This window comes from Suncus etruscus, chromosome 9, assembly GCF_024139225.1.
Source record: "Suncus etruscus isolate mSunEtr1 chromosome 9, mSunEtr1.pri.cur, whole genome shotgun sequence".
Lineage (NCBI taxonomy): Eukaryota > Metazoa > Chordata > Mammalia > Eulipotyphla > Soricidae > Suncus > Suncus etruscus.
Window position 1 is genome coordinate 106,990,553 of NC_064856.1, and position 136,788 is coordinate 107,127,340.

A 136,788-nucleotide genomic window follows, 5' to 3' on the forward strand; every position below is an offset into this window, starting at 1 on the left:
ACAGAGCCTGGTCGTGATAGGTACTCGGCTGTTACACCCCGGCTGTAACATTCCTCCTGGCTCTGCACTCAGAAATCACTCCTGGTGGTACTCAGTGGACCATGTGAGATGCAAGGCAAATGCCCTACCTCCATGCTATCTTTCAGGGCCCAGCTCCCTTAAATTTTATATACCATGGGCCTGGAGAGATAGCACAGCGGCGTTTGCCTTGCAAGCAGCCGATCCAGGACCAAAGGTGGTTGGTTCGAATCCCGGTGTCCCTTATGGTCCCCTGTGCCTGCCAGGAGCTATTTCTGAGCAGACAGCCAGGAGTAACCCCTGAGCACCACCGGGTGTGACTCAAAAACCAAAAAAAAAAAAAAAAAGAATCATTGGGTGTGGTCTATTCCCCCTTCCAAAATATTTATCAAATGACAATTTTTCTCCCATTTATGGGCTTGTAAATTCCACCATTGCATTCCCTGATTCATGCATTCACTGGAGTTAGGGATCTGTGAATCCCAGAACACTTATTTGGTTCACCTTTTCCACACCTGAGAGGTCCACCCAGGTTTTCTTTCATTGTCTCATACCTCCAGAATGGGCAAGGGGGTGGTGCAGCTGTCTCAATCTCTGCCCCTGAGACCCCCACACCCCTCTTCATGCATGTGTGGGCTGAAAACCCCAGTCCAGCACAGTGCCCAAATGGCTTTGAATATTTGCAAGACTCCAGTCTCGGCATGCAAAGGGAGTGTTGCTATGGAAACCCCAGTCACAACCTACAGGCTTGTCCCAGAGGCTTTAATCCAGAGGCGGCAGCTTCTAACTGAGAATTGGATAAGGTGAGGCCATATGGTTTCCTGTTTTCCTGCAGGAATCTCCTTTCTCCCCTGCAGAAAGCGTTTATTGCCCCTTCCTCCATCTTGCACAAATCCAAAGGAATGGACTCCCTGCTGCTTTGTGGCTCCTAAGTTTAAGTTCAGTGATCACCTCTGTCAAGTATTTGCACAAACATGTGGGAGGCTGGAGAGCTGGAACAGCAGGGAAGGCACTTGCCTTGCACAAAGTTGACCTGGGTTTGATTTCCAGCATCCCATATGGTCCTTTGAACATTGCTAGGAGTAATCCATGAGTGTCAGCAAGTGTGTCCTAAAAAATAAAAACAAAATAACCATACAAGGAGGGCACTGCACTGTTTTGTGGAGGGGAAATGTAATAGATCGGGGTCCGAGCAATAGGGCAGTGTTAATGTGTTTGCCTTGCACGCGGCTGATCCAGGATGGACCTGGGTTTGATTCTTAGCATCCCATATGGTCCCCCCAAGCCAGGAGTGATTTCTGAGCGCATAGCCAAGAGTAACCTCTGAGCGTCATCAAGTGTGGCCCCAAAGCAAACAAAAAAGAAAATGTAATAGATTTACCCATTCTCTGGATGAGTATTTGAGCCTCCACATATCATATTCCTCATATATAGGTTTTTGGGCCACACTTGTGATGCTCAAGGGTTACTCCTGGCGATGCCCTCAGAAATCGCCCCTGGCTTGGGGGACCATATGGGATGCTGGGGATCAAACCATGGTCCATCCTAGGTTAGTGTGTGCAAGGCAAACACCCTACTGCCTGTGCCACCGCTCCGGTCCCATATATATCTATATCTATATCTATATATGTGTATATATATGTATTATATCTATATATTATTTAAACACCATGGTTACGGGGCCGGAGAGATAGCATGGAAGTAAAGTGTTTGCCTTGCATGCAGCAGGTCAGTGGTTTGAATCCTGGTATCCCATATGGTCCCCCAAGCCTGCCAGGAGCAATTTCTGAGTATAGAGCCAGGAGTAACCCCTGAGCGCTGCGGGGTGTGACCCCCAAAAAAAGGGGGGGGGTAGAGAGATAGCATGGAGGTAAGGCGTTTGCCTTTCATGCAGAAGGTCATTGGTTTGAATCCCGGCATCCCATATGATCCCCCAAGCCTACCAGGACTGAGTTCTGAGCGGGGAGCCAGAAGTAACCCCTGAGTGCTGCTGGGTGTTACCCAAAAAAACAAAACAAAAAAAGTTAAAGTTAAAAACCGGGGCCGGGCGGTGGCGCTGGAGGTAAGGTGCCTGCCTTGCCTGCGCTAGCCTAGGACGGACCGCGGTTCCATCCCCCGGCGTCCCATATGGTCCCCCAAGAAGCCAGGAGCAACTTCTGAGCGCATAGCCAGGAGTAACCCCTGAGCGTCACAGGGTGTGGCCCCCCCCAAAAAAGTTAAAAACCATGGTTACAAGGTTGTTTATAATAGTTTTTTCCTCCCACAGATAAAAGTTCTTCACGATTGAGTTACAGTCAAACAATGTATAACAAACTTTACCATTATTCACACCAGTCTTTTTTGAAACATATCTTTATTTAGGTACCATGATGACAAACATGTTTGTGGTTGGGTTTTGCTTATTAAAAAGAACACTCCCCCTCTTCACCAGTGCAACCTTCCCATCACTGATTCCACCCAGTTCCCTCCTCCCCAATCCACCTGCCTGTATTCGAGACATTCTATTTCTCTCACTACAGTGTCCTGATAGGTGTCAGTGTAGTTATGTCTTTAACTGCACTTACCAATCTTTGTGGTAAGCTTCATATCGTAGCTGGTCCTCCACCCTCATCTCTGTTGTCTCAGGGCATTATTACAATAATGTTTTTTGTTTATTTTTCTTAAAACCCATACATGAGTGAGGCTATTCTGTGTCTATCTTCCCCTCTGACTTATTTCACTCAGCATAATAGATTCCATGTACATTCATATATAGGGAAATTTCATGACTTCATTTCTCCTGACAGCTGCATAATATTCCATTGTGTGTATGTACCACAGTTTCTTTAGCCATTCATCTGTTGTTGGGCATCTGGGTTGTTTCCAGATTCTGGCTATTGTAAACACAACAAAGTCTTTGTTGTTGTTGTTTTTGGGTCATACCCGACAGTGCTCAGGGGTTCCTCCTGACTCTATGCTCAGAAATCGCTTCTGGCAGGCTCGGGGACTACATGGGAATCCGGGATTCGAACCACCGTCCTTCTGCATCCAAGGCAAATGCCCTACCTCCATGCTATCTTTCTGGCCCTCCTTTTTTAATCTTTCTTTTTTTTAGGAAGGAAGGAGGGAAGAAAGGAAGGAAAGAGAGGGAGGGAGGGAGAAATGAGGGAGTGAAGGAAAGGAGGAAGGAAGGAGAGGAGGAAGAGAGGAAGGAAAAAAGGGAGGGAAGGAGAAAGGAAGATGGGAAGAATGAAGGAAGGAGAAAGGAAGGAACTATTAGAGAAACAAAGAAAGAAAGAAAAAGAGGGAAAAAGGGGAAATATGCGGGGGGAACCTGCTTGTTAACCCTTGTCAACTCTCTCCCTCTTCCTTCTCCTTCCCTCTTCCCTCTTCTCCCCTCCTCTTCTCCTCCTCCTCCTCCTCCTCCTCCTTCTTCTTCTTCTCTTCTTTCTTTCTCCTCCTCCTCCTTCTTCTCTCCTGTCTCGTGTCTCTGTCTGTCTGTCTGTCTGTCTGTCTGTCTGTCTGTCTGTCTGTCTGTCTGTCTGTCTGTCTGTCTGTCTGTCTGTCTGTCTGTCTGTCTGTCTGTCTGTCTGTGTCTCTGTCTCTATCTCTCACGCATGTGCACACGCACCTACTGGAGGCCCGCCTGAATGCCGTTGCTTTAAGACGCTTCAGAGTCACGTGATCCCGGCTCCCCAGGCCAGAAATTTTACTTTGACCAATCACGGGGCCGGACGCCTCTCGGAGGGGCGGGGCCTTCCCGAAAACGCCCAGCGATTGGCTGTCGCAGAGAGAGGCGGGGCCTGGGCGCCGAGAGAGGGAATGGCGGCGGCGAGCCGGCTGAGCGGGGCGCCGCTTTCCGCCGCGGTCGGCGCGCTGGAACTTCCAGGTGAGCAGGCCCCGCGGGTTCGGGGTGTCCCCGAACCCCGCCTTCGAGAGAGTGCACTCGGCAGGCAGCCTTGCAGCCCAGGGCCGAGGTTGGGTGCCCGCTCCCTCGGCGGAGTGCGCGACCGAGCGGTGTGACCTCTGACCTGTAACCTCTGACCTCTGACCTCGTCCCTGCCCCGCGGCTTCTGGCCCGGCTGGGCCGATGTACCCCTGGGGTCCGGGCCTCGCGTCTCCTCCTACCTGCTGCCTAGCGCTACCCGGCGTCCCCAGGACTTGGGGTAGCGCGAGTTCCCCTTCGTGCACAACCTTGCCAGTGAGCCTCAGTTTTGGGGTGTCTGCACTTGGGCTCCCCCTTTGGCGGGGTTCAGGCGGGCAGGGCTCTGCTCCCATTGTACAGATGGGGAAGCAAGTTTCCCGTTGGCGGGACTCCCATCGCCTGGGCTCCCGATCCGGGCCTGAAGAAAGGGATCTGGGGATGAGGCCTTGCTCCCTTTGTAGTGCTCGTCGGATGCATAGTCCTGGTTCTGCACTCAGAAATCGCTCCTGGCAGGCTTGGGGGACCCTCTGGGATGCTGGGGATCGAACCTGGTCGTCCCGGGTCTGCCCTGTGCAAGGCAAAAAAGCCTTACCGCTTGTGCTGTCACTCCGGGCCCTTAATTAAGGGTTTCTGAGCTTGGAATTTTCCTGCCTGTGAAATAAACATAGTACGTAGTATGTAGTACACAGGACAACATAAATAGTACATAGTAGCAAATGCATTGTTAATAAGAATAAAGTGAGCTCATCTATATAAATCTCTCTTTTTTTTTTTTTTTTGGTTTTGGGCCACACCCAGAGGCATTCAGAAATCACTCCTGGCAGGTGGGAATATGGGATGCCATTGGTCAGAAGCATGCAAGGCAAACGCCCTACCGCTGTGCCATATCTCTCTGGCCCGAAATCTCTATAAATCTCTTAGCTAAGTGCTTCTGGCAGCCTGTGTTCTCAGAAAAACAGGTCTTCTTTAATAAAAACGAAAACATTCTCTTGGATCACCATGAATTAGTTACAAAGTTATTCATCAGTGAGTTTCAGGCATACAGTGTTCCAATCCCTTCACCGGCGTCTATTTTTTTTTTTGGGGGGGGGCACACCCGGCGTTGCTCAGGGGTTACTCCTGGCTGTCTGCTCAGAAATAGCTCCTGGCAGACACTGGGGATCATATGGGACACCGGGATTCAAACCAACCACCTTAGGTCCTGGATCGGCTACTTGCAAGGCAAACGCCGCTGTGCTATCTCTCCGGGCCCACCAGCGTCTACTTCTTTCCACTAATGTCTCCAGTCTCTCTTCTGCCCCTTGCCTTCCTCTATTTAAAAAAAAAAAAAAAAATTGGGGCTGGATTGACAGCACAGCAGGGTAAAGCATTTGCCTTGCATTCCGCTGATCTGGGTTTGATTACCAGCATCCCATATGGTCCCATATGCCGGGAGTAACCCCTGACCGCAGTTGGTTGTGGCCCCAAAACAAACAAAAAGTATCTTGGTGGTGGGTCTGGAGAGAAAGTACAGTAGGGAAGGGGCTTGCCTGGCATGCAGCTAACCTGGGTTTGATCTCCAGCAACCACATAGGGTCCCCAGAGAGACTCCTAAACGCAGAACCAGACCACGGGGTGTGGCCTCCCAAAAATAAATCCTCAGGAGTATTCAGGTTTTATTCCTGATTTTGTACCCCGGGATCACTTCTGTTAGATGTAGGGAACCATATAATGTCTTAGAATCAAATCTGGGTCAGCCACATGCAAGGCAAGTGTCCCACCTACTTTATTTTCTGAGCCCTTAAAATTTTTTAATGTAGGCTCTGAGATTTAACATAGTGTGAATAATAGAGTTGTAGGCATGGAGTGTTTCAACTCCCACACCTACCAGAAGTGTCTGTGTCCCTTCCCCAATCTCACTAATCTTTTTTTGTTGTTTTGTTTGGTTTTTGGGCCACACTGGACAGTGCTCAGGGGTTACTCCTGTCTCTGTGCTCAGAAATCACTCCTGGCAGGCATGGGGGACTACACGATATGCCAGGGATCGAATCCAGGTTGGCCACATGCAAGACAAACGTCCTACCTGCTGTGCTATACAATCCCACTAATCTTTTTTTTTTGTTTTTTTTTGGTTTTTCGAACCGTGGTCATTTCTTGGCTAGAGCTTGCAAGGCAGACACCTTACCTCTAGTGCCAGCTCACCGGCCCCAATCCCACTAATCTTAAAATAAAATCTGGGACAGGATGTACAGTGGTTAGGGCACTTGCCTAGCATGTGCTTGACTCTGGTTCAGTCCCCTTCAAGTTATCCTCTATGGTCCCTGAGCACTGCCAGGAATGACTACTGAGCATTGCCTGATGTTTTTTTATTGTGGTAAAGTAACTATTCTTTTTTTTTCTTTTTTTTCTTGGTACACTTGGCAGCACTCAGGGGTTACTCCTGGCTCTGTGCTCAGAAGTCGCTCCTGGCAGTCTTGGGGGACCATATGGGATACTGGGATTGGAACCACCATCTTTTCGAATCAGCTGCGTGCAAGGCAAATGCTCTACTGCTGTGCTATCTCTCTGGCCTGAAAGTAACTATTCTTTGTTCATTTTGTGTGTTGTTTTTTTTTTTCTTTCCAGCAGATGTTTATTGAGTCAGTTATGTGCTGACTCTGCTGAGTGCTGAGTCTGTGTTATATGCTGACGCCACTGGCATCTGTAGGTGAGTAAATGTGATCGAGGCTGGTAGGAGCTTCCAGTCAGCCAAGATGGGGGTGTTTGTCAAGAGGTTTCAGTTGCTGGGGCTTGGGGCTCCAGCTGCAGGCAGAGCACTTGCCTTGTCTGTATGAGGTCCTGGCTTCTCCTGGCACTGTCCCCATGCCCCGGGGTGATTACTGTGCAGTGTGGGCATGTTCCCAGCACTGCAAGAATTTCAGGAATATGGGGCCGGGGTGATAACACAGTAGGTAGGACATTTACCTTGCATGCAGCAGACCCGGGTTCCATCCCTGGCATTCCATAGAGGTTCCCGAAGCACCACCAAGAATAACCTTTGAGCACAGAGCCAGGTGTAACCCCTGAGCTCTGCTGGATATGCCGGGATTCCAACTACCGTCCTTCCGCATGAAAGGCAAACACCTTACCTCCATGCTATCTCTCCAGCCCCGAAAACTAAGTTCTTTTGTTTTTATTTTTGTTTTGGAGTCACACCTGGGAGACCATATAGGGAGACCATATAGGACATTGGGGATCGAACGTTGGTACATCCTGAGTCAGCAGGATGTGCTATCTCTCCAGCACCCTCTCTGTCCCTTTTATTTTACTTTTTTTTTTTTTTTTTGTAGTGTTTGGGTCAGACCCAGCAGTGCTCAGGGGAAACTCCTGGCTCCATTGCTAGAAATTGCTCCTGGCAGGCACGGGGAACCATATGGGAAGCCGGATTCGAACTGATGACCTTCTGCCTTACCTCCATGCTATCTCTCCGGCCCCCTCCCTGTCCTTTTTAAAATTGTTCGGGGGGCAGAGAAATAGCATGGAGGTAGGGCATTGCCTTGCATGCAGAATCCTGGCATCTCATATGGTTCCCCAAGCCTGCCAGGAGCGATTTCTGGGCATAGAGCCAGGAGTAACCCCTGAGCGCTGCTGGGTGTGATCCCAAAAAAATCAAAACCAAAATCAAAATTCTTCTGGGGGCTACAATCAGTGGTGCTCAGGGGTTACTCCTACCTTTGTACTCAGGAATCACTGATAGTGGGTTTGGGGTACTATATGGGATGCTGTAGGTTGAAGCCCAGTTAGCTGTGTGCAAGGCAAATGCCCTATCTGCTGTACTATCACTAGGTTATGGCTTCCTCCAGGAAAATTTCATAATTTATTTTGTTTTTGGGGCCACACCTAACAGTACTCAGGGGTTACTCCTGGCTCTGAGCTCAGAAATTACTTCTGGCAGGCTTGGGGGGACCATATAGGATGCTCGGTTCGAACCTGAGTCAGCTACATGCAAGGCAAATGCCATCCCTGATTTGCTATTGCTGCGGCCCAGGAAAATTTTTTCATAATTAATAAATGATAGCAATATCACCCATTTACCCTTTCTCCTGAGGTCAGCTTCATAGCCCTGGACTGGGATGATTATACCTGTTTATAGATTCAGTCTGGGAAGGTCGTGGAGCAAGCCACAGAGCAAGTGTTCCTGTTGTCTGTGCTCCAGTCTGACTTCTTTTTGAGGTGCCACACCCTGCAGTGTTCAGAGGTTACTCCTAGCTCTGCACTCACTGGTGGTGCATGGGGGGCTCTTTGGGATGCCAAGGATCAAACCTGGATTGGCTGCGAGAAAAGCAAGCATCCATCCCGCTGTGCTGTCACTCTGGCCCCTTTCCCTGTTTCTTGCACTGAGCTTCCATGGCTCCTACTTTGGGGTTCTGCAGTAAATCTGGTGGAGAGGGTAGGAGTGGCTTGGGCCATCAGTACCTTGGCAGCTGTTCAGATCTCCCCTGTAATCCCACTTCCAGTTTCATCGGGGCCATGTCGGAGCGAGAAGAGCGACGCTTTGTGGAGATCCCGCGTGAGTCGGTGCGCCTCATGGCTGAGAGCATTGGTCTGGAGCTGAGTGATGAGGTGGCAGCCCTGCTGGCTGAGGACGTGTGCTACCGGCTTCGAGAGGCCACGCAGGTATCCCCACCAGCACCCCACTGTTCTCTTTCCTTTTCTTTGGTTTTCAGCTGGTACCTGGCATTGCTTGGGTGACCATGTGGTGCCGTGGATTGAACCCAGTGCTCCAGCATGCAGAGTCTCTTAGTTCTGGGAGGGATTTCCTTTTTTTTGGCGGGGGGTCATACCCGGCAGCACTCGGGTTCCTCCTGGCTCTATGCTCAGAAATCGCTCCTGGCAGCTCAGGGGACCATATGGGATACCGGGATTCAAACCGCCGACCTTCTGCATGCAAGGCAAATGCCTTACCTCCATGCTATCTCTCTGGCCCCCCTGGGAGGGATTTCTCCACCGGCTCCGGTTCCTCTCCCCTCACACTGAAGAGACAGTCCTGCTGGTAGGACCTTTGCCTTACATGTATCTGACTCCAGTTTGATCCCCAGGACCCCATAGGGTCCCCCAGCATTGCAAAGAGAGATCCTGAGCATTGCCAAGTGTGAGCCTCAAACATTTAAGCTTTACTAATTTTTTCCTTCTATTTGAAGAAACCAAAGAATAAAAACCCTCTGGGTTACCAGAGATGGAACCCGGATTAGCTGTTTACAAGGAAGTGCCTGCAATACTGTCTTCCCAGCTCCCCACCCCATTTTTCCGGGGACTGATTCCAGTACTCAGGCTATTTATTGCTCATTACTTGGAGTCACTCCTGGCTGAGTATGGGGGACCACACACTGCCTGACCTGAACCCTTTTTTTTTTTTTTGGCTTTTGGGCCACACCCGGTGGTGCTCAGGGGTTACTCCTGGCTGTCTGCTCAGAAATAGCTCCTGGCAGGCACGGGGGACCATATGGGACACTGGGATTTGAACCAACCACCTTTGGTTCTGGATTGGCTGCTTGCAAGGCAAACACCGCTGTGCTATCTCTCCGGCCCCCGACCTGAACTCTGACCTCTTTTGAGCTTCCTTTCTGGCCCTATCTAGCTTTCTTCTTCTGTTGTTTTGCCACATCCAGTGATCCTCAGGGCTTATTCCTGCCTCTGTGCTCACGAATCCTGGTGGGGTTTAGGGTACTATACAGGGTGCTGGGTAAGGGGTGTGCCTTTCCCAGTCTATATGGCTCCCCACTTTGAGTCCAGACTTCCCCATGGCCATGGGGAGCCCTTTCTGCTCCATGTCCCTACATCCACTGTGTTCCTCCCTTCTCAGAACAGCTCCCAGTTCATGAAACACACCAAACGGCGGAAGCTGACTGTGGAGGATTTTAACAGAGCCCTCCGGTGGAGCAGTGTGGAGGTGAGCAGGGGTGAGGGCTGGGCAGCGAGAGGGCCACCACACGCACCCCCCACTTTCCAGTCAGGGACTTAAGAGCTGCACAGCCCAGGAAGCTGTGAGTTCAGAAGAGAGGGCAGACACTTGGATGCCAGGAAGACTTCGTGGAAGCAGCTGCACTGCCCAAGGTCAAGCACTGGCCCTTGGTTGGGAACCTCACCGAGGAAGAGTGGCTAAGGCTTCTGGGAGGAGACTGAGCAGCTGGGTGGGAGGGAATCCTCCCCAGGTGTACCTTAGCCTGTTTTTCTCCAGGAGCCAGTGAGCACTGGGTATTCCTGTCTCCTCCAAACCACACTACCCTGAGCCTCAGCCCTGTGCCATTATGTGGATATCAGGGCAGTTGGCCTCACATCCAGCCCTCCAGCAGTCTGTCCCTCTCGCCTCAGGCCGTGTGTGGTTATGGGTCCCAGGAGGCACTGCCGCTTCGCCCTGCGCGTGAGGGTGACCTCTACTTCCCTGAGGACAAAGAGGTCAACCTGGTGGAGCTGGCCCTGGCCACCAACATCCCCAAAGGCTGTGCTGAGACAGCTGTGAGAGGTGTGCCAGGGTGTGTGTGTGTGTGTGTGTGTGTGTGTGTGTGTGTGTGTGTGTGCTGAGACAGCTGTGAGAGGTGTGCCAGGGTGTGCCAGGGTGTATGTGTGTGTGTGTGTGTGTGTGTATTGGGGGGCTGGCTGGTGGGGGTGCAGCATAGGGAGCTGTCAGGGGCTGGGCCTCTGGGCTGACCCATCTCTGCTCTGCTTCTAGTTCACGTCTCCTATCTGGATGGCAAAGGCAACTTGGCACCCCAAGGCTCCGGTAAGGGGTGGTTTGGGATGCAGACTTCTAGTTCCTCCTGAGAATGGTGCCTCTAATCCCCTCATGTACTCACTTGTCTCATCTTTCCAGGCACTGTACTGGAGGTATTTAGGACTTCCAGTCTAGGTGTGGTCGTTTTTGTTTTGTTTGGGGTCACACCCACTGGTGCTCAGGGGTTATTCCTGACTCTGGGCTCAGGCATTACTTTCTGGTGGGGCTTGAAGACCATATGGGATGCTGGGGATTGAACCTGGGTCAGCTGCGTGCCAGCATGTGCCCACCCCCCTAGACTGTCGCTCTGGCCCTACAGGACAAGACTCTTTTTTTTTTGGGTTTTTGGGCCACACCCGGTAACGCTCAGGGGTTACTCCTGGCTATGTGCTCAGAAGTTGCTCCTGGCTTGGGGGACCATATGGGACACCGGGGGATCGAACCGCGGTCCGTCAAGGCTAGCGCAGGCAAGGCAGGCACCTTACCTTCAGCGCCACCGCCCGGCCCCAGGACAAGACTCTTAATGCTCAACCTGCATTACATCTTGGGCCCGAAGCAAGGTTTTCTGGAATTCCTGTGGGAATGGGGCTCTTGGCAGGAACAGGGGGAGACCGAGAGAGGGCTGCACTCTCCATTCTGTCCACTTCATGCTCACTGTCTTGGCAGTGCCCAGTGCTGTGTCTTCCCTGACCGATGACCTGCTCAAGTACTACCAGCAGGTGACCCGGGCCGTGCTGGGTGATGATCCGCAGCTGATGAAGGTAAGTGGCCTACTGTGTACCTGGATGGCTGCCTGTGGGAGTGCTCTCATGTTCATTACGGTGCTGGTATTGGGGGTCCTTTTTTTCTTTTGGTTTTTGGGTTACGCCTAGTGGCGTTCAGAGGTTACTCCTGGCTGCCCAGGGGTCATTCCTGGCAGTGCTTGGGGGACCATATGGGATCCAGAGGATCAAACCTGGTCAGCTTTGTACAAGGCAAAACCTATCTTCCCTGCTGTGCTATTGCTCAAGCCCCAACCCAGGCGTGAGTTTTGAGCACAGAGACAGGAGTAACACCTGTGTGCTGCTGGGTGTGTGTGGCCTAAAACCAAAACCAAAACCCCAAAACAGTGAAAGTCGGCAAAGAATATGCTTTAACCCAAAGCATTTAATTCTTTTTTTTTTTTTTTTTTTTTGGGCGGGGGTGGCACACCCGGCGGTGCTCAGGTTACTCCTGGCTATCTGCTCAGAAATAGCTCCTGGCAGGCATGGGGGACCATATGGGACGCCGGGATTCGAACCAACCACCTTAGGTTCTGGGTCCGCTGCTTGCAAAGCAAACGCCACTGTGCTATCTCTCCGGCCCCAAAGCATTTAATTCTTAGCAATATACAACCACACTTAAAAGTCGATTTAAGAGCCTGGACCATTGTACATACTTTGCATGTAGGAAATCTGGGTTTGATTCAAAACTGATTCATGGGGCTAGAAAGATAGCACAGCGGTAAGGCGTTTGCCTTGCACGCAGGCGACCCAGGACCGAGCCTGCCAGGAGTGATATCTGAGTACAGAGCCAGGAGCGCCCAAGAAACTGATTCAGAACTGACCCGAGCACAGGGTAGACCCCAGCATTGCTGGGTTTGTTGTCAGAAACCAAAAACAAGTCAATATTAGCAATTTAGGCTGAGCCGTGGGCTAGAGCTGGCAGGATCCACCACTCTGCTGAGGGACCCCTGGAAATGCTTGGGAGCCATACATGGTTCCAGGAATTTGAACTGGAGTCAGCCGGAATGCAAGGTTAGCCCCTTAGTCCTTGTGCTCTCTGGCCCGTTTCAATCATATTTCGTAAGTGTGGGGCCAGAGGCATAGCTCGGTGATAGATCACATGCCTTGCATTGGGCCAGGCTCCATCTCTGGCTCCGTTGAAAAAGGAGAAACGATTTTGGCGCTTGGATCCAGAGTATCTGGCCCTTTCTTTTTCAGATCGCTCTCCAGGATCTACAGACCAACTCCAAGATCGCAGCACTTCTCCCGTACTTCGTGTATGTGGTCAGTGGGGTAAGTGGCTGGGGGTGTGGCTAGATGTTTCATGAGGAGGTGTGTAGGGCAGTGTGTGGGGCACTCCTGGAACCCTCTTTTTGCCCCTAAGCTGCCCTCTTCCGCCAACAGGTGAAATCTGTAAGCCACGACCTGGAGCAGCTGCATCGGCTCTTGCAAGTGGCTCGGAGTTTGGTGCTGAACCCGCACCTCTGCCTGGGGCCCTACGTCCGTTCTCTGGTGGGCAGCGTCCTCTACTGTGTCCTGGAGCCCCTGGCTGCCTCCATCAACCCCCTGAATGACCACTGGACTCTGCGGGACGGAGCTGCCCTCCTGCTCAGCCACATCTTCTGGTACCCACTGGGCCTAGAATAGAGATGCTCAGCGCGGGGAACTGGGGTGGATTCTTGGGCTTTGAGGTGAGGTGCCCTTGGCGCTATGATACATTGCACAGATGAGTGACAGATCCGCTAGTAGCTGGTTCTTAGTTCTCAAGTTCTGGGGCACTGAACCCAAGTGCTATCAGTCAGTTGCTGTGTTCTCTGGGTAGCACTTTTGCCTCACAGTGCTCTCGGACTTGCTCCCACAGGACTCACGGAGACCTGGTCACTGGCCTCTACCAGCAGATCCTGCTCTCCCTGCAGAAGGTCTTGGCAGACCCCGTGCGGCCTCTCTGCTCTCACTACGGGGCCGTGGTGGGGCTGCATGCTCTTGGCTGGAAGGTGAGAAGGCCCTTTGCTTTCTGAGATAGGGCCAGGAGGGCTAACAGTTGTCGTTAGGAAAGTAGCATCTGTGTCCTTTATATATTGGGGATGGATATTGGGCTACACCTGGGCATGCTGGGGGTGTGTGTCAATCTTTGGAATGATCCCTGATGGTTCTCAACGCTCTGACCACATGCATGTGGTCCAGTCCTTTTAGTGATCCTTGCCATTCACCACCGCATTCGTGAAAATTTTGTGACCATTTTCAGAATTCTTCCTAACTTTCCTTAATGAGAACTTACATATAGCTTAACTTCTCAGTCGGTATCTAAGGGCATTACTTACAGCTGCGTAGTGTTGGTACAGTTGTCAGTGATAATGGGGTCACTCTATGTTGTGTACGTGATCTTTATTTTCAGTGTTTAGTAAAACAATAGGTTCCACATCAGTGCCAGGTGAACATGTCAATCAAGGAATTTAGGAAGACTGATGAGAGTAGTACAGTGAGTAAGGGAGTTTGCACTGGCCGACCCAGGTTTGATTCCCGGGATCCAAAATAGTCCCCCGAGGGCCCCCGGGTAGGGCACCCCCAAAAAGCATCTTGGAAAAAAAAATCTTCAATATAAGCAGGAACTCAAGGGCTTGTGTCTCCTTTCCAGGCGGTGGAACGCGTCCTGTACCCTCACCTTTCCACTTACTGGACAAACCTGCAGGCCGTGCTGGACGACTACTCCGTGTCTAACGCCCAGGTCAAAGCCGACGGCCACAAAGTCTACGGGGCCATTTTGGTGAGCTCCTGCCCCGGCCCGCCCCTTCCCGCCGCGCCCGGGCTGGCTCGCTCCGCGGCCCCGGGGCTGACCCTGTGCCCTTGCAGGTGGCCGTGGAGCGGCTGCTGAAGATGAAGGCGCAGGCGGCGGAGCCCGGCAAGGGCGGCCCGGGCGGCGGCCACGTGGGCGGGCGGCGCTGCGAGGACCTGCCCTGGGACGGCCTCCTGCTGCAGGAGTCGCCCGCGGGGGGCGGCGCGGAGCCGGGCTTCGGGGCGGGCCTCCCCGCCGCCCCTCCGGCCGGGGGCGCGGGGACCGAGGAGCCGGCGGCCGCCGTGGCGCTGGCGGACGTGTACCGGGAGCTGTACGCCTTCTTCGGCGACAGCCTGGCCACGCGCTTCGGCACGGGCCAGCCGGCGCCCTCGGCCCCGCGGCCGCCCGGGGACAAGAAGGAGCCGCCGGCCGCGCCGGACTCGGCGCGCAAGATGCCGCAGCTGACGGCCGACGCCGTGGCCAGCCCGCCGGGCGGCGACAGCCCCCGCGGCGCGGGCGGCCCGTCCTCGGCCTGCGGCCCCGCCAACGCCGCCGCCGGCGCGGAGAGCCGGCCGCTGCCGCGCGTGCACCGGGCGCGGGGGGCGCCCCGCCAGCAGGGCCCGGGCGCCGGCACGCGCGACGTCTTCCAGAAGAGCCGCTTCGCGCCGCGCGGGGCGCCGCACTTCCGCTTCATCATCGCCGGGCGGCAGGCCGGGAGGCGCTGCCGCGGGCGGCTCTTCCAGACCGCCTTCCCCGCGCCCTACGGGCCCAGCCCGGCCTCGCGCTACGTGCAGAAGCTGCCCATGATCGGCCGCACCAGCCGCCCGGCCCGCCGCTGGGCGCCCTCGGACTACTCGCTCTTCCTGCCGCTGTGACTCGCGGGCGGGCAATAAAGGCGCGCCGGAAGTGACGTATCCACATGGTCGGTCGCGCCGGAAGTGACGCCCGCCCCGAAAGGGGCGGGGTCTGTTCGGCCCATGCGCCGTGGTGTCCCACGCAGTCCGCAGAGGCCGGCCACTGCTTTCCGGGCCGGCGGCGTCCCTTCGCACTGGGCCACGGAGCCTGCGTCCTGGACGGGCCCTACGTAGTTCGGCTGGCGCTGGGGAGCCGGCTGCACGAATGCCTACGTGGAAGGCTTTTCCCTGCCCAAGGCTTCAGTCCTCCAAATGTCCCCAACACCATCCCGCAGCACCACCTATCCCAGTGTGGGAACCACGAGGGTGCAGGACCTGCCGATTTCTGGGGGAGTCCAAACGTAGCTCCCAGTGCGTTGAACCAGGGCTCGTTCTCCACTCTCGGAGGTCGAACGTGGGGTTCCCGCCAAGCTCGCGTGCAAAACAGTCATCTGTCGCCTCGGGGGTATCTTTAAAGACAAAAACTTGGGGACCCCGAGACATAATGCACGGTTATGATACTTACCAGGAGGGAGCAGAGCGATAGCAGAGCGGGCATAGAAGGGTATTGGCCTTGCACTGACTAACCTGGGTTCGATTTGCACTCTATTTGGTCCTCTGACCTGCAAGGAGTGATTCTTCCACGCTGTTTCTTTTTTTCTTTTTTGGTTTTTGGGTCACACCCGACAGCACTCGGGTAACTCCGGGCTCTACACTCAGAAATCACCCCCGGCTGGCGCGGGGAACCGTATGGGATGCTGGGATTCGAACCACCGTTCTTCTACATGCAAGGCAAACTCATTACCTCCATGCTATCTCTCCGAACCTCTCCATGCTGTTTCGCTTAAGCTCTGAGCACTCTGGGTTTAGCCCCCAAACAAGAAACTTACTTTGATTATGACTGTGACTCATATACAACTAAAAGAAAATGCCAATAAACTTGTGTTGAGCTAAGATCTAAATCATAGTGTAGCAGAGCTGGTCAAGCATGACTGCAATACATAGTGAGTTAAATGACACTGAAGAACAGCTTATAGAGAAGATAATTCCTTCTGTAAAATACCCCATCCAGGCCATCATGAGGCTCATGTCCCTATGAAGTTTGCCCTATGCCTCTTCTGCCTCTCAGAAGATACTGACGATTGTTGTGGAAGGTTACACAGGTCTAATCTTACTCGTGTTCATCAAATGCAGGTGTGAAAGGTTGAAAGTCGCAGGCTTATATATTTTGTTCTAATAGCTGCTATGTGGGGAAGTCTACAAGTGTAAAAAGGGAAGGACAAGGCTCTAGGGTTTCTGCAGAGACCAGAATGAACAAGCTCTAATGTTCTCCCATAGGCACTGCCAATTTCCTGATTTTCTGGTCCCTGCAGCTGTCTAAATTTGGTCTATACAAGAGTGCAAGGTTCTGGGTTTTGGGTCACGCCCGGCAGTGTTCAGAGGTTTTGGGTCACGCCCGGCAGTGTTCAGGGGCTCTATCCTCAGAAATCACCCCCGGCAGGCTCGGGGGACCATGGGATGCTGGGACTTGAATCACCATCCTTCTGCATGCAAGGCAAACACGTTACCTCTGCTCTCTCTCCGGCCCCTAGAGTGCAAGGTTCTTAAGGTGGGCCAGGCCTGCCCGTAGCCTGCACCTAGAGGCCCTAACTTAACATCACAAGCTCAGTAGCTTCTCTCCACAGGACTTCATCGGGGGCAGTTGTCTCCTTTATGCCGTAACTGTCTGGAATGGTTCTTCTCTGGCCTTGGCCCAGCCTTCGGCCTCATCCCTTTGCTACTTTGTGGCTTTGGTCTCAAGCTTCCAGATCATGTTGTGTACCCTCCTGTTCGTAGGTATCTATGGCAGCTATAAAGATTCCCAAAGGCTGGGGTCGGGAAGGAGGCGCTAGAAGTAAGGTGTCTGCCTTGCAAGCGCTAGCGGAGGAAAGAACGTGGTTCGATCCCCCGGCGTCCCATATGGTCCCCCCCCAAGCCAGGAGTGATTTCTGAGTGCATAGCCAGGAGTAACCCCCTGAGCGTCAAACGGGTGTGGACCAAAAACTAAAAAAAAAAAAAAAAAAAAAGATTCCCAAAGGTTACTGCATACCTCAAAGGTGCGGGGGCTGTGGGAAAGGAGACTGGGCTCAACCCAGAGGCCTGTTCTCTTGAGCTCCACATTGCAGTGGTCATCTTTGCTCTAGCCATCATACTGTATTACTCAATTTGGTACCAGTTCTCTCTGCAAATCCTTTGTTCTCCAGAACATCACAAATAGGTAACACCTTCTCTTTTAATACTTGCCAGTGAATAAGGCCACACTGCACACATATGCTTGGTCATAGCTCTATGCCCCAGCCCCTCACAAGTCTCTGATTTTACAGTTGCACTGCAGCCCAGAAAATTCTATGGATACCACCTGCAACAGCTTTGCATTATTACCCCAGCTTACACATCGCTGAAGTGAGTTGTGGGGAGATATGCCACACTGGGTGGGATATGTGGAGAATCATGTAAGCACTTATGTCTGTACGGGGCACCTGGGTCTCTTAAGTAGTTCTCATGTGGATTTGAGATGAGCCCCGCTCTTTACTCCTGTTTCCTCCCCATGCTCCCACAGATGTCTTCGTGGGTGAATCTGGCAGTATGGTGTATGATCTGGATCAGGGGTCCTCAAACTTTTTAAACAGGGGGCCAGTTCACTGTCCCTCAGACCATTGGAGGGTCTGACTAGTAAAAACAAATCTTAGGAACGAATTCTTATGCACACTGCATATATCTTATTTTGCAATGAAGAAACAAAACAGATACAAATACAATATGTGGCCCGCGGGCCATAGTTTACTGGATGCTTCACAAAATGCACAGGAAGTGTGAAGCCACCTTGCTACTGGCTCAGCAGAGGGGGGATCCAAGTAGAGCTCAGAGACTGATGGACTGGTTGGCACAACCTCTCCCGGTCCTGGAAAGCAAGCATTGAGTCTTCCCGCCCAAGTGCCTGGACTTCTCTTGCCCTGCCGACCTGTGTGTGCCAGGAAGCCTGGAATGATTACAGGCCACCTTCTCCAGTTGTTTTTGTACGAAAATATCCTGTTCCTTTCTTTCCTCGTCTTGGAATTGAGTTCTTGGTGTTAGAATACTGACAGCCAGTGGAAGATAGGCTAAGAACAAATGATTCAAAACTTAAGCAGTTTGTGAGGCCAGAACGGTAGCGCAAGCAGTAGGGCATGTGCTTTGCATGCGCCTAACATAGGATGGACTGCGATTCGTTCCCCTGGCGTCCCATATGGTCCCCGAAGCCAGAGCGATTTCTGAGCGTCACTGGGTGTGACCCCCCCCCAAATAAAAAAAAGTTGGGGAAAGGATTTGAAGCATCTACTGTCATTCCCTACATAGTGTCAGTTTTTGGATCACACCGGATGCGCTCAGGTTAAGAAATCGCTCCTGGCAGGCTCGGGGGACCATATGGGATGCCGGGATTCGAACCACCGTCCTTCTGCATGCAAGGCAAACGCCTTAAGTTCCAAGCCATCTCTCAGACCCTTCCCCCTCTGTCTTGCTCCAATTGTTGGGCCTTGGGCACAGTCACAGGGTGGCCGGGGCCAGAGGGCAAAAGCGACGCTGAAAGAGGCCAGCTATCCCAGGGCCACTTCTTGACAGCGGGTTCCGGATGGGCCCCTTTCGGACTAGTCGAAGTACCAGCCGCGGAGATGAGACCGCCGTCCGTCAAGCCTGTCATTAAAGCCGCGCCGGAAGTGACGCAAGATCTGCGCCGGAAGAGGGAGGTCGCTTCCGGCGGCCGCGCTTCCTGGTCCCGGGGCGCCATGGCGCTGCCCTGGCTCCTGCGCCTGGAGCTCACGCTCTTCGTCGCCGCCTTCTTGTGCGGGGCCGTGGCGGCTGCGGCGCTGACCCGGACCCAGGTGCGGCGGCGGCAGGGCGGGCCGGGAAGGCGGGATCTCCCCGGCCGGTGTCCCACGCAGTAGGCAGAGGCCGGCCACTGCTTTCGGGCCGGCGGGGTCCCTGCGCGCTGGGCCACGGAGCCTGCGTCCTGGACGGGCCCTACGTAGCTCGGCTGCCACTGGGAGCCGCACGATTGCCTGCGTGGAAGGCTTTTCCCCGCGAGGCTCCAGTGCTCCAAATGTCTCCAACTCTATCCCGCAGCACCACCTGAGTGTGGAAACCAAGTGGCCTCAGGACCTGCCTATTTCTGGGGGGGTCCCTCATATCCGATGGTGCCCAGACGTCGCTCCCAGTGCGCTGAACCCGGGCTCGTTCTCCAGCCTCGGAGATCGAACCTGGGGCTCCTGCCAAGCTCGCGTGCAAGACCTCAGTCATCTGTCGCCTCGGGGCTATCTTTAAAGACACAAAAAGTTGGGGACCCCGAGAGATCAGGCAGGGTTAAGAGCGATAGCATAGCAGGGCGGAGAGCATTGGTCTTGCAGTGACTAACCTGGGTTCGATTTGCACCCTATGCGGTCCTCTGAACCTGCGAGGAGTGATTCCTCCATGCTGTTTCGCTTAAGCTCTGAGCACACTGGGTTTGGCTCCCCAACAAAAACCGTACTTCGAGTGTGATTGATTCCTATATGCCATCACCAAAAATAATAATAAGAACCGAATTAACTTGTTGAGCAAAGATTTAAATCACAGCGTAGCAGAGCTGATCAAGCATGACTGCAATATAGTGAGTTAAATGACAGTGAAGAACAGCTTATGGAGAAGCGTAGTTTACACTGTAAAATACTCGCCAGGCAATCTTGAGGCTATGAAGTTTGCACTGTTCCTCTTCAGCCTTTTAGAAGATACTGGCAATTGTGTAAGGTTACACAGGTCTAATTTTATTCCAGTGTTCAAATGCAGGTGTAAAGGTTGAAAGCTACTGGGTTCTATTCTTTGTTCTAACAGCTACTCTGTGGGGAAGTATGCAGGTGTAAAAAGGGGAAGGCCATGTTCGCTTCGGCAGCACATATACTAAAATTGGAACGATACAGAGAAGATTAGCATGGCCCCTGCGCAAGGATGACACGCAAATTCGTGAAGCGTTCCATATTTTTTTTTTTTTTTTTGGATTTTTGGGCCACACCCAGTAATGCTCAGGGGCTACTCCTGGCTATGTGCTCAGAAGTTGCTCCTGGCTTGGGGGATCGAACCGCGGTCCGTCCAAGGCAAGCGCAGGCAAGGCAGGCACCTTACCTTTAGCGCCACCGCCCGGCCCCGCGTTCCATATTTTAAAAAAAAAAAAAAAAGAAAAAGAAAAAGGGGAAGGCCAAGGCTCTAGGACTTCTGCAGAGACCAGAATGAACCAGACAGCTCTAATGTTTTCCCATAAGCACTGACAGTTTCCTGATATTTTGGCCCCTGCAGGCTCTCTAAATTTGGTCTGTACAGGGGCCGGCGAGGTGGCACTTGAGGTAAGGTATCTGTCTTGCAAGCGCTAGCCAAGTTAAGATCGCCACCGCGGTTCGATCCCCCGGCGTCCCATATGGTCCCCCCAAGCCAGGGGCAATTTCTGAGCCCTTAGCCAGGAGTAACCCCTGAGCATCAGATGGGTGTGGCCCCAAAAATCAAAACCAAAACCAATAAATTTGGTCTGTACAAGAGTTCTTTTTCTTTTGGGTTTTTGGGTCACACCCGGCAGCACTCATGGGCCACTCCTGGCTCTACGCTCAGAAATCGCTCCTGGCAGGCTCAGGGGACCATATGGGATGCTGGGATTCGAACAACCTACCTGTATGGAAGGCAAACGCATTACCTCCATGCTATCTCTCTTTCCGGCCCAAGGGTGCAAGGTTCTTAAGGTGGGCCTGGCCTGCCAGCAGCCTGCATCCAGGAGCCCTAATTCAACATCACAGGCTCAGTGGCTTCTCTCCACAGGGCTCCTTTGGGGGCAGTTGCCCCCTGTATGCTGTAGCTGCTAGGAATGGCTCTTCTCTGGCCTTGGCCCAGCCCTCGGCCTCATCTCTTTGCTACTTTGTGGCTGGGGTCTCAGGCTTCCTAGGCCTCTACTGCCTCCTCCTGCTGCTCTTCTGGATCTACAGCAGCTGCATCGAGGATTCCCAAAGGTGACTGCACCCCTCTAAGGTGCGGGGGCTGTGGGGATAGGAGACTGGGCTCAACCTAGAAGCCTGTTTTTTTTCTCTAGAGGCCCTATGGGGCTCCGCATTGCCCTGGCCACCTCTGCTCTAGCCATCTTCCTGCTCTTAGTATCGGCCTGTATTCTTCGGTTTGGTACCAGTTCTCTCTGCAAATCCATCGTCTCCCAGAACATTACAAATAGGTAACACCTCCTCTTTTTTTAATTTGGTCACACCTGGCAGCGCTCAGGGGTTACTCCTGGCTCTACACTCAGAAATCGCCCCTGGCAGGCATGGGGGACCATATGGGATGCCGGGATTCGAACCACTGTTCTTCTGCATGGAAGGCAAATGCCTTACCTCCATGCTATCTCGCCGGCCCCACACCTCCTCTTTTAATACTTGCCAGTGGAAAAGGTCATGTGGCACAGGTGTGCTGGGGCAAGATCCCTATGGCCCTCCCCCTCACAAGTCTCTGATCTTACAGCTGCCCTGCAGCCCAGAAAATTCGGTGGATACCACCTGGAACAGCTTTGCAGTTTTACTCCAATTTACACAACGCTGAAGTGAGTTGTGGGGAGATATGCCACACTGGGTGGGTGGGGTATGTGGCGATTCTTGTAACCATTTATGGCTGTAACGGAGCATCTGGGTCTTTAAGTTATGTGGTACCCATGTGGATTTGAGATCAGCTCCATTCTTTACTCCTGTTTCCTCTCCTCCCTGCCAGATGTCTTCTTGGGTGAATCTGATATTATGGTGTATGATCTTGATGCTCCAAGTTGTGCAGAAGAAGTCTCAAGCCACCTCCTATCAGGGGGATCCAGAATGGAGCTCAGAGACTGATGTACTGGTCGGCACCCACCTCTCCCGGTCCTGAAAAGCAAGCACTGAGTCTTCCCGTTAATAAGACCTGCCCAAGTGCCTGGTTTCCTCTTGCCCTGCCGACCTATGCGTGCCAGGGAGGCTGGGATGGTGATTGCAGGCCACCTTCAGCTGTTTTTATACCAAAATATCCTGTTCCTTTCTTTCCTTGTCTTGGGACTGAGTCTTTGGTATTAGAGCACTGACAGCTAGTGGATGATAGGCTAAGAACAAATGGATCGAAACTTAAGCGGTCTGGGCAGCCAGAGCCCTTGGGATTAGGGCCCATTTATTTCCTGTTAATGACTTTTGGTTACCCTGGTTGTCAGCCATCCCCACAAGTTCAGGTTTACTTTCCTCCCGGAAGTTGCCTGACTTTCTTCACAAGCTCCGGTAAGCACCCACAGTGTTATCAAAGAGTTTTGCATTTGGGAAATGTCCGGCTTTGTCCAAGAGAAAGTAGAAGCGTCGGCCTTTGACTTTCAGAGGCAGCATGGCTGGGACTTCACCGCGGTGTGCCATGCAGGACACCTGGTTCAAGGGGACAGTGAAATGGGCCCCCAAGCCAAAGGGGGCGTGCGTGGTGAGAGTCACCTCCTTCCCACCAGCCAGCAGCAGCACGGAGCGCACTGAGCGCACGGAGAAGAGAAGCCCTGCGCCGAGCACCAGGGTACCTACAAGAAGCAAAAGTTCAGTAAGCAGCTAAAACTTGCAATCTTCCAGAACTTAACTGTTAGCTTACTTTGGTAAAGGCAGAACTGTTGGAGGGTCACACCCGGTGTGCTGGGGGCTTATCCCTGTTGCTCTGTGCTCAGCACTTACTAATGCAAACGTTGAGGGAACCCGATGTGTTGCCCAGGCTCGAACCCTATTGGGGCTTCCTGCAAGACAACCCTCCTGTGCTCTCCCGTCCCTGCAGAGAGCCACACTGCTGTGCCATTCTTTCCAACCACCCGAGTAGATAGATAGATGGTCATCCCCATTTCACAGCCTAGAACAGGGGCAACACCTCGGTAGCCCTCTCAGGGTGAGGGATCCGCATTCGGTGGGGGGATGGCCCCCAGAGAGTCCCTAATTCGTTCGAACACAGCAACACCCCAACGCCTTACCTATGGCTCCGCAGCCGACCGCCAGGCCGTAGCGCCAGAGCGCGGAACGCAAGTCCCGGCGGTCGCGGTCTGCAAACTCGGCAGGCTTGTGGGGTCGCGCCGGGGCCGCGGGGCCGCTCAAGGCTGCCCACGCCAGGGAGGCCCAGAAGAGGCTCTGGCCGGCGCAGAACATCCCCAGGATGGCGAAGAAGCGGCTCCGCTCATGCTCGAAAAGCAGCACGTCCCGCGGCGGCGTCCAGTCGTGCACCGGCCGGCGCCAGGGCAGGGCGCGCAGCCCGGCGAGCAGCCGCACAGGTCGGCGCAGTGCGGGAGCCGCCATAGTGGTCGGGGCCCCGCCGCTTCCGGGGAGGGACTTCCGGTCGGGCAGCTCCGCTTCCGGGCCCCCTTGGCAGGGACTTCCGGTCGGGGCAGCTCCGCTTCCGGGCCCCCTTGGCAGGCGCTCGGGGGGGGGGGGGCGGCCGCCAGGTAGAGAGGAGAGGGAGAGGAGAGGGAGAGGAAGAGGGAGAGGGAGAGGGAGAGGGAGAGGGAGAGGGAGAGGGAGAGGGAGAGGGAGAGGGAGAGGGAGAGGGAGAGGGAGAGGGAGAGGGAGAGGGAGAGGGAGAGGGAGAGGGAGAGGGAGAGGGAGAGGGAGAGGGAGAGGGAGAGAGGGGGAGAGGGGGAGAGGGGGAGAGGGGGAGAGGGGGAGGAGAGGGAGGAGAGGGAGAGAGGGAGAGAGGGAGAGAGGGAGAGAGGGAGGGAGGGAGGGAGGGAGAGAGAGAGAGAGAGAGAGAGAGAGAGAGAGAGGGGGGGGGGGCAAAAACCATCCTGCACGCAGGGCACAAAATACAATATACGTTTTTATTTTAAAAAGTTGGGGAGAGGGGTCGAAGCACCAACTGCCGTTCTCTACTTAGTGTCAGTTTTACAAAGGATTCTTTGGGATCCTGGCACCACTGTGTCAATCTTCTGGAACTCTCCCAGGGATGGGGAGTCTTGCGGCATCCGGCAGCCCTCCCCATGTCTCTGGCTTGCTCCGACTTGGTCACAGTCACAGGGTGGCCTCGGGCCAGAGGGCAATAACGACACTGAAAGAGGCTATCCAAGGGCCATTTATTTACAGGGGTTCTGGTCCACTCAAGCTCACTTCATGAAAGCTACTTCGGGAATCTTGTCCTTGGCCTTGGGAGAAAAAAAACAACAGGTCAGGCTGCCTGATCCCCACAAATGGGACCATCTTGAGCCACCACACTCCCAAGCCTTACCTTGAGAAGAGTAAAGGCCTGGGCAGACCTGGTGTAGTCCCAATTGTTGTCTTGAAGACACCTGAGAGTGGTGACAAGAACACAGTCAGAACCAACATGCAGGCCTGACCACTGCGCCCACCCTCAAAGCAGGTTGGTCAACCACTTCCCCCTCTTTTTGTTACTGTTTTGGGGGTCACTGGGCTCTGCACTCCAGACTGACTACTGGTGGTGCTTGGGGAACAAGGCATGCAGGATGCCAGGGACCAAACCCAGGCAAGCGCCTTGCCCCACCGTACTATTTCCCCAGCCCCCTTTCTTGCACTCTTATGAAAAATCACTGCAAGTCCAATGATGGGCTACTGAAGACAAAGGAAATAAGAGAAGCAAAGGGAGGGATCGGAGTGATAGTGCAGCGGGGAAGGCCTTTGTCTTGCTTATGGCCAAACTGGGTTGAATTACTGGCAACCCATATAGTCCCCGAACTGGCCAGGATGATTTCTGAGCACAGAGCCAGGAGTAACCCCTGAGCACTGCTAGACGTGACCCCCAAAACAATAAAGTATATTTTTAGTCATCAGGAAAGACATTCATGCAAACTGCAGAACACCATATAGAAAGGCATGCCTTCTGTTTTTTTCTTGGGCCACACCTGGTGGTGCCTCTGAACTCAAGGATCACTCCTGATGGTGCTTGGGGGAGGGGGGGTCTTCTGGGGTGCCAGAAATTGAATCCAGGTAGCAAGGCAAGCACCCTGTCTGCTACAATATCTCTCCGAACCAAAGAAACTTCTTTTAGGCTTTACGATCAGAGTTCAGTGATAAATCAGAGCATTTGCCTTCCATATATGAGGTTTGGGCTCAATCCTTCGTACCACAAAAACAGAAACATTCTTAGACATTTTTTTTTTAAATAAGTTACTTAAGAAGCAAACACTAAAATTTGGGCTTTTAAAATGTTCCGGAGCACACACTCACTCCGGCTCTATTTTAACCTCCTTCTATTACTTTTCAAGTCCAGCACTCACTTCTGGGACCACTCGAGGTTCATGCCGGATTGGGTGGAGAAGGCCTGCAGCATTTCCTGCTGCTCTGGAGAGAGGGTGGGCACGGGACTGGAGGAAGGCGTGGGTGCAGGCATGGCAAAGGCTCTTTGGATCTCATCAGGGCTGGCGTTCCGTACAAACAGCTCGTCATTCACGATGCACAACCTTAGGAACAAATGACACCTTTAGCCGGGGACATCATCCCCCCGCCCCCACTGATCCTACTCTGAGTCCTGCAAGGCCAACAAGCCTTTCACCTTCCAGCTTGTCCCCCCATCATGGACTCAGAGAGTAGAACAACTTATCAAAACCATAAGGATGCTAACTTCCTCCCACATTCCCACCTCATGCCATTTTCACAACAACTCAGGAAGTGAATCCTTTTAATGCCAACAGGTGGTTCTGGAAGCCTGCCTTGGGCCCTTTCTTCCCTCCCCCCCCCCCCCCGCCACCCCCTCCACACCCCCCACCCCCCACACCCCCGTCTCCTTGAAATTCTGATGCTTTCCCTGGGTCCCCTACCCCCATGTACCAGACAGAAACTTGCCCTGAATTGCTGGCGGGCACAGCAATGAAGGTCCGGGTGAAGGCTCGAAGGGTGTCCCGGGACTTTCCGTCCACTGCAAAGACAACAATGGTAATGAGGCCACATACTTGTGCTCTGTTGCCAGATAACTTCTCAAGGCTCAGGGGTCTTCCTTGACACTAAGAATCCTAGTGGGGGGCCGGGCGGTGGCGCAAGAGGTAAGGTGCCTGCCTTGCCTGCGCTAGCCTTGGACGGACCGAGGTTTGATCCCCCGGTGTCCCATATGGTCCCCCAAGCCAGGAGCGACTTCTGAGTGCATAGCCAGGAGTAACCCCTGAGCGTCAACGGGTGTGGCCCAAAAACCAAAAACCAAAAAAAAAAAAAAAAAAAAGAATCCTAGTGGGCCTGACAGGGATAATAATGTGTTTGTTGGGGGCGAGGGGAGAGGAGCAGAGTCCGAGGTCAGGGAGGGTAACCAACAGGATCCCACTATGTATGGGCTGTCTTGAAGCCCCTGAGACTCACTTCACCTCCTCCCCTTAGTAACACTGCGATGTGCCTTTCATCAACTTCCTTTTACACAGAAACTGCCCTGGACTCTGAGGCTGTGGACACTTGGCCCCAGATGCAGAGAACCAGGGTTGGAATACACCTATATACTGCTGCAAGCCAAAATCTGTCCCTACTCCTCGGGCTTTCCCCAGATCCCCAGACATGAAGGAGGGGAGGAGGCTAAGAAGAGGGGCAGCCAGGACGCAGGGAAACGGGGACAGAGCAAGGTCAGAGCTGGCAGGGGTGAGTTGTGAAATCAGGCTCTGGGGACTCTTACCTTCCTTAAAGACACCATTGACGGAGAAACACAGCAGTGTGCTCTGCAAGAGAAGCAGCAGCTTTGGGCTATAGTGACAGCACAGCGGGAAGAGAGCTTACCTTTTTTGTGGACAAGCCGGGTTCCAAGCCCCCCTTACCACCCCAATACACCAGGAGTGATTCCCTGAGTGCAGAACCAGGAGTTCTGAGCAATGCTGGATGTGGCCATCCCCACCCAAAACGAAACAGGGCCAGATAGTGCAGCAAGTAGTACTTGCACACAGCCTTGCACACAGTCAACCTGGATTCTTTCCTGGCACTCCATATAGTCCCCTGAGGCTACCAGAAGAGATCCCTGAGCGAAGAGCCAGGATTCAGCACTGCGTACCACTGGTGTAGCCCAAAAACAAATAAATCAAAAAACAACAGAGAGTGCTCACCTTGCAAGCACAGACCAGGATTTAATCCCCAGCACAATATATGGGTCCCCTGAGCACTGCTGGGAGTGATTCCTGAGTGCAGATCCAGGAGTATGCCTTGGGTGTGGCTCTAAAGCCCCCTTCCCCCAAAAAATACAAAAGCATCGAGCAAACAAGCAAAAAAACTCAACCCAAAACACACCTAAATAATTGGAAAAAAAAATTAAGACAGACAAGAACAACATCAGGCTTTACTATGAACGCCCTCTGGGACCTGCCCCGCCACCCCCCCCCATCTTTTTTGTTTGTTTTTGTTTTGGGGCACACCCAGCAGCGCCCAGGGGTTACTCCTGACTGCACTCAGAAGTCGCTCCTGGCAGGTTTGGGGGACCATATGGGATTGGCAGGATTTGAACCACTGTCTGTCCTCCTGAATTGGCTGTGCGCAAGGCAAATGCCCTACAGCTGTGCTATTGCTCTGCCCCCACACTCCCTCTCACTTCTTTTTTTACTTACTGTTTGGGCACTTATGTCTACCACGAAGGAATTGATGTCATGCTGAGTTTTGGGCAACTCATTGAGGAAGGCGACGACGTTGAGCCGCGTGTGCTTCAGTAGACGAAACCTCAGGGCTGCGGTAAAGTCAGGGTTCGGGTCACCAGGGGCTCTGACCTTCAGAGCCCTGTGACCTCTTGGCCCTTGGGCTGAAGCCATTCACTTACTAGGGTCTTTCAGCTTCTTCACATTCCTGCTGTCCTTGAAGTACTCAGCTAGGTTACTTCTGGAGGAATCAAGAGCAAAGAGTAGCCTGGTTGGAGCAGGGTGGCAGCCATGTCGAGGGGCTGGTGGGGTGCCCACTGGGACCCGAGGTCGCAGGAAGATGGCTCTGGAAGGTACGGCTTACCGTGCAGGGTTATGGGGCGTAAAGGGGATGCTCAGGGAGCAGCAGGCCCCATCGTGGTAGGCATCCAGGAGGCCCTGTCGGTCCCCGGAGTCATAGATCGCATAGTACCTGGTGGGAAAGAAAAACATAGTCTGTTTTGTCTTGGGGACACACTGGTCGTGCTCAGGAAATTAATTCCTGGTTCTGCACTAAGGAACCAGTCCTGGCAGGGCTCAGGGGACCATCTAGGGTATAGGGGATTGAACTTGGGTTGGCCACATGCAAGGCGAGAGCCCGATCCGCTGTGCTCAATCACTCAGCCCCGAGCCAGTCAGTACTTACAAAGGACCCCCTCCCTAGCTCTCTCCATGCAGGGCACCCAGACTACTTACTGCTGTAAGAAGTGCAGGACCAGATTCTTTAGGGTCTCGGTGCCGAAGTAGCTTCCCTGGGGAAGGGCATTAGGGGATTAGGGCCTGTGAGTCGGACTTGTCTCCCCACACAGACCAGAGCTGGGGTCCAGCTCACCTTGCAGGGCGGCAGCGTCGTGGGGGCCTCCACGTCAAAGGCAATGGGCGGGGGTAACTCATGGCCATCCTGAGAGAGGGAGGAAAGGACAGGTGAGCATGTAAACCAAGGCCCAAAACTGGATGAGCCAGGAGACAGCGCTCAGGGGCAGAAAGAGGTGAGCCTGAAGGGCAAGGGTCCAAGAGTCCTCAAGAGAGGAAGTTTTGTTTTTGTCTAGAGACCTTTTCCAAGAGGAAGGATTAGCAGCGCCCTTGTCAGGTTCTCAGCGGGATCCCTGTCCCCAAATGGTCACACACGCTGGGCCAGCACTGAGGGGCGGGAGGCACTAGGCTGGTTAGGAGAGAAGGGAAACAGGGCCGGGCAATGGCTCCCAGCTGGCCCTGCATGAGTCCCCAGCACTACTAGGTCTGGCCCCAGAACTCCAAACAGCAACAAGAGGCCCAAAGAGCCACGGACTTACCAGGCGCAATAGTTTGGGGAATCGCTCACGAACGGCGCTGTCAAGAACGGGACAGAAGTGAGTGAGGTTTCAGGGCCACGGTGCCTCCTGGGTGGTTCTCAGAGCTGTGATCTGGCACCCCAGGGGCACCCCTGCCCGCCTGCTCGCCCTCGCCCTGAGCTCCGGAAGCGGAGCTCGGGCGCCCATGGCCCACCTCACCCTGGGGAACCCGGTCCAGTACTGCGCTGCCATGAAGGCGGACTCTGCTCGGCCTGTCCCAAGCGCTCCAAGCCGGGCTTTAAGCCCAGCCCTCCTTCCCCACCTGCCCCCCTTACCTTCCACCTACTCACCTGTGCAGCCCCGGGAGCAGGGGGGTGGGGTGGGAGCCCAGGGGCTCCGCGGCCTCAACAGGGATCCATCAGCTCAGCCAGGTCTGGCCAAGGCCGAGACCAGCACACACCACGGGGACGGCACAGGAATGTGGGGGGCAGGGAGGGGAGCAAGGAAGGCTTGGGGTGAGGACAGATTAGGGGAAGGAGACGAGACGAAAGCAAGGGAAGGTCGTATGGATCAGTGCAGAGACAGAGTGGTTCTGTAGTAGTGTGTATGTGTTTGTGTGTGTGTGTGGGGGGGGAAGATGTGGAGAGAAGGGTAACAGGAGAGGGGAGAAACCTCAGCGAGGCCAGAAGGAGAGACAGACAGCAAGGAGGGTCCTCCCACCACAGCCTTTTCCTTCCCCTGCCCCCCGAGGTGGTCCAGGTGGCAACAAGGCGATGCTGGTTGGTGGCCAGGGTGTGGGGCTGAAGGCCGGGTCTCTGTCTGCTACCTGGGTCCCGGGCTATGCTGGGCGTGGGGAGCAAAGCAGCCATGGGGGCAGGAGACCACCTCAGTATGGGTGTAGACTCAGGCCTCTGCAAAGTTGGGGGGGGGTGAGGGTCTATGCCCCACCTCAGCTGACCCCCAAGTTCTTTCCTGCTGGCCCCTGTGCGACTGTGCCTGTCTTAGGTCGTTCCTTTCCTGAGGAATCTTACCCGTCTCTGGCTAACCAGCCATCTTCCGGGGCCAAGCAGGGTGATATGAGCTCCAAGTCCGGGGGGGTTGAGCAGTGCCCCCCCGGAGAGGCAAGGCTCAGGCTCCATGGCAGTCCCCATGGCCTCCACGCACAGCAACCGCCTAGGGAATCCCTCGCCTACTGGCGGGACCCTCGCTCTGATGGCATCTCAGGGAACCCAGGTCTCTTCTTCAGGGCCGGCCCAGCTCATGGCACGGGCCCTGCACAGACTGTCTAGCCCAGCCTCCAGGAGGCCTCAGCCTGGGCACAGCGGGCAGAATTGGGCCCACAGGCCTCTCAGAAGACAGTTCCTCTTAGGCAGACTGGCCAGTAGGGGCCCTTCACGAGACGCAGGCCTTGGGGGAAAGGCCAAGGCAGGGCGTGCCGGCAGGAAGGGATTTCTCAGCCCAGGGACACGGGGCCCTGGATACAAGATCATGCCATGCATGGGGCTTATGGATACCAGCCCCTGGTCAGATTGGGGTGGGGGGGTAAGAAAGGCTCAGCCTGGACCAACAGGGTAGGGAGAGTCTGGAATAGGCTGTGTGAGGCATGAAGGAGAAAGAGCAAAATCAGTAGGCAGGTGAGGGTAGGGGGAAGAAAGGTGAGCGAGCAGAGAAGGGGAGTAGTGGGGAGGTAAGGAGAGAGGAGAGAAATGGAAGAGGGAACAGGAGTAGGAAAGGAAAGAGAGGAAAGACACAAAGGGGAGAGGAGAGGTGGGAGGGGAAAGGAAGAGGAGAGGAAATGGAAGAGGGGAGGGGAGGGAAAGGGAAAGATAAAAGGGAAGAGGAAAAAAGGGAGGGGAGGGGAGGGGAGGGGAGGGGAGTGGGGCGCTGGGAGGTGCCGCCAGGCCAGGGAGGAGCATGTGGTCCTCCCCAAGGGCCCGAGGCTTCGCTCAGGGCTAGTCTCCTGCAGATGGGCACTAGTCAGGGTGCATGAGCTCAGCCTCCCGGGGGGTGAAGGTCCCCAGGAGGGGTGACGCGGCCCACAACTGACCTAATGTAGGTGGACTGGTCCCGGAAGGAGTCGCACAGCGGGTTCCCGTCCAGCCACAGCTCCTCCAGCTTCAGGCCTTTGATCTTGTCCAGCTCCCGCTCTGACTTCAACTGCATAGGGTAGGGGGAGGCGTGAGGGGGAGGGAGGATGGACTGGTGAGGCACCCCTACCCCGGCCCTCTCCTGCCAGTCCTTGTGAGGAGCTCTGCCCTCTCACCTCGTTTCCCGAGAGGTTGAGGATCTTCACGTTGGGGGCCTTTTGCACGATGGTGACCATCTCATCCAGCCTGAAGAGCCTGTTGTTGCTCAAGTTCAAGGATAAGAGCTGCACAGAGAGACACACATCTCAGAGACACGGACGGGCCAAAGGTGCCCCCCACCCCCAGCACCCCTACCCTCATGGCATCCATGGGCTCACATACCTCAGGGATATTCTCCTCGATAATCCGCAGTGTCGCCGCCATACAGCTTCTTCGGTTCAGGACTACGTCGATGTTCTGGGCCACCAAATCTTCAGTGGGAGAAAAGGGGGGGCAGATGAGAGGACAAGCCCAGGTAGGGCGAGCACCCTGTCACCCGCCACTCTAGTTTCAAGCCCATTCGAAGCACAGCTGGTGATCCCCTTACCTGGGTCTGTGCGGAGCCCTTTGAGGTCCAGTGCTTGCTGGGAACCATCGTACCTTTTGCTCATGATCAGCTAATGAGGGAGAGAAAAGATTCCAGGGTGACTGGGGCTGTGCAAGTGGTGGGGGAGCAGGTGGCAGAATTGGACAGAAGTGGTGGCCACAGCCACTCATGTGCCAGCCTCACCTTTAGCTGCTCCACCTGCTCGGGCTTCAGCTCGTTCTGGACAGTCTGGGGCGGAGCTGAGGGGTTGATGATGATGGATATCTGTGGGGCAGTCCAAGGACAGTGACCAGGGGACGAATGTCTGTCCCCAGGGCCCTCCACGAGCCCAGTCCCTGCGCCCAGCCACACCCCACGCTCAGTTTATGCCCTCACGTACCCTCCGGTTCTCCTGATCCACGATCTTATAGTTGACGGCCTTCAGGGCAGTGGCAGTGCTGGCATCCTCCACAAAAAACTGGGCCCGAGTGTTTTCATAGTGAAACTGTTAAGTGACAAGAAGGGCTGGAGCTATAGCACCGAGGGGAGAGCATTTGCCTTGCAGGCAGCAGGCCCAGGTTCAGTCTCCGGCATCTCAAGAGTGAGCACTGCCAGGAGTAATGCCTGAGTACAGAGCCAGGAGTAACCCGAGCACTGTTGGGTGTGGCCCAAAAGCAAGCCAAAAAAAAAAAAAAAAGAAGAAGAGAGAAGAGTTACAACAGGCCCAGCCTACCCCTTGGGCCATCTTACCTCAATGGGAGTAAAAGGAACGCTGCATTTGCTCTGAATCATGTTCAGGAGCCACGACTTGTCATATTTTCTACCATAAGGAATCTGGGAGAGAAGAAAGGGGAGAAAAAACATGTATCGAGGTTCAACATCAGGCCCAATCCCATGCTCCTTGTATCCTCTGGCAAGTTTGGAAGAAGTTTTCTAGAGGCTGGGAGATGGCTCAAAGGGCTAAAAGCACAGGCTTTGCATGCAGGGATCCTTGAGGTTGAACTAAGTGTCCCTACTAGGATTAGTCAATCTTCCATCTAAGCCGCCAGCCTTGCTGTAGCCTGGGCACTACTGGGTGTGCCCAGCCAACCAACCAAAGCACACACACTCTATATGGCGCGCGCACGCGCACGCGCACACAATTTATATTGCTTAGCAGTGGAGCAAGAACATCCTTACAGGGCCGGAGAGATAGCATGAAGGTAATGCGTTTGCCTTTCATGCAGAAGGTCATTGGTTTGAATCTCGGCATCCTATATGGTCCCCTGAGCATGTCAGGAGCGATTTCTGAGCAGGGAGCCAGGAGTAAATCCTGAGCGCTGCCGGGTGTGACCCAAAACCCAAACCAAACCAAACAAAAAAGAACATCCTTACAAGCCCGAGGTCCTAGCTCATTCTTGGACTACCAAGACCACTTAGAAATTTTTCTACTGCAGCTAAACACTAACTTCATCTTCTGTCCCACTACTTGATTCCTCAAAAACCTCAAAATAAAAAGGGGAAATAAACAAAAGCCAATCAATTGGCTTTAAAAAGCTCGAAGACAGGGCCAGAGCGATAGCGATAGCACAGAGGTTAGGCGTTTGCCCTGACGTGGCCAACACAGGATGGTCCCTGGCATCCCATATAGTCGGTCCCCTGAGCCTGCCAGGAGCGACTTCTGAGCAGAGCCAGGAGTAACACCTGAGCGCCACCAGGTGTGACCCAAAAACAAACAGAAAAACCAAACAACTCAAAGACGTTTCTTTCTTTCTTGAGATCAAACCCCAAGCTCATCCACCATTGTGCGCAAATCCTGTTTCTCTTAGAGCAGGCCTCTGCTTCCTGTCAGTTTCCTTCCACTCCTGCTTCTTTTTTCTTTTTTTCAGGGGCAGGCAGAGGGGGAGAAAGTAAGGGAGGTGTGGTGCTCCTTGTGGTTCTCAGGGGATACTACCTCCAGCTCTGCGCTTGGGAGCTGGTCCTGGTGGTGCCCAGAGAACCGTGATGGTTTGGGAAATGGAACTAAGGTGGGCTGCATTCAGGGTAAGCACATTCAACCCGACAATCTCTCCAGGCCCCTCTATCTGAACCTACTGAGGGGGGTATGAAAGCAGGGGTGCTCCAAAGAAAAGACCAGGACATGAGTTATCAATCAATCACAAGCGCAGACACCAAGCAGAGCAGAAAAAAATATCCCTTCGAGGTGAGTCCCACACTCCAAGTTCCTCCACCCTACCCCAGCCATTCACACACTCAACTGTAATTTTGAACCAGTTCTTGGCTGCTCTGTCCTGACTGGTGCTGGCAGCACCTCTGTCTTGGGGCGCTCTGTCCCTTCGCACAGTGACGTGAATGCGGTCCCGATCATGCCAGGCGGCGTCACCTCCCCGACGGTTGGGTCTCGGGACATAGGGGTTACTACGAGGAAGCAAAGGAACAAGTGTCTCCAGAGGCTCTTAAAGGTCACCCTAGTTTTCAGGGCTGTGGGGCTCAGCAGCCGGGTACTTCTCACACTTCCAGGAAGGCCCAGAAATGCCAAGGCCAGGAAAAGGGCCCCAGCAAACAAGGGTGCTACTGAATGAAACCGGCCACTTACTAACGCACTCGGGGCCCGTCCTGGGCATCACTCATTGCCACATCTCTGTCCTCGTCCTCAAGGCGGGCTACCCGCATGCCAGCACCTCCTCTTCCTGGCCGACGGTTCCCTTCGCCATATTTCCACCGAAAAGGACCACGGCCTTTCCTCCTCCTTTGAGGGAAGCTGACGCGGTCATCATGCTCTGGAGATGGAAAAGAAGAGCAGCTGGAGGAAATAGCCCTGTAGCCAATTAGTTGCCCAGCAGGAGCGTTCACACATCCATCTAGTCCCTGCTGTCCAGAGAATGGAGCACAGGTGAGATTCTAGGGTCACACCTACTGGTTGGTCCTCAGGATTGACTCCTGGCTTTGTGTTTAGGGATCGCTCCTGGTGGGCCTCAAGAGTTGGGGATTAAAGGGGGCAGAGAGCTAGCACAGCGTTAGAGCATTTGCCTCACACACAGTTAATCCAGGACAGATGATTTGAATCCTGGCATCCCATATGGTTCTCAGAGACTACCAGGAGCCATTTCTGGGTGTAGAGCCAGGAGTAACCCCTGAGTGCTGCTGGGTGTGACCCAAAAACAAAAAAACAAAGAAAAAGAATTGGGGGGCTGGAGAGATAGCATGGAGGTAAGGCGTTTGCTTTTGCATGCAGAAGGATGGTGGTTCGAATCCGGGCATCCGATATGGTTCCCCGAGCCTGCCAGGGGGTGATTTCTAAGCATAGAGGCAGGAGTAGCCCCTGAACGATGCTGGGTGTGACACAAAAACAAAACAAACCAAAACAAAAAGTTGGGGATTGAATCTGGGTCAGCCGCCTGCAAGACCCACTGCCCTAGCTCTCAGTTCTCCCTGGACAGGGAATTTGAAATTGAAGTGGGATCCCCAACAAGCCGGGAAAGTCCCCCCTGGAGAGCCAAGAAGGCAGCTGGGCGGCCCCAATGGAGCAACGGGGGACCTGCTCGGCATTCAGCGGATGCTTCTTCTGCCTACACAGGAGCCACACCGGGTCCCAGTTTACCAACCTGCCCAGCTTGAAATTTTAGGCTGCTCTGCAAAGTCGGGGTCCCCAAAACTGTTCGACTCTGAGGTCGAGCGGGTAGGAGCTTCGACCTTGGCCAGAACCGCCTCTGCTTTGAACTCACAGAGGAGGGCGGTTCGGCTCAGAGGCTCCAGCTGTGTGTGTGTGTGTGGGGTGACTCCTCATCCCAGGGGGGTCACGACACCCCCATACTCCACTCCCCAGTTCCCTCGCAGAATGGGGGGGGGCTCTGGAAAACCGAGAATGGAAACCAGAAAGGAGAAGCCTGGGAGGAAAAAAAAAAGGTAAAAAATAATAAAGGAGCAGAAAGGGGGGGTCTGTGTGTGTGGCCTGAACTCGGGGGGCTCCTCCGTCCCCAAGGGGGTGCGAGAGAAGGGGCGCCCCCAGGGGAGCCCGCGCGATCGCCCCCAAAGGGAGGGTTCGCCGCCCATCTCGGGGGGCGCGGGGCCGCTCAACCGACGCGACGGCCGCCCCGGAGCCCCGTCCGCACCCCCGAACCCCGCGTTCGGGCGCCCACCGCCCGCCGAGCCCCTCGCGGCCTAGGCCGGCGCCGCCCACCCGGCCACCCGCCAGGCCCGGCGCCCACACTGACCGTTGTACGACTTCCCCTCGTCCGCCATGGCGCAGCGAGGCGAGGCGAGACGGGGCGAGACGAGACGCTCCGTCCTCCCTCGCTCCCTCCGAGCGGCCGGACGAGCGCGGGGGCCGCGGAGCGTCCGAACGCCGAACGCACAGCCCGAAGCCCAAAGCCCAGCGCTCCGGGCCGAGGCGCTCCTACGCCCCGCGCCGCCGCATATATTCCGCGAGGGAGGCGCGTCGCGCGCCGCTGACGTCACCGCGGGGCGGGGCGCGCCGCCGCTGCGCCTGCGCACACGAAAAAGGCGCGGCGGGAGGGCCGGGGGCGGCGCACCCGCCCACACTTTCCCAACCGGCCCCGCCCACAAGGTGAGCTGGCCCGCCCACGCTCTCAACAGGCCCCGCCCATAAATGAGCTGGTCCCGCCCACGCTCTCAACAGGCCCCGCCCAGCGCCTGAGCTCGCCCAGGCCTGGTGGTAGCTGCGCCTTCTGGCAGGTGACAGGCCTTAGCATCACCCGGGTCCACGCTGTTCAAAGGCTAGCGGAAGGGGAGGTGGGGGAAGAGATGGCCCCTACAGGCCTCGCTTTCTTTTCCCCCCCCTCTGGAAAGGGATTATCTGGAAATAGCAAATAGCGACTTTGCGCTAGTGGACAGTTTTGTTTCTTAATCCGGCGCCTCTCGGTCAGTGCCACACCCTGTAGGTGGCCAGAGGACAATAGAGGAGTTTAAATGAATTTGCAGGCTTTTTTTTTTTTCTTTTGTGGGGCCCGTTCTTCCCCAACCTCGCCAAGTCGGATGAAAATCTGTGGATTCTGGCGAGCAGTTGTGTTCACAGACCACCCCCTGTCCCCCACTCCCCCAGAATGTGCTGTGCTAGGCCCACAGGGTGTCAGTCCGGTGGGCGGTGGGGGCCCAAAGAGAATCAGCCGCCAAGGAGATGAAAGGGTCGAGATATATTAAAATGCCAGGCAGGTCTCAAAATGGATGGCCCTTGTTCCCCCAAAGGACTAGGGCCAGCTCAGTAACAGGTGACAGATGCCAGGGTTCCAGTGACCCCCCCTAACATGGTGGTGGACCCCAGTCAGGAGTGACCAGGAAGTGGACCAGCTCCTGGAGGGCCATTCCTCCTGGCACTGTGCTCCACAGCCAACACCAGTGTGGCCTTGGTAAGGTCCTTCCCCCGGCCATCCTGGGAGCAGGCAGGGCTCCTCCTGCCTCATCCGGCTCAAGGGCAAGGTGGAGCCAACTGAATCAGAAGGTGCATAGGCAACGTCCAAAATATTGCTCAAGATGGTCCTGATAGGCGCCACCAGGGGCTCAGCTGTGCAGGTTAATGAGAGGCTGCCGGTCCTGGGTCCCTTGTCACCCTGAGGTGGCAGCGCGCAGAGGCGCCTCCAGCCCTCTGAGCTTTAAGGTCCCACCCTTCCAGCTGGCCCTCTGATGTTCTTTCACAAAGCTCCCACCTGTGGCCCCCACCCGCTAAATGACCACGTGGCCAGTCAGGCTAACAGTCTTGCTGTAATTGGGAGAAAATAGGCTGCAGCACATTTGGCAGGTTCAGAGTCACAGGCAGCCCCATGATGGAGTCCGGGTTTCCTGGGCCGCCGAGGACTTGGGGCCTACCTCACAGGGTAGAAGAAGAAAGAGGTTCAAAGTCTCCCCAAGATGGAAAACTTGGTCCCTGGGGCAGTCTCACTTCCTCTCCTCCACTTTCGGGGAGATGGGGAAGGCCATGGACCCCCGGGGCTGCTGTGGAGGTGCTCTTAAAAGTCTAACAGTGGGGACAGCCTCCCTCCTCACCCCCAGCCCCCTAGGCGGCCTCTGATCCCTTCCAGCCAGTTCTCAGCAGAGTCTGGATTTAGAACCATGTGTTTCGAGGGCCTGAGGTTGGTGAGGGTGGAGAGGGGGGGCCGGAGGCGAGTATGGGGGATCAAGGGCTGCCAGAGCCATTCACAGTAGTTCCCGGGAATCAGCCTTTTCTCTGGTACAGGCTCAGAGGCAGGACTGGCCACCTGCCCTCCCAGGAGGGTTCTGGAAACCCCTCACGGAGCGCCTCAGCGTGGACTGGGCTCAGGCCAGGAAGACCACGAAGATGATGAAGAAGACGATGAGGATGAGGAAGATTTTGACCATGAGCCACCTGTTGGAGGTGACCGACTGGAAGTACTTGAGGATCTCAGAATGGGCCGCGTCCACGTCCAGCTGAGCTCCCAACACGTTTTCGTCGATTCTGAGGAAACAAAAAGCAAGAGTTTAAAGAGTCCACCAGAGGGTGTTCACAGATGGGACAGAGTCCAGTACGTGGCTGTAAATCATCACAGTGTACTGGGAGTCTAGAAAAGGCTCTGGCAGAGTCATACAAGGTCTGCTTTGAAAATCAGCTCCAGGGGCCGGAGAGATAGCATGGAGGTAAGGCGTTTGCCTTTCATGCAGGAGGTCATCGGTTCGAATCCCGGCGTCCCATATGGTCCCCCATGCCTGCCAGGAGCAATTTCTGAGCCTGGAGCCGGAAATAACCCCTGAGCACTGCCGGGTGTGACCCAAAAACCACACACACACACAAAAAAAAAAAAAGAAAAAAAGAAAAAAGAAAATCAGCTCCGGACCCATCCAGTCATTTCACCTCAAATCTCATCTTCCTTGGGGCCAAGACAGTATCAAAGTGGTTGGGCACTTGCTTTGAATGCAGCTGATCTAGGTTCAATCCCTGGCAGTGCATATGGTTCCCCGAGACTGCCGGGAGTAATCTGAGTGCAGAGCCAGGAGTAAGCCTTGGACACCACTGGTTGTGGCTTAAAAGAAAACAACTCCCCACCAAAAAAAAAAAAAACCCACCTCATTTCCACAACTGCAAGGAAAGGAAACTGAAAATAAACATTATCTCTTCTGATTATAATAATTCTTTGTTCAGGACCACATCTGGTGGGGCTGGGGGAAGATCACTGTCCCCACCGTGCCAGGGATTCGATCCTAGGTCTCCAAGCAAAGTAGGCATTTTGGTCCTTTGAATTCTCGTTACAGTTATTTTTGGGGGGTGGGTGTAGACTTACAGCCCTTAGGATGGGCTTGGATGGTGGATGGAGGCCTTTGTTCTTAGGCCCCGGCCACGTGGCTCCATCCCTCATTAACCGGTGGGTCTGGGTTCAGGAAAGCGAGGGGTATTGAACTGACTCACAGGCAGGCTTCCAGAGAGATAACATCTTTATTTAGTCCCAGCCAACAGATGTGGCTGCTAACCATTTACTCATTCAGCCCTGCATTCTGGCTTCTCCCTCAGCCATAGCTCTCCATCCAGGTAAATCCAACAGCCCTTAGGATGGGCTTGCATGATGGAGACGGAGGCCTTTGTCCTTAGGCCCCGGCCACAAGGCTCCATCCCTCATTAACCAGCAGGTTATCATTTTCAGGTGGTCGCAGCGGGGAATCAGACTCATTCAGACAGGCTTCCAGAGAGAATAACATCATTTTTTTTTTTTTTTTGGTTTTTGGGCCACACCCGGCGGTGCTCAGGGGTTACTCCTGGCTGTCTGCTCAGAAATAGCTCCTGGCAGGCACCGGGGACCATATGGGACACCGGGATTCGAACCAACCACCTTTGGTCCTGGATCGGCTGCTTGCAAGGCAAACGCCGCTGTGCTATCTCTTGGGGCCCGAGAGATAACATCTCTATTGCCCTGGCCAACATCTGTGTGGCCTATATCAAACCTATTTAAGCATTGGTCATTCTTAGCTAGCCCTACATCTTACTTCTTTCATCCATGTCACCTCCAACCTCCATCCTGGCAAAGACCTCAATCCCTTGGGTCAAAGGCCTTATCTAACCTTCCCAAGACCTTCCCAGGAATGGACGGGGTCTTGCAGGTAAGATCAAGTTGCACAGGAAGAATGAGGGGATGGGGCCACAGTGGGGACTCCCCAGCAGTGCTCAGGGAGTTGGTAACTACCATGGCACCCCACTGAAGGTCTAGACTAGAGCTTCCAAGGTTAAACTCACTGATGTGAGAAGAATCCATGTGCCCTGGCCCCTGTGCTATCATCATGACCCTCATCATGACCTATCATCATAGGATCAGAGAGAATGAGTCCATAAACAGAAAGTGCCCTACCCAACAAAAAGCTCTCTAGGGGCTGGCCGAGGTGGCACTAGAGGTAAGGTGGTAAAGTGTCTGCCTTGCAAGTGCTAGCCAGCATCAAACAGGTGTGCCCAAAAAACAAAACAAAACAAAACAAAAAACTCTCTAAATGACAGCTATTGTAATTTTTGCTCATCAACTTTTTTTTTAGCCTGATAGTTACATAGTGGGAATAAATACTACATTTATAATAAAGGACAAACATTCATAGGCCTTGCTAGTTTGATTCTGGTTTGGTGGTTTTGTTTTTTTTTTGGGGGGGCACATCTGTGGTGTTTTGGGGTTATTCCTGGCTCTGTAGCTCAGGGATCACTCCTGGCAGTGCTCGGGGGAACCAAGGTGCCAGGGATCCAACTTGGGTCTACCATGAGCAAGGCAAGCAATACTATTGCTACAGCCTCTGAATTCTGTTTCTAAGTGAGACAGGAAGACACTTGAATCAGGGCAGGAAGTCAAAAGATAAGAAAAGCCGGACATTGGACTAGAGCAGTGGTCGGCAACCTTTGTTTTCAACTGAGTCAAAGCTCACCAAAACCACGATTGAAATTTATTTTGAGAGCCACACAGGGCGCACACTGACAGAGGCTAGGAGCAGAGTCCTGACTCCTGGAGCAGCCGCCCGGCTCTCACACAGAAGAGCCAAATTAAAAGTGTAAAGAGCCGCATGTGGCTCTCGAGCCACAGGTTGCTGACCACTGGACTAGAGCAATAGCACAGTGCGTAGGGTGTTTGCCTTGCACATAGCTAATCCAGGCTTGATCTCTGGCGGTCCCCATAAGGTCCCCCAAGTCTGCCAAGAGTAATCCCTGAACACCTTTGTAGCCCCAAAATAAAAAACAAACAAAAAAGCTGACATAGGGCCTGAGTGATAGTACAGTGGGTAGGGTGCTTGCCCTGTATGGGGAAAACCCAGTTTCTTTTTTTTTCTTTTTTATTTGGGGGGGGCATACCTGGCAATACTCAGGGGTTACTCTTTGTTTTTTTTGTTTTGTTTTGTTTTTGGGTCACACCTGGCAGCCCTCAGGGCTCACTCCTGGCTCCACGCTCAGAAATCGCTTCTGGCTGGCATGGGGGACCATATGGGATGCCGGAATTCGAACCACTGTCCTTCTGCATGAAAGGCAAACGCCCTACCTCCATGCTATTTCTCCGGCCCCAGGGGGTTACTCTTGCCTCTGCTCAGAAATCATTCCTGACAGGCTCGGGGACCATATGGGATGATGAGGATTGAATCTGGGTTGGCTGCATGTAGGAAAATGCCTTCCCTGTGGTGCTATCACTCTGGCCCAACAACCCAGTTTCAATCCCCAGTATTCCCTATGGCCTTCCAAGCATTGCCATGAGTAATTCCTGAGCACAGAGATAGGAGTAAGCCTTGAGCAGGGTATGGCCCCAAAACAAACAAACAGGGGCTGGAGAGATAGCATGGAGGTAAGGCATTTGCCTTTTATGCAAGAGGTCATCGGTTCGAATCCCAGCGTCCCATATGGTCCCCCGTGCCTGCCAGGAGCAATTTCTGAACATGGAGCCAGGAGTAACCCCTGAGCACTGCCGGGTGTGACCCAAAAACCACAAAAAAAAAAAAAAAAATTAAAGTGAAGCCTGATGTCAGGACAACATGTCTCCCTGGGCTGAGGGAAGCTTCAGAGAAAGGGCACTCAGGAGACTGCTGAGGAAAACCAACAGGATTTTCCAACCCTCTGTGGAGGCAGTTCTGAAAACCAGACAAACCCTGGTCTTCACTGAGGGCTTCTAGGAGTGGTATCCTGCAAGCAGATGGCAGAAAAAAGTTGGCAAAGTCAGCATTCCAGCTAGGATGCCAGAGCAAAGGCTAGGCTCATGCTGGCAACCCCAGACTCAGGAAGGTAGCCATGAGGACCACAAGCTGATCTGTCTCACATACAGGAGGCCTAGACTGCTCTGAGAAAATCCCTATTTTTTTTTGTTCTTTTTTCCTTTTTTTTTGTTTTTGTTTTTGGATCATACCCGCAGTGCTCAGGGTTTACTCCTGGCTCTATGTTCAGAAATTGCTCCTGGCAGGCTTGGGGGACCATATGAGATGCCGGAATTCGAACCACCGTCCTTCTGCATGCAAGGCAAACGCCCTACCTCTATGCTATCTCTCCGGCCCCTCTTTTTTTTAATTTTTGGGCCACACTGGACAGTGCTCAGGAGACCATGTGGGATGCCAGGGATCGAACCTGGGTTGGCTGTGTGCAAGGCAAATTCCCAACTTGCTATACTATCCCTCTGTCCCCATTTGTTCGGGGTTTTTTTGGGCCATACCCAACAGTGCTCAAGGATTAACCCTGGCAATGTTGGAGTTCAGGGTAGGAGAGTCCAAATGTAGTGCTGGGGATTAAACTGGGTGACCATATGCAAACCAAGTAAGTGCCTCAGCCCCTGTCCTAGCTCTCCTTGTGTCACAGAGGTAATGAAAGCATCATGTTTCTTTTTTTTCCTTCCATTTCTGGGCCACACCCAGCGGCACTCAAGAGGTTTGCTGGGTTACTGATCCTACCCTAATCAATAATTGTGCCCTACCCTAGGGTGTGACCTGGTGATAGTATATTGGATTATTTCTTACTTGGTATTCTACTCCCACCCTAGGGTAGTACCTGATTTTTGTCTATAAAAGCAAGGGTCTATGGAAGGCAGGGGCTCTTTCTGGGGCTGATTCTGAGATGGATTCTTCTTCAGCCTTATCCACTGAATAAAGCTGACATCTCCTGAAGCCTGACTGCCTGTGAGTTTTCTACTCGCTGCTATCCTGAACCCTCAGACCTGCCGGATGAACAGGGTGGCAGACGAGTGGTCCCAGCTGGAGGAGAAAGACCGCATCCTCCATCCCATCACCTTCCAGCCCCATCAAGGGCTGACTTACGAGGTTTACTCCTGGCACTGTACTTAGAAATCATTCCTGGCAGGCTCAGGGGACCATATGGGATGCCAGGGATTGAACCCAGGTTGGGCCGTGTACAAGGCAAACACCCTCCTCACTGTGCAATCGCTCTGAGGCCCAAGGATCAGGTTTCTTAGCTTTGGCTTCCACTTAAATTTCTCAAAATAGATGTCAATATTTGTTATTTCATACAATTCTTTTTTTTTTTTTTTTTTTGGTCACACCTGGCAACACTTAGGGGTTAATTCTGGCTCTATGCACAGAAATCGCTCCTGGCAGGCTCGGGGGACCATATGGGATGCTGGGATTTGAACCACTGACCTTCTGCATACAAGGCAAACTTTTGCCTTACCTCCATGCTATCTTTCCAGCCACTATTTCATACAATTCTGGTGGTTGTGCTCACCACAGTGGAAAAGCAAATTCTATGGGTCTACTGGATCTGAAATGACAGTCTGTGAATGAAAACCAAGAGAATAGGCCTCTGGTGGTGGAGACAGGCAGGAACCAATGAGCTCTTAGGAGGATGCAACAGGAAGTTGGAAAACACAAATGAAGGGTGGAGTGACAGGACTGAAAGGAAGGCAATTGCTTTGCATGTGGCCAAGCTAGCTTTGATCCCCAGTACTGCACAGGGTCTCCAGAACACTATCAGGAGCATACACGACCAGGAAGAATCACCAGGAAGTCCTGAGCATCACAGGGTATGGCCCACACCCACCCCACTAAGAAAACAAAGATGTGTGAGGGAGTTAAGAAGCCAGGTAGCTGTGGTCAGAGCCTCCTCTCACAGTGGTTTTGTGGCGGACAAGCCTGGCCTGGTGGCATCGCCAAGACATCTGCAAAGTCCTATTCCTTTTTGGTTTTGTTTCTTCTTTTCTTTTATTGCAAAGTCCTATTCCTGACACTCCCAAGATTCCCACAAGATAGGGCTGGAGTGATAGCGTAGCGGTAGGGCATTTGCCTTTCATGCAGCTGATCCAGGACGAACCTCGGTTCGATCCCCCGGTGTCCCATATGGTCCCCCGAGCCAGGAGCAATTTCTGAGCGAATAGCCAAGAGTAACCCCTGAGTGTCACCGGGTGTAGCCCAAAAACAAAACAAACAAGAAAAAAAGGTTCCCACAAGAGCCTTCTTTTTGGGGGGAGGGGTCACACCCGGTAGTGCTCAGGGGTTACTCCTGGCTCTGCGCTCAAGAACCACTCCTGGAACCATCTGGGATACCTAGGATAGAACCCAGGTTGGCTGCGTAGACAGTAAATGCTCTTACCCACTGTGCAATCACTTTTTTTTTTTTTTTTTGGTTTTGGGCCACACCCAGTGACACTCAGGGGTTACTCCTGGCTATGCGCTCAGAAGTCGCTCCTGGCTTGGGGGACCATATGGGACGCTGGGGGATCGAACTGCGGTCCGTCCTAGACTAGCGCTGGCAAGGCACACACCTTACCTCTAGCGCCACCACGCCGGCCCCAACTGTGCAATCACTCTGACCCAATACAAAATACAGTACTTTCTCTTTGGTTTTTTGAACCACACAGGCAAACACAGGGGTTATTCCAGGCTCTGTGCTCAGGAATCAAACCCAGGTTGACCACATACAAAGCAAACACGCACCCCTCTCTGCTATTGCTCTAGCCCAGGAATATGACTTTTTAGTTCTACTTCCTGGCTTCTACCCTAAGAGGCCCAAAGTGTATTTCACAATAACATTTGCAAGCCTGTTTCATCGTGACAATTTACAGTAGCCAAGTTCTGAAAATAACCCAAGAGCCCAGGAACAGATGAGTGGAGAAAGAAACTACATCTACACAGTGGACTACTACTACTCAGTTCTGAGGAAAAAATAATAATCTTCCAGTGTGCTGCGATGTGCATGGAACCTGAGGGGAAGTGTGGGAAACTGGTGGCAAATCCAGAAGGTTCCATCAGCTGAATAGAAACAAACACTGGAAGGGGCATAGCCAGTGCAACTGCCCGGAGTGGGCCTGCAGAGTAGAGTAGACCAAGAAGACTGGGTAGGGATGAAAGGGCCTGGAAACACTGCAGGAGGGACCCCAATACTCTAGTAGTAGGTACAATATTGGGACAGTGTTCCTTAAAGTACATAAAGAAATGGTTACAAAAGGAAAGGAAAAGTTTAGTTTAAATAAAAAGCCAGAGGGCCCGGAGAGATAGCACAGCGGTGTTTGCCTTGCAAGCAGCCGATCCAGGACCTAAGGTTGTTGGTTCGAATCCTGGTGTCCCATATGGTCCCCCGTGCCTGCCAGGAGCTATTTCTGAGCAGACAGCCGGGAGTAACCCCTGAGCACTGCCAGGTATGGCCCAAAAACCAATAAATAAATAAAAAGCCAGAGAGATAGCACAGTGGTAAGGTGTTTGCCTTGCATGCAGCCGATTCAGGATGAATGGTGGTTCGAATCCCAGCATCCCATATGATTCTACAATCCTTCCAGAAGTGATTTCTGAGCACAGAGCCAGGAGTAACCTGTGTCGCCAGGCATGATCCAAAAACCAAAAAAAAAAAAAAAGGGGGGTCGGGTGGGCTAGAGCAATAATATAGTGGTAGGGTGTTTGCCAACCCAGGGCAGATTCAGGTTCGATTTCTGGCATCCCCAAGGCTGCCAGGAGTGATTTCTGAGCGCAAAGCCAGGAGTAACCCAAATGCCACCAGTGTGGCCCAAAATCCAAATAAATAAATTAATTAATTAAAAAGAATCACTTCCATGGCAGCCTTGTTAAAGACACTCAAGGCACTTGTAACATAAACAGCAGTTTCAGGCCCCAGGAGTGAGGACAGTGGCAGTGTGCTTGGCCTTGCATGGAGCTGACGCGAGTTCAATCATGGCATCCCAGATAGTCACTGAGCACTGCCAGGAGTGAGCCTTGAGCACAGAGCCAGGAAGAAGCCCTGAGTTTCCTCCGGATATGACCCTCCCACACACACACACAAAATCAATAAATAAATGTTCGCCTTGGGCTGGAGAGATAGCATGAATGTTGGGCTTTGCTTTGCATGCAGAAGGATGGCAGGAGCAATTTCTGAGCGTAGAGCTAGGAGTGACCCCTGAGCGCTGCCGGGTGGACCCAAAAACAAAAGAAAAAAAAATTTTTTTAGGGGGCCAGAGAGATAGTATGGAGGTAGGGTGTTTGCCTACTATTCAGAAGGATGGTGGTTTAAGTTGCAGCATCCCATATGGTCCCCCGAGCCTGCCAGGAGGGCCAGAGAGATAGCATGGAGGTAGGGTGTTTGCCTACTATTCAGAAGGATGGTGGTTTAAGTTGCGGCGTCCCATATGGTCCCCCGAGCCTGCCAGGAGCGATTTCTGAGCATAGAGCCAGAAGTAACCCCTTAGTGCTGCTGGGTGTGACTCAAAAACCAATATATGTATATATATATATATATATATATATATATATATATATATATATATATATTTTTTTTTTTTTTTCACCTAGAAGAGTTAAGACATCAAAATGTTGGGGCCGGAGAGATAGCATGGAGGTAAGGCGTTTGCCTTTCATGCAGGAGGTCATCGGTTCGAATCCCGGCGCCCCATATGGTCCCCTGTGCCTGCCAGGAGCAATTTCTGAGCCTGGAGCCAGGAATAACCCCTGAGCACTGCCAGGTGTGACCCAAAAACCAAAAAAAAAAAAAAAAAAAAAAAAGACATCAAAATGAAAGAAATAGAAAAGTAAAAACTGTGGCCTATTTAAAACAAAATAAAATGTCAGGGCTGGGGTAGTGGCGAGTGGCTTAAGAGGTAGAACCCATGTGTCTCTTTGATCTCCTGCATGATGTGGCCGTGAGCCTGGGCTCTTCTGGTATGATTCTTTTTTATTTGTTTTTGGGTCATACTCAGCAGCGCTCAGGGGCCGCTCCTGGCTCTGAGCTCAAATATCGCTCCTGGCTGGCACAGAGGACCATATGGATGCTGGGATTTGAAGCACCTTCTGTCCTGGATTGGCCGCATGCAAGACAAATGCCCTACCGCTGTGCTATCTCTCTGGCCCCTTGGCTGGTGTGGTTCTTAAGCAGAAGCATAAGGAAAGTAAGATCAGAAGGCTGGAGCAGGGCCCGGAGAGATAGCACAGCGGCGTTTGCCTTGCAAGCAGCCGATTCAGGACCAAAGGTGGTTGGTTCGAATCCCAGTGTCCCATATGGTCCCCCGTGCCTGCCAGGAGCTATTTCTGAGCAGACAGCCAGGAGTAACCCTTGAGCACCGCCGGGCGTGGCACAAAAACCAAAAAAAAAAAAAAGAAGGCTGGAGCAATAGCACAGCAGGGAGAGCATTTGCTTTGTATGCAGCCGGCTGTCCTGGGTTCGCTCCCAGGCATCCCAAATGGTCCCCCAAGCCAAGCAGGAATGATGTCTGAGTTCAGAGCCGGGAGTAACTCCTGAGCACTGCTGGGTATGGTCTCCCCCAAAAGAAAAAAGAATGTAAGGTCACTTAACTAGGCTTCAAGGGAATCCCTTCACCTAGCACTCTCTGGATCACCTTACACCAAGTTCAAAGGGGCCAGAGGGACCCAGAGTCGATCCCAGGCATCCTATATGATCCCCCGCACCTGCCAGGAGCTACTTCTGAGCGCAAAGCCAGGAGTAACCTGAGTGCTGTCGAGTGTGGCCCAAAAACAAAAACAAAAAAAAAAAAAGGGTGTGTGTGTGTATAAGACAGGGCCACAGCAACAGTGCATTGGGGAGGGCTCTTGCCCTGCACGCAGCTAACACACGTTTGATCTCAGCAAAAATATTTATTTTCTAAAGGTCACCTAAACAGGTAATGGTCTGAAAAGCTACAAAAAAAGCTGTGTGTGAGGGGACCAGAATGGTGGTACAGGCGGTAGGGAAGGCGTCTGCGTTACCTGCACTAACCTAGGATGGACTTCGGTTCGATCTCCCCACGTCCCATATGGAACCCCAAGCCAGGAGCGATTTTTGAGCGCATAGCCAGGAGTAGCCCCTGAGCATCACCGGGTGTGGCCCCCCAAAAAATAAATAAAAGCTGCGTGTGGGCAGTTTTTGGCACTCTGACAGTGATGGGGAGAAGCAGCTATGTTTACCAGAAGTGTGAAATCCTATTTGCTTTTCAAAAAACTATTGGGGCCAGAGTGATAGCACAGTGGTAAGGCATTTGCCTTGCACACAGTCAACCCTGGACGGACTCTGGTTTGATTCCCAGCATCCCATATAGTCCCCGGATCCTGCCAGGAGTAACTCCTGAGTGTCACCGGGTATGACCCAAAAACAAAATCAATAAAAACCAAAACAAACAAATAAAACCCTACACTGGGGCCGGAGAGATAGCATGGAGGTCAAGCATTTGCCTTGCATGCAGAAGTCGGTGGTTCAAATCCCAGCATCCCATAGGGTCACCTGAGCCTGTCAGGAGCAATTTCTTTTCTTTTTTTTTTTTTTTTTGGTTTTTGGGTCACACCCGGCTTTGCTCAGAGGTTCCTCCTGGCTGTCTGCTCAGAAATAGCTCCTGGCAGGCACGGGGGACCATATGGGACACCGGGATTCAAACCAACCACCTTTGGTCCTGGATCGGCTGCTTGCAAGGCAAACGCCGCTGTGCTATCTCTCGGGGCCCAGGAGCAATTTCTAGCTTAGAGCCAGGAGTAACCCCTGAGCGCTGCCGGGTGTGACCCCTCCCCCCCCCCCCCCCCCCCCGCAAAAAAAAACAACACACTATTGGACCCTGGTACCAAAATTTAAAACAAAAAACAAGCCCTGCCAGGAAAAATTTCTGGGTACAGAGCCAGGAGGAACCCCTGAGAATAGTCAGTGTGGCCGCCCTAATAAAAAGGGCACTGAGTAATTGAATGGATTAAAAAAAAAGAAATGCTTTTCAGGTTTTTTTTCTGTTTTTGTTTTTTGTTTTTTTTTTTGTTTTTTTTGCTGCCTAGAGGAAAAAGTTTCATTCCTTCATAAACACTCAAAAATCAAAGGTTGCAGAGCCAGAGTGGTGTGGCGCAGCAGTAGGGCGTTTTGTTTGCCTTGCATGCGGCTAACCTAGGACGATCTCGCTTGATCCCCCAAACCAGGAGCGATTTCTGAGCGCACAGCCAGGAGTAACCTCTGAGCGTCACTGGGTGTAGCCCAAAAGCCAAAAAAAAGAGCAAAGGTTAGGAAACCTTTGTTTCCCTGACCCTGCAAGTAAATGTTAACAGAGGCAGATAGAGAGGCTAGAAAGTCAGCTCAATGGGAAGATCACAAGCTTTGGATCCTGGAGACTCAGATTCAATCCTTGGCACCAGACAGTTCCAAGAATGAGAAAACAGGCTGGAAAGAAAGTACCCTGGGTAAGGAGTGTGTACAAAGCACAGGAAGGATCAATGTGAGGCACCATACAGGGTCCCAAGTTCTGCTAGGCGTGATCATTAAGTTCTGTTTTTTTTGTTCTTTGTTTTTTTTTGTTTTTGTTTTTGGGCCACACCCGGCGGTGCTCAGGGGTTACTCCTGGCTGTCTGCTCAGAAATAGCTCCTGGCAGGCACGGGGGACCATATGGGACACCGGGATTCGAACCAACCACCTTTGGTCCTGGATCAGCTGCTTGCAAGGCAAACACCGCTGTGCTATCTCTCCGGGCCCGATCATTAAGTTCTGAACCATAAATAAGTTCTGCGCATAAAAGTCCAAGGACAACACTGGAGAGATCTGCTAGACAGTTTACATAAGGGATTAACCAGCCTGAAATGATAAATCAGAACACATGGGCTTATGAAGAGACATCTGTAGAACATGTCACCCCAAACAGTTTGATTTACTTTTCTTTTCAAGTGAAACAACACAGAATTATTTTCAAGGACAGACCATATGCTGGGAAACAAAACAAGTGTCAATACATGTAGGAAGGTTAAAATCATACCAAGTTTTGGGGGGGGGCTTTATTTTTTTTTTTTTATTTTTTTTTTTTTTTGTGGTTTTTGGGTCACACCCGGCAGTGCTCAGAGATTATTCCTGGCTCCAGGCTCAGAAATTGTTCCTGGCAGGCACGGGGGACCATATGGGACGCCGGGATTCGAACCGATGACCTCCTGCATGAAAGGCAAACGCCTTACCTCCATGCTATCTCTCTGGCCCCTGGGGGGCTTTATTTTTGAAGCACACCTGGCGATGCTCAGGGATCACTCCTGTTTCTGTACTCAGAAATTATTCCTGGTAAGGCTCAGGGGATGGTATGGGATGCTGGGCATTAAAGCTGTGTTGGCTCCATGCAAGGCAAGTACCCTACCTGCTGTATTGCTTTTTGTTTATTTTTGTTTTGTTTTGTTTTGTTTTAAGCCACATCCAACAAATCAGGGGCTACTCCTAACTTTGTACTCAGAAATTATTTCGGGAGGTGCTCAGGGAACCATATGGGGTGCTGGGGATCAAGCCGTGTTGGCTACATGCAATGCAAGTGCCTTACCTGCTATACTATCTCTCTGGCCACATATTAAGTAGTTTTATTTATTTAATGGGGGGCCCACACCCATTTAACGCTCAGGGATTACTCCTGACTATGCACTCAGAAATTGCTCCTGGCTTGGGGGAACCATTGGGATGCCGGGGATGGAACCACAGTCCGTCCTAAGCTAGTGCTTGCAAGGCAGACGCCTTACCTCTAGCACCACCACTCAGCCCATATTAAGTAGTTTTTGAGAGCCACATACTGCAAAAGTAGCCACTAACTACAAAGAGGAAGCAGAGAAAACTCCCAGACATGTGAAGACCAAACAATAAGCTTCTTAATAACGTTAGGTCAAGAAGAAATTAAGCAGAAATTAAAGAATTCTCAGAGCCAAAAGATGGCAACACAGTTATCAAAAACTAAGGAATACTACAGCAAAAGCAGGACTAAGAGGAAAGTCCTATATCCCTTCATAAAGAAAAAAGAATAGTATCAGAAATGAACAACTTAACATCACAAGTAAAAATACTGGAAAAAGGAACCAAAACTAAAACCCAAAGTTAGAGCATAACAAGGAAAATGGAAATCAAAGTGAAAAGCAATAGCAGTGAGTAGGGAGCTTGCACTGAACGTGGCCAACTCGATTTGTATCCCTGGCATTTCATGTAGTTCCCTGGGCACTGCCAGGACTAATTGCTGAGTGCAGAGCCAAGAGTAAAGTCACTCTAGCATCACTGGAGTTTTTTGGGCATAACCCCACCAAAATAAACTATTATGAACAAATATATGCCTAATTTTTTAAATCTAATTAGTCAAAGACATTTTAAGTTTAAGAGCTAAACTCAAAAGAACTGAGTACAGATTTTTCATGTGGGAGAGGAGGGTTCCAGCCCTGCCAATGGCCCCAAGACATATTTCTTTTCTTTTTCTTTTTGTTTTTGGGACACACCCAGTGACACTCAAGGGTTAGTCCTGGCTATGTGCTCAGAAATCACTCCTGGCCTGGGAGACCATATGGGACGCCGGGGGATGGAACTGAGGTCTGTCCTAGGTCAGCCATGTGTAAGGCAAACACCCTGCTTCTGTGCCACTGCTCTGGCCCAAAGACATATTTCTTAAAAAACGAAAAAAGCGGGGCCAGGGCCCGGAGAGATAGCACAGCGGCGTTTGCCTTGCAAGCAGCCGATCCAGGACCAAAGGTGGTTGGTTGGAATCTCGGTGTCCCATATGGTCCCCCGTGCCTGCCAGGAGCTATTTCTGAGCAGACAGCCAGGAGTAACCCCTGAGCACTGCCAGGTGTGGCCCAAAAACCAAAAAAAAAAAAAAAAAAAGCGAGGCCAGAGAGATAGCATGGAGGTAAGGCGTTTGCCTTTCATGCAGAAGGTCATCGGTTCAAATCCCGGAGTCCCATGTGGTCCTCTGTGCCTGCCAGGAGCAATTTCTGAGCATGGAGCCAGGCGTAACCACTGAGCACTGCCGGGTGTGACCCAAAAACCACACACACACATACACAAAAAAAGCAGGGTTGGAGCAATAACACAGTGGTAGGGCATTTGACTTGCACTCTAACGACCTGGGACCAACCCAGGTTCAACTCCCATAATCCACCTGGTCTTCCAAGCCTGCCAGGAGTGATCAATCAGTACAGAGCCAGAAATAACCCCTGATCACTGCCAGATCTGACCCCAAAACCAAAAGCCACCACCAACAACAATAAAATAAATAAAAATCTGAAGGGGCTAGGAGAAACCTGTAAGGGTTGGAGCACATGCTTTGCACATGGGAAGCCTGGGCACCAAATGTTCCCCTGAATACTGCAGGTGCAACCCTTCTCACTAAGGCTGTAGACCCTGAGCAGCACTGGATATCACCTCAAACCAAAGCCAAAACAACAATAACAACAACAAAGAACCCCAGCACAACAGGAGGATAGCTCAAAGGGCTTGTCATACTTTGCACTCGAGACTTGGGTTTGATCCCCAGAACTACATGCAAAAATTTGGACACCATGTGGCCGGAGAGATAGCACAGTGGTAGAATATTTGCTTTGCACGAGGCCGACCCAGGACAGACCTGCATTCGATTCCTGGCATTCCATATAGTCCCCCAATCCTGCCAGGACTGATTTCTGAACGCAGAACCAGCTAGAAATAACCCCTGAGCAACACTGGGTGAGGCCCAAAAACCAAAAAACCAAAAAAAAAAAAAAAAAAAAAAAATTGGCATGGGCCAAAATGATAGTACAGGTACAGCAGGAGTTTGCCTTGCATGTGGCTGATTCAGGTTGGATCCACGGCATCCCATATGGTCCCTCGAACCTGCCAGGAGTGATTTTTGAGTACAGAGCCAGGAGTAACCCCTGAGCATTACAGGGTGTGGTCTCCCACGGGAAATAAAAAAAGTAGAAACCTGGGGCCAGAGTGATAGTACAGCAGGTAGGGGATTTGCCTTCCAAGCAGTCAACCTGGGTTCAATCCTGTCCCCGAGAGGACATCAGGAGTGATCCCTTAATACCTTCACAGAGCTGGGTATAAGTTGAGTAAGTCCTGAACACCACCAGCTATGGCTCCAAAAAAAAAAAATCTGGGGATCAGAGATAGCTCTATTAACAAGTGTATTCCTTGCAAGCAACAACCCCAAATTCAATCTCTGGCACCGTGAAGCTCCCTTAAGAAAGTAACCCCGGGGGGCCGGAGAGATAGCATGGAGGTAAGGCGTTTGCCTTTCATGCAGGAGGTCATCGGTTCGAATCCCGGCGCCCCATATGGTCCCCTGTGCCTGCCAGGAGCAATTTCTGAGCCTGGAGCCAGGAATAACCCCTGAGCACTGCCGGGTGTGACCCCAAAAAAAAAAAACCAAAAAAAAAAAAAAAAAAAAAAAAAAAAAAAAAAGAAAGTAACCCCGGGGCCCGGAGAGATAGCACAGTGGCGTTTGCCTTGCAAGCAGCCGATCCAGGACCAAAGGTGGTTGGTTCGAATCCCGGTGTCCCATATGGTCCCCCGTGCCTGCCAGGAGCTATTTCTGAGCAGACAGCCAGGAGCAAGCCCTGAGCACCGCCGGGTGTGACCCCCCCCCCAAAAAAAAAAAAGATTAAAAAAAAAAAAAAAAAAAAAAAGAAAGTAACCTCGGGCCCGGAGAGATAGCACAGCAGTGTTTGCCTTGCAAGCAGGCGATCCAGGACCTAAGGTGGTTGGTTGGAATCCCGGTGTCCCATATGGTCCCCCGTGCCTGCCAGGAGCTATTTCTGAGCAGACAGCCAGGAGTAACCCCTGAGCACCGCCGGGTGTGGCCCAAAAAAAAAAAAAAAAAAAGAGAGTAACCCCCAATCAGTGAGTTCAGAGCAGTTCCGAGCAACACCGAGCGTGACTCCAGTAACTAAACAGTGTATGGAAAACACTGAAGTGCCTATTGATAAATCTGTTATATTTATACAAAAGAAATTGCTATTGAGCTAAAGGAAGACAAAATGTTGCCACTTACAGAAGACAATGGAAGGAGATTGTGTAAAGCCATCTAAGAAGGGTGGCAAGTCCCAAATGATTTCATCCATGTGCATATGAAACAAGACGTTTCTCACATGATTCAATTAAAAAAATTCATATAGGTGCTGACACATAATACAGCAGGGAGGGTGTTTGCCTTGCACATGGCTGACTTGGGTGCAATCTCCAGCTTCCCATATGGTCCCCCAAACACCACCAAGAATGACTCCTGAAGCCAGGAATAACCCCTGAGCACTACCAGTTGTGGCCCCCCAAAATATATTTGGACTCGGAACAATAGCACAGCGGGTAGGGTGTTTGCCTTATATGCAGCTGACCCAAGTTTGATCCCTGGCATCCTGTATAGTCCCTGAGCCCGCCAGAAGTCATTTTGAGAACAGAAGAGGAGTAACCCCTGAGCAACACCAGGTGTGGCCCCAAAACCAAACCAAACCAAACCAAAAACAAAAAAACAAAAATCAAAAGAAAAATATCAAACTCATGTTTTCCCCTTTCAGATAATATCTAGAGGCATCTTGAACTGTCTGGAGTTTGACAAGCCACCTCAGTCTTCCCTACACAACCAGGCTGTCTGAGGCCAGAGAGAGGGTATGTATAGTACAGGGTTAAAGTGTTTGCCTGCAGTGCCGCCCACTGGCACCTCTAGGATGACACAAATAATCCCCCACCCACCCACGCACTGCAAAACGGCATCCCTCTGAAACTGCTCACTGGGTTAAAAATTGCTGGAAGGTATATCCTCAGCATCTCTCAGGAGATGAGAGATGCTGAAGAGCTGAGAGAGGGCTCAATGGGCACAGGAGACCTGGTCTGAAGCTGCATGTACCCTGGGCACTGCCAGGAGTGCATGGCTCAAGACCCACAAAAATGACATCAACAATGGGGCCAGAGCGATAGCCCCCAGGGACAGTGGGGAGGGTGTGTGCCTGACACACAACCAACCAGGTTTGATCTCCAGTGTCTCATATGGTCCCCCGAGCCCTGCTAGAGTGATCCCTAAGTGCAGAGCCAGGAGTAAGCCCTGAAAACTATTGGGTGTGACCCCCAACCAAGCAAACAAACAAAAAAAAAAAACCACACAAACAAATGAATAGGAAATAAACTAGCCTAATTTAGAATCCAGCCTGCATACCCCATAGCACAAAGCAGCAAAATCTTCCTAAGATGGGGCTGGAGAGATAGCACAGCGGTAGGGCATTTGCCTGGCAAGAAGCTGACCCAGAACTAATGGTGGTTCGAATCCTGGCATCCCATATAGTCCCGAGCGGGCCTGCCAGGAGCGATTTCTGAGCACAGAGCCAGGAGTAACCCCTGAGTTGTGGCCCAAAAAACAAACAAAAAATATCTTTCTGAGAGTCTGTACTGGAGTTCTTTTGGGGCTGCTCTGTGGCCTCACCCAAGAAGAGCACAGAATCGAATCCAGGTTCGGAGCTGAAGAGGGACTCCCTGAAGTACTCAGGTCACCATATGGGGAGACCAGGATTGAAAAGGGATGCATGTGAGGCAAGCACCTTACTCCCCACTATACTATCTCTGACACCTCAAGATAGAAAGTATTAAGAGGTTTTTGTTCAGCCCCCAATACCACCTGTGGTTCCCCTGAGCACAGTTAGGAGCAAACCCTGAACTCCGCCAAGTGTGGCCTAGGAGCCAGGGCCAGCAAGGTTGGAGGGAGGGCACGCCTAGCAAGCGGCTGACCCTGGCTGGACTCCCCAGCTCCGCCTGTGGTCCTTTTCCTCCCAACACCAAAACAAAGTCCAGAAGGCAGGTACTGTCACTGTCACCTTTGGTCAAATCCTATGTTGGGGCCAACTCAAGTCACAGCATATCAGACCACATTGTGACGACTGTCACACGGTTTAATGACCTCACCTGAGCTGCTCTGGGAGTACCCTACCCGGTAGGCCTTATTCATGGGACTTCTCCTGGGAAGAGCTTCACACTGCCCCCTCTCTCTGGCTGGCACAATGCCTCCTCCCTCTGGCTGACACACCTCTCCATCTGGCTGGATCACACCCTAACCTTTACCCAACTCTTGGTCATATGTGGGCTTTCTTTTCAGGGGGAGCGGGGGAGGTTGGGGAACGCAGTGTCATCATAGTTGGCTTTAGTGCTCTGGTACCATTCTGGATAGTATTTGGGGGACTGTGTCATCTGAGGAATCAGACTCGGGGTTCCCACCTGCCCTTTGAGCTACTAGCACTAAGACATCACTTCTGGAAGGTCTACATTAGGGCAGATGGGGTACATGGCCAGGTGCATAATACCTGCTGGCAAGTTTGAGACCCCAGGTTGAGTCTCAGCACTGCAAAAAGGCTCTACCATAACCTTCCCACTCAAACCAGCTACTTCGCGGCTGGAGAGTGCAGCTAAGAGAGCACGTGCCTAAATGTGGCTGACTAGGTTTACTCTCTGGCTCCACAATCCCAGAGCACAGAGACAGCAGTATCCCTGAGCACTGTAAGATGTGCCCTAAAACAAAACAAAAAACATAGTTTGTGGGGTTGGAGAGAGAGTACAAGAAGGAAGGCACTGGTGACGCTCAAGAGTTATTCCTGGTTATGAACTCAGAAATCACTCCTGGCTTGGGGAACCATATGGGATGCTGGGAGATCGAACCGAGGTCTGTCCTAGGTTAGTGCATGCAAGGCAGATGCCCTACCGCTTGCACCACCGCTTTGGTCTCTATTTTCCCCCTTTTTATACCCACCCATCTAATCCCAATAACCAAGAAGGCTCCATGCAAGAGGCGCTTTTGGAAAGTACTAACTTCATGGTGGAGGCAGCTGACCTAGACTGTGTGTGCGCGAGTGTGTGAAAAATCACTCTCCCCCAGCTGTCCCTGGAGAAGGTCCCTCTCCCTGGCCTGGCGGGGCCGGTGCAGCCTCACCTCTGAATGGTCTCTTCCTGTTCCTTCACCATATGTGCCAACTGCTGAAAGATGGAGCCCAGCTCAACAATTGTGGATTCAATGTTCTGCATGGTGTCTGCTCGGCTCTGAATATAGGAATCCTGCAGGAGAGAGTAATACACACACAGAGCGAGGGTGTGAACCTCAGGTTTCTTCAGATCCAGGCTGGCCCAGACAGGGGTCTCCCCACTCCCACCAACCCCTTCCCTGGCCAAGGAGCACCGCTACCTACCTGCTCATCAATGAGCTGCAGCTGCTGGCTGGCTCGAGTGTCCATCATGTCGATGGCCACATCCCCGGAGGCCCGAGACTCTGCCCCCAAAACCACAGCACCACCCCCTAGAGGGCAAGAGAGAAGACAAGGGGGTGCGAAGAGTGAGTGATTTAAGGCGGGGTCCAGGATCATGGACCCTGGATCTTGGCACTCAGAAGCCCTGCCAGCCGGGACAAGTCACTGAACTGTCCCAGCTTCTGCGTCCCCATCTGTGAAGTGGGACAGAACCAAGTCTGAATTCTCAAAAGCTGGAAAACTACACGAGGCAGCTGTGAACACGGTGGGTTCATGGGAAGCGGGAGGAGCCCTTCTGGTCCGAAGCAGGCTCGAGAACCTTCCAAAAAGGGTGATGGTCTGGGATGGCGGAAAGGGCTCGTCCAGCCCAGCGATGGGCCAACCATAGGGAGTATGGCTGGCCTCATCCTTGGCTTTCCAGTCACCTACCTGCCCCTGCCTACAGGGGGCGCCCTCGCCACCACACTCACTAAACCTGCCCGCTCAGTCTTGCCCGAGACTTACCCAAGTGGTTGGGGGCAAGGGGCAGGGCTGACACGGGTGCCCGGGAGAACTGCTCCCGCCGGCTCCTCTGCTGCTTCAGGTTCTGGGGTTGGGAAAGAAACGCAAAAGGTCCCTGAGGGCCCCGCAACTCTCCCCAGGGGTGAGAGCGCCAAGCCCCCTCCTGCCTGCCCCTGCCTCTGCCCAGGGTCCCTCTTGGCTCTTAACACCCCTTGCCCGTGACACATCTGCCCGCCTACAAAGATTCTACTCACCTCTGTCCTCACTTCCAAAACGGATTTGAAGTCATTGGACATGGAGGCCAGTTTGGACTGGAAGGAAAGGAGAGGAAGGTGAGCACCAGAGCAGGAGCTGCTGCTGGGTCCCCCACCCCACCCAGAACCCCGCTGCTCGCACCTGCAGGGAGACCACGATGGTGTTGGAGTGAGTCTGCAGGTGCCGGCCGCTCTGGGTGCCCTTGGCCCGCACGAAATCCTGCAGCTGGGCGATTTTTTTGTTGAGGCTATTGATGTCCTGGGGGGAAAAGCAACGGGGAAACAGATTCAGCCTGACCACCTGCAGCACCCCCCACAGCTACTGAGCAGTACTGGTCAGGGCTGGTCAGGATGGAATTTTTGGTAAAAGGTGAGGTTTTTCTCAGACAGGGGGTGGCCTGTCGGAACGTCCCTGCCCCTCCAGTCTGTTCTTGGCTCCGACCCTGAAGGGAAAGAGGAAAACTAGGATCTGACTTATGTCTGTACTCTCCAGTATGCAGCATACACTCATGGCATGGAGCTATAGCACAGCATGGCAGGAGGGTGTTTGCCTTACAACAGCAGGTCCAGGTTCGATTCCTTGCATTGCATATAGTTCCCCCAGCCTGTCAGAAGCAATTCCTGAGAGCAGAGCTGAGAAGAGGAAGCTCTGAGCCTGATCACAGGGTGGGGTCCACAAAACAAAACAAACCACAAAGGCAAGAGTGAAAGCTCTGATTTGTGCCCACAAGGTTAGCAGTGAAGTCAGGATTCCTACACCAGACTAAGGCAATCATCCCTGGCATAGAGCGCAAGAGTGGAGACCAAGCCAGGGCTTGGCAAATGGCAAAGCAAACTTGCTGGAGGCAATGAAAGCCAGGAAGGGACCAGAAGGAAGAGGAAGGAGGAAACGAGGTCAAGCAGAGTTCCGGAGAGGTGGGAGGCTCGCTTGCTCTTCAAACTTCTGATCTCCCTCAAACACGTATTTTGCTCTGCCTGTTTTCCCTCTGGAGAGCAGCCTGTGTTCATTTTCTTTTTCTTTTTCTTTTTGTTTTGAGTCACACTTGGCAAGCTATGGGGTAATTCTTGGCTCTGCACTCAGGGACTACTCCCAGAGTGCTCAGGGGACCATATGGACTACCGGGGATAGAACCCGGATTAGCAGCATACAAGGCAGGTACTGTCTCTCCAGATCATGTTCTCTTAAACAAACTTCCTTCTCTGCCCTTGCATCTTTCTAAAGAAGCTTCAATCAGGGGCCGGGCGGTGGCGCTAAAGGTAAGGTGCCTGCTTTGCCTGCGCTAGCGTTGGATGGACCGCGGTTCGATCCCCCGGTGTCCCATATGGTCCCCCAAGCCAGGAGCGACTTCTGAGCGCATAGCCAGGAGTAACCCCTGAGCGTTACCGGGTGTGGCCCAAAAACCAAAAAAAAAAAAAAAAAAAAAAAGAAGCTTCAATCAAACTATCATTATGAGGCTAGAAGAGGAGGCTGGAGTGATAACATGGTGGTAGGTTGTTTGCCTTGCATGTTGCCGACCTGAGATGGACTCGGGTTCTATCCCTGGAATCCCATGTGGTCCCCCAAGCCTGTCAGGAGAGATTTCTGAGCACAGAGCCAGGAGTAACCCGAGTGCTGTGCTGCCAGGTGTGGTCCCCCCACAGAAAAATGAGGCTAGAAGAAAAAGCTAGAACTAGTCTTTCCACCAGCACCCCCTGATCCTCACCTCCAACCACTCTCTCTGCCCCAGATGTCCACTGAGGTCCTGCTCACTGCCCTGTCCCTTAAGAGGGGCTCAAAGTGCACCTCAGGGTGCATCACATTAAGCTTTCTCCCACAGTTCAAGCTCAGAAACAGCACGGAGTGATGGTGCAGTGGGGAGGGGAGGGCATTTGCCTTGCACGCAACCAAATGGAGTTTGATCCCCGGCATCCCATATGGTCTCCTGAGCCTGCCAAGAGTGATTTCTTTTTTTTTTTTCTTCCCAAAAGTGATTTCTAAGGACAGAACCAAGAATAACACCTGAGTGCTGCTGAGTGTGGCCCATCCAAAAAAACAAAAAAGAAACAGCACAACTTCCCACCCTAGTGCCCAAGCCAGAGCTGCTTTCTTTATTAAAATATATTTTTTTAAAAAATATATTTTATCGAATTTACTGTGAAGTACCCAAATACCCAAAATTCAAGATTGATTTTCAGGCACACAATGTTTCAACACCCATCCCTTCACCAGTGCCCACTTTCCTCAAATATCCCCAGTTTTCTTTCTCCCAGCTTGCTTTTTTTAAATTTTTCCCTCCCCCCTTTATTTCCCTTTCTTTTCCCCTTTCCTTACTAGAAACTTTTTTTTTTTTTTTTTGGTTTTTGGGTCACATCCGGCAGCGTTTAGAGGTTAGTTACTCCAGGCTCAATGCTCAGAAATCGCTTCTGGCAAGCTCGGGACGCCAGGGGATCGAACAGTGGTCCATCCTAGGCTAGCACTTGGAAGGCAGAAGCCTTACCTCTAGCGCCACCTCTCCAGCCCTAGAAACTTATAAGTAACAAAATAAAGCCCACTAACCAACCCTGAACTCCAACACAAGCATATCTGAGTACTCATTCCTGTGTCAGCATCCAGTAAGAATAACTTCAGGAGATAGCATAGAGGTAAGGCATTTGCCTTTCATGCAGAAGGTCATTGGTTTGAATCCCGGCATCCCTTATGGTCCCCCGGAGCCTGCCATGAGCAATTTCTGAGCATGGAGCCAGGAGTAACCCCTGAGCACTGCTGGGTGTGACCCAAAAAAAAAAAAAAAAAAAAAAAGAATAACTTCAGCATATATTTTACTTACTGAGCGCCAGAACACACACTCTGCAACTGTGTGTGTGTTGGGGTTTTTGGGGTTATATCCAGCAGTGCTCAGGGCTTACTCCCAGCTGTGTGTGTTGGAATGACTCTTGGAGGGACTCAGACTATGTGGGGTACTGGGGATCAAACCACATAAAAGGCAAGTGGCCTACTCACTGTATGATCACTCTGGCCTCAAACTTCTCTATTTTTTTTTGTTTGTTTGTTTTGGGTGGTCGGGCTTTGGCCCCACTTGGGTTATTATTCCTGGTTCTGGACTTGTGACCATATTGGGTTCTGGAGACTGAACCCAGGTCAGTTGTGTGCAAAGTAAATGCCCTCCTTGATGTACTATTGTTTTGGCCCCTCAGTCAGCCTTTCTCTTGCTCTTATTTTGGGGAAATACAAATATAGTATGGAGAACAGAGAGGGGCAGAGATGGGCTCTAGGCTAAAAATTAAGGGAACCCCATTTCTTTTTTTTTTTTTTTTTTGGTTTTTGGGCCACACCCGGCAGTGCTCAGGGGTTACTCCTGGCTGTCTGCTCAGAAATAGCTCCTGGCAGGCACAGGGGACCATATGGGACACCAGGATTCGAACCAACCACCTTTGGTCCTGGATCAGCTGCTTACAAGGCAAAGGCCGCTGTGCTATCTCTCCGGGCCCCCATTTCTTTTTTCTTTATTTGGTTTTTAGGCCACATCGGTGGTGCTCAGGGGTTAGTCCTGGCTCTGTGTTGAGAAATTACTCCTGGCAGGCTTGAGGGATTAAATGGGATGCTGGGGATCAAACCCAGGCTAGCCACGTGCAAGACAAATGTCCTACTCGCAGTGCTGTTAATAGCTTGGATCCCAAGGGAACCCCATTTCTACCTGAACCAGCATCTTCTGAATAGATCTGCCCTTCATTTCTACCATCACCCCCTTTCTACTGGACAATACAACAGCTTCCTGCTCCCTTGGACCTGTCCCTCCAGGCTCCAGGGTCATTCAGCTCACCATTTATACTCACTACATGGGGTTGGTTATGATAAGAAGAAATCATGGTCTACAGCAGTTAGGTTACACCTTAATTTTACCTAAAACAAAGATCATCCCTGGTTTCTTTTTATCTGTTTACAACTTGGTGTCACCCAAAACAAAGCTTTTATTTTTATTTTTATTTTTTTGGTTTTGGGCCACACCAGACAGGCTTTCTCTGGGGCTGATTCTGGGGCTTTTTCTTCAGCCTTACCCACTGAATAAAGCTGATATCTCCTGAAGCCTGACTGCCTGTGAGTTTTCTACCCGCCACTCTCCTGAACCCAGATACCTGACGGCTGAACAGGGTGGCAGACACGTGGTCCGAGCTGGAGGAGAAAGACCTCATCCTCCATCCCACCATCATCCAGCCCCATCCAGGGCTGTTCTACAACCCCTTTCAGGGGTTGCTCCTAGCTCTACACTCAAAAACTGCTCCTGGCAGGCTCGGGGGACCATTCAGGATGCCGGAACGAACCCAGGTCCAACCCAGCTCAGTCACAAAAGACAAATGTCCCTCCCCTACCACCATGCTATCACTCCAGCCCACAAAGATAGTTTTATATGTAAATCTGAGTGGAACAGGCTGAGAATAGTTTCAGCTTTTTTTTTTTTTTTTTGGGCCACACCCAGCGGTGCTCAGGGGTTACTCCTGGCTGTCTGCTCAGAAATAGCTCCTGGCAGGCACGGGGGACCATATGGGACACCGGGATTCGAACCAACCACCTTTGGTCCTGGATCGGCTGCTTGCAAGGCAAACACCGCTGTGCTATCTCTCCGGGCCCAGCCTCAGCTTTTTGCCCTTATGTCCTTACTGACCCACCTGAGACAGAACTGTAGAAACAGTTCTGGCAGGCAGCTTGAGTAGATACTGAGGTAGAAGACTGCCAGACTGGGGCCGGGCAGTGGCGCTAAAGGTAAGGTGCCTGCCTTCCCTGCGCTTTCCTTGGACGGACCGCGGTTCGATCCCCCGGTGTCCAATATGGTCCCCCAAGCCAGGAGCAACTTTTGAGCGCATAGCCAGGAGTAACCCCTGAGCGTCACCGGGTGTGGCCCAAAAACCAAAAAAAAAAAAAAAAAAAAAGAAGACTGCCAGACTGTGTTTCACTTTCAGCCTGGTTTGGATTATTTCATGCACGTCTGTGCTTTATTTATTTTTTTTGTTTTTGGGCCACATCCAGTGATGCTCTGGGGTTACTCCTGGCTATGTGCTCAGAAATCACTCCTGGCTTGAGACACCGGGGGACTGAACCGTGGTCTGTCCTAGGCTAGCACACACAAGGCAGATGCCTTACTGCTTACAGCATTGCTCCGATACCCTGCTTTATTTTTATTTATTTTTGGATTTTCAGGCCACACCCGGTGATGCTCAGGGGTTACTCCTGGCTATGCGCTCACAAGGCAAATGCCCTACCGCTGCGCCATTACTCAGGCCCCAGGACCCTGCTTTAGACTTGTTCGCCTGGGTTTGGTGATAAGGCATGTGGGGTGATTTTACATACAGCAGAAAGTGAGGCCCACAGCATCATTCCCACCAGTCACTACTTCCTTCTGGTCATGTCTCTGCCAATCACTTTTTTGACTCTCAGAGTCGCCTGGATGCCAGGCAATGTTAAGGACTGCAAGGCCACAATTGTGAACAAGCAGGAGAAAAGCACCCCCATCTCAGTGGCACTTTCTGTTTTCTCTTTTGAAGGGCATGAGGTAAGCGGGAGGGAACTGACTCAATAAAGAGTGGGTCAGCAAGGACATAAGGACATATATTGACCCAATATATACATATATATATTACATAAAACTACTTATAAATTATACAAGTAAATTTATGCAAATATATATGTGCTTATGATGATGCCTGAGATCAAACTCACAACTTTACTGTAATTTATCTTTGAGTTTTAGGATCACACCTGGCAGTGCTCAGGGTTTCCTCCTGGCTCTGCTCTCAGGTATTATTCCTGATAGTGCTCAGGAGACCATATTCGGTGCTGAAACTCACTCAAACCATGGTGAGTTACATACAGGTGCCTTAAACCTACACACACATTCTCTCTCTCTCTCCTCTCTCTCCCTTCTTCCGTCCCTCCCTCCCTCTCTTCCACCGTCCCCCGCCCTGGGCACAATCTTTTCTCCACTGCTCATCACCTTCCCATGAGTATGCCCATCACAGATCACAGACCTTTGTCCATCTAGATGATTCATTAATGTGTCTAATGACTCAACAAATGAATGGGAGTCTTAAGCCTAGCTCTGGAGACTCAATCGGGGTCTGCCTTGGAAGAAAAATGCAATCTGTGGCAATCAACTGGGCTGCTTGTCTCACCTGCTTGATGATGTAAGTAAGCTCCTCGATTTCCACTGCTTTATCATCAAAGAGGGACTTGCGCTTCGCCACTGGAGAGACAAATGAGAAGCCATGAAGAAAGAGTCTACTGAACCCTCCTGGGTTCTCTCCTAGCTCCTGATGTGCCCAAGAACATTCAGGGAGGGGCCAGAGCAATAACATAATGGGTAGGGTGCTTGCCTTGCATGCGGCTGACATGGGTTTGATTCCCCATCATCCCATATGGCCACCCAAACCCGCTAGGAGTGATTCCTGAGTGCTGAGCCAGAAGTAACCCCTGAGCATTGCTGAATGTTGCCCCAACACACACACACACACACACACACACACACACACACACACACACACACACACACACACACACCACTCACGGATTGTCAGCTTCTCCAGCTTGGCAAATGTATTGCTGAGGTCTTTCCCGATGTGCCTGCAAACCAGCAAAAGCAAGAGCACTGAGTGAATGGGGAGAGGGCCCCAGCCCAGCTGTGTTCCAACATCATCGTGCTCAGGTCCAGCCTGGCCCACCACAGCATCACTCTAACACACACACACACCCCTTCTCAACTCACTTGGCCATGAGGGTAAACTCGCTGCGCTGCCGGACAGCCCGCAGCGCAGGCTTATTCGTCTGGATTCCATTCTGAAATGCAATGCCAGAGGTGATGCATAAGTTCCTTCTGCTTTCCAGCCACCACTACCTGTCAGGGTCTACTATCTCTCTAGTACAAGGCATTGTCTTCCGCCAGCTGGTCTGGAGTTATTCACAGTACTATATGATCACCCAGATGTCAAGATAAGACACCCCAAATTTCAACTGACCATGTTCCAAGTTGATGTCACCACTTAACCCAGCTGGAGGGTCACGAGAAAAGTTAACTACATCACACAGAATCTCTTCTAGGGCCCGGAGAGATAGCACAGTGGCGTTTGCCTTGCAAGCAGCCAATCCAGGACCAAAGGTGGTTGGTTTGAATCCCGGTGTCCCATATGGTCCCCCGTGCCTGCCAGGAGCTATTTCTGAGCAGACAGCCAGGAGTAACCCCTGAGCAATGCCGGGTGTGGCCCAAAAAAAAAAAAAAAAAAAAAGAATCTCTTCTTAATTCCACCAAATGAATCTAAGCCCCAAACACCCTCGTGCTGCTAAGATTTAATGGCATAAGAGAGAGGGGAGAAGGGAAACTGTGTGTCAGGAAATGTGCTCGGGTGAAGGGTGGTGTACATTGTTAAGACTGAAACTCAGGGCCCGGAGAGATAGCACAGCGGTGTTTGCCTTGCAAGCAGCCGATCCAGGACCTAAGGTGGTTGGTTCGAATCCCGATGTCCCATATGGTCCCCCGTGCCTGCCAGGAGCTATTTCTGAGCAGACAGCCAGGAGTAACCCCTGAGCACCGCCAAGTGTGGCCCAAAAACCAAAAAAAAAAAAAAAAAAAAAAAGACTGAAACTCAGGCCAGAGTAATAGCACAGCGGTAGAGTGTTTGCCTTGCACATGGCTAACCCAGGATAGACCTGGGTTTGATACCTGGTGTCCCATATAATCCCCCAAGCCAGGAGCAATTTCTGAGCTCATAGCCAGGAGTAACCCCTGAGCATTACCGGGTATGGCCCAAAAAAACAAAAACAAGAACAAAAGCAAACAAAACCAAATAAAACTCTATTGTGAACAACTTTTTTTTTTTTTTTTTGGGGGGGGGGTTTGGGTCACACCTGGCGGTGCTCAGGGGTACTCCTGGCTGTCTGCTCAGAAATAGCTCCTGGCAGGCACGGGGGACCATATGGGACACCGGGATTCGAACCAACCACCTTTGGTCCTGGATTGGCTGCTTGCAAGGCCGCTGTGCTATCTCTCCGGGCCCTATCGTGAACAACTTTGTAACCATGGAGTCTAAATAAAAGGAAAGAACAAAGAATTATACATAAATAAAAAAAATGGCATAAGGGCTATAAAGTATTTTCGTCATCTCACTGGCACATTGTCAGCACTAAACTGTAAACTGTTGCTAGAACTACTATTCTTGTCCCTGAATCGAGAGGTTCTTGGAGATCACGGGGAAGTGCCGTTGTGAACAAGAGCCAAGTGGAGCAGTTAACAGTAGTCAGAGCAACAGCTGCAAGGCTCTCTGCTGGATTCAGAGCTTCTGAACTGATATGAGGTACTCAACTTTTTGTAAATGTACCGTTGAGGAACAACTGTGATAGATAAAAAAAAATGTCCTCAATTGGAGCCAGAGCGGTGGCGCTAACTGTAAGGTGTCTGCTTTGCACGCGCTAGTTTAGGACGGACCAAAGTTCGATTCCCCGAATCCCATAAGGTCCCCTAAGTCAGGAGCAATTTCTGAGCACATAGCCAGAGGTAACCCCTGAGTGTCACCAGGTATGGCCCCTCCCCCACCAAAAAATGATGGGAAAACGTCCTTTTATTTACAGATACAAAAATGAAGGCCTAGGGGCCAATGTGATAGCACAGCAGGCAAGGCGTTTGCCTTGCACGGGTTGACCCAGGCATCCCATATAGTCCCCCAAGCCTGCTAGGAGTAATTTCTGAGCACAAAGCCAGGAGTAATCCAAGAGCTGCTTAGTGTGGCCCCCAAATGAAAAAACAAAGGGAGGCCTGGATTGATTCCCTCTGGTCATAAAGCAAACCTATGGTCAGTTTAGTATGCCAGTCCTAGAACTCAGGGTGCTGTCTAGAACCCGTGCCTTATGCCCATCAGATCTTCTACATCAGTGCCAAGCACGCCTTCTTCTGGAATAGGAAAGCTGTTCATGGGGGTAGAGAGGTGTCTTCACCCAATAGCTCCCAGAAGCTTGCCTCGAGGCCCTGATCTAGCCCTCATAGCCCACTTGCTTAGCAGATGCTACTGCCTGCTCCAAACCCAATTCCTCCAGCATAGGTGTGAACCCTAGTGCCAGGGCACCATCTACCCCATCCTGCGTTGGAGTCAGGCCTGTTTCCCATTCCAGATCCTTACCTGCCGGCTCTGCAGGGACTTGCAGGCGGACAAAAACTCCTGGGTCCGATCCCGGCAAGACATAGTAGTGTCGGGAGGGGGAGGGACGAGGGGTGCAGGTGGGGGCACAGGGGCGAGGTCGCTTTTGCTTTTGCTGCCGCTGCTGTTGCTGCTGTTGCCAGCTGTTGCAGGGGACAGGACCTGTGTCTTTGAGAGACCCAGGTAGACACCCTGATCCGTGTTCTTAGACCCGTAGCGTTTCCGCGGGATCATTGAGACGCATAACCTCGGACTGTGACGGTGGAGGGGAGAGGAGAGTCATGCCCTGGGCCATCATCGCCTTCCACGCACATCTCCATGCATTCACCCACTCAACCAGTAAAGCCCCTCCGGCCCCTCCTGCACTTTGGCACGGCCTCGGACGCCCCAAACCACCCTCGGGGCTCGTCCCAACCGATGTCCCGCGCCTCGATCTACTCTTCCAGCCAACTAGGTGCTGGCAAGGAATGTCAAGCCAGGGCCCACTTCAGGGCCTGCCTGCATCCAGGAGGCCCCAGCCTGGCCTGTGCACATTATCCCAGGCCAAACGGGACCTCTCGTCCCCACGAGTTCTCAGACGAGGCGGGGTTCAGGATTGATGGGCCCCGAGACCCCAAAACACACTTCGGTGGGCGGAGGGGTGTAGGGATGAAAAAAAAAAAGCAGCACTGGGTGTTTATCTAAAACAGGAAGTCCCGCCCTTATAAGCCACGCCCCAAGGGAAAGCCCGTCGCCGATTGGCTTATGACGACGTCCGTCTTAACAGCGGCTCTTCTGATTGGACGGCGAGGGACGTTGCTCCCTCCCCATCCGGGCCGGCAGGATCGGGTTCCCATCCCCCCCCCCCACCCCGGGGCCCGTCGCCGCCTCAATCGAAGCCGCTAACCCGGGTGGGGGACCAAGCCCACTCAGACTCCACTTGCCCAGAGCGCGCTCTGTACCTCCTCTTCGCCTCCAGTCGCCGCCGCCACTGCTACTACCTCCCGCCCGGGCCGCCGCCGTTACCACCGTCGCCTCGGAGTTGGCCAAGCCGCCGAAAGTCGGCCCGAGATTGAGAGCAGCCACGTCACCCGCTCGCGACCCCGCCCCCGGTGACCAGGGCGAAACCACGCCCCACCGCTGCGAGGACGCGCCCCCATGGTAGAAGCCCCGCCCCGGTGACGATTAGGGAGAGGCCACGCCCCCACACGAGCAACTTCGTCTCCCGATTGGCCAGGCCGCCTCCCGCGACTCCGCCCCCAAGGTGTCCCAGCGCCGCATCCCGGAAGTCGGGCGCAGTCGAGGGGAGGAGCCTCAAAGAAAAGAGCCCGCCGCAGGACCGCCTCGGTGCTGCTGCTACAAGTTAGAAACTTTATTCTCTGGAGGGAGGCTGAGGCAGGCAGACTGACAGCGGGGCTGGCGGGTGGGGGAAGGGGGTGGCATGTCATCCTTTCTCCGACGACGACGTCTCCTCCGGGATGCCCTCTGGCTCCAAGTCCCGCCCCGGAGTCCCCAGCGTCCCCGGCTTTAGCACGGATTGCCGCCTAGAGCCCCGCCGGCTGAACATGGACAGGCGCCGCCACAGCACCGTGATCATGATGCTGTCGTTGGACCTCTGCAGCTTGTCGTCCCGCGCGCCCGTCTTGGCCTCATCGCCTGCGAAGAGGAAGCCCTGAGCTCCGTTCCAACACCCCCACTCCCTGGCTTCGGGGCTGCCAGCTGGCCCCCCCCCCCAGGCTCATACCCCCTGCGGCTTTCTCTTTCGCCCCCTCCTCCTCGCCGTCCTCCGACTGGGACCTGGTGGCCTTCTGCCCGTTCTGCGAGTCCTTGTCTTGGCAGCAGCCCATGGTCACCAGCGGCCCTGCACCCTCGGACCATCGCCCCTAAGGGGGGGTCCGGGCCTTGTTTGTGACGTCAGGCAGACCCTAAGCACTCCAGCTCCGGGCTCCGGCCTGCCAGCCCGCCCCCACTCTCCCTTGCCAAGAGTCTCAGGCCGAGGGACAGGTTACACTGTTTATTTACAAAAGGGAGCGCAGGATCTTCAGGAGCTGGTGGACCCCGGCCTCTTCTTCTTCTTTCTCCCACAAGTTTGGGGTTGAGCTGACCCTGGGGTCAACTCCAAGTCTGAGCGTTTTCGCTTAGCCGCTGCCTCCAGGGAGGCCCAGAGTTCATCGGTTTCCACGTCTTCAGGGGACTGATGAGGCTCTTGGGGTTCATCCTGAGCAAGAGAAAGGCTGAGGAGTCAGCATCTGAACCCCAATCAAGGTGGCTTTAGCGGGGATCCGTCCTCCAGGCACACCCCTTTAGGGCCTGAGTGAGGAAACTATTTCTTTTTGTTTGTTTGTTTGTTTTTGGTTTTTGGGCCACACCCTGCGGTGCTCAGGGGTTACTCCTGGCTGTCTGCTCAGAAATAGCTCCTGGCAGGCACAGGGGACCATGTGGGACACCGGGATTCGAACCAACCACCTTAGGTCCTGGATCGGCTGCTTGCAAGGCAAACACCGCTGTGTTATCTCTCTGGGACCAAGGAAACTATTTCTATGCATATTCCTATGTCGCCTTGGTCTGGTCAAGGCTAAATTCTTTTTTTTTGGGGGGGGGGGGCACACCGGGTGACGCTCAGGGGTTACTCCTGGCTATGTGCTCAGAAATCGATTCTGGCTTTGGGGATCATATGGGACACCAGGAGATTGCCATCCTAGGTTAGCTGCGTGCAAGGCAAACAAATGCCCTACCTCTGTGCCACCACTCTGGCCCCAGGACTCTTCTTTTTGTTTTGTTTTTAGGTCACACCTGTCCATGCTCAGGGATTACTCCTGCAGGCTCAGGAAACCATATGGGATGGGAGATTGAATTCAGGTCAGCTGAATGCAAGGCAAATGCCCTTCAAGCTGTGTAATTGCTCTGGCCCTAGGACTATTCTTGAAGCCTCCTTGGAGAAGTCACAGCTTGGCTTCACCTTTTCTGTTAATGGGCCTTTTGGGGATGGAGGAATTTTTTAGGGTCACACAGCCAGCTTTAATATTCTCATGTTAAGGGGCCACGAAAAGGGTGCTTGCCTTGCATGCCACCGACCTGGGTTCTATTTCTAGCATCCCCTACAATCCCCCAAGCACTGGTAGGAGTGATTCCTGAGTACAGAGCCAGGAGGATCCCTTAAGCAACTGATTATGGCCCCCAAACCAAATCCAAAACCAAAAATCAAACCAAAAGAATCCAAACAAAAAAGCAAACATTCTTATGTTGAGGGGCTGGGTGTATGCTTGCTTTGCATGCACCTGACCCAAGTTCAATTCTCCATACCCCGTAGAGTCTGCCCCCATCTCCCCAGCACTACCAGAAGTGACCCCTGAGCACAGAGCCAGGAATATGCCACGAGCAATGCCGAGTGTGACCCAAAAAACAAAAAGGGAACAAAAAACCCAAAACCCAACCATTTCATGTTAAAAGAAGCAATAGGACTTCAGAGTATGGCGGGGGAGGGGGGCCCACAACCTTGTATGTAGCTTACCCAGGGATGTTCAGTTTCCAGGCGTCCCATATGGTGCCCAGAGTACCACAAGCAATTCCTGAGCACAGCCAGGAGTAACTTCTGAGCATCAATAGGTGTGGGAAAGAAAGGCAAGGAAGGGGGCTGGAGAGATAGACTGGAGGTAAGGCATTTGCCCTGCATGCAGAAGGACGGTGGTTCGAATCCCAGCATCCCATATGGTCCCCTGAGCCTGCCAGGAGCGATTTCTGAGCGGAGAGCCAGGAGGAACCCCTGAGCACTGCTGGGTGGGACCCAAAAACAAACCAACAAAAAAGAAAAAAGAGAAAAGAAAGGCAAGAAAAAGAATGAGAGGAAGGAAGAGAAGACAGGAAAGGAAGAAAGTAAAGGGACAGGAAAAATAGGAAAGGAAGAAGGAAACCACATTCTTTGAAGACTGGACTTCCTGACGAAGTTTGGACGAAAGCTGTTTCCAAGACACTGCAGGCCTCGGAACACTCACCTCCCAGTTCTCCCGGCCAGACAGGAGGAGGCAGTTCAGCTGAGACTTGAGATAAACCTGCAGAAGAGGAGGGAAAGGGCTTCATCTCAGAAGTCCCTTTACCTCAAAGTCCACTCATCCAGAGGTTCCTTCATCTCAGAGACCCTTTACCTCAGAGATCCCTTCATCTCAGTTCCTTCGCCTGATTTCCTTCATCTCAATCTGCCATTGGCAAGAGACACAGGCGCTCACCTTGTGCTCCAGGCCCCGGGGATTCCGGATCCTGTGGATCCTCAGAATTCGGTCCAACCCACAGGAAGCGAGGAGAGGCTTTGTCGGGTGGCACTGCAGCCCTCGGACACTGCCAGCAAGTCCTTTCAGACACCCCACGAGGCGCCCTGCAGGAAAAGGGAGAAGAAGCTGAGGAGGAGCCGATTTGCCAACAATCACCTGCTCAATTTATTTATGATAGTGAAGATGATTTTTGTATTTTGTTTTTGGGTCACACCCAGTAGCACGCAGGGGTTACTTCTCTTCTCTCTATGCTCAGAAATATCTCCCTGCAGGCTCGGGAATATGGGATACAGGGGATTGAATCTGGGTCAAATGAAGCTGGAGAGATAGCACAGAGGGAGGGCATTTGCCTTGCATGCAGCCAACTTGAGACAAGATTCGGTTTCAATTCACAGCATCCATATGGTCCCAGACCTGCCAGGGGCAATTCCTGAGCACAGAGCCAGGAGTTACCCCTGAGTGCTGCTGGAGTGCTCCCCCACCAAAAAAAAAAACAAAAACAAAAAAACCCTGGGCTGGCAGTGTGAAGGCTAATGCCCTTACCCGCTGTGTTTTTGCTGCAGCCCCCAGAAGATGATTTTTTTTGGTGGTGGTGGGGTCAAACACAGCCACGCTCAGGGGTTACTCCTGGTTCTGTGCTCAGACATCACTCCTGGCAGACATGGGGGACCATATGGGATGCCAGGATTCCAACCACCGTCCATCCTGGCTCAGCTGCTTGCAAGGCAAATGCCCTACCACTGTGCTATCTCTCTGGCTCCAGAGGATGATTTTTTTTTTTTTTTGGTTCACACTCAGCAGCACTCAGAGGTTCCTCCTGGCTCTATGCTCAGAAATGGTTCCTGGCAGGTTCGGGGGGACCATATGGGATGCCGGGATTCGAACCACCGTCCTTCCGCATGAAAGGCAAACACCTTACCTCCATGCTATCTCTCCGGCCCCTAGAGGATGACTTTTTATTGAGACTTATTTAGAAAGATGTGAGGGGAGAGAAAAGGAGAAGTGTGTGTCCACGAGAGAACACAGGAGGGCCAGAGCAATAGCACAGCAGGGAGACTGTTTGCCTTGCATGCATCAGGCCCACATTCGATCCACAGCACCCATATGGTCCCCTGTGCACTGCAAAGAGTAAGTCCTATAAACAGAGCCAGGAGTGAGCCCTGAACACTGCTGGGTGTGCCTCAGAAGCCAGGGAAGGAAAAATAGAAACCAGTCTTTTCCAGAATAGAAACAGTCTAGCAAAGAAACGAGATAAACAGAGAGATGTTGGAGAACATGGCTGCAAGATTCAAATGCATGAAATATGAAACCAAGCTTTGTGATTTCTCTCTTGGAACATAGCCACACTTGGAGGTTCTCAGGGGTTACTCCTGGCTCTGCTCTCAAGAATCACTCCTGGGACCGAAGCGGTGGTACAGTGGTAGAGCATTTGCCTTGCGTGCTGACCTAGTACCCACCTCGGGTCAATCCCCTGGCATCCCATATGGTCCCCCAAGCCTGCCAGGAGTGATTTCTGAGCATATAGCCAGGAGTAACTCCTGAATGTCACCGGGTGTGGTCCAAAAACTGGAAAAAAAAAAAAAAAACACACACACCTGGGGGCCGGAGCAGTGGCACTAAGTGGTAAGGTGTCTGCCTTGTGTGCGCTAACCTAGGACGAACTGTGGTTTGATCCCTGGTGTCCCATATGGTCCCCTAATCCCTGAGGGTTACCGGGTGTGGCCCAAAAACAAACAAACAAACAAAAAAACACTCCTGGAGGACCACATGGGATCCCAGGGCTAGAATCGACTGGCTGCATACAAGGCAAAGCCCTTCCTGACCATGAGAAAAGGTGCATCCAGGAAGACTGGCTTTGCTTGAAGATGGCTCAATTCCCAGTGCCCCACACAATCCCCTGAACACTGCCACATGTATGTATATGACAGAAACGTTCTTCCTTTTACATATTATCAAGCGGCAGGAGTGGGGAACTGGGATATATCCAGTGTTTCTCAAAGGCAACAGACCACTCCTGGCTCTCTTCAGAGACCGTATGGTGCTGGGGATGATCTGAGATTGGCAGCGAGCAAGCCAAGCGCCTTAAAGCTTGGGCCCTCCAGCTTTGCATTTCACCCTCGATGCAGAAGTAATGTCATTCCCATTTTGATCAGAATGTTCAAAGTGGGGGCCGGAGAGACAGCACAGCGGTAAGACGTTTGCCTTACATGCGGAAGGTCGCTGGTTCAAATCCCGGCATCCCATATGGTCCCCCAAGCCTGCCGGGGGTGATTTCTGAGCGTAGAGCCAGGAATAACCCCTGAGCATTGCTGGGTTGTACCCAAAAACCAAAAAAAAAAAAAAAAAAAAAGAAAAAGAAAAAAAAAAAAAGAATGTTCAAAGTGTGTGTGTGTGTGTGTGTGAAGTAATGTCATTCCCATTTTGATCAGAATGTTCAAAGTGTGTGTGTGTGTGTGTGTGTGTGTGTGTGTGTGTGTGTGTGTGTCACACCAGGCAATGCTCCGGGTTCCTCCTGGCTCTGAGTTCAGAAATTGCTCCTGGCAGGCTTGGGGGACCATATGGGATGCTGGAATTCAAACCACAATCTGTCCTAGATCGGCTGCATATAATGCAAATGCCCTACTGCTGTACTATTTCTCTGGTCCCTGAGCAGTTCTTCTTATGAGCTGAGTTTTTCTTTTTTGTTTGTTGGTTTTTGGGTCTCATCTGGCAACACTCAGGTGTTACTCCTAGCTCCACACCCAGAAACCGCTCCTGGCAGGCTCGGGGGACCATATGGGATGCCGGAATTCGAACCAATGACCTTCTGCATGAAAGGCAAACACCGTACCTCCATGCTATCTCTCCGGCCCTATGAGCTGAGTTTTACAGGTAATGAGAACACCTCAAGTAGACAAGGAGACCAGGGATGTTGCTTTCCTATACTCTCTTGCACTTTTCTGACCAAGACTAGTTTGAGTTTGGTGATACTAGGGTCAGGGTAATTCTTTGGCTTATTAGTAAATATGATTTAAAATTGTTAACCTTGGGGCCGGGAAGGTGGCGCTACAGGTTAGGTGTCTGCCTTGCAAGCGGATGGACCATGGTTCGATCCCCCGGTGTCCCATATGGTCCTCCCAAGCCAGGGGTGATTTCTGAGCACATAGCCAGGAGTAACCCCTGAGCGTCAAACGGGTGTGGCCCAAAAACCAAAAAAAAAAAAAAAATTGTTAACCTTAACTCCTTTAACCTTTGGAAATGGAACTGTATGGGGAATAAGATTATATCCTTGCAGAGCCAGAGAGATAGCATGGAGGTAGGGCATTTGCCTTGCATGCAGAAGGACAGTGGTTTGAATCCCAGCATCCCATATGGTTCCCGAGCCTGCCAGGAGCGATTTCTGAGTGTAGAGCTAGGAGTAATCCCTGAGCGCTGCCGTGTGTGACCCAAAAACCAAAAAAAAAAAAAGATATCAGGGCCAGAGAGATAGCATGGATGTAGGGCATTTGCCTTGCATGCAGGACCAGCGTGGTTCAAATCCTATAGAGCCAAGAGTAACCCCTGAGTGCTATTGGGTGTGACCCAAAAACAAAATAAAACAAAACAAAACAAAAAAAAGGAAGATTATATTCTTGCAGTGTAGCAACTATCCTCATATCTCAAATGTTTGCTTTAGGAATTGATGGCTTATTTTGCAGATATTTTTTTTTGGCCACACCTAGTGATGCTCAGGGGTTACTCCTAGCTATACACTCAGAAATCGCTCCTGGCTTGGGGGACCTTCTGGGATGCTGGGAGATCGAACCATGGTCCATTCTAGATCAGCCACATGCAAGGCAAATGCCCTACCATTGTGCCACCGCTCCAGCCCCTATCTTGCAAATTTTATGACAGAAATGTATAGAATAATATGAGTGACTTTTTTTTTTGGGGGGGTCACACCCGGCCAGCGCTCAGGGGTTCCTCCTGGCTCTATGCTCAGAAATTGCTCCTGGCAGGCTTGGAGGACTATTATGGGATGCCGGGCCTCAAACCACCATCTTCCTGCATGTAAGGCAAGCACCTTACCTCTATGCTATCTCTCCGGCCCCCATGAGTGACTATTTTTAAGGAATCTTGAAATTATAGCTAGGGCCCGGAGAGATAGCACAGCGGCGTTTGCCTTGCAAGCAGCCGATCCAGGACCAAAGGTGGTTGGTTCGAATCCCGGTGTCCCATATGGTCCCCCGTGCCTGCCAGGAGCTATTTCTGAGCAGACAGCCAGGCAGGAGTCACCCCTGAGCACCGCCGGGTGTGGCCCAAAAACCAAAAAAAAAAAAAAAAAAAAAAAAAAGAAATTATAGCTAAATAAGAAAATGGAACAAGATATGTTAGTAATGGGGCCGGAGAGATAGTATGGAGGTAGGACATTTGCTTTGCATGCAGGACAGTGGTTTGAATCCCGGCATTCCATATGGTCCCCGAGCCTTGGTCCCCGAGCCTGCCAGAAGTGATTTCTGAGCATAGAACCAGGAGTAACCCCCAAGTGCTGCTGGGTGTGACCCAAAATAAACAAACAAAAAAATGTTACTATTATTGTTTTAAACTTATATCATAAAAATCACACACAAAATGTATCCATATTACATTTTTCGTAAGTGATTAAACATGTAATGCATAAACTCAAAAAAAGAAAAAAAGTAATGTCATAGGTCATTAAATTGTTGTGGAACCAGGATTTGAATCCTGGTTATCTGTACATTTTTGGGGGGAGGGGGAATGAGAGAGAGAGAGAGAGAGAGAGAGAGAGAGGGAGGGAGGGAGGGAGGGAGGGAGGGAGGGGGGGAGAGGGAGAGGGAGAGGGAGAGGGAGAGGGAGAGAGGGAGAGGGAGAGAGAGAGAGGAAGAGAGAGAGAGGAAGAGAGGGAGTGAGAGAGAGGGAGGGAGAGAGAGGGAGGGAGAGGGAGGGAGGGAGAGGGAGGGAGGGAGGGAGGGAGAGGGAGAGAGAGAGAGAGAGAGAGAGAGAGAGGAGGAGGAGGAGGAGAGGAAAGGTGAGATGAGAGAGCGTGTGTGTATTATCTGTACATTTTTGGGAGGGAGGGGGAAATAAAATCCTTTCCAGTGCCTGGAAAGGATCCCAGGTCTCTTGCAGACAAGATGAGCTTCTGTCTGGCCTCACTGCATGGTCCTAGGGGAGTCCCAACCCTCTTCCCTCCCTTGGCTACTCACCTTGCCGAAGGTCAATTTCTGCCAGCTGCCCATGAGTGTTCCCCACAATCACTGAACTGAGGAAGAGAAAGAACAGAGGCAGGTGGGTCAACCCGAGCAGCTCTGAGACTCGAGACAAGACACCTTGCATACAGACCAACTCAGATACAATCCCCGGCATCCCATAGGATCCCCCAGGAGCAATCCCTGAGCACAAACCTGGGTGTAAAGCCTGAGCACTGCTTGGCATGGCCCCAACCCCAATCGAATCAGAGGAGCTTCCTAGTAGCCCACCCAAAACACTCACTGGCCTTCAGGGGTGAGAGTCATGGCGGTCAGTGGGTACTCTCCATATGTGGCCTCCAGCACAGGTCGGCGCTGCGGGGAAGCTGGATCATAAACTCGGACCTGGAGGAAGATTAAGGGGTCACAGAGCACCCCACAACGTTTCCCCTTTGGCTTCTCCATGTCTCTTGCCCTGTCCCTTCTTCACGGCCTGCTCCTTTATTGTGAGTCACTCCCAAAAGGGGGGGGGGGGTGCTGGAATCGCTGAGGCAAGTGCGGGGACCCAGGGCCTGCATGTGGGAGCACCTGACCCCACCGAGCAACTGCTAGCAGTGAAGCATGTGGGACCAGTGGTAGCAGAAGCAGAATTTCAAGCAGAGAGGGTGGGGTGGAATGGAAGGAAAGAGGAGATGCTGATGTTGGTGAGGGCAGAGGCCAGTCATGCTGCCACCTTTGGGAAAAGAAACCCGCAGACCCAGAACGCTCCACCTGGGTCTCAGGACTGTGGGCCCGAGAAGGTGCAGGAGGTCTGGTGTGATCCTCGTCCCACAGGGAGCAGCTGCAGGGCTGCTGGGTGTAGTTGTAACCTATTCTCTCTCTCTCTTGTTAGAGCCAATGATATAGCTTGGGTTGAGCCCTGAATTTGACTTCTCTATACACACACCCCCTAAATGTATAGTCTTTTAGCAGCCGGAGAGATAGCACAAAAAGTAGGGCATTTGCCTTGCATACAGCTGATCTAGGTTCTATTCCCTGCATCCCATATGGTCTCCTGAGCCCTCCAGGAATGATTTCTGAGCACAGAGCCAGAAGTAACCCCTGAGCGCCGCCGGGTGTGACCCAGAAAGAAACAAAAAATCGAAATTTTTTAGGCTTATGTCCTAGAGGAGAATCAGGTTGGGGAGTCCCCGATCTCTATGTCCTTCCAGAAACTCCACTTCCCCCTTCCAAATACAGGTAGCCAGGCTCCACTCATAGAGCAGCTGGGAGTGTGAGCCTGGAGGCAAGAGTGGAAAGGACCTCAGTGCCATGCACAGTTTGGGGAGCCAGGTAGAGAATGCTGCTGGTGCCTCACCTGGTGGTACCCAGTGCAGGTGACAAGTTTCTGAGACTCAGGGAGGAAGTGGATGTCCTGGTCCCAAATGGGGACCCGCAGGTCCAGCCAGTCGTTGCGAACCTGGCAGAGGTAGACGGAGGTACAGGGTTGGGAGGGTCAGGGGTCCCTTTCCTTCCACCATCCTTTTCCACCCCTGAAAGCCCATCTGGGGCTAGCAGTGCCAGCCCAGCTACCTGCCTGCACCCCACACTCACATTCTTAGCCCTGAACACGGGCTCCGGGGACCCCTGCAGGTCCCACACCTTCAACGCATTTTCCTTTCCACCAGTGGCCACCAGGTTGGGGCGCCCTGGGTCCTGGCGCATCCTGCACACTTTGGGACCCACACTCAGTTCCAGGAGCTGGAAATCAGGGACAGAGAGAAGGAGGGTCAGTCACCAAGTTCTGGTTCCAGGCCCACCCTGTGCTTGCTGGTACCAGGGCAGGGATCCTTACCGGGTCGGAGCTGGCGTCCTCGTCCTCATCCCTCCAGACACAGAGCAGCCCGGATTCCACACAGGTGATGAGCGTGCTGCGGGGAGGGGGAGACTTAGGCAGAGCAAAATCAAGGTGCCAAAATGTGAGAGGCCAGTAGAACTGTCCCCTCCCGAATTCCTGCTCTTCCAGCCAGCGCCACATCCAGGAGGGACCCAGCTGCTGGATTCTAGCTAATTCATTTCCTAATAGGCCAGGGATTTCCTGGCTGATTAGGGGGTGGTATATCTAGTAGTTCTTGGAGGGGCCCATGTGCTGGAGACCAAACCTGTGTCTTCCACATACTGAGCTGATCATAGGTCCAATGTGCTCTCTGCACCATCTCCTTGCTCCAAAATTTCAAGGGGAGAGTTTTGGGCCCTACCTAGGAACTACCTAGGGCCCTACTTTGGAACTACTCCCAATTCAGTGATCAGGGGTCACTCCCAGAAGAGCTTGGGAAACCATGAGGTGCCGAGGACTGTCCAGCCTCCCACAAGCAAAGCCCTTTGAGCGATTTTTCCAGTTCTGTTTTGGCTGTAATCTGACACCAATCTGTAGGCTCTGCCAGGCTCTAAAGCACTTTCTAGATAGAACTTCCCTAGGGATAATCTTTTCACTACCTGTCAAAGCTGTCCCCACCCACTTGTCAGAATGATTACTACTTTTTCTTCTTTTGGTTTAAAGTCAACCAACAAGGTTCAGGGGGCATTTCTGAGCTTATGAAGTACTGGGGACCATACCCTCACCCCCAGCATCCACTCTCAGCAAATTACTGCCTTTTTGCTCAATCTTCTAAGAAGTTGAGCCAGGGGCTGGTGGAGCATAGTAGGTAGAATGTTTGCCTTGCATGCGGCCGACCTGGCTTCAATTCCCTATGGTCCCCTGAGCCTGCCAGTTGTAATTTCTAAGCACAGTCAGGAGTAACCCCTAAGAGCCTCCCCACTTAAGAAATACTGCTCTAATCTATTCAATTACTTGCTCATAGTCACTGAAAGAAATAGGAAGCCAGAAGAAAACCCCCACAAGAAGCAAAGTCGATGAAGGCCTGTCTTGAGGACACCGTGGCCTTTAGTTCACACAGATACTTATCCTGAGGGAGAGTCAAAATTGAAAACAGAGGCCGGGAGATGAGATGGCCAAATCCAGCAAAAACTTTATTTGCAAAGAAGCTGTGAAGGGAAAGGGAGCTGAAAACTGGGTTCTCTTAAATAAGAAAGCTGTCAGTGAGCTGTCAGTGTCACCTATGAGTTTTGTCTGTGTGTGAGGGCCAACATCCTCTGTGCTCAGAAACTACTCCCACGGGTACTGGGGATGAAGGGAGGACTCTGGGGCAATGGGGATGGGCAGATGGGTCGGTCGTTGCTCTGCCCTGCATGGAGCTCCCCCTACAGCTCTTGAAGCCATCTCTTGGTATTTCAGGGCTTGCGGGGATCGTGCCCCCAAACTTAAGCAATCAGGGAGCAGCTCTGTGCCTTACCCGTCCACCTGGGCGAGGCCTCGGAAGGTGCCCTCCCCGCCGGGGCAGTGCCTCTGGCCCTGAAAACTGCCTTCCTCGGTGCTGAAGCGCTTCACGGTTCCATCGGCGCATCCCAATAGGATCTGCGATCAGAGAAAGAAAGATCAGGACCCGGAGAGATAGCATGAGGTAGAGTGTTTGCCTTGATTGCAGAAGGACGGTGGTTCGAATCCCGCATCCCATATGGTCCCCTGAACCTGCCAGGAGCGATTTCTGAGCGCAGAGCCAGGAGTAACCCCTGAGCACTGCCGGCGTGACCCATCCCTCAAAAAATATCAGAGAAAGCGCGAGCAAGCCGCACCCCGGGTCCCCCAAACTCGGGCCTCGGCCCTGCGCTCACCTGCGTCTCGCAGCCCGGGCCCCAACACAGGGCGCTCACCGCCTCCTGGCGCCGCGGCTGCCCGGTGGCCGTGAAGTTCGCCGCCTGCTTGCGCTGTAGGTTCACCCCTGAGGGACGCGATCGGGCGTCAGTCGCGCCGAGATCTCCCCAGCAGGACCCCCTGGGTCCCCCCAAACGTGCCGTCCCGGCTCCGAACCTTTCAGGATCCCCGTGTCGGTGCCGACCCACACATGGTTCCAGCGTGTCGTGGAGGGCGCCATGACAGCCCCTGGGAGTCGGTTCGGGGGCGGGATTTCTGCTGTCGCTTACGTCATCATCACGCGCGGGGTCGCCGAGCCAATGAGATTTCTGCGCGTCTGTGTTTGAACGGAAGTGGTCGAGTCAGTCCCAGGGCCTGGTCTAGTATCCCATCCCTGAGTAGAGTTGGTGGAATGATTTGGAGAGACTGTGTAGTATTGAGAGACCTAGAGGGTTTTCGGGGTATCATAGAGGTTTCTGATGTTCTGCTCACTGTCAGTTTATTTAGTCTTATTTTTGTTTTTTTTTTGGGGGGGTTAACTCCTGGCAGGCTCGGTATGGGATGCGGGGAATCGAACCTGGGTCTGTCCTGGGTTGGCAAGTGTACAAGGCAAACGCCTTACGGCTGTGCTATCTAGCCCTACAGCTTCACTCTCTGCCAATTTGAATAAGCCATCCCCAGTAGATCAATTTTGCTTAACAAAAAAATAAGATTGGGCCCTGAGAGATAGCACAGCGGTGTTTGCCTTGCAAGCAGCCGATCCAGGACCAAAGGTGGTTGGTTCGAATCCCGGTGTCCAGTATGGTCCCCCGTGCCTGCCAGGAGCTATTTCTTTTTTTTTTTTTTGGTTTTTGGGCCACACCCAGCGGTGCTCAGGGGTTACTCCTGGCTGTCTGCTCAGAAATAGCTCCTGGCAGGCACGGGGGACCAAATGGGACACCGGGATTCGAACCAACCACCTTTGGTCCTGGATCGGCTGCTTGCAAGGCAAACGCCGCTGTGCTATCTCTCCGGGCCCTGGGAGCTATTTCTTAGTAGACAGCCAGGAGTAACCCCTGAGCACCGCCGGGTGTGGCCCAAAAACCAAAACCAAAACAAAACAAAAATAAGATAGATAGCACACAGGTAGGGCGTTTGCCTTGCCTGCAGACTGATGGTGTGTGGTTCGAATTCCAGCATCCCATATGGTTCCCCCGAGCCTGCCAGGAGCGATTTCTGAGTATAGAGCCAGGAGGAACCCCTGAGCGCTGCCGGATGTGACCCAAAAACAAACAAACAAGCAAAAACTAAATTTGGGGGCTGGAGAGATAGCACAGCTGTAAGGCGTTTGCCTTGCATACAGACTGATAGTGGTTCGAATCCTGGCATCCCATATGGTCCCCCAAGCCTGTCAAAACAAACAAACAAACAAACAAACAAAACACAACTAAATTTGGGCCTAGAGTCTAGAGTGATGACACAATGGTAGGCGTTTGCCTTGCACACAGCCCACCCAGGTTGGATGGCCGGCATCTCATTTGGTTGGTCTCCTAAGCCTGCCCGGAGTGATTCCTGACTGCAGTCAGGAGTAACCTCTGAGCACCTCCAGGCTACAAAAGCAATTAATTTTAAAAACAAAAATTGAGGGCCCGGAGAGATAGCACAGCAGCGTTTGCCTTGCAAGCAGCTGATCCAGGACCAAAGGTGGTTGGTTCGAATCCTGGTGTCCCATATGGTCCCCCGTGCCTGCCAGGAGCTATTTCTGAGCAGACAGCCAGGAGTAACCCCTGAGCACTGCCGGGTGTGGCCCAAAAACAAACAAACAAACAAAAAATATATATATTTAAGCACCATGATTACAAGCATGATTGTAGTTGGGTTTCAGTCGTAAACAGAATACCCCCTTCACCAGTGCAACATTCCCACCACCAATGCCGCCCATCTCCCTCCACCCACATCCCCCTGTCTATCCAAGACAGGCATTCTACGTCTCTCACTCATTAACGTTGTCATGCTAGTTGTTAGTGTAGTTATTTCCCTAACTGCACTCACCATTCTTTGTGGTGAGCTTCATATTGTGAGCCCTTCCAGCCCTTAACTATTGTCTCTGGGTCTTATTACAATAATGTCTTTTATTTGTTTTGTAATCTTGAGTGGAATGAGGCCTGACTTAAGTTCATGTGGAAGGAGTCGAACCTAATTCATTTCCCTTCTTCTTTATTAATTGAGCGTTCATATCAGTTGAAATCTTTATAACCTCAGCTGTCTTCAAAATCCAAAATGGCCTGGATCTGGGGTTAGGTCGGATCCACAGAGACAAGAAAACATCAGATATAGCCAGTTTAAAAAAAAAAAAAAAGGTTTTGTTATTTTGGTTTTTGGGTCACACCTGGAGATGCTCAGGGGCTACTCCTGGCTCTGCACTCAGAAGTTGCTTCTGGCAGGTTGGGGGGGGCATATGGGACCATATGGGATGCTGGGATTCGAACCATTATCGATCCTGGATGGGCTGCGTGCAAGGCAAACACCCTACAGCTGTGCAATCTCTCTGGCCCCCTTGTTTGTTTTTTGTTTATTGTTCGTTTTGGGGGGGCCACACACAGGGGTTACTCCTGGCTCTGCACTCAGAAATCACTCCAGGCAGACTCAGGGGACCATATGGGATGCTGGGGATTGAAGTCTGACCTAGGTCGGTGGGGACTGAAGTCTGACCTGGGTCGGTGGCATGCAATGCAACTGCCCTACCTATCACTATGCTATCACTCCAGCCCCTAAAAACAAATGTTTATTCTGAGGACCCTCATGTTAGAGAGACTACGAGGTTCCTGAGCATTTTTTCTAAGCAATTATATTCCATATAGTCTAGAATAGTGCTTCTCAATTATTTTCTGTCATGACCCCCTAGGAAGAAGAAAACATTTTCTGTGCCCCGCCTGGCCACTGTAAATAATATTTTACACATCTTACACGGGGCTTAGCTTGTTATGACAGGTCAAACACGCCCCCCTTTACAGAGCCTCGCAACCCCCCTGGGGGGAGCGCCCCACTATTTGAGAAGCACTGGTCTAGGGGAAGATAAGGCCATATTCCTACTTTATTTGTTGGAATTAGAGGAGCAAAGGGGGGTGAGCTTGCCTCCCCTCTTCCCATGGCCTTGAGTGCATCAACATTTGGTGGGGGAGCCCATTCTTTCTTTGGATAATTGCTCCAAGTTTGTGTCTTTATGAGATTAATTTCTGTGGGGCTGAACTGTTTCAGTGTTCCTATTCCTATACCGCTTCCCAATCTTAAACTTCCTCCTTGGGGCTGGAGTGAGAGCACAGAGAGGTAGGGCATTTATTTGCCTTGCAAATCGACCCGGTTTGATTCCAGGCATCCAATATCCAGGCAGCCAGGGACGATTTCTGAGTGGAGAGCCAGGAGTGACCCCAGAGCACCGCTAGGTGTGTCCCCAAAACCAATCAATCAAGTAAAAACAACAACTACTACTACTACTACTACTACTACTACTACTACTACTACTACTACTACTACTACTTTCTCCTAGACTGAGTTAACAACCCAAATTAAGCAAACATGGCTGTCAGTATGTTCTGACAAGCTACACATTATATATCTTTTTTCGACTTAGGCGGCCTAATTTCTGGCAGGACCTACATTTTGGCTGCGCATGTCCCTGTTGGAGGTTAGCTGCAACTTTTTCAGGACTACGCAACCTCACACTTGGCGTCTTTGGACATGAAGATTTGAAATAGCCGTTCAGGCTTTTTATTAATTTATTTTCATTTTTTCCAATGAATGACTTCTTTATTCTGGAAAAGCAAAACCAAAGTCATCTATCTTCATATAAGCACTGTACATAACAAAGTCTAGGGAAAAGGAGATGGGAGAAGAAAACAAAAACCTCTACGAATCCTGCTAATACTGTCTCACCAAAGAAGACCAAATTAATGCTCTGTCCCATTTCATTCACAATAATAAATCACAAATAAAATGTTCTCTGCAGATTGTTCCTCTTTGAGACGGCAGGTAGGAAGCTTTATTCTTTTGGCAGATCGTCAGTCATTACATTGCTGCACTATTATAAAACAACCATGCTTCTTCTCTAAAGCATTAAAATAAAAAATAAAGAAACCAAGGATGAGATGGCTGAAGTTTCAACTCCAGTATCTCCAAATACATTGTTGTCCATTTCCTGACTCTCCCATTTGTCATTTCTTCGTTGCTTACCCAATGCCGCAACATTTTTGTAGGGTCGGATTTCTTCAGAGCCAAATCCTGGCATCCACAGTTTCCACTGTCGCTAGATGAAACCGGACATCTTTCACCTCCAGGCAACGCCGAGCAAGTTGGCAAGCAGATGTCACCACACTCTCAGTGTCTCTCAGCAATCTCCTCCAAATCTTCACCTAACTGCTTATTGGGATTTTACTAATTTTTTTTTGGGGGGGGGGCCACACCCGGCGTTGCTCAGGGGTTTCCTCAGAATAGCTCCTGCAAACTTGCCGCTGTGCTATTTCTCCGGGCCCGGGATTTTACTAATCTTGCAATCTCTGCTTTCAGGGTGGAGTTTTCCTCCTGATCCAGGAATAGTTGGTATTTTTACCATTAATTAAAAGACTTACTAGGGCCTGGCGAGGTGCCGCTAGAGGTAACCTGCCTTGCAAATGCTAGCCAAGAAAGGACCGCTGTTCGATCCCCCGGCGTCCCATATGGTCCCCCAAGAAGCCAGGAGCAACTTCTGAGCGCATAGCCAGGAGTAACCCCTGAGCGTCACAGGGTGTGGCCGAAAAACCAAAAAAAAAAAAATAGGTTGTTCGGTTCCAGCTTCTTGAAGCGCTCAGAGATTCGTCCTAAAAATCTCTATTATGCTGCTATAAAGCAACAACTTATCACCCAAATCAACGAACATAAAGTAACTCTACATTATGTAGAATATTGCGGTAACACTATATCTAAGTCACTTGCAGGTTAAAATATGGTTCCCCCACACCCCATTAAGTCTTTCTTTGAACAGATGTTATTCCCCCAGAGGGGTGCACCGTTCCTGGAAGTACTGCAATACCAGGTCGATGCGTGGAATGGACGGAGCAAGCTCCTATTCCAGTTCCTAGTGCCAAAAATCCATTTAATATATTGTCGTCGGATAGACGACGTATCAGATATTAAACTGATAAGAACAGATACTACACTTGATCTTAGCCAAAAGGCCGAGAAGCGATACCAAGCAATTGCTCGCCCTGGCGGCCTTATGTTACCGACTGCTATTTAGGTTATGGTGACTTTCAATGGCATGCCACTTAAAACAATTTTCAACTTCACTTTTTCTTAGAATCAATAATTCTCTGTCTCTTTGTGAACAAACTGCCCAATTTTGAGAAATAAACATAAAATTTTAAAATTCTGTCATTGTCCCGTCAGCCAACTGTACGGTCAAATTTGCATAAGCCCGCCCCCAGGCTCTGAACGCTCTCGGGATTGGCTCGTACACCTGGGCGGATTTCAATTGCGCCAGCATTTTATTTTCCTGGATTGGCGTAGTCACTGTGCGCTTAAATTTGCATAAACCCGCCTCCAGGCTTTGAACGCTCTCGGGATTGGCTCGTCCCCCTGGGTTGATTTCAGCATCTTTTTTTTTTTTTTTTTTTTTTTTTTTTTGGTTTTTGTGCCACACCCTGTGACGCTCAGGGGTTACTCCTGGCTATGCGCTCAGAAGTTGCTCCTGGCTTCTTGGGGGACCATATGGGACACCGGGGGATCGAACCGCGGTCCGTCCTAGGCTAGCGCAGGCAAGGCAGGCACCTTACCTCCAGCGCCACCGCCCGGCCCCATGATTTCAGCATCTTATTTCCCGGAGATTGACACTCACCTCCCGGTGCGGTGATCGGTCTCGCTAAAGGGACGTCACTCGGAGACCCTTCCTAGTCTGTTGCTGACTGATGACGTTGTTTGGGCTCCTGTCTCCGTGTTCGAGGCAGGGAGGCACGATTACTTACAGTTGTGAGATCTGAGGGCAGTGGGGCCCAGCACCTATTTATTTATTTATTTGTTTGTTTGTTTGTTTGTTTGTTTGTTTATTTATATATTTATTTATTTATTTATTTATTTATTATTTTGGTTTTTGGGCCACACCCGGCGGTCCTCAGGGGCTACTCCTGGCTGTCTGCTCAGAAATAGCTCCTGGCAGGCACGGGGGACCATATGGGACACCGGGATTCGAACCAACCACCTTTGGTCCTGGATCCTTTGGTCCTTGCTTGCAAGGCGAACGCCGCTGTGCTATCTCTCCGGGCCCTATTTATTTATTTTTAATTTACTTTAATTAATTAATTTTTTGCAGCACATTGTATGCTATTAATCATGCTGGTTTATGGTTCGCAATAGCTGCATGGATCCCTGACATGCACAAGATCTCTACCCTGGTGGAATGGTTAGGAGTAAAAGACTTTGATCCGGGTTCAATAAATTTACTGGTCCCGGGTCAGGTCAAATAGTTACACCAGTCAAGAGCCTTTGCCCTCGTCGAGCAGGGTTCTTCTAGCTCCCTTACGCATGTGGTCCCCGGAATTTCATCAGATGAAGCACCTGAGTGTAGCTGGTAGCTGGTTGTGAGCCCCATAGGAATACACCGTTAAATCAACAGTCCTAATTTTGTTTAGGCCCACACCCTACTTCCCAGTGTGCTGGGAGTATGGGATGGGAGAAGGACCTGGTAATGCCAAGAATCAAACCTTGGGGCCGGAGAGATAGCATGGAGGTAAGGCGTTTGCCTTTCATGCAGAAGGTCATCGGTTCGAATCCCGGCGTCCCATATGGTCCCCCGTGCCTGCCAGGAGCAATTTCTGAGCATGGAGCCAGGAGTAACCCCTGAGCACTGCCGGGTGTGACCCAAAAATCACAAAAAAAAAAAAAAAAAAAAGAATTAAACCTTGAAGATTGAAGGCTCAGCTGACCTTGGTTCTATCCCTGGCATCCCAGGAATTTCTGAGCTCACCCTGGGTGCTGCTGGGTGTGGTCTAAAAACAAACAAGCAACCAAAACAAATAAGTTCTCAGGGTTTACTAGGTACACACCTGGAAATATTGGATAGAGAGGAAATCCTCATACAAGGAATGATGGGCTCAGAGCAGCTCAGAGTATGATGCTCGGCATAACAATGCACTATTTTATGTCCTATCTATATCTCTGGCCCTGCTGTATAATTTTGCTGGCAGTTATTTTGGCAGTTATATTTGGCAGGACTCAAAACATTGAATGCATTGTCCAGTTCATTCAAGACAGGAGTTCTACCCACCCAACACCTTTTTTGATTCTCTGGCCAGTTGCTCTCAGTGGGAACTCAGGAGGGCTGGAGGCTCTCACAGCCTCAGCCTCTCTCACAGTCTCCCTGGAGCCAAGCCACAGGGAGATTTTTGTTTTGTTTTGTTTTGTTTTTGGATCACACCCGACAACTCTCAGGGGCTACTCCTGGCTCTAGGCTCAGAAATTGCCCCATATGAGATGCCTGGATTCGAACCACCATCTTTCAGCATGTAAGGCAAACACCTTACCTCCATGCTATTTCTCCGACCCTGGGAGACATTTTTTTGAGTCCACTCCTGGAGGTACTATACTCAAAGATACCCAGGTTCTGTGCTCAGGAATCACTCCTGGTGGGACTCAGGGGGGACCATAAGGGTTCTTTGATGAAACCCTTGTTTCGGGGCCGGGCGGTGGCGCTAAAAGGTAAGGTGCCTGCCTTGCCTGCACTAGCCTTGGACGGACCGCGGTTCGATCCCCCGGTGTCCCATATGGTCCCCCAAGCCAGGAGCAACTTCTGAGCACATAGCCAGGAGTAACCCCTGAGCGTTACCGGGTGTGGCCCAAAAACCAAAAAAAAAAAAAAAAAGAAACCTTTGTTTTTCTTATTCAAAGTAAGCACCTGGCCTGTTAAACTAACTCATATGTGAATCTTTTTTTTTTTTGGGGGGGGGTGAGTGTTAGGACCTCTTTCAATGGAGCTCAGGGGTTACTTCTGGCTCTGCACTCAAAAATTAATCTTGGAGGGGCCAGAGAGGTGGCGCGGAGCTGTAAGGCATCTGCCTTGCAGGCACTAGCTTAGGACAGACCACAGTTTGATTCCCCAGCGTCCCATATGGTCCCCCAGTCGAGGAGCGATTTCTGAGTACATAGTTAGGAGTACCCCGATTGTCAACAGGTGTGGCCCCAAAAAACCATATACTAAACATATACTAAAAACATATACTAAAATTGGAATAATACAGAGAAGATTAGCATGGCCTCTGTGCAAGGATGACAAGCAAATTCGTAAAGTGTTCCATATATATATATTTATTTATTTATTTATTTATTTATTTATTTATTTATTTATGTTTTGGTGGTTTTTGGGTCACAGCCAGCAGTGCTCAGGGGTTATTCCTGGCTCCAGGCTCAGAAATCGCTCCTGGCAGGCACGGGGGACCATATGGGACACTGGGATTCGAACCGATGACCTCCTGCACGAAAGGCAAACGCCTTACCTCCATGCTATCTCTCCGGCCCCGTGTTCCATTTTTTTTTTTTTTTTTTTTGGTTTTTGGGTCACACCTGGCAGTGCTCAGGGGTTATTCCTGGCTCCAGGCTCAGAAATTGCTCCTGGCAGGCACAGGGGACCATATGGGGCGCCAGGATTCAAACCGATGACCTCCTGCATGAAAGGCAAACGCCTTACCTCCATGCTATCTCTCCGGCCCCCCGTGTTCCATATTTTTTTTTCGTGTTCCATATTTTTAAATAAATTAATTAATCTTGGAGGGCCAGAGAGATAGCATAGTGGTAGGGCGATTGCCTTGCACACAGCCAATCCAGGACAAACGGTGGTTCAAATCCTGGCACCCCATATGGTCACCATGTCTGCCAGGAGCGATTTCTGAGCACAGAGCCAGGGGTAACCCCTGAGCACCGCCGGGTATGACCCATGTAACCCCAAAACAAACAAAAAGTTTTGGGGCCAGAGCGGTGGAGCAAGCAATAGGGTATCTGCCTTGCATGCGCTAACCTAGGACAGACCAAAGGCGGTTTGATCCTCCGCATCCCATATGGTCCCCCAAGCCAGGATTGATTTCTTTTTTATTTTTTTTATTTTATTTTTTTTTTCAGGATTGATTTCTGAGCACGTAGCCAAGGAGTAAGCCCTGAGCGTCACTTTGTGTGCCTTCCCAATCCAAAAACAAAACAAAACAAAACAAAAACAAAACAAAAAAAATAAATTAATCCTGGTTAGGTTCAGGGGACCATATAGATGTGGGAATTGAACCCAGGTCAGCCACGTGCAAGGCAAATGCTCTTCCCCCACTGTGTTATTGCTCTGCTTTGGCCCTCCATAGGGAAATTCTTTTTTTGTTTTTGTTTTTTTGGGGTCACACCCGGCATCGCTCAGGGGTTACTCCTGGCTCTATGCTCAGAAATCGCTCCTGGCAGGCTCGGGATACCACATGGGATGCCGGGATTCGAATCACCATCCTTCTGCAAGCAAGGCAAACACCCTGCCTGCCTCCATGCTGTCTCTCCGGCCCTCATAGGAAATTCTTGATTGACTTTTGTTTGCAGGTTTTTTATTTTTATTTTTTTCCACAACCAGTGATGCACAGGAATTACTCCTCAGAAATCATTCCTGGCTCAGGGACCGATATGGGATATTGAACCTGTGTCTGTCCTGGGTCAGCTATGTGCAAGGCAAACGCCCTACCTCTGTGCTACCACTCTGGCCAGTCCATTGTTGATTGGAGTGGATGATGGGGGTTGGGCCACACTCTGCAATGCCCAGGGGTTAATCATAGCTCTGTGCTCATTCCTTAACAGTGCTCATTAGACTGTATATGGTGTTAGTGGGTGAATTGAGTGGGGAGGGCAACATCATACTAGACAAGCTCCTTGGAGCCGGAGAGATAGCATGGAGGTAAGGCGTTTGCCTTTCATGCAGGATGGTGGTTTGAATTCCAGCATCCCATGATTCCCCCATGCCTGCCAGGAGGGACTTGTGAGCATAGAGCCAGGAGTAACTCCTGAGAGTCACCGGGTGTGACCCAAAAACAAACAAACAAAAAAGACAAGCTCCTCCCTTCCTTCCTATATTTTCCTGCCCACAGCTTCTTTCTTCTGATCTTTTCTTTGGGGAGTGAGGGGTCACACCCACAGTCCTCAGGGCTGACTCCTGGCTGTGTTTAGGGTTCACTCCTGGTGATACTCAGAGAACCATGAGGTGCCAGACTTTGAAACTCAATTTACTGTGCAAGCTTTACCTGCTTTACTATTTCTTTGACAATGTCAGGTCAGGGTTTTCTTTTTATTTCTGGTTTTTGGGTTACGCCCAGTGGCACTCAGGAGTTATTCTGGCTCTGTGCTCAGAAATCCGTTCTGGGGGCCAAAGAGATAGCATGGAGGTAAGGTGTTGGTTCAAATCCTGGCATCTCATATGGTCCCCAAGCCTGCCAGGAGCCAGGAGTAACCCCTGAACAATGCAGGGTGTGACCCAAAAACAAAAAAAAATTGGGGCCGGCGCGGTGGCACTAGAAGTAAGGTGTCTACCTTGCCAGCACTAGCTAGCCCCACCGGGTGTGGCCCAAAAACCAAAAACCAAAAAAAAAAAAAAAAAAAAAAAAAGGGGCCGGGCGGTGGCGCTGGAGGTAAGGTGCCTGCCTTGCCTGCGCTAACCTAGGACAGACCGAGGTTCGATCCCCCGGCGTCCCATATGGTCCCCCAAGAAGACAGGAGCAACTTCTGAGCGAATAGCCAGGAGTAACCCCTGAGCCTCACAGGGTGTGGCCCAAAAACCAAAAAAAAAAAAAAAAAAAAAAAAAAAGGTCCTGGCAGGCTTGGGGGACATGGGAAGCTGGAATTCGAACCAGGGTCTGTCCTGTGTTGGCCGCATGCAAGGTAAACACCTTCCAACACTTTACCTCTGTGCTATTGCTCTAGCCCTTCTTTTTTGGAGGTGGGTGGGAGACAAGGCCACAGTGCTGTGTTCAAGAATCACTTCGTTTTGGGGCTCAGAGGACCATATGGAGTCCCAGGGATCAAGCCAGGCCCTCCATGGGTCAGCCACATGCAAGGCAAATGCCCTACCATTGTGCTAATGTTTGGTCCCTGCAAAGAAGTTTTGGGGACTACATTAAGTATTGGTTTCAGGGGCTGGAGAGATAGCATGGAGGTAAGGCATTTGCCTTTCATGCAGGTCATTGGTTCGAATCCCGGCGCCCCATATGGTCCCCCCCCCCCCGTGCCTGCCAGGAGCAATTTCTGAGCCTGGAGCCAGGAATAACCCCTGAATGTTTCAAACCCCAGTTGGTTGTATGCAGACACAAACCCTACTTGCCATTCTACCATCAGTATGGCTATTTTCCCTCAATCTCCTTTTCTAAATTCTGCAGGACTCCACCTGGTATAGCCTGCATGTCCCTCTGAGGATTCAATCCTGTAAGTCTATCCTGGAAGATAGGTGAATGTGTCCCCAGTTATGTCCTCCAAGCAAAGTTAACCCTCTTACCCCATTGAGGGTACATGGCACCCCACAAATCCTAGGTGTTAGCTTAAGATTGCTTATCCACTGGCCTATGGACACATGGGAACTCTGCATCAAGTGAACTTGGTGGGCTGGACCAGTGGTGCAAGCCTTGCGCACACCAGCCTAGGACCCACGGTTCCCCCAGTGTCTCATATATCCCCCAAGCCAGGAGCAACAGGGTGTGACCCAACTCCCCCCCAAAGGACATGGCCCCAGCCTTTATACTGGGAGCTTCCAGTGGCATCTGGATACAGCTGGAGGGACTACAGGAACCAGTGTGCTTGCACAGGTGACTTGGGTTCATATGGCCCACCAGGCACCACCAGAAGGAAACGCGGAGCAAACACCCATAGGGAAGACCCGCAAACTCAGTTTAGAGCCCACAAACTAGCTATACCCAGATAGACAGTGTATCACATACAAAGTAAAAAATTTTTTATTTAGTAAGAGGTAGTCATGCAATTTTGCAGGTCAACTTGCTGTGGCTTCCCAAGTTGTCAATTTTGACCTATAGGAAAGACAAGTTGTGATTAAATGGCTATAGAGCTTCTCTTCAACAAACTTAGCAACTCATAGCAGCAATCTGGTGAAATGCTAAGCACCTTTTGAATACTTACTTGCATGGGATGCCAGAATTTGAACCACTAAATGCCCTGGATCAGCTGTATGCAAGGCAAACTCACAGATGTACTTATCTCTGGCCCATTATCTTGTAACTTGAAAACCTAGAAAACAATTTCACTTAGCAATTCCTTTTCAGTCAACTCACCACCCCTCTCCTATGAATAGTATTCAGAATTCCCTCAGACAGTTCCTTCTGGAACAAGCTTTCCTCTTTTCCCCCAGCCAGTCCCAGTGGGTTCACCTTTGCAGGCTCTGGGACTAGGACAGGTGGTAAGACGTGTGAGTGCTTCTTCATTGGGAAATATTTGGCCCCCCCACCATAAAGGCATGCAAAGTTCATACCTCCAATTTCTCAGCAAAGTTGAACACAAATATCCTGTTGAGTTATCCTGCAATAAAGTAAAATCTCAGCTAAGTTAACTGACTGCTAGAAGTCATATTATACATATTTGAAGAACTATCAACTAATTTGAACAAGCCTATTTATTCAACTTCTAGCAAGCTCACACCTCAGAAATACCTTTCAGTCACAGAAATCAGACTGGGGCGGTATTGAATTCATCATGGTGATTGGAGGAAGAAATGGCAATTTGGAAGAGATCACAAATCTGCCTTTTCTCCAAGCATACAGATAATTTAGCGTTAACGGAATGGGTAAATCCCATTGCCAAAGGACTTACTTGGAATTGTTCTTGCAACTCCCTGATGAGGTGCTGCATCTAAAACAGAAGTGAGTGGAAAATGCTTATCTGAATTAATATACATGTCTTTCCCAAATAACTATCCCTGGGATATCAGATTTCCGAGTCTCAACAGCAAATCATCAGCCGAACGAGATTCCTTGGTAAGTCATCATATATACAGTGGCCTAAAAAAGGACATTATTTCCCATAGCTAACTTGTCCCAAATTACTTACTTTGAACAAAGTGGCAAATTTCCCCTCAATGGAACCTAAAGAAAACAAAGTCACAAGATGAAAAATTTCCTAGGTAAACACAGTACAGTCAAGAAATTTTATCAGTTTCTCAGGTGTTCATTTATTTTCATTGTGTAAATCATAGTGAGCTAGTTTGAATCATCATAGAAACTCCCCATTTGGTCTTTGAGGTAATAAATAAGGAGACCAACCTTTTTAACTCGAAGCCATTCAATGGTCCACAAATAGCCAACAGCTCTCCCGGAAAACGGCCATTATCTAGAATGGGGAAATCAATGGATTAACAAAGCAGCCAACATACAGTAGTCCCTAGTCCAATCACAGCACAACCAGTAAACAAATGTCTAACAACTTTGGTAGTAAAAAACAACCGGAGTTGATAGTAGGGCATTTGCCTTGCAAGATGCCAACCCAGGTTTAACCTTTAGTACCAGAGTCAGCTAGTAAGGCCTGAGCGCAAAATGAATCCCCCACATAAACCCAAATACCTCAATGAGTCCCCTACAAAGTACGTTAACTTATACGTACCTCTTAACAGATGAATACAGGCGTTATCCAGAAAAACCTGCAGGAAAGGCAAGTGTTGGTCACAGATATTAGGGCATATTAAGGTTTCTTCAGGAAATCAACTGTCATCAGAACTCTAACATGCTATTATTGTACCTCACAGAAGGATCAGCATTATCAATTCAAATCATTTGACAGCGAGAGGCGCAAACCTCACCTAGGTTGCCCCCAAGAAGCCAGGAAAAAGCTCAAAGGAGCAAAACTCAAGGGGTTCTCCTAGAAACACCCCAAGATCCCCACCAGAACAATTACCTTTATTCACCCCACAGGGCAGCTGAATCCCTCAAGATCACGCACAGGATGCTGGAGACAGAAAAAAAGAATACTATTAATTTATGAAGAGCCATCCAGAGAGCCCTGTTCCTACCCTGGCCCACTTCTTCAGCAGTCTAATTGACATCACTAAGGCTCAGCCATATGCTTGTCATTTTTTAAGTTCATCATGAAGTGGTTGAAGGCAATTGTGCCACAAAAGCCCAATCCCCATACCACAAGTACCTGGCGCATCGCTCTAAAGTTGCATCGGCACAGGGATGATTCTCCATCTTGCAACTGATGGCCTTGAGGATAATCGCAGCTGAGTACAAAAAAAAACATATCATTTGGCCTATCACAGACCAAGTTAAAAAAAAAAAGCTATGATTCCACAAAAGTGCTACTCAGAACTTTTAAAGAGTTTCTCCACTAGCCCATCAGCAAGAGAGAGTTCAAAGGTTGGAAGGATCATCCCTGCAGCACGCTCAACAGTGGAAAATAAAATGCTTTATATGAAGACTTACTTGGTAGGGACCCTCAGTGCACAAAGCCAAGCGTCCACAGCTTGCATGTAGCCTGCAAAAAAAACAAAAACAAACCCATCATGCATTAAGTTAGCCAAAGATTTTTGGAAAAATGCTTGCTCTCTGCAACGACATGGGCTGTGCAAGGCCCGTCTCCTCAGAGCTCTCTATCCTCATGGGATTCAGTACAGGTCTGTGAAAATGCTCTCATCACAGGGAGGGGCGCCTGCACCGCCATTTTGTCCTTCAAAATCCCCCAACCTGCAGCTTTGGGACGTTTCCCCAAAACCTCTCCAACCGATGCAAGCCAGAAGTGGAAAACCCCAAGAATTACTTAGCAAGGAACAAGGTCAAATCTCCAACCAAAAGCTACTCACCAAGAAGAAGAAAAAATGAGAACGAGAAACCACCGCGAGCTGCTTAAATACCGTCTCGCAGAGGCTCACGGGATCTGGGGGCGGAGCCCCGCGTCAACGCATGCGCAGAAGGAGAGAGCGGGCAAACGCGGGGGGTTGTGGGTACAATGTGCCGGGAGAGAGGGCGGGGACATCGTCGCGGCTCCAAAACGACGCGCATGTGCTTCGGGCGTGTGCGTCGGAGCCCGAGTTGACGCACGCGCAGAAGGAGAGAGAGGGTTTAAGCGCGGGGGGTTGTGGGTACAATGTGACCGGAAGAGGCGGGGACGTCATTAAGGCGCGAAAAAAAACGACGCGCATGCGTGTGCTGCACCTTCTTTTTGCCGCATTGCAGGGTTTTGGGGTTGTGCTTAGCGCAGGTGCCTGTGTCTCTGTTGCTCAGTCTCTTCTGGTTTCGGTCCCAGCCGTCGGCCCCCCCCCATATTGTCCCCTGCTCACAGACACCCATAGCCGGTGCATTCAATCCGCCTCCATGGATCCCGAACCCGAGCAACAAGCCTCGACCTGCGGCGGTGCCTCGACTCCTCCTCCCCAGCCTGCTCAGGGTCCGGGTCCGAGCGAGGGGGTCGACTCAGGTACTGGGCCCCGGGCTGAGCTCGGGGGAGCAGCCTGGTTGCATGTGGAGACCTTTTGGGGAAAGGGAATCAGGCCCTAGGTTGGCCCCTATGAGGCCTGCAGCAAGTGACTTTTGCAGCCCCACTGTGCATTCGTGGGGTATTTGAGGGGTTCCACTCGGGCCCCCCGCAGACACTTCCAACCCCCTATTGGATACCCAGTTGGTGCCAGCCTTTCTAGACAACCGAGTCCAACCAGCTTCTCAGTTCTAGGTTTGTGGCAAACACCTACTAGGGTCCTTGCACGTTATTTTTGGTTTTGGGGTCACACTCGGCGGCGCTCAGGGGTTCCTCCTGGCTCTGCGCTCAGAAATCGCTCCTGGCAGGCTCTGGGGACCACATGGGATGCTGGGATTCGAACCACCGTCCTCCTGCATGCAAGGCAAATCTACCTCCATGCTATCTCCGGCCCTCCTTGCATGACCTCGACACATAACACCAACCCCAAGAGGAAGATAGTTTTGTTTTGGGATGGGGGTCACACCCAGCCCTGCTCAGCTAGTGATGTGCCATCAGCTGCAATGCAAAATAAGCCTTGGATAGTGTCTAGAACCCTGTGTTTTGCTCTTGTTTTGGGCCACACCCCGTGGTACTTGGCTTATTCCTGACTATGCATGCATTCCTGATGGTGCTGGAGGACCAAATGAGATGCTTGGGATGGAACCCAGGCCTGCTGCATGCCATGCAAGCGCCCTCAGGGCTATTTCTTGATAATAATCATTGTGCTCAGAGAGATACTAGAACCAGATTTCCTGGATTCGAATCCTGAGTGTTTTTGGTTTGGGAGCTATAGCTGGCAGTGTTCAGGCGTTATTCCTGCCTGCATTCCAAAATTACTCCTGGCAGGCTCAGGGGACCATATGGAATGCCGAGGATCAAACTCAGGTTGGCTGCGTGCAAGGCAATTGCCCTACCGACTGTGCTATTGAATCCTGAGTTTACCTCTTTTTATTTTTCTTTCATCTTTTTTCTTTTGGGCCACACCCAAAAGTGGTGCTTAGGGATTATTTCTGGTTTTCTGCTCAGGAGTGACCCCTAGTGATATCCAGGGGACCATACGCATTGGAATTTTTGTTTCTTTGGGGATTTTTTGCTCAGGTGATGCTCAGGGGTTACTCCTGGTAGTGCCCTGGGAACCATATGGAATGTCAGAGATTGAACTTAGAATCGACCACGTACAAAGCAAGTGATCTTGCTGTACTGTAGCTTCAGTTCTGTCCCCCCTATTGAAGTTGAGGGTGAAGCCCAGGTGGGTTGAAGGGCTAGAGGAGCCACATGCAATGCAAAGTGTCTGACTTCCGGTATTCTCAGTTCCTGATGAAGACCAAGTCATTTTGTGGTTTATTCGGGACTTTTAATTTTTTGGGGGGGTGGTTTGATTTTGGGGCCACACCTGGCGGTGCTCAGGGCTTACTCTTTGCTCTGCGTTCAGAAATTGCTCCTGGCAGGCAAGGGGAACCATATGGGATGGCAGGAATCGAACTGGGGTCTGTCCAGGGTTGACCTCATGCAAGGCAAACACCATTTGCTTTGCTATTGCTCCAGCCCCTGTTCAGGACTTTGTACATTTTTATCGTGGGCGCTGTTTGGTGGCTCCAAGATGTGATGCAGACGACATTCTTCATGATCACTCATGTCCAGTGGCCATGACCCATGTCCCCCAGTGCTCACTGCCTTGGGTCTATTACTTTTTTTTTTTTTTTGGATCACACCCAACAGTGCTCAGGGGTTCCTTCTGATTCTATGCTCAGAAATCGCTCCTGGCAGGCTCGGGGGATCATATGGGATGCCGGGATTCGAACCACCGTCCTTCTGCATGGAAGGCAAATGCCTTACCTCCATGCTATCTCTCCGGCCCCCTCTTTTTTTTTTTAATATTTTATTTATTTTTGGTTTTTGGGTCACACCCGGCAGCGCTCAGGGGTCACTCCTGGCTCTACGCTCAGAAATTGCTCCTGGCAGAGTTCAAGGGACCATATGGGATGCCGGGATTCGAACCACTATCCTGCATGCAAGACAAACACCTAACCTCCATGCTATCTCTCTGGCCAGGGTCCATTACTTCTTTCTATTAGATTGCTTACCAGATATTCAGCCCATTGTTGGTGCCTGTGTGCCTTCTACAGGTGTCCTGGCAGCAGATTCTTTGCTTTTCAGGGCTGCATGGGAACAGATTTATTCATCCTCAGCTGGCACCTGTCAGCTGACCCATCTGTAAACAGCCATCGGGCTTTTAGCTCTTTCCGTAGCTGAGCAGAACAGACATTCCTTATCACCTAGGCGCTTTGGCACAAAGGAGGGGTCTTATAAGGGTGGGGTGTCCAGGCCACCTGTGCTTACACTTTGCTATGTCCACTACTGCTCCCTCAACATCTGTTATTGTTTAATTTTTTTATCCCCTCTTGTTTTTTTGTGCCACACCCAGTGATACTCAAGGCTTAGTTCTGGCTCTATGCTCGGGGATCTCTCCAGGCAGGGCTCCTTCCTCAGGGGATCCTGTGTAGTGCCAGGGATTACACCCAGGTTTGCCCTGCGCAAAGCAATTGCCCTACCTGCTGTGCTGTCTTCAGTCTTGTTAAAAAAAAAAAGTCAGGCCCGGAGAGATAGCACAGTGGCGTTTGCCTTGCAAGCAGCCGATCCAGGACCAAAGGTGGTTGGTTCAAATCCTGGTGTCCTATATGGTCCCCCATGCCTGCCAGCCTGCCAGGAGCTATTTCTTTTTTTGTTTTTTGTTTTTTGTTTTTTGGGCCACACCCGGTGACGCTCAGGGGTTACTCCTGGCTATGTGCTCAGAAGTTGCTCCTGGCTTGGGGGACCATATGGGATGCCAGGGGATCGAACCGCGGTCTGTCCAAGGCTAGCGCAGGTAAGGCAGGCACCTTACCTCTAGCGCCACCGCCCGGCCCGCTGGTGGGTGATTTTTTTTTTGTGTGTGGTTTTTGGGTCACACCCGGCAGTGCTCAGAGGTTATTCCTGGCTCCACGCTCAGAAATTGCTCCTGGCAGGCACGGGGACCATATGGGACGCCGGGATTCGAACCGATGACCTCCTGCATGAAAGGCAAACGCCTTACCTCCATGCTATCTCTCCGGCCCAGGAGCTATTTCTGAGCAGACAGCCAGGAGTAACCCCTGAGCAACGCCGGTGTGGCCCAAAAAACAAACAAACAAAAAAAAAGTCAATACATTATTTAATGGGGCTGGAGAGATAGCACGGAGGTTCGAATCCCGGCATCCCATATGGTCCCCCGGGCTCCCTGAGGAGTGATTTCTGAGCATAGAGCCAGGAGTAGCCCCTGAGCGCTGCCGGGTGTGACCCAAAAACCAAAAGAAAAAATTATTTTAAAAAATAATAAATTGACGGGGCCGGGCGGTGGCGCTAGAGGTAAGGTGCCTGCCTTGCCTAGGACGGACCGCGGTTCGATCCCCCGGCGTCCCATATGGTCCCCCAAGCCAGGAGCGACTTCTGAGCGCATAGCCAGGAGTAACCCCTGATTATGTTCAGTATGAGCATACCAAGGCCTCACTGAGTGCCATGCTGCCTTCTGGTTGTCAGAACCTATTTTTCTCTCAGCTCAGGTATACCTGAGTTTCTGCTTAGATTCTTTTTTTGTTTGTTTGTTTGTTTGTTTTTGGGGGGTCACACCTGGCAGCTCTCAGAGGTTACTCCTGGCTCTATGCTTAGAAATCACTCCTGGCAGGCTCAGGGAACCATATGGGATGCCGAGATTCGAACCACCGACCTGCGTGCAAGGCAAACGCCTTCCACGTTATCTCTCCAGACCCTCTGCTTAGATTCTTATCCTAGCTCTGAGGTTTTAGTCTAACTTCACCCCCTTCTCTAATCTATTCCCATAGGAGCCAAAGAGATCACCATAAATTAAAAAATCAGATTGTATAGCATGTAGGACATTTGCTGTATATGCATCTGATCCAGATTTGACCCCAAGCCTATCAGTGATTCCTAAGCAAAGAGCCAAAAGTAAGCCCTGACTACCACTGAGTGTGGCCCAGAAAACAAAAGCAAAAAAAATCTCTTCTAAGGACTGTAAATTGCCTTACATGTAGCTGACTTGGATTTGATCCCCAGCATCCCATATGGTACCCTAAGTCTGCCAGAGTCCCCCTGAGCACCACCAGGTGTGGCTCAAAAATACACACACAAAAAAAAGGGAAGTCTAAGCTCAGAATCCTCAGTGTCCCCAGTTTAGGCCCCCCTGTAGTGTTAAATAATTAACGATGGGGCGCCAGATGTTGCATTAAATAATTAACGATGGATCTGAATGGAGGTGGATGGAGGGATTTTTCCCTGCCATCCCAGGCCACGTGGCTCCGCAATCCCCATTCAGCTGGCGGGTCCCAGGTTTAGGTGAATCAGACTCATCCAGAGACAGGCATCAGGAAGCATCTAATTAATCCTTTCTGCTAGCTGGACTGACTCAAATCCTCCATCTCCCCTTTTGCTCAGGGAGTAGTTCGCCCCCTCTTGGCAGCAGCAGATACTGCTGCTTTTAGTTGTGTGTATGTAAGTGAGATGCAAATAAAGGCTGGAGTACCAGTACTGCAGATAGGGTGTTTGCACACACCAGACCTGATGCAATCCTCAGTGTCCCTTGTTCCCTGAGCACTGCCAGGAATGACCCTGGGGCATCACCGGGCTGTGTCCCCTGTGACCCATATACAAAAAAAAAGGACATAAAAAGGCACTTCCACATTCCCTCCCTGGCTTGAAGAGATTGGAGAGAAAGCTAGCTACATGAGTTTTGGTTTAGGCTGCTGCTTGCTTGTGGCCACTACAGTGGTTTGGCCTTACCTTCATGCTATCTCGCCGGCCGTGGTTTGAATCCAGGGCAAGAGTGTAGCCCAGAGTGGCCCAGAGCACGGGTGGGTGTTACCAAAAAAAAGAATAATAATGAAGTTTGAGAATATACTTTCTCTAACTATAAAGGAATAGGGGCCGGGCGGTGGCGCTGGAGGTAAGGTGCCTGCCTTGCCTGCGCTAGCCTAGGACGGACCGCGGTTCGATCCCCCGGTGTCCCATATGGTCCCCCAAGAAGCCAGGAGCAATTTCTGAGCGCATAGCCAGGAGTAACCCCTGAGCGTCACCAGGTGTGGCCCAAAAACCAAAAAAAAAAAAAAAAAAGGAAATGAACCAATGCATCAGACACTTTCCGAGGGAAGGGTTGGACTGATTTTGGAGATAGTTGTAGATGTCAAGTTTTTTTGTTTTTGTTTTTTTCTTGGGGGGAGAATTTGGGGACCACACCTAGCAATGTTCATGAGCTGCTCCTGTCTCAGGGTTTCTCTGGCAGTGCTCAGGGGACTATATGGTGCTGGGAATTCAGATTCAGGGCTCCTGCATTGAGGGAGCTTCAGATTTTGAATCATACCCTGTGGTTCTCAGGGGCTATTCCTGACTGTCCTAAAAGCATGACCCCTGGTGGTGCCTGGGATTGTACTATGGTTGGTTGCATGCCAGAAAGCAAATCCCTTACATCCTGTACTGTATTTCCTGCCCCATAGTAGATTCAAGTTTTTTTTTTTTTTTTTTTTTTTTTTGGTTTTTGGGCCACACCCGTTTGACGCTCAGGGGTTACTCCTGGCTATGTGCTCAGAAATCGCCCCTGGCTTGGGTGGACCATATGGGACACCGGGGGGATCGAACCGCGGTCCTTCCTTGGCTAGCACTTGCAAGGCAGACACCTTACCTCCAGCGCCACCTACCCGGCCCCTCAAGTTTTAAAAATTAACTCAGGGCTGAAGTGATAACACAGGATGGACTGTTAGGGTCCGAGAAAGCCCACTGCTTGAAATAAAGGCTAGGAATCTTCAGAGAATGCAATCAGCAAAATCAGGTTTATTGATTCCAGCTAGCTGGGGCCCTGGCTCTGAAACCGGAAGCCCCAGGCAATCTAAGGGGGTGTCTTTTTTTTTTTTTTTGTTTGTTTTGATTTTTAGGTCACTTCCAGCAACATTCAGAGACTACTCCTGGCTCTACCCCGGCAGGCTCAGGGGACCATATGGGAACCATCCTTCTGCATGCAAGGCAAAGGCCCTACACTGTGCTATTTCTTTGGCCCCTATGGGTTGTCTTTTATAGGTTTAAGGAACCTTAGGGGGAGGGTCGATATGGAAAGTAGGGCTTGTAGAATGCATCAATCCTTAGTCTAGGTTCAAACACAATGTCCAATCAGATGGTGAACTTGTCCTTTTTCAAATAAGGCGAGAATCTTAAGAGGGGCCAGCAGAAGTCCTTTTTTTTTTTTTTTTTTGCCCAAATATGTCAAGTTCCTCTTAGGAGGGGCATTGGCTAATGGTTACCAGGGCAGCAGGCCTTTGATGTCTCAAGGTGAAATTTCAGATTAAAAGGATCAAAACAGCGGGTTTGGAGAAAGCTTAACAGGCACATCTATATCAAATCACCTACATAAGTCATCATAGCGCTCTAATATCTATTTTCATATATTTTCCTTTAACAGGACCACAGTTTGAATCCCAGCATCCCATATGGTCCCCTCCCAACCAACCCCCCCCCATCCGAGCCTGCCAGGAGTAACCTCTGAGCACTGCCGCTGAGTGTGACCCAAATCATCCTCCCAAACCTACCAAAATTAACTCGTTTAAATTATTAGACCACACCCAGCTTAAGAGCTTTGGGCTAGGCTTGATTGGGGTTTGGGGCACCATATATGGTATCTGGGAGATACAGTTGCATGCAAGGCAGGCACCTTACCTGGAATATTTTTTTTAAATGAAATTAACAGTTCTAAGTCCTTTTTTTTTGTTTGTTTTGTTTTGGTTTGGTTTTTGGTCACACCTGGGAGTGCTCAAGGACTACTTCTGGCTCTACTCTCAGAAATCATTCCTGGCAAGCTCAGGGGACTATATGGGAATCCGGGATTCGAACCACCATCCTTCTGCATGCAAGGCAAATGCCCTAACTCCATGCTATCTCTCCGGCCCTCAGGAGTGATTTCTGAGCGCAGAGCCAGGAGTAACCCCTGAGCATGTCAGGTGTGGCTCAAAAAAAAAAAAAAAAAGTTTAGGCAGCTTCATCTGATAGAATTTTTTTGGTTTGTTTTTGGGCCACACCCAGAAGTGCTCAAGGCTTACTGCTGCTTCTGTGCTCAGGAGTCATTCTTGGCAGGCTCAGGGATCATACGGAGAGTGGGGGTAGAACCTGGGTGTACAGTGTGCAAGACAAACATCCTACCATTTATTTGTTTTTGGTTTGTTTTTCTGTTTTTAGGCCATACCCAATGATGCTCAGGGGTTACTCCTGGCTCTACGATCAGAAATCTCTCCTGGCAGGCTCAGGGGACCATATGGGATGTTGGGGATCGAACCCAACCTATGCTACCCTACCGCTATGCTGTTGCTCCGGCCCCACACCCTACCATTTATACTATCTCTTTGGCCCCCGGAATATATGTATTTTTGAAACAGTGGCTTTATTTAGAGAAATATAAGGGGGAAAGGAGGATACGTGAGGAGAGAGCAGAGGAAGGAAGTAAGGTTCAGGGATTATTTTATAGTAGAGACCATATGGAATGCTAGGGATCGAACCCAGGTCAGCTATGTGCAAGACAAGCACCCTACCTGCTGTACTGTTGGTTCCTGCCCTTCCATATATAACAGTTCATAAAACCTCGACCTGGGAAACTTTGTTATGTGGAGTTTTGAATAAAGGAGATTGACTTGAGGTTTGCTTCCTCCGTTCCACAAACCAAGTCATGGACTAGGAACATCTGTCTTGCACATGTGAGGTGCCGGGCTCCACTCCTGACCCTGGAAAGGAAAACAAGCCATGAACTGGCCAGAGAATTAGTTTTTATGTGTGTTTGGTTTGGGGGGCCCAGAATGCGCTGAGTCCTTGAAGCTGTTATCTGCTGCTTGATGATTATCAAAAGGAAGACTGTTGGTATTTGATTTGTAGAAGAAACTATTCAGGTCCATGTGTATTGCCGGCCCATGCATGTGTCTGTGCCCACACATCACACGTCACTCAAATCTTCCCCGGGAAATGGACTTGCCTGCTTTAAAGCTGGATATTACAGAGCAGGCTGTCTCTGGAGCACCTCCCTCCTCTCTCCTCTCTCTTATCCTCTCCCTTCCCTTCCTCAGTACCTCTGAATAAAACTTCTAATATCTGTGCTTTTCTTATAAATCAAATTCTAAGTATGAAAACTCTTACTAAAGACTAGATCTGGGAGCCGGAGAGATAGCATGGAGGTAAGGCGTTTGCCTTTCATGCAGAAGCACGGTGGTTTGATTTTTATTTATTTTTATTTTTTTTTGGTTTTTGGGCCACACCCGGCATTGCTCAGGGGATACTCCTGGCTGTCTGCTCAGAAATAGCTCCTGGCAGGCACGGGGGACCATATGGGACACCGGGATTCGAACCAACCACCTTTGGTCCTGGATCAGCTGCTTGCAAGGCAAACGCCGCTGTGCTATTTCTCCGGGCCCATCAGCACGGTGGTTTGAATCCCGGCATCCCACATGGTCCCCCGAACCTGCCCAGAGCAATTTCTGAGCGTAGAGCCAGGAATAACCCCTGAGCGCTGCCAGGTATGAAAATCCACCCCCCCCCAAAAAAAAAAGACTAGATCTTTCTGGTGAATTTACAACATGGAGCAAACTTTTTTTTTTTTTTTGGTTTTTGGGTCACACGGATTTGAACCACCGATCTTCTGCATGAAAGGCAAATGCCTGGAGCAAACTTTTTTTTGGGGGGGTCACACCTGGCAGCACCCAGGGGTTACTCCTGTCTCTATGCTATCTCTCCAGCCCCAAGGAGCAAACTTTTGATACTAAAACTTGACTAATAAAGAACCAGTCTCCAGGGGACGGAGAGATAGCATGGAGGTAAGGCGTTTGCCTTTCATGCAGGAGGTCATCGGTTCGAATCCCGGTGCCCCATATGGTCCCCCGTGCCTGCCAGGAGCAATTTCTGAGCGTGGAGCCAGGAATAACCCCTGAGCACTGCCGGGTGTGACCCAAAAACCACAAAAAAAAAAAAAAAAGAACCAGTCTCCAAAAAAATTATTTTTCAGTGAATCAACTATTCTCTTATTTTCTCTAGTTTTATCTTCTCTCCTTCCCCTCTCTTCCTTCCCCCTTCCTCTTTCTCTCATTCCCCCCTCTCCCTCCCCTTTGCCTCTGGCACACACCCAGCAGTGGTCTTAGGGGAGTGGGGAGTCAATCCTGGCTATGTTAGGGAACCATGTGGTGCCCTACCCTATCTTAACAGTTGTCTTGAAAATTTGAGGGGCCAGAGAGATAGCATGGAGGCAGGACATTGGCCTTGCATGCAGAAGGACAGTTGTTCAAATCCTGGCATCCCATATGGTCCCCTGAGCCTGCCAGGAGCGATTTCTGAGCATAGAGCCAGGAGGAACACCTGAGCACTGTCAGGTATGACCCAAAAAAACAAAACAAATAAAAAAATTGAAGTTAGGAAGGAGCTAGAGCAGGGGTCTCAAACTCAATTTACCTGGGGGCTGCAGGAGGCAAAGTCGGGGTGAGGCAGGGCCGCATAAGGGATATTGCTTACGGAATATTCGCAATAAAAAATAGCATTAGTGGGCCGGGAAGGTGGCGCTAGAGGTAAGGTGTCTGCCTTACAAGCGTTAGCGTAGGACGGACCGCGGTTCGGTCCCCCGGCGTCCCACATGGTCTCCCCAAGCCAGGGGCGATTTCTGAGCTCATAGCCAGGAGTAACCCCTGAGAGTCAAACGGGTGTGGCCCAAAAACCAAAAAAAAAAAAAAAAAAAAAAAAAAAAAATAGCATTAGTAAGAAAAAAAGTCGCAAAAAATCGCATTAAACATTTGCATACCCCGAACAGAACTGCTCGGGGTAAGCGAATGTTTAATGCGATTTTTTTTCTTACTAATGCGATTTTTATTGCAGTTATTCGGTAAGTGAATAATCGCGAATACTGAAATATTTGAAGGCCGACTGTGGGCCACAAAATGTACAGAGGGCCGCGAGTTTGAGACCCTTGAGCTAGAGTGATAGTACTAGGGTTTAGGGGCTTGCTTTGCATGTGATTGGCCCCAGTTCAATCCTGGCACCACAAGTGGTCTCCCAAGTACCACCAGAAGTGAACCCTGAGAGAGTGCCCTGAGCAGCCCCTGAGCACTGCTGGGGGCATTTGGGTCATACCCAGCTGTGCAAACTAGCCTCCAAGTCTAATAAACACCTTACATTCTGTGCTCTCTCTCTGGCCCTGTTCTGGTGATATATTTCCTTCTCTTTCCTTTCACTACTGTTGACTGAGGGGACTCTCTTTTTCTCCTCTCTTCTGTCTTTCTCTTCTCTCTCCTCTCCCCCCCACCCCCTTCCAGTTGTGCTCACCAGGACCACCTGTTCTTGTCAGGTTGTGGCAATAATGTAAACTTAACCAACTGGATTCTAGAGCTAGTACATCAGATAGGCATTTTGCTTGCACTTGGATGACCCGGGTTCAATCCCTGGCATCCCAAGCTTGCTAGGAGTGATTCCTGAACGCAACACTAGGAGTAAACCCTCACCCCCACCCCAGCACCACTGGGTGTAACTGAAAAGAAAACAAGAGACTTAAAAAAATTTTTTTAAAAAGCACTTCTTTATCTTTCCCCAAACTGATGGAAGCATCCTAGTATTCTCTTTGAAGACTGGTCACATTTTAATCCCCTGCTCTAGTGTGGTTTATTTTGTCCCCCCGGGGTGGGGGGAAGCAGCATGCAAAGCTTGTGGTTCTACTTGGAGCTTTCTCCCTGCCCAGGGCAAGACTTACTACTGTTCTTTGGCACTCCTGGTTCTTTCTGTGCCATTTAAAATAACAAATACGTGGACCATGAGACAGTACAGCCAGTAGGGTACCATATTTTCTGGCGTATAAGACAACTTTTGAAACCAAAAAAAAAGTCAACCGAAAATCGGGGGTCGTCTTATACGCAGAGTATATCCCGAAAAATGTTTCAAATTGCCGCTAAACGAAAATTGTCTGAATATTGCCACAAAACAAATTTTCCAACTCGATCCTGCACCAGTCACTGCAAGGCTGCTCGGACCGCCTCTCTAACTCAGCCAGTCCAAGCAGGCTTTTGATGCATGCAAATTAGACAATGTTCTGGATCCGAATCTACACTGTCAAAAGCCTGCTCAGATTGGCCAGAGTCAGAGAGGAAGTCTATGACAGTATAACCTTTGAACCTGTGCTGCTTGTGATTGGCTCACTGTGGCACATACAGTTGCAGCACAGGAACGTTCTGTCTGATACAGGGAATAAAGGCCTAAACCTATGTTTTAACTGCAAAAGTCGGGGGTCGTCTTATACGCTGGAAAATACAGTACTTGCCTTGCAAACACCGGATTTGGCAGTGGCAGTCCCGGGTTTGATCCCAGCATTCCACATGGTCCCTTGAGCTCACCAGGAATAATTTTTTTTTCAGTTTTACTTATTAATTTTTACAGAAATAATTTTTTTCAAACTTTATTGGTTGATTGGATTTTGGGCCACACCAGGTGGTGCTCAGGGGTTATTCCTGGCTCTGCACTCAGAAATTGCCCCTGACAGGCTGGGGATGCCGGGAATCGAACCAGGTCACTCCTGGGTAGACCACATACAAGGCAAATTCCCTATCTCCGTTCTATCTCTGGAAATTTTTTTTTAATTTTTTTTTTTTTGGTTTTTGGGTCACACCCGGCAGCGCTCAGGATTTATCCTGGCTCTACGCTCAGAAATCACTCCTGGCAGGCTCGGGAAACCATATGGGATGCTGGGATTTGAACCGCCATCCTTCTGCATCTAAGGCAAATGCCTTACTGTTGTGCTATCTCTCTGGCCCCAGAAGTAATTTCTTTTTTCTTTTTTGGGTCACACCCGGCAGCGCTCAGGGGTCACTCACTCCTGGCTCTACGCTCAGGAATTGCCCCCCTGGCAGGCACGGGGGACCATATGGGATGCCAGGATTCGAACCACCGTCCTTCTGGACACAAGGCCTTATCTCCATGCTATCTCTCCAGCCCCTGAAAATAATTTCTTAAGTGTAGAGTCAGGAGTAAGCCCTGAGCACTGCTGGTGTGGCCCAAATCTTCCTGACCCTTTGAAAAAACCCAACAACAACAACTAAAAACAAACCTGAAGTAACAAATACTATTGTCCTACATCAGTTTGTCCATTCATGTCTGCCAAAAAGTGAACCCTTTGCGGGGGGGTGGGGGTTATGCTCCCTTCTCTGCTTTCATCTCTGGGCTGGCCCAGCCATCCATTTTTCAAGTGGTTAAAACACTCAAATTGGGGGCAGCGCCTGAACAGCTTGGTCCGGGTGCTTTGGAACAATGCCTCCGGCTTTGACAGGCCAGAAGATTCCGGCTAGCTTGAGAGACTCGAAATTTCTTTTTTTTTTTTTTTTTTTGGTTTTTGGGCCACACCCTGTGACGCTCAGGGGCTACTCCTGGCTATGCCAGGGGATTGAACTGCGGTGGGTCCTAGGCTAGTGCAGGCAAGGCAGACGCCTTACCACTTGAACCACCGCTCTGGCCCCTGGCAAATTATTTTAATGAAGTTTTTCTTTTTTTTTTTTTTTCTTCTTTTTGGTTTTTGGGCCACACCCTGCGGTGTTCAGGGGTTACTCCTGGCTGTCTGCTCAGAAATAGCTCCTGGCAGGCTCGGGGGACCATATGGGACACCGGGATTCGAACCAACCACCTTTGGTCCTGGATCGGCTGCTTGCAAGGCAAACGCCTGTGCTATCTCTCCGGGCCCTGAAGTTTTTCTTTTAAAAAGAGTCTTTGGGAGGGGGAGTCTTTCGGGGGAACGGAGAGATAGCATGGAGGTAGGGCATTTGCCTTTCATGCAGAAGGACCGTGGTTCGAATCCCAGCATCCTGTATGGTCCCCCAAGCCTGCCGGGGGTGATTTCTGAGAGTAGAGCCAGGAGTAACCCCTGAGCGTTGCTGGGTGTGACCCAAAAGCCAAAAAAAAAAAAAAGAATCTTTCGGGCGAAGAGAGCACAGCAGTAGAGTGTTTGCCTTGCATGGGGCCAATGGCCAACTGGGGCCAACCTGGATTTGAATGGGTGTTACCCAAAAAAAAATAAATAAAAAGGATCTTTCATGGGCTGGACACACTTTGAGTGGGCTAAGCATGTGCTTTGCCTCCTAAGGGTTTTTTTTTTGACTGACTCCTGGCCTGGCTAAGGGGACAGACCATATGTTCTGACAGGGGTCAAATCCAGGTGGGCCACAAGCAAGGATAGTTTCTTATCCTGTTGCTATCTCTCCAGCCCCAAAGGCTACACATTCTTTTTCTATTTTCTTTTCTCTTTCTCTTTCTCTTTCTCTCCCCTCCCTCCCTCCCTCCCTCCCTCTCTCTCTCTCTCTCTCTCTCTCTCTCTCTCTCTCTCTCTCTCTGTCTCTCTCTTTATATATATATATATATATATATATATATATATATATATATATATAGGCCACCCCCGACTGTTCTCAGGATTTACTCCTGGCTCTGTACTCAGGGATCACTCCAGGAAGGCTCAGGAGACCATCTGAAGATGGTATCTGACCCCTGCTATACTATTGCTCAGGCTAAATTATTTATTTATTTAGGGTTTTTGGCTCACATTCCCACAGCACTCAGGGGTTACTCCTGGCTCTGCTCTGAAGTCACAGGCTTCTGTGGGACTCTAAAGGATGCAGGGGATTGAACCTAGGTCCTCTTGGGTCTATCAGGTGTAAGACAAATGCCCTATAGCTGTACTATCTCTCCAGCTCCTCTGGCTAAATTCTTGACACTTGCTTAGAAAACGTTTTTGCTACTGTAATATTATCAAGTTTCTTTTTTTTTTTTTTTAATTTAAAAACAAAATTCCTTCCATGGACTGGAGACATTTTCAGTGGGCTGAACTGGTGCTACCTGCAGGAGGCCCTTGCTAGCTCTGCATGGTCTCCAGTATGGTCAGAGTGTGGCCTCCAAACTAAATGTGTGGGCCTAAGCAAAGCAAAAAACATAATATTCTCTCTCTTTTTTTTTTTTTTTTGGTTTTTGGGTCACACCCGGCAGCACTCAGGGATTACTCCTGGCTCTATGCTCAGAAATCACTCCTGGCAGGCGCGGGGGACCATATGGGTGCCGGGATTCGAACCGATGACCTTCTGCATGAAAGGCAAACCCCTTACCTCCATGCTATCTCTCCGGCCCCATATTCTCTTTTTCTTGACATCTATCCTAACCATTTTCTCTTCTTCTTTCTTTCGTTTTCTTTTTTGTTGTTTGTTTTTGGGCCACACCCGGTGACGCTCAGGGGTTATTCCTGGCTATGTGCTCAGAAGTCGCTCCTGGCTTGGGGGACCATATGGGACGCCGGGGGATCGAGCCTCGGTCTGTCCTAGGCTAGTGCTGGCAAGGCAGACACCTTACCTCTGGCGCCACTGTCCCGGCCCTCCCTCCCTCCCTCCCTCCCTCCCTCCCTCCCTCCCTCCCTCCCTCCCTCCCTTCCTTCCTTCCTTCCTTCCTTCCATCCTTCCTTTCTTTGTTTTTGTGTCATACCTGGCAGCATTCAGGGGCTACTCCTGGCTCTATGCTCAGTAATCACCCCTGGCAGGCTAGGGGGACCATATGGGATGCTGGGATTCAAACCACCATCCTTCTGGATGCAAGGCAGATGCCTTACCTTCATGCTATCTCTCCAGCCCCTTGTTTCTTTTTTGTTTGTTTTTTGAGTCATACCCAGCGGTGTTCAGGGGTTACTCTCTAGCTCTACACTCAGAAATCACTTCTGGCAGGCTTAGGAGACCATATAGGATGCTGGGGATTGAACCTGGGTCGACTGTGTACAAGGCAAGTTCTATACCCATTCTGGTCCCCTCTCTAATAACTTTCTAACTATTTTCTTTCTATTATTATTTTTTTGTTTTGCTCAAGGTTCACTTTTTTGTTTATTTTTCTATTTGTGGGCCTTACCTAGTGGTGCTTAGGTACTCCTGGCTCAGCTCTGAGGAATTACTCCTGGAGGGCTCAGAGGATCATAATGGATGCTGGGGATCTAACCCGGGTCAGCCCCTTGCAAGGCAAACACCGTACCATCTTTGCTATCGCTCCAGCCACATAGGGCTTACTTCTGGCTCCGAGTCTGGCTCTGCAGAACAAGTGCATTATTGCCTGTTCTGTCTTTCTGGCCTGAAAATGTCATTCTCTGGGAGTGGAGAAAAGTTGTTTGCACTGGGTCCTGCATGGAAAACAGTTTCTGGGGCAAAATAGGCTGGGACAAAGCGTTGCCTAAGTGGCAAGACAGATGTAGAGACAAAGTAAAGCCAGCTAGGAGTAGGGTACCCCCTTAGTAGTTAGTGCCCCCACCCTTGCTTAGTTTGACTTCCAGCAGCAAAGGGGCGCGCTGGGGGCTGAGTGAGCTACTGTGCTGGTTGTTCGACTTTGGGCCATCTCCAGTGGGCTGAGCCCACACGTCACACTGCTGCCTTACCTGGATCCAGTTGGCATGGTTGGCAGTTATCTGGCATGCCCAGGGCAACTTGGACTTGTTATCATCTTGGAACACAGCGCTGTAGCCAACTTCTTTTTTTTTTTTTTTTTTTTTTTTGGTTTTTGGGTCACACCCGGCGGTGCTCAGGGGTTACTCCTGGCTGTCTGCTCAGAAATAGCTCCTGGCAGGAACGGGGGACCATATGGGACGCCGGGATTCGAACCAACCACCTTTGGTCCTGGATCGGCTGCTTGCAAGGCAAACGCCACTGTGCTATCTCTCCGGGCCCGCCAACTTCTACCAACTTGCCTGCTTTGGGGGAGGGCTGGGCTTTGGGGGTACTGAAAGGGGAATGGGCAGACAACAGCCATTTCTCTTCCCACCCTGGGCCCTTGATTGGCACCTCTTCTGCTGGCCATTTCACCAGCTCTTGGCTGCTTTCTTCGAAGAAAGAAGCCACTCTGGCTTCAGGCCCAGGAGGGAGAGGGAGAAACAACTTCCTTGCTCCTCTCTGAAAATAACCCTGTTGGCCCTGCGTGGAAACAAGAAGTTCCTGGAGGAGTTGTCGGCACCTTTTGGTTGATGTTGTCCAGGGGTTCCAGCCGCTGGGGGCTTGGCCCTGCCCCCCACATTCCCCACAAACCTGTGCCCCTTAGTGGAGGGAAGTAGAGTTGGTCTTCTGGTTTTTCAGTACCAGCTGCCTAGCAGAGTGTGGTGATGGTGAGGTCAGAGGAACCCAGTTTCCAGGAGAGATATGGGTGATCTGGCAGGCCACATGAAGTAGGGGAAACTGATGGGGCATCTTCTGGGGTGTGGGAAGGTGGAGGAGGCTCTCCCTATGGGATGTGGTCCACATAACTTTCCTGGCTGACCGACATCCTGGCTCCGGAAATGGGGTGGGGTGAGGGGGTGTCCAAACCTGGCAGGGATCAGATATGATTTAGCCAATGCAGTGGTCATAAAAATAGTTGTTACATGAGTTAAACTCGAGAGCTCTTTATTTTATTTTATTATTTGCGGGGTGGGGAGGACACTTCTGGTGGTGGTGGGGCCTCATACCTGGTGGTGCCTAGGGCTTGCTCTTGGCTCAGCACTCAGTAATCACATCTGCAGTGCTTAGGTCTGGGAGGACCGTATGAAATGCCAGGGCTCGAACCCGGGTCAAGCCTTTATCTGCAAGGCAAGCAAGCACCCTCTGGCCCAAGAATGCTGAGTAAGTGGGACTTAAAAGAACTACAGCCCAGTCCAGAGGCCAGAGAAGAGGAAAGGGCGCAGTGGGGCCAAAGGGCAAGAAAGAAGTCAGGTTGGGCTGGTTCTGGATCTGCAAGTGAAGCAAAAGAGGGGAAGGTGGAGACAGGAGAAAGAGAGGTTCCAGCCTTCGAAGTGGAGGAGGGGGGAATCAGGCACTACCCAGGGGGCCACACAGCCCAGCCCACCTCCAGGGAGGGAGGAGCCTTTTTGCCCAAGGCCCCCCCTCCCCCGCCTTTTCCCTGCAAGGTGGGCTGGTTGGAGACCATTGCATCACTTCCAGGCAGTCTGGCGTGGGTGGTCAACCCTGGGCTCTGCTCACCCGGGCTGGCCCTTTAAGGGGCGTGTCGGTGGGCGTGCCCAGGGGCGGAACCGTGCACTCCCTGCCTTAAAAGCCCGGAGCCCGTGCCCCGCCCACCCCAGACGCCGGGCGGCGAGCAAGAGGAGCCGAGCTTCCGTCTGCTCCGAGTCCGGGGGACGCGAGGCCCAGAGTGCCACCCCACCGTCTGAACCCCTTCTTGGCCCGATCCCCGCAGGTACCATGAGCCAGGACGCCGAGGTGGACATGAAGGACGTGGAACTCAACGAGCTGGAGCCCGAGAAGCAGCCGATGAACGCGGCGGCAGGCCCGGCCGGCTCGGCGGCGGGCCCGGGCAGCGCGGAGAAGAACGGGCTGGTGAAGATCAAGGTGGCCGAGGACGAGGCGGAGGCGGCGGCGGCCTCCAAGTTCACCGGCCTGACCAAGGAGGAGCTGCTCAAGGTGGCCAGCAGCCCCGGCTGGGTGCGCACCCGCTGGGCGCTGCTCGTGCTCTTCTGGCTCGGCTGGTTCGGCATGCTGGCGGGCGCCGTGGTCATCATCGTGCAGGCGCCCCGCTGCCGGGAGCTGCCCGCGCAGCGGTGGTGGCACCAGGGGGCCCTGTACCGCATCGGAGACCTGCAGGCCTTCCTGGGCAGCGAGGAGGCCCGCGTCTCGGGTGAGCCTGGGCACCTCTTTTCCTGCACCCCATGTCCTTGGGAAACTTGCCCTGGCCTTGCTGGGCCTCCCACCCCTTCCCGCTGCATGCTCCGCTTTCTTTGTATTTTGGTTTCTGGGTCTCACCCAGCAGCGCTCAGGGGTTCCTCCTGGCTCTACACTCAAAAGGCTCCTGGCAGGCTGTCCTTCTGTATGCAAGGCAAAAACTCCCTACCCTGTCTCCATGCTATCTCTCCTGCCCTGCCTTCTTCTCTACTTTCTGACAAAGCTGACTCAGCATCCCGGTTTCTTACATCAGCCAAGCCTACCTCGTGATCTGATTCAGGGATCCGGGCACCCCCTCTTTTTTTTTTGCTTTTTTGTAGTGGTTGGTGGGAAAGGGGAAGACTCTTAAGGGGAAACTCACTTGACTCTTTTTTTGAGAAATACACACACACATACACACATACACACACACACACATACATAAACGGGGAAACTCACTTGACTCTTTTTGAGACACACACACACACTGTTTCTCACCTTTCACACTCTTAATTGCTTTTAGGCCTGAACACACACACACACACACACACACACACACACACGGAAACTCACTTGACTCTTTTTGAGATACACACATACTCTTTCTCACCTTTCACACTCTAATTGCTCTCTTTCAGGCCTGAACACACTCTCTCTCTCTCTCTCTCTCTCTCTCTCTCTCTCTCTCTCTCTCTCTCTCTCTCTCTCTCTCTCCTCTCTCTCACCTCTCACACTCTAATTGCTTTCTTTCAGGCCTGAAGGAGCAGCTGGATTATCTGAACAGCCTGAAGGTGAAGGGCATAGTGCTAGGCCCCATCCACGAGAACCCCGCGGATGACTTCCAGGAAACCAACTTGACGAAGGTGGACCCCACTTTGGGCTCCCAGGAAGATCTTGAGAGCTTCCTGCACTTGGCTAAGAAGAAGAGTGAGTGTGCTGGGATATCACCCTCAGTGGCTTCCGCTCCATGGTTACTCCTGGCTCTTGCTTTTAGAAATTGCTCTTGGCAATTCCTCCGGGTAGCATAGGGGATGCCTTGTCACAGACAAGGCAAACGCCCTATGGGCTGTGCTATCACACTCAGGGCGCCTGGGGCTGGGCCTTGGGAATGGAGCGGCCTTGTGGTGTCCTGTCTTCTGCGCCCAGTTTTCCCTGCCGCCTGAAGTAAGTTTGCCAAGTCGAACAAGAGTCTTTCTACTTGGCTGGGCAAGTCTCGAGGTCATGGAGACTTGGCACTTTTGTGCCCTTACTTGCAACTTGCAAGATGAGGGAGGGAGGGAGGGAGAAAGAACAAGAATGAACCACTTTAGAGAGAGAACACAGGCATCTCCAAAGGCAGAGAAAGCTCTGGTTCCTGTCCTAGAATTAAAGTATGAAAATGCACATCTCAGGAAGAGAGATGCCGGCAAACACCACATGTGAGAACTGGCAGCACATGTCTGCCCTGTCCTTGAGTTTTGTTTTCCAAAAATCTGGCGCTTTGGGGGAAAAAGAAAAGCCTAATATTTCCTTTACAATAAAACATAGGAGTTTGCTTTGGGGCTGGGACAGCTTAGAGGCCCATAACTCATCTCCCTGACTGATGGCCCTGAAAGGCCCTGAGGGTCCCTTGTTGCTCAGATGTTTCCACAGAGTAACTTTTGCAGGGTCAGATCAAAGCTTTTTTATTGTTTGTTTGTTTTTTTGGGGGGCCACACCTATTTGATGCTCAGGGGTTACTCCTGGCTAAGAGCTCAGAAATTGCCCTGGCTTGGGGGGACCATATGGGACGCTGGGGGATGGAACTCCGGTCCTTCCTTGGCTAGAGCTTGCAAGGCAGGCATCTTACCTCTAGCGCCACCTCACTGGCCCCAGATCAAAGCTTTTCTGTCTAGTCAAACATATGAATACTTTACAGATGTGTTGGGGTGGGGGCTACACCTTGCAAGGCTTGGGTTATTCTTTTCGCTCTGTACTCAGGAATTCCTTGCCGTGCTCAGGAAGGCTTTGGGATGCTGGAGATTGACCCCCACCCCCAGGCAGCCATGTGCAGGGCAAGCAGCCTAGTCACTGTACTATTGCTCTGGTCCCCAAACTTCTACTTGTTTGGTTCCCCTGCCAACCCTGCTCTCCCTCCATTGTTTTAGACATCCGGGTGATCTTGGACCTCACACCCAACTACAAGGGCCAGAACTCTTGGTTCCAGCCCATGGACTCAGATGTTGTGACCACCAAGGTGAAGGTGAGTGAGTTTTATTTCTTTGTTTTTTGTTTTTGTTTTACACCCGGTAGCGCACAGGAGTTACTCCTGTCTCTGCACTCCTTCTGCACTGCTCCTGGCAGGCTTGGGGGACCTATGGGATGCCGGGAACCCTGGTCCGTTCTGGGTCGACCGCATGCAAGGCAAATGCCTTACCGCTGTGCTGTCTCATGGACCCCAACCTGAGTGAGTTTTGACGGTGATTAGCAGTTCTCTGAGTCCTTTGGCAGCTTGCCTTGCCTCTCACCTTGTCCCCATCCGTCCCTGTCTATGGAGGGGCCTGCTAGGAGCCTCATAGGCAATTTTTTCCCACACACAGAAGAATAGGCTGCAGACAAACTCCTGTGTTCTGCTTCCTTTTCTTACCTTGTTTCTCTTCTCCCCCATGAGTCTGCTTTGGGCTTTTTCTTCCTCTGGGGAGAGGAAGCTCTTCCTGTGTGTGTGGACCCTATCCTGTCCCCCTCCCAGTTCTTGTTTGAAGTCGTGGAGCCCCCTCTGAAATGGAAGGTGCTGAGTCTTCCCACGCTCCTGGGACGGCAGCCATGGAATTTGTTTTCTCCTGGTAGAGATTCCTGGTTGTTTGTTTCTAAATGTATAAGCAAGGAGGTGAAAGTTCACAAGGACTTAATGGACATGGGATTTTTTTTTTTTTTTTTTTTTTGATTTGGGGTTTTAGACTTGCTCATTTGTCTTTCCTGGAGGAATATGGCTCCAATGCTACAGGCAGGAAACTGGTGAGGGACTTTGAAGGTCACCCAAGCTCCTAAGACTTGTCCACTAGGACACTGGGTAATTCACTGAGAATGGTACAGACCTCGGGACCTGCCCTTGCACTTTGTAGCTGTGATTCCTAAGCAGAACTTGGACTCCAGTGAGGCCTGAGAGATAATATGGGGTTAGGCACTTGCCTTGAGTATAGCGAACCCGGGTCTCTACCACTGACACTCATGGTCTCCCAAGCACCGACCAGAGTGATCCCTGAGCACAGAACATGGAGGAGCAAATCGGCTTACCCCACCCAAATTAGGTTCACTCAGCATTACCAGGACCCTAAGGATCCTCTAACTCTGTCCTTCCTCATTTCTGCAAGACTTCAGAATGAGTTCCCTGTGCAGCAATATTTTTGGATGGTGTGGAAACAGACTTGGGAGCCATAGCTCAAGGGGCTGATTGTGCACTTTGCTTGCAGGAGGTCCCCATGTTTAACCCCTGTCACTACGTAGTCCCCCTAGCACCACCAGGAGTGGGCCTCTCTCCCCCAACGTTTGAACCATAAGTAAGCCCTGTGCGCCACTGAGTGGGGCTGTAAAATCCAGAGGGGGAAAAAAGAAGGAAAAGAATGAGGGCTGGAGGAATAACACTGCCTGGCAGGGTGTTTGCCTTACATACAACTGACTCAGGTGTGATCCCTGTCATTCCATATGGTCGCCTAAGCACCGCCAGGAGTGATCCCTGAGTACCGCCAGGTGTGGGTCCCCCAAATAAAGAAAAAAATGGGGCTGAGGGGCTGGAGAGATATACTGTATTTTTCGGCGTATAAGATGACTTTTTTTTTTTTTTTTGGTTTTTGGGCCACACCTGGCGGTGCTCAGGGGTTACTCCTGGCTGTCTGCTCAGAAATAGCTCCTGGCAGGCACGGGGGACCATATGGGACACCGGGATACCGGGATTCGAACCAACCACCTTAGGTCCTGGATCGGCTGCTTGCAAGGCAAACACCGCTGTGCTATCTCTCCAGATAAGACGACTTTTGAAACAAAAAAAAAGTCAGCCGAAAATTGGGGTCGTCTTATACGCCGAGTATGTCCCGAAAAATGTTTCAATATGCCGCTAAACGAAAATTGTCTGAATATTGCCACAAAACGAATTTTCCAACTCGATCCTGCACCAATCACTGCAAGGCTGCTCGGACCATCTCTCTAATCCGCCAATCCAAGCAGGCTTTTTATGCATGCCAATTAGACAATGTTCTGCACCCGAATCTACACTGTCAAAAGCCTGCTCAGATTGGCCAGAGTGAGGAAGTCTATTACAGTCTAACCTTTGAACCTTTGCTTGTTATTATTGGCTCACTGTGGTACATACAGTTGCAGTACAGGAACGTTCTGTCTGATACAGCGAATATAGGCTTAAACCTGTGTTTTAACTGCAAAATTAGGGGGTCGTCTTATACGCCCAGTTGTCTTATATGCCGGCAAATACGGTAATACAGTGGAGTCTTGAATATGACCAACACTAGTTTGATCCTTGGCACCTCATGGTGCCCTCAAGCACTGCCAGGAACAGTCCTTGAGTGCAGACAGAGTAACCCAGAGTACTGCCAGGTACACCAAGAAAAAGAAGAAAGGAAATGGAAGCAGCAGGAGTGGGGCTCTGCACTAGCATTCCCCCCCCCCCCCCTAGAATGTCAGGGCTCAAGTCTAGGCCTGCTCACTTTTGAGGCTACCCTGGCCTCACTGTGGGCCAAGTGCCATGGAGCTGTGCCTGGCATTTCAGCCTTTCCTGCTTGGCCTGGCTCTGTGCCTACCCAGACTCTGGAAGGCTTTAGGAAACTGGGTGGGCAGGCAGGGGCTGTTGGATATTGATTAATCATGTTCTGAATCCCCAGCTCTGCTGCTCTGTAAGAATAGTTTTCTCACAAGCAGAATGTCCACTCTCTCTTTTTATCTCTTGCTCCTGTTAGTGTGGAAGGTGAGATTTGTTACAGGAGGAGGGAAGGAAAAGGCTGTTTTCCAGACAGCATTAGTGAATTAAGCGTGGGAGGTGCCTAAAGGCAATGTCATTCTAACAGGTGGAGCCCAGACACCTTTCAGGACAGGTTCCCCAAGGCTACGGGAAGGGCTAACATGGCATTTTCTTTTTCTTTATTTTTTTTGGTTTTTGGATCACACCCAGCAGCACTCAGGGGTTACTCCTGGCTCTATGCTCAGAAATCGCTCCTGGCAGGTTTGGGGCACCATATGGGATGCTGGGATTCAAACTGCCATCCTTATGCATGCAAGGCAAATGCTCTACCTCCATGTTATCTCTCTGGCCCCTGGATTGGCTTTTTTTTTTCTCTTGGTTTTTGGGTCATACCTGACAGTGTTAAGGGGTTACTTCTGGCTCTACACTCAGAAATTGCTCCTGGCAGACTCGGGGGACCTATGGGATGCCAGGACTCGAACCACTGTCCTTCTGCATGCAAGGCAATGGACTGGCATTTTCTCTGCATCCAAGTGTTGATTCACCCCCTTCTTGTTCTTTTGCTCCAAAGGATGCTCTGAGTTTCTGGCTGAATGTTGGTGTAGATGGATTCCAGGTTCAGGACGTGGAGGCTATCAAAGTAAGTTTCTGGTACATGTGAGAAGCTGAGCCTGGATGCAAATGGGCTCCCAGAGTCCCCCAGGGAGTTCCTTGCTTCTTGACTCCACTTTCTTCCTTCTAGAACGCACCTTCAGTGTTGGCTGAGTGGCAGAACATCACCAAGAGCTTCGAAGAAGATAGGTGGGTGCAGGGCACACTTCTGTCCCTCCTTGGGGTGGTGGGCTCAAGCCAGGGAGGAGCCCTAGTCCAAATCTTTTTTTCTCCATTTTTCTTGTCTTGCCCTCTTCCAACTTGGACTCTTATTCTGTTCTGTGCAGGCTCCTGATCGCCGGGACCAACTCCTCGAGTCTGGAGCAGATCTTGCATCTTCTCAGCATTGATAATAACCTCTTGTTGACAAGCTCCTACCTGGCCAACCCCCCCAACCATCACAGGACACATACCAACACGCTTATTACCCAGTATTTGAATGCCACGGAAAACCGCTGGTGCAGCTGGAGTGTGAGTTGTGCAGCGGTTGGGTCAGAGGAGGCCTTTCAGAAGGGGTTGTTGGGAGAGGTGGTCGGAGGTGGGATCCGGGGTTCACCAGTGTGTCCATTCTTGTAGTTGTCTCAGGCGAAACTCATGACGTCCATCCTGCCTGCTTCGCTCCTGCGGCTCTACCAGATGCTGCTCTTCACCCTGCCAGGGACCCCGGTTTTCACCTACGGAGATGAGATTGGCTTGGAAGCAGCGGTCCTTCCTGGGCAGGTAACACTCCTGCTCCCCAGCTTGGTGGGATGGTAGTGTTCAGTGGTCGAATAGGGGGCCACAGGGTGAGGCTTTTGTTTGCTTTGTTTTGGGTTAGTGTGTCAGGGATGGGACTCCCGGGCCTCACATACCAGGCTAGCAGCTACATCCCTGGCACAGAGTGAGGACACAGTTAGAATAGGGTGTGGTACCTGTCCCTGTTCAGTGGAATAGGCTCTTCCCCATCAGGAACAGGATGGGGAAATAGCAGGGAAATGGGTATTTGCAAGGGCCATGGGGCACACTTTCTGGAGGGTGATGCTTAGCTCTTAGTTACCGGGGTATTGGTTAATACTTGTGGTGCTTTTTCTAGAAACAGTTTATTGATCCCCCAACCCCAAATGAGAATCTCTACATGCCTTGTACAGACGATTCATGAATGCCTCCTACCCCAAAGGGCTATAGGCATTAAAAGTAAGAAGTTAGAGATGCTCTGCTGGGGCCCAGGATGGAACTATGCAGGGTGTTTGTTTCCCTTGAACATAGCCGACCCGGGTTCCATCCCTGCCATCTCATTTAGCCCCCCCAAGCACTGCCAGGACTAATTCTAGAGTGCAGAGCCAGGAGTAACCCCTGAGTACCACCGGGTATGACTCTTCCCACTCCCCAAAGAAACATAGAAGCACAGGTGAGGCCCTGGATTTGATCCCTTGTACCATACATACATTGGTGGTTGTGGGGATACCAGGTCTTGTAAGTGCTGCCAAAAAAGTGCCAGAATGGGGACTTGGGCAGATTTGACAAGGAGTCACAACTGCCCTGCTGAATATAGAGTATAGATTGGAGGAATGTTAGGGAGCTGTCAGACCATCTGTAGGGGAGCCAGAGGAAGAGCTGGGCTCAGAAATAACTCCTGACAGGCTTGGGGGGGGAACCATATGGGGTGCCAAGGATCAAACTAGGGTCGAGCACATGCAAGGCAAATGCTATCACTCTGGCCCCTTATGAGGGCCTTTTCCAAGTTCATTTTCTCTGCCTTTCAGCCTATGAAGTCTCCAGTCATGCTGTGGAATGAATCCAGTGTCCCCAGCACCATGGGGCCTATAACCCCCAACATGACAGTGAAGGTAGGTTCAGGGGTTTGCCAAGGCCAGAGAGGGTGGGGTGGCAGGAGCTTTTACCCCCCTGGGGCGCTCTTCACACCCTTGCCTGCTTCCTGTCTCCCTTTCCAGGGCCAGAGCGAGGACACGGGCTCCCTCCTGTTCCTGTTCCGGAAGCTGAGTGAGCAGCGCATGAAGGAGCGCTCCCTGCTGCACGGCGACTTCTATGCCCTCTCCGCAGGCCCCGGCCTCTTCTCCTACATCCGCCAGTGGGACCAGAACAGGCGTTTCCTGGTCCTGCTCAACTTTGGGGACAAGAGTCAGTTAGTCAAGCTGGGGACCTCCAAACTGCCCGCCAGCGTCAGCCTGCCCGCCAGTGTAGACCTGATGCTCGCTACCCATGAAGGGCGCAGTGAGGGTGCCTCCTTGGAGCTGAACCAGCTAGACCTGAAGCCCCACGAAGGGCTGCTCTTCCACTTCCCACACGTGGCCTGATCAAAGCCCACTGTCCTCCTTTCTAACCCCTTTATTTCTCCCTTTTTTTAAGATTTTTTTTTATGTCACACAGGAGAAATGGACCTCTCCAAATAAAAGTGTTTTCTGGCTTCAAATAAAAGTCTCCCTCTCCGGTGAGGTCGTGCCTCCTGTCACAAGCAGTCCAAGAGGAAGGGGCTTGCCAGGTCCCTGTGGCCTTGAACACACCGGCCGCTGCGGGCTGGGCCCAGGGTGCTTTCTCTGCCGGGACATTGTGTGCGGTCCTTCTGCTACCATCTCCTGTAGTCACTTCCTGTTTTTGAGAGTGTGACCTTTTCAGGGGACACTTGGAGTTGGGTAGCTTGTTTGCTGCTGCTGAAGGATTCTGGCAGCCAGGCACAAGGGAACAATCCACAAGTCCCTTCTAGAGAGCAGACAGCTAGAGACTTCCCCATCTGAGTGGCCTGAAATGAGGGGTGGCTCTGGGGAAGAAACCTGCCTGGCTCCTGTGTGGAATGAAGCCGGCATGCAAGTCTTTGGATCAGGGCCCCAAAGGAAGGTAAATGGGCTGTGCAGTATTTCTCAGTGGTGGAGAAGCACTTGCCTTGCATGTGTGTCTCGGGGTTTGGTCCCCAGCTCCACAAACTAAAAATTAGGCCCAAGGGCTAGAGGGATAGCAGAGAGGGTAGTTCCATTTCTGCATTCCATAGGGTCTCCTGAGTCAGCCCTGATTATCTGGGTGTGGCTTCTTCCCCACAAAAAGAAACTGGGTCCAAGTACACAGAGAGCTGGCCTTCAGTGAGGTTCTCACTTGGCCACACTGAGGGAGACATTTCCACTCAAATTGCAGGACAGAGAATGGAACTCCACATTGCATGGAGCAGATGCTGAGTTTAGAATCTGGGTGGTGTCCAAGCAGGAAACTACTGGTCCCTCTGTAGGTCTTCTAGCAGTTGGCCAGTTCTCTCCCTCAGTCCATAGGACTGATCTTTAGTCTCTCCGGCAGCTCCTGCTAAGACTTGCTTGGTCCCCAGCTTCTTCCTAGGAGATTAGGACCCAAAGTCCTCAAGTAATCATAAATCTTGTCAGATTGTCTCTAGAGCCCTCAAAGTCCCCAGAGCAGCCAGGAAACTCCTAGCAAGACATTTCTGTAACCAAGAGGTTCAAAGGGCAAAGGGCAATGCTGAACATGGCCTGAAGGGGTAGGTGGGGGCAGGGGGAGGATTCTGAGTAGATTGGAGTTGACGGAATTTGTTTTTAGGCCATACCTGGTGGTGCTCAGGCTCTGTACTCAGAAACCACTCCTGGGGGTGCTATGGGATACTGGGGATCAAATCAACATCCTTAGAATCCCCCCAAGACTGGTGGCCTCGCCAGGGCTGTAATAGGATGTTTAGGTCTTACCCATGTTCTAAACAGGGTTTGCTGCCCTCTTTTCTGTTGTATTCGTGGATTTTTCTGTAGGTGTCAGCCTGAAGGGTGAAGCCACCCTTCTGGTTTTTTCTTTTTTTGTTTTTGGGTCACACCCTGCAGTGCTCAGGGGTTACTTCTGGCTCTATGCTCAGAAATTGCTCCTGGCAGGCTCGGGGGACCATATGGGATGCTGCCGTCCTTCTGCATGCAAGGCAAGCACACTACCTCCAAGCTATCTCTCCGGCCCCCCTTCTGGGTTTTTTGTTTGTTTGGGGCCACACACCTGGCAGGGTTTGTGTTACTACTGGCTCTGTAGTCAGGAATCACTTCTGGTGGGCTCAAGGGGCCATGTGGGATGCTGGGGATTGAACCTGAGTCAGCTGTATGCCAGGCAAACATCTTTCCATGTAGGCTCAGTACCATTTGGGAAGTGGAGATTGAATCTACTTTGGCTGCATGTATGTTATACTATTGCTCTGGCCCCATCTGGCTTTTTTTTTGTTTGTTTGTTTTTGGGCCAGACCCATTTGGTGCTCGGGTAACTCCTGGCTATGCGCTCAGAAATCGCCCCTGGTTTTGGGGGGACCCTATGGAATGCCGGAGGGATCGAACCGTGGTCCATCCTAGGCTAGCGCTTGCAAGGCAGACCTCTCCAGCTCCCCACTCTGGCTTTTATAGGGGAAACGCCACACTTTCTGGTGCTCAGGGGCCAGGGACCATATTTTGAATGTGCCTGAATCAACATTTTTGTTTTGTTTTGTATTCTGTTATACCAGTTTGCTTACAGTAACTTTTTATGTTTGTTTCAAGGGGGCCAAACAGGAAGTGCTCGGGGGTTCATATAGAGTGCTGAAGATGTAACCCGGAAAATCCCCCTCCTCCTATACCATCCCACACTCTGACCCTTCCCCTTGCTTGGTCTAGTTAACAGATGAGAACCCTGCCTTCTAGGCTGGAGGGCTTGGGGCTTGCCTGGCCTAAAGGCTGATGAAGAGTCACCAGCCCAGGAAAGTTTCTTTCCTGGAGGAGCATGCACAGGCCTGTCCTCTGAGGGACCAAGTACAGTTTCTGGGAAGTCTTATCCAGGGGAGGAGAACCCGCCCCCACCTCCACTGCCTGTGCCCTGGCTGCCCTCCTCAGCCCACCCTTTCTTCCTCTTCCTCCATCTCCAGCCTCCGCTCAGTGCCTGCCTAAATTACCTCAGATCCCCTCAGACTGGGGCCTCCCTAGGATCATGTGCTTTGCCTTTCGCTTTCATAAACTAACTTCACCACATAAAAGGCTAATCAGAAGGAAAAAAAAAAAAGAAAAGAAAAAGGTCAGATCCAGGACCAGCGTGATAGCACAGCAGGCAGGGCATTTGCTTTGCACACTGCAGACCTGAGGCCCTCTGAGCCAGGAATGATTTCTGAGCACAGAGCCAGCAGTAAGCCCTGAGCACTGTCAGGTGTGATCCCACAACCAAACCCAAACAAAAGAAAAGAATTGTGGGCCGGAGCAATAGCACAGCAGTAGGGCATTTGCTTTGCATGCGGCTGACCCAGATGGACCTGGGTTTGATCCCCAACATCCCATATGGTCCTCTGAGCATGACAGGAGTGATTTCTGAGCCTAAGGCCAGGAGTAACCCCTGACCACAGCCGGGTATGGCCAAAAAAAAATTGTAAAAGTCCCCCTCATGCTTTCTCCTCTTAGCCACATGGAAGCAAATGTGGGACACTGACAACTTTCCTGTCAGGTGTCAGCTGAGACTGGGGAGCCTCTTTGGGACATCTTTGGGAATTTTGTTGGAGGGACCAGCGAATCACACCTGGTGGTGTTTGGGGAAGAATGTGGCAGGGATAAAACCCAGGCCTACGGCATGCAAAGCTCTTTGAACCATCTGCTCACCCATCCTTGAAGGTCTATTTTTTACTTTGATTCAAAAAAAAAGTTTTAGCCACACCCTGCAATGCTCAGGGCAATGTTCCTGGCTTGGCACTCAGGAATTACACCGGGCTGTGCTCAAAGGACCATATGTGATGTTGGTGATTGAAACCAAGGGTCCATGTTCAAGGCAAACACCCTACCTGCTGTACTGTGGTGTACCCTAAGACCCACCCATTTCTGGGAGGGGTCTGAACCGGATAGTAGGTGTAACTTTACCTGCAAGCCCCTCCCATTCCTGGGAGGGGTTTGGAAAAAGGTAGATAAGGCTGGGACCAAGGGAATTCGCCCCTTTTGGCCCTTTTGCCTTTTGCCGTTTCTCTTTTGGCCCGGCTTGGCTTCCTGGCTTTTGGATCTTTGGGCCGCATGGAGCCCAAAGGGAAGATGGCTAACAGGAGATAAGATGCAGGGCTAGCAAAATATAGCTGAATGCTTAAAAGGTTGACATAGGCCACACACCTGTGGTGGCTAGGGCATAAATAAAGATGATTCTTCCTGAAGCCTGCGTGTGAGTGAGTCTTGATTACGCGGATTACCTGGGCCTGAAATTCGCCAGCTGGATGGGGATGAAGCCACGTGGCTGGGGCCTAAGCACAAAGGCCTCCATCCATCGCCATCCAGCCCCATCGTTAATTAATTAATTCAACAAATGGCGCTCCGAACTTTGACCTGAATCCTGGACCCAACAAAACAGCAAAAATGGTGATATTTCTGCTCTTCTGTTTCATTTTGGCTCTTTTCGGGTGCACTGAGCCCAAAACACTGGGCCACGTGGAGCCATGTTCAAACATGGCCGTGACCCCTTCTAGGGAAAGAAGGGCAATTGAAAAAAAAGAGGTGAAAGCTTGCATCACCTCCAGCCCAGGCCCAAAACTGAAACTTTGTTACAAGAAACAAAAACCTGGGCCTCTTCAAAGACTTATTAAAAGTCTAAATTGGAAACGGAGGAGAAAAAAGACTGTATTTAAAGTGGACTGATTTTCTGAAAATGACCTTTGGCTTGAATTTGGATTTCGACTTTGGAAATTTCGAACTGAACTTTTAGTTTAAATCACTTGGAACTCTGAACATCCAAAGTGCTCCCAGAGGGAAAAAAAGGCAGCGGTGAAGCCCCTGCGGCAAAAAGCTCCAAGCGGCAAGCTCCAAGCAGCTCGGCTCGGCTGGGATATCGGCTGGAATCGGCTTGGCTGGGCTCAGTTTGGCCCGGAAAAGCGAAAAACCTGGAATCCTCGCTCCAGATCACAAACCGGCAGCGGAGCCTGGAACTACGGAAGAAAGCCACGTGGTAAGATCAGCGTGGGACAAAACATCTGAACTTTAAAAGTTTACAGAAGCCACGTGGTGAGATCAGCGTGAAACAAACCAGCATCTAAAATCTAAAAATTTACAAAAGCCACATGGTGAAATCAACATGGTGAGATCAGCGTGGAACAAATTAATCATTTAAACTGTGATTTTAGGTGTAGAAACTGAGCAAATAGTCATATATTTCACTCATAGTTGGTAATGGGATAAGTTTTAGCTAGTTAGTGGTTAAAAAATAAAAATAAAGGAAGGTAAAACAGCTTAGCCCAACTAAAACATCTAATTTCTAACCACCTGCATCTTTGTCTTAAGTCATTTTCTTTATAATTTAAATGTGTTTTGTTGTCTTTCAGAGTTAATATTTTCAATTGCAAAATGTTTTACTGTGTATTTTAATGTACTTAGCCTGTTTTTAAAATGTATGTTATGCATGTATGCTGAAGTACTTGTGTATAGGAAAAATATAGGAACAGTGAAGTTCCCCCAATATAGTTTAAAAATATAGGAACATGAAAGTTCCGAAATAGTGCTTGGTAAAAAAGCATTAATAGAATTTTAGGTTACAGGTGTATAGTATATTTTGCAAATGATATGTTTTTGAAAAGGGCTGGTATATTAATTTTCACTTTATTACGTTGGCGCATGAAAATATTTAAAAAAGGGGGAAATGTGGTGTACCCTAAGACCCACCCATTTCTGGGAGGGGTCTTAACCGGATAATAGGTGTGACCCTACCTGCAAGACCTCCCATTCCTGGGAGGGGTTTGGAAAAAGGTAGATAAGGCTGGGACCAAGGGAATTCGCCCCTTTTGGCCTTTTTGCCTTTTGCCGTTTCTCTCTTGGCCCGGCTTGGCTTCCTGGCTTTTGAATCTTTGGGCCGCATGGAGCCCAAAGGGAAGATGGCTAACAGGAGATAAGATGCAGGGCTAGCAAAATATAGCTGAATGCTTAAAAGGTTGACATAGGCCACACACCTGTGGTGGCTAGGGCATGAATAAAGATGATTCTTCCTGAAGCCTGCGTGTGAGTGAGTGATTTCACCTGGGCCTGGAACTCGCCGGCTGCATGGAGGTTGCAGAGCCATGTGGGCTGGATGGTATCCTCCACCATCCAGCCTCATCGTTAATTATTTCATGCAACATCTGGCGCCGGAACGGCTCGGCTGAAATCTCGGCTGGAATCGGCTTGGCTGGGCTCAGTTTGGCCCGGAAAAGCGAAAAACCTGGAATCCTCGCTCCAGATCACAAACCGGAGCCTGAAACTACGGAAGAAAGCCACGTGGTAAGATCAGCGTGGGACAAAACATCTGAACTTTAAAAGTTTACAGAAGCCACGTGGTGAGATCAGCGTGGAACAAACCAGCATCTAAAATCTAAAAATTTACAAAAGCCACATGGTGAAATCAACATGGTGAGATCAGCGTGGGACAAATTAATCATTTAAACTGTAATTTTAGGTGTAGAAACTAAGCAAATAGTCATATATTTCACTCATAGTTGGTAATGGGATAAGTTTTAGCTAGTTAGTGGTTAAAAAATAAAATAAAGGAAGGTAAAACAGCTTAGCCCAACTAAAACATCTTATTTCTAACCACCTGCATCTTTGTCTTAGTCATTTTCTTTATAATTTAAATGTGTTTTGTTGTCTTTCAAAGTTAATATTTGTTATTGCAAAATGTTTTACTGTGTATTTTAATGTACTTAGCCTGTTTTTAAAATGTATGTTATGCATGTATGCTGAAGTACTTGTGTATAGAAAAGTTATAGGAACAAATAGTTCCCCCAATATAGTTTAAAAGTATAGGAACATGAAAGTTCCGAAATAGTGCTTGGTAAAAAAGCATTAATAGAATTTTAGGTTACAGGTGTAAAGTATATTTTGCAAATAATATGTTTTTGAAAAGGGCTGGTATATTAATTTTCACTTTATTACGTTGGCGCATGAAAATATTTTAAAAAAGGGGGAAATGTGGTGTACCCTAAGACCCACCCATTTCTGGGAGGGGTCTGAACCGGATAGTAGGTGTAACTTTACCTGCAAGCCCCTCCCATTCCTGGGAGGGGTTTGGAAAAAGGTAGATAAGGCTGGGACCAAGGGAATTCGCCCCTTTTGGCCCTTTTGCCTTTTGCCGTTTCTCTTTTGGCCCGGCTTGGCTTCCTGGCTTTTGGATCTTTGGGCCGCATGGAGCCCAAAGGGAAGATGGCTAACAGGAGATAAGATGCAGGGCTAGCAAAATATAGCTGAATGCTTAAAAGGTTGACATAGGCCACACACCTGTGGTGGCTAGGGCATAAATAAAGATGATTCTTCCTGAAGCCTGCGTGTGAGTGAGTCTTGATTACGCGGATTACCTGGGCCTGAAATTCGCCAGCTGGATGGGGATGAAGCCACGTGGCTGGGGCCTAAGCACAAAGGCCTCCATCCATCGCCATCCAGCCCCATCGTTAATTAATTAATGCAACACTGTACTATCTCTTTAGGCAAAATTTCTGTTTATTTTGTTTTGGGACCACACCTGATGGTGCTCAGGGGTTACTTCTGGCAGGCTTAAGGCAGCATATGAATATTTTGTTTTGTTTTTGGGGCCACACCTGGCAGTGCTCAGGGGTTACTCCTGACTCTGCACTCAGAAATTGCTCCTGGCAGGCTTGGAGGACCCAGGAAAGTTGCTGGGAATCAAACCTGGGTCTGTCCCAGGTGAGCCGCATGCAAGGCAAATACCCTACCTCTGTGCTATCACTCTGGCCCCAATTTTACCTTATCGAAACAATTGTGATCTACAGAGTCTTTCATAGTTGAATTTCAAATATACAGTTAATCAGGGCCCGTCCCACCACCAGTGTCAACCTCCCTCTACCAATGGACAGGAGTGCATCCTATACCACCACTCTTTGCTCTCTGGCCTGCCAGTCTAACGGGCTCCTTTGAGTTTAGATTGTTAAAAGTTTAGGTCCCTTGGGCCCGGAGAGATAGCACAGTGGCGTTTGCCTTGCAAGCAGCCGATCCAGGACCTAAGGTGGTTGGTTCGAATCCCGGTGTCCCATATGGTCCCCCCTGCCTGCCAGGAGCTATTTCTGAGCAGACAGCCAGGAGTAACCCCTGAGCACCGCCAGGTGTGGCCCAAAAACCAAAAAAAAAAAAAAAAAAAAAAAAAGTTTAGGTCCCTTGATTCTATTGTCATTGACTTTGGCTTGGATATTTAGTTCTGTCCTTATTTATTTATTTATTTTGCTTTTTGCTTTTGGGACACACCTGGCAATGTTCAAGGATCATTCTTGGCTCTGCACTCAGGAATCATTTCTGGCAGGGTCGGGGGACCATATGATGTGCTGGGAATTGAACATTGGTCCGTGTATGCAAGGCAAGCAACCTAGCGGCTGTGCTATCACTCTGGCCCCAAGCATGTGCATTTTGAGGCATCTCCCTGACTTGGAATTCAGAGAATACCAGAAATCTGTTAGAGAGGGGCAGGGCATACCACATTCAGCAGTGCTTGGCTGCTACTCCTGGCTCTGTTGTGGTTGGGGCTTGTGGAAGTTTTCAGGGGACCATGTAGTGCGAGAGATGGGACCAGGCCTCCCTCCTGCAAAGCAAATCCTCAGTTTATTAGAGATTCTTTCTGGCCCCAGTCTGAAAGTCCTTAAGAGGCTTCTTGATGGGCCCTGGAAGATTTACTCAGAAGGTTTGCAGAGAAGGGGATGGTTTGCCACACAAGAAACTCAGGACTCATGATCTTTTAGATCATGGACTTTTAGATCAGGATCTTTTTAGATCTTTTTAGATCATGGGTCTTTTAGATCAGGACTGGGTGTGTGGGGAGGAGAGAACCAGCAGAGATTTCACTATTGGAAAAGGGGTTTTGAGGGGGTGCCTGAAATGAATATGATATGCTCTTTGGGGGTGCCTGAGGCTTGTAGGTGGAGTCAGGGGCCACTGTGTGAATGGTGCTCTGGGGACTGGGAAGCTCAGGATGCAGAGGATGGTGACATTTCTGGTGACTGTGGACGAGGGACTCAGAGCAAGGAAGAACAGAAGAGAAGGGAGGTCAAGGGTGGGGATGGGAAGGCAAGAAGTAGAGTCCAGGTTTGTGATGGTGCTGAGCTGTGCTGGGAGGCCTCAGGTTTAGTGATGGACAATCTGGGGGTTCAGTGTGGGGGAATGTGTTGGGGCAGTGAAGTCCTTAGTTCTCCAAAACACATCCTGAGAGGGGGGAGAAATGGATTTAAAAAAATTTTTTTTTAATTTTTTTTGACAAACCTGGTGATGCTCAGGGGTTACTCCTGGCTATGTGCTCAGAAATCACTCCTGGCTTGGGGAACCATATGGGACTCCTGGGGGATCGAACTGTGGTCCGTCCTAGGTCAGTCGCATGCAAGGCAAACGCCCTCCTGCTGCGCCATTGCTCCGGCCCGGATTTTTTTTCCCCCAATTTTAAAGGGCTGGAAGAAGGTTTCTAGATTCTATCAAAGTTCTTTGGGTTTATGAGGCGGCGAGGTCATTGATGGCAAGGCCACCAGGAAGTGGCAGGAGGAGGCAGGGCCGGGACTTAAAGAACCTGCAGGAAGTGAGACCAAGGGGCAGGAAGGGTGATTGTCTTTGAACTGGAGGAGCTGGGGGGCTGCTACGGAGACACGCACAGCTGTGTGTGTGTGTGTGTGTGTGTGTTTGTGTTTGTGCACATGCTCATGTGAGTGCGTGTGTGGCTGCCACAGGACACACTGCTCATGTGTCTCTGTGTGTACACATGTGTAGGTGTGTGAGATAGGTATGTGTGTCATGAGTACATATATGTACATACATGTGGCAGATACATGAATGCGCATGCATGCACACACACAGGCCTTTGGCTGCTTTGCTGAGTGCAGCTGATACCAGCTAGTGACCAGGGGAAAGAGGTTTGTTCAGCCACCACATACCACCCACCCTTCAGCGCAGGGCCCCCTCTTTCCACACTCACACCTCCTAGCTGACAGGGACCCTTGGTTCAGGAGTTAGGATGATTGTAAGCTTTTTTGGGGAGTAGGGATGTTGGGGTCATACCCAACGGTGCTCAGGACTTACTGCTGACTCTGTACTCAGGGCTGATTCTTAGTAAGACTTGGGGACCTGGGGCCGGGCGGTGGCGCTCGAGGTAAGGTGCCTGCCTTACCTGCGCTAGCCTAGGAGACGGACCGCGGTTCGATCCCCCGGCGTCCCATATGGTCCCCCAAGCCAGGAGCGACTTCTGAGCGCATAGCCAGGAGTAACCCCTGAGCGTCACCGGGTGTGGCCCAAAAACCAAAAAAAAAAAAAAAAAAAGACTTGGGGACCCTATGAAAAGCCAGGGAATGAACTAGATTGCGTGCCAGGCAAGCACTCTCCCCTCTGTACTGTTGTTCTGGTCCTGGTTGTAAGTTTTTGGCAGGCCTGAGTGGCTGGAAGCTGGGATTTGCCACTTTCTGGGATGGGACAACTGTAGGGGAGGATTCAGTCACTGCAGTGACTTAGATGCTCCTGAGCTGTTGAGAGCTTGTTATTGACAGGCCTGGCTGTCAGCTGGACACACTGCCCAGCTGTTCCTAGGGAACTGACTGTGGGCTCAACTTGAGGAGGCCAGTGTACAGATGTTGTTTGTTCAAAAAAAAAATTTTTTTTTTTTGCTTTTTGGGTCACAGCAGTGACACTCAGGGGTTACTCCTGGCTATGTGCTCAGAAATCGCTCCTGGCTTGGAGGACCATATGGGACGCCAGGGGATCAAACCGCAGTCTGTCCTAGGTCATCTGCGTGAAAAGCAAATGCCCTACCACTTGCGCTACCACTTCAGCCCCTTTGTTCAATTATTTAAACATTTATTCATTTATATTTTGTTTTGGAGCCACAACTTGGCTCTGCTCGGGGGTTGCTCCTGGCTTTGTGCTCAAGGATCACTCGTGGAGGTGCTCAGGGAATGATGTGGTGCAGGTTAGAACTGGGGTTGAGGCAGAGCAATAGTATAGCAGATAGGGCATTTTCCTGGCACACAGCCAACCTGGGTTCTGTCCCTGACATCTCATCTAGTCCCCTGAGCACTGCTAGGAGTGATCTCTTAGGAGTAATCCCTGAGCACTGCTGACTGAATGTGGCCCCCAAAAAAAGAAAGGAAGGGAGGAAGGAAAAAAAGGAGAAAAAGAAAGAAAAGAAGGAAGGAAAGAAGAAAAAAGGAAGGAAAGGAAGAAGAAAGCAAAAGAAAAGAAAGAAAGAAGGAAAGAAAGAAAGAAAAGAAAGGAAGAAAGAAAGAAGGAAAGAAGGAAAGAAAAAAGAAAAGAAAAAGAAGTGGTAGGAAGTATGCCTTGCACAATGCCAACTCGGGATAGACCCAGGTTGGATTTCCAGCATCCCATATGGTTCCTGAACCTGCCAGGAGCGATTTCTGAGTGCAAAATCAGGAATAACCCCTGAGCACCACCTGGTGTGGCCCAAAACCAAAGAGGCCAGAGCGGTGGCGAAAGTGGTAAGATGTCTGCCTTGCACGCACTAACCTAGGACTGACCGCAGTTCTATCCCTCAGCATCCCATATGGTTCCCCAAGGCAGGATCGATTTCTGAGCGCATAGCTAGGAGTAACCCCTGAGCATCACAGAGTGTGGCTCAAAAACAAAAAACAAAAATAAAGACATATAAAAAGAAAAAGCGACACACACACACACAATGATTTTTCATTTGTGTTATATAAAGAAACATTGAAGGGGCGTCAAGCCCATGTTCAAAGTTAATAGAAACCGAGAAATGATCTTTAGCAGGAAGCTGGCCACAGGGAGAGAAAGGTAAGGGACACTGGAACTGTGGTGCAGGGAAGTGGACACCTGGGTGGGGAAAGGGGAGCCGAAATAGTTTGTGCATGAAATTACCATGAAACCATGGTGCCTCAAAAAACCAAAAACAAATTCACATTCACTGAGTGATTTATAAAATCAACTTAAAAACCATTCCACCTATATATTTAATATGTTCATAAAGTACAGTTTGTAAAATACATAAATCATTGAAATGCTGTTAAATAAAGCTAGAAAGATAATATAGGAGGATTATCTTACCTTGCAGGCTACAGACCTGGACTGAAGCCCTGAAACTGCAGAGGCATATGATCCCCTCAAGCACTGCCAGGGTTCAGCCCAGAGCAACCCATTTGTAGCCTTCCTCCCTTCTCAAGAAAATGAGGTCCAAGGCTGTTGAACCCCCTATAATGCTGTTTTGTTCCCAAAGAAGGAGGACCTGTAGAGCCATTGCTCCAGGGATTCTCCTTGAGATGAAAAAGCTTGGGAGACACCAGAGATGGGAAGAACAGCACAAAGAGAGATGATGTCTCCCCAAGATTTGTGGTTGACTCTGGGCCATTCCTTCTCCTTCCCAGAGAGCTCAAGTTAATGAGATGCCCACTGACCTTCTGACCCTTATTATCACCCATTGTGATGCTCTCTAGATACCTCTAAGCCCTATTGTTGATATTTAAATTTCTCCCTGCTGCTTCACATTCCTCTGGCTGACCATCTTTTATTTATTTATTTTTAATTATTTGGGTTTTGGGCCACACCTGACTGTGCTCAGGGGTTATTCTGGGCTCTGTGCTCAGAAATACTCTTGGGGCCGGAGAGATAGCATGGAGGTAAGGCGTTTGCCTTTCATGCAGGAGGTCATCGGTTCGAATCCCGGCGCCCCATATGGTCCCCTGTGCCTGCCAGGAGCAATTTCTGAGCCTGGAGCCAGAAATAACCCCTGAGCACTGCCGGGTGTGACCCAAAAACCACACACACACAAAAAAAAAAAAAAAAAAAAAAAAAGAAATACTCTTGGCAGGGGCCAGAGAGATAGCATGGAGGTAAGGTGTTTGTCTTGCATGCAGTAGGTTGGTGGTTCGAATCCCGGCATCCCATATGGTCCCTTGAGCCTGCCAGGAGTGATTTCTGAGCATCTGCTAGGAGGAATCCCTGAGTACTGCCGGGTGTGACCCAAAAACCAAAATAAAATAAAATAAAATATCCTTGGCAGTGCTGGGGAGACCCTATAGGGCAGGGGTCTCAAACTCAATTTACCTGGGGGCCGCAGGAGGCAAAGTCGGGGTGATTCTTGAGTGCAAAGTCAGTAGAAAGCCTTGAACATTGAGGGGTGTGACCCAAACAACTAAAATAAAACAAAACAAAACAAAAAAAAAAGATTCCTCTAGGGCAGGGTCACAAAATATTGTATGGAGGGCCACAAACGGCCTGTGGGCTTGGAGTTTGAGACCACTGCTATAGGGCCTATGGGATACTGGAGATCAAATTCAGGTCAGTCACATACAAGGCAAACGCCCTCCTCTCTGATGTTCCTCACTCCAGAAGAGAGAGACTGAGAGTCTATATTGCCTCACTTATGGGAGGTCCTGGGTTCCATTTCTGCCATTGCAAAGAAGTAAATGAATAAATGCTTTTATTCCTTTTTTTTTGGGGGGAAGGTGGGCCACAGCTGGTGATGCTCAGGGATTACTCCTGGCCTATGCACTCAGAAATCTCTCCTGGCTTCGGGGGCCATATGGAACTCCGGGGGATCGAACCAAGGCCTGTCTTAGGTCACCGCATGCAAGGCAAATGCTCTACCTCTTGCACCACTTGGCCCCAAATGCTTTTATTTTAAATTAAAATTTTTATTTTTTATTTTTATTTTTTTCTTCTCTGGCTTCATAAATTTGTTTATTTATGTGGGTGGGATTTAGGAAGAATCTAGACAGGACCCCCATGACTAGGAGCTGTCACAAGAAGGTGGGCATGTGAATGATAGTGTTGGGATCTGAGCTCTGAACAAGGAGGACGCCATTTTGTAAAGGCCACATGGCAGACTTCTTAGGTTCTGAGCAGGGAGGGACGCCATTTTGTAAGAACCACATGGTGTAAGCCACATGTTAGGTCTTCACAAGCCTTTTTCCATAGATCCCTCCCGAAGCTACCTGACCATACCAGTTAGTCTATCAGGGCAGTACAAGAGAGCAGTAGGAAGGTACTCCTAAACAATAGTGAATCATCAGAACCTTATTCTCAGTGTCTGCTTGGGTTCTAGTTGCATCCACAGCCCTCCAAGGTTGGGGTGATGGTGGCTATAGTATTGTGATTGAGTGTAGAGCCAAGAGTAACCCCTCAGCACCACCGGATGTGGCCCCAAGCAGAAACAAAAGTCTGAAATTCTATCTAGTTTTCCCAGAAACGTTGCCTTTCCTCACAGAAAAGAATCTCAGGAGGAGACAAATAGTGAAGTTAAACCAGTTATCTTTGGACAACGTGAGGAAAGAAAGGGAGAGAAAAGCATTCTAGAGAGAATGCAAATTTCTCCAGAACCCACATCTCAGATGGAGAATCTGGCCAACACCCCAGAAATGGGAAGCACCCTAATTGCTTATAGAGAGCTGTTTTTTTTTTTTTTTTGGCCACACCCAGTAGTGCTCAGGGGTTACTCCTGGCTGTCTGCTCAGAAATAGCTTTTGGCAGGCACGGGGGACCATATGGGACACTGGGATTTGAACCAACCACCTTAGGTCCTGGATCGGCTGCTTGCAAGGCAAACACTGCTGTGCTATCTAGAGAGCTGTTTTATAGGTTTGCTCCCAAACTGCCCCCACAAAGGGTTTTCTGTGGAATTAAGAATCCATTGCTCATGGCCTGAGTGGTGGCGCAAGTTGTAAGGCGGCTGGCTACCTTACGCACACTAATCTAGGATGGACCGAAGTTCGATTACCCCTCCCTCCCCCGTGTCCCATGTGGTCCTCCCAAGCCAGGAGCAATTTCTGAGCGCATAGCCAGGAGTAACCCCTGAGTGTCACTAGGTGTGGCCCAAAAACCAAAAAAAAAAAAAAAGGGGGGGGGCCAGAGAGATAGCACGGAGGTAGGGCATTTGCTTTGCATGCAGATGGACGGTGGTTTGAATCCCGGCATCTCATATGGTCCCCTGCGTCTGGCAGGAGTGATTTCTGAGTGTAGAGCCAGAAATAACTCCTGAGCACTGCTGGGTGTGACCTCCCAAAAATAAAAAAATGAACATATTGCTAGGATGTTGTCAAGGGGAAGAGTCTTAAACTCATGATGGTCTGATGCTGGCCTGTCCTTGCCACTGCTCCACAGGGAGTCCAGCCTTCTCTGGGCCTGTGTGGACTCCAGTTACAATCTTATCAGTCTCAGTTCTAGGCCACGTAAGTCTGGCCTTCAATTCTTTTTGTTAGTTTAGTGACAGAGTAACTTCTTCAAATTCCATCTAGGCTTTATGACTTCCTGAGAACCTGGGATCGGCATGTCCCCTCTTCTCTGTCCCCAGCTGTTTCCCAACTTCAGGTTCAACACACCCTGATGTCAGCGAGGGAAAGAGCAATGTTGGGGAGAAATAGGTATTGACTATCAGGCGAGATCAGACTAATTGGTGTTTCGCATGGTTGATTCATGGAATTTCAGCTTTGGCCTAGAAAGGTCCAGACCCCTCTGACTGGTGGTGGCCAAACAACCAACCACCCCCTTCCTAGCATGGGAAGGGGAAAAACTTTTCTTTCTTTCTTTCTTTCTTTCTTTCTTTCTTTCTTTTTTCTTTCATTCTTTTTTCTTTCTTTCTTTCTTTTTTTTTTTTCTTTCTTTCTTTCTTTCTTTCTTCTTCTTTCTTTCTTTCTTTCTTTCTTTCTTTCTTTCTTTCTTTCTTTTCTTTCTTTCTTTCTTCTTTCTTTCTTTCTTTTTTCTTTCTTTCTTTCTTTCTTTTTTTTTTTTCTTTCTTTCTTTCTTTCTTTCTTTCTTTCTCTTTTTTCTTCTTCTTCCTTCTTCTCTTCTTTTCTTTCTTTCTTTCTTTCTTTCTTTTCTTTCTTTCTTCTTTCTTTCTTTCTTTCTTTCTTTCTTCTTTCTTTTTTCTTCCTTTCTTCCTTCCTTCCTTCTTCCTTCTTCTTTTCCTTCTTTTCTTCTTCCTTCTTCTTTCTTTCTTTCTTTCTTTCTTTCTTTCTTTTTCTTTCTTTCTTTCTTTTTCTTCTTTCTTTCTTCCTTTCTCTCCCTTCCTCCTTTTCCTCCTTCCTTCCTTCCTTCCTTCCTTCTTTCCTCCTTCCTTCTTTCCTTCCGTCCTTCCTTCTCCCTCCTTCCTTCCTTCCTTGCTTCCTGGCTTCCTTCCTTCCTTCCTTCCTTCCTTCCTTCCTTCTCTTTTTTC

At 50.8% G+C, this 136,788-nt stretch overlaps 7 protein-coding genes, 9 non-coding genes and 1 pseudogene across 17 annotated transcripts; 5 read left to right on the top strand and 12 right to left on the bottom strand.

Annotated features, from left to right (window-relative positions):
- Positions 1-3,801: 3,801 nt before the first annotated feature.
- Positions 3,802-15,074, top strand: TAF6L (TATA-box binding protein associated factor 6 like). Of its 2 annotated transcripts, none has more exons than XM_049779641.1 (12): positions 3,802-3,886; positions 6,530-6,608; positions 8,398-8,557; positions 9,744-9,830; positions 10,253-10,403; positions 10,611-10,661; positions 11,319-11,413; positions 12,614-12,688; positions 12,800-13,020; positions 13,257-13,389; positions 14,031-14,159; positions 14,246-15,074. In XM_049779641.1, the coding sequence occupies exons 3-12, from the start codon at positions 8,411-8,413 to the stop codon at positions 15,041-15,043; spliced, it is 1,887 nt and encodes a 628-aa protein (XP_049635598.1). In that variant the 5' UTR covers positions 3,802-3,886; positions 6,530-6,608; positions 8,398-8,410; the 3' UTR covers positions 15,044-15,074. The 2 variants fall into 2 exon arrangements, with proteins under 2 accessions (XP_049635598.1, XP_049635597.1); XM_049779640.1 differs by having other exon boundaries at positions 3,809-3,886; positions 6,527-6,608.
- A 3,761-nt stretch (positions 15,075-18,835) lies between these two features.
- Positions 18,836-22,145, top strand: TMEM179B (transmembrane protein 179B). Its single transcript, XM_049779913.1, has 5 exons — positions 18,836-18,960; positions 20,915-21,102; positions 21,183-21,317; positions 21,602-21,680; positions 21,845-22,145. The coding sequence occupies exons 1-5, from the start codon at positions 18,865-18,867 to the stop codon at positions 21,992-21,994; spliced, it is 648 nt and encodes a 215-aa protein (XP_049635870.1). The 5' UTR covers positions 18,836-18,864; the 3' UTR covers positions 21,995-22,145.
- LOC126019649 (U6 spliceosomal RNA) lies at positions 19,990-20,094 on the top strand. Its single transcript, XR_007499280.1, has one exon. It is a non-coding gene; the product is annotated as a U6 spliceosomal RNA (small nuclear RNA).
- An 89-nt stretch (positions 22,146-22,234) lies between the features above and the next one.
- On the bottom strand, positions 22,235-23,406 carry TMEM223 (transmembrane protein 223). Its single transcript, XM_049779916.1, has 2 exons — positions 23,088-23,406; positions 22,235-22,652 (listed from the first exon to the last, which is right to left on the bottom strand). The coding sequence occupies exons 1-2, from the start codon at positions 23,404-23,406 to the stop codon at positions 22,360-22,362; spliced, it is 612 nt and encodes a 203-aa protein (XP_049635873.1). The 3' UTR covers positions 22,235-22,359.
- A 498-nt stretch (positions 23,407-23,904) lies between these two features.
- Positions 23,905-35,860, bottom strand: NXF1 (nuclear RNA export factor 1). The gene is made up of 21 exons (XM_049779981.1): positions 35,803-35,860; positions 34,185-34,368; positions 33,847-34,006; positions 32,360-32,443; positions 32,010-32,114; positions 31,814-31,894; positions 31,631-31,700; positions 31,426-31,514; positions 31,221-31,328; positions 31,005-31,114; positions 28,979-29,015; positions 28,519-28,587; positions 28,383-28,438; positions 28,012-28,119; positions 27,830-27,888; positions 27,624-27,739; positions 26,708-26,750; positions 25,900-25,972; positions 25,335-25,517; positions 24,329-24,389; positions 23,905-24,245 (listed from the first exon to the last, which is right to left on the bottom strand). Exons 1-21 carry the CDS (start codon positions 35,828-35,830, stop codon positions 24,207-24,209), a joined length of 1,863 nt encoding a protein of 620 aa, XP_049635938.1. The 5' UTR covers positions 35,831-35,860; the 3' UTR covers positions 23,905-24,206.
- Positions 35,861-37,588: 1,728 nt separating this feature from the next.
- Positions 37,589-67,881, bottom strand: STX5 (syntaxin 5). Its single transcript, XM_049779723.1, has 11 exons — positions 67,771-67,881; positions 66,812-67,082; positions 64,411-64,481; positions 64,213-64,268; positions 63,821-63,891; positions 57,819-57,935; positions 57,677-57,733; positions 57,426-57,507; positions 56,865-56,971; positions 56,612-56,733; positions 37,589-38,018 (listed from the first exon to the last, which is right to left on the bottom strand). Exons 2-11 carry the CDS (start codon positions 67,061-67,063, stop codon positions 37,859-37,861), a joined length of 1,095 nt encoding a protein of 364 aa, XP_049635680.1. The 5' UTR covers positions 67,064-67,082; positions 67,771-67,881; the 3' UTR covers positions 37,589-37,858.
- Positions 67,882-68,809: 928 nt separating this feature from the next.
- WDR74 (WD repeat domain 74) lies at positions 68,810-80,217 on the bottom strand. Its single transcript, XM_049779993.1, has 11 exons — positions 80,149-80,217; positions 79,953-80,059; positions 79,574-79,695; positions 78,076-78,151; positions 77,835-77,981; positions 77,599-77,700; positions 76,546-76,646; positions 76,260-76,315; positions 71,032-71,177; positions 70,801-70,857; positions 68,810-69,026 (listed from the first exon to the last, which is right to left on the bottom strand). The coding sequence occupies exons 1-11, from the start codon at positions 80,210-80,212 to the stop codon at positions 68,850-68,852; spliced, it is 1,155 nt and encodes a 384-aa protein (XP_049635950.1). The 5' UTR covers positions 80,213-80,217; the 3' UTR covers positions 68,810-68,849.
- A 4,764-nt stretch (positions 80,218-84,981) lies between these two features.
- On the bottom strand, positions 84,982-85,172 carry LOC126019520 (U2 spliceosomal RNA). The gene has a single exon (XR_007499193.1). It is a non-coding gene; the product is annotated as a U2 spliceosomal RNA (small nuclear RNA).
- Positions 85,173-88,176: 3,004 nt separating this feature from the next.
- Positions 88,177-88,277, top strand: LOC126019916 (uncharacterized; annotated as a pseudogene).
- A 4,013-nt stretch (positions 88,278-92,290) lies between these two features.
- LOC126019237 (small nucleolar RNA SNORD22) lies at positions 92,291-92,416 on the bottom strand. The gene has a single exon (XR_007498976.1). It is a non-coding gene; the product is annotated as a small nucleolar RNA SNORD22 (small nucleolar RNA).
- A 204-nt stretch (positions 92,417-92,620) lies between these two features.
- On the bottom strand, positions 92,621-92,687 carry LOC126019233 (small nucleolar RNA SNORD31). The gene has a single exon (XR_007498973.1). It is a non-coding gene; the product is annotated as a small nucleolar RNA SNORD31 (small nucleolar RNA).
- A 218-nt stretch (positions 92,688-92,905) lies between these two features.
- LOC126019232 (small nucleolar RNA SNORD30) lies at positions 92,906-92,976 on the bottom strand. Its single transcript, XR_007498972.1, has one exon. It is a non-coding gene; the product is annotated as a small nucleolar RNA SNORD30 (small nucleolar RNA).
- A 161-nt stretch (positions 92,977-93,137) lies between these two features.
- LOC126019225 (small nucleolar RNA SNORD29) lies at positions 93,138-93,204 on the bottom strand. The gene has a single exon (XR_007498967.1). It is a non-coding gene; the product is annotated as a small nucleolar RNA SNORD29 (small nucleolar RNA).
- Positions 93,205-93,684: 480 nt separating this feature from the next.
- On the bottom strand, positions 93,685-93,757 carry LOC126019229 (small nucleolar RNA SNORD28). Its single transcript, XR_007498969.1, has one exon. It is a non-coding gene; the product is annotated as a small nucleolar RNA SNORD28 (small nucleolar RNA).
- A 239-nt stretch (positions 93,758-93,996) lies between these two features.
- Positions 93,997-94,070, bottom strand: LOC126019230 (small nucleolar RNA SNORD27). Its single transcript, XR_007498970.1, has one exon. It is a non-coding gene; the product is annotated as a small nucleolar RNA SNORD27 (small nucleolar RNA).
- A 205-nt stretch (positions 94,071-94,275) lies between these two features.
- On the bottom strand, positions 94,276-94,356 carry LOC126019231 (small nucleolar RNA SNORD26). Its single transcript, XR_007498971.1, has one exon. It is a non-coding gene; the product is annotated as a small nucleolar RNA SNORD26 (small nucleolar RNA).
- Positions 94,357-95,283: 927 nt separating this feature from the next.
- Positions 95,284-121,142, top strand: SLC3A2 (solute carrier family 3 member 2). Its single transcript, XM_049779647.1, has 10 exons — positions 95,284-95,391; positions 112,681-113,118; positions 113,895-114,068; positions 115,268-115,362; positions 118,637-118,705; positions 118,808-118,866; positions 119,004-119,187; positions 119,293-119,436; positions 120,459-120,542; positions 120,648-121,142. The coding sequence occupies exons 1-10, from the start codon at positions 95,289-95,291 to the stop codon at positions 121,008-121,010; spliced, it is 1,713 nt and encodes a 570-aa protein (XP_049635604.1). The 5' UTR covers positions 95,284-95,288; the 3' UTR covers positions 121,011-121,142.
- Positions 121,143-136,788: the final 15,646 nt, after the last annotated feature.

What these genes read in the sequence shown, in the direction of transcription:
- TMEM223 (XM_049779916.1), bottom strand. Translation starts at nt 23,406, where the DNA reads ATGGCGGCTCCCGCACTGCGCCGACCTGTGCGGCTGCTCGCCGGGCTG. An exon ending in GGTCGGCTGCGGAGCCATAG is followed by an intron (nt 22,653 to 23,087) that starts GTAAGGCGTTGG and finishes TGCTTCTTGTAG; the next exon opens with GTACCCTGGTGCTCGGCGCA.
- NXF1 (XM_049779981.1), bottom strand. Translation starts at nt 35,830, where the DNA reads ATGGCGGACGAGGGGAAGTCGTACAACG. An exon ending in CGAGGGGAAGTCGTACAACG is followed by an intron (nt 34,369 to 35,802) that starts GTCAGTGTGGGC and finishes TTCCATCTCCAG; the next exon opens with AGCATGATGACCGCGTCAGC. An exon ending in GTCCTGCACTTCTTACAGCA is followed by an intron (nt 28,120 to 28,382) that starts GTAAGTAGTCTG and finishes CTTTCCCACCAG; the next exon opens with GTACTATGCGATCTATGACT.
- STX5 (XM_049779723.1), bottom strand. Translation starts at nt 67,063, where the DNA reads ATGATCCCGCGGAAACGCTACGGGTCTAAGAACACGGATCAGGGTGTC. An exon ending in GAGTTTACCCTCATGGCCAA is followed by an intron (nt 64,269 to 64,410) that starts GTGAGTTGAGAA and finishes GCTGGTTTGCAG; the next exon opens with GCACATCGGGAAAGACCTCA. An exon ending in TGCAGCTCATTGATGAGCAG is followed by an intron (nt 56,734 to 56,864) that starts GTAGGTAGCGGT and finishes TCTCTCCTGCAG; the next exon opens with GATTCCTATATTCAGAGCCG.
- SLC3A2 (XM_049779647.1), top strand. Translation starts at nt 95,289, where the DNA reads ATGGATCCCGAACCCGAGCAACAAGCCTCGACCTGCGGCGGTGCCTCG. An exon ending in GCACTTGGCTAAGAAGAAGA is followed by an intron (nt 114,069 to 115,267) that starts GTGAGTGTGCTG and finishes CCATTGTTTTAG; the next exon opens with ACATCCGGGTGATCTTGGAC. An exon ending in TTGTGACCACCAAGGTGAAG is followed by an intron (nt 115,363 to 118,636) that starts GTGAGTGAGTTT and finishes TTTGCTCCAAAG; the next exon opens with GATGCTCTGAGTTTCTGGCT.
- TAF6L (XM_049779641.1), top strand. Translation starts at nt 8,411, where the DNA reads ATGTCGGAGCGAGAAGAGCGACGCTTTGTGGAGATCCCGCGTGAGTCG. An exon ending in TGCTGAGACAGCTGTGAGAG is followed by an intron (nt 10,404 to 10,610) that starts GTGTGCCAGGGT and finishes CTCTGCTTCTAG; the next exon opens with TTCACGTCTCCTATCTGGAT. An exon ending in TCGTGTATGTGGTCAGTGGG is followed by an intron (nt 12,689 to 12,799) that starts GTAAGTGGCTGG and finishes TTCCGCCAACAG; the next exon opens with GTGAAATCTGTAAGCCACGA.
- WDR74 (XM_049779993.1), bottom strand. Translation starts at nt 80,212, where the DNA reads ATGGCGCCCTCCACGACACGCTGGAACCATGTGTGGGTCGGCACCGAC. An exon ending in CCTGCACTGGGTACCACCAG is followed by an intron (nt 76,647 to 77,598) that starts GTGAGGCACCAG and finishes ATCTTCCTCCAG; the next exon opens with GTCCGAGTTTATGATCCAGC. An exon ending in CCCGGGGCCTGGAGCACAAG is followed by an intron (nt 70,858 to 71,031) that starts GTGAGCGCCTGT and finishes CCTCTTCTGCAG; the next exon opens with GTTTATCTCAAGTCTCAGCT.
- TMEM179B (XM_049779913.1), top strand. Translation starts at nt 18,865, where the DNA reads ATGGCGCTGCCCTGGCTCCTGCGCCTGGAGCTCACGCTCTTCGTCGCC. An exon ending in CGGCGCTGACCCGGACCCAG is followed by an intron (nt 18,961 to 20,914) that starts GTGCGGCGGCGG and finishes TTCTCTCCACAG; the next exon opens with GGCTCCTTTGGGGGCAGTTG. An exon ending in TGCATCGAGGATTCCCAAAG is followed by an intron (nt 21,103 to 21,182) that starts GTGACTGCACCC and finishes TTTTTTCTCTAG; the next exon opens with AGGCCCTATGGGGCTCCGCA.